General features: G+C 42.8%; 1 protein-coding gene across 1 annotated transcript; it reads right to left on the reverse strand.

Moving 5' to 3' along the window:
* Positions 1-25,995: 25,995 nt before the first annotated feature.
* LOC126252544 (ATP-dependent translocase ABCB1-like) lies at positions 25,996-114,938 on the reverse strand. The gene is made up of 19 exons (XM_049953442.1): positions 114,585-114,938; positions 109,104-109,204; positions 106,704-107,000; positions 96,828-97,017; positions 94,826-95,050; positions 87,344-87,469; positions 83,554-83,757; positions 80,104-80,274; positions 74,914-75,121; positions 68,451-68,710; positions 65,146-65,250; positions 64,072-64,233; positions 57,509-57,712; positions 43,949-44,190; positions 41,284-41,443; positions 37,200-37,391; positions 35,905-36,111; positions 31,793-31,939; positions 25,996-26,617 (listed from the first exon to the last, which is right to left on the reverse strand). The coding sequence occupies exons 1-19, from the start codon at positions 114,936-114,938 to the stop codon at positions 26,417-26,419; spliced, it is 3,756 nt and encodes a 1,251-aa protein (XP_049809399.1). The 3' UTR covers positions 25,996-26,416.
* Between the last annotated feature and the right edge of the window lie 29,241 nt (positions 114,939-144,179).

A 144,179-nucleotide genomic window follows, 5' to 3' on the forward strand; every position in this document is an offset into this window, starting at 1 on the left:
GATGGAATTTGTGTGTCCAAAGCGTTTGCATTTAGATTTTAGTCGCTGTGAAAGGCTGCCGACGCTCACTAAGTATTTTCGAATTACTAATGCGGGACTTGAGCACCAGCCTGTTAACCACTAACCACCTCGCTGGATGTGGGAAACCGCCTAAAAACCACATCCAGTCCAGCGGATTCGTTCCTGGGCCGTCTCTCCTCACGGAATACTGAAGGTGGTGTGCTAACGCGCCAGGCTACAATAACAGTCATATAATGGAAATATATTTTGATTGTTTAATGCTGATAGAATTCTTTTTCCTACCCGACAGTACATCTGTCATCTCCAAACAAAATTCGTGTTGTAGTCTGGAAAGGTAAATGAAGTTAAAGACAACATTTTCGCCTGTGACTGTAATGTCAAGCACCACGACTGAGAGTTCGACTTCTTCTGCTTCAGGTGTGATATTCGCTCCTAAGCACAAAATTTAAACTTCTTCTGACACAGATAAACATTTCATTCGATAGTCAGTCCGCAACAACTGACAGTTTCTGCCATAGAACGAATGTGTTGACAGCAGTGCGCTAATCTCTTGTAATCTCTTGGCTTCGGGAAAGTGGTGCTCAAAGTCTGTTGGATCATATTGCTTGAATTGTGGATGTATGCCGGAAGTTGGAGAGACTCTGAGTTGAGACAAGCGCGACAGAAAGACAGCCATGGACTTGAGCGTTCGTCCAAAAGGCTTCTTACAAAGTAAGAAACACACTCACATAAAAACAAGCACTATTCACACAAACGAGACCACTGTCTCTGGCCGCTGAGGCCAGTCAAAGGTGAAACTATTGCCATTCGAAAATTTCCGCACTAGTGTTAATCTCTTACTATCGTTAACACTCTTCCGAGAAGACAGTTGCATGTTACTACAAACGAAGTAAAAACTCGGATATGTAGTTAATGCAGAAGGAAATCGGCGGTGTCTTTTTCACATACCGACATAGACGGAAATGGTTTTGGGGAACGTACAGAAAAACTACCTAAAGGTGCCCAGTTGAGGATTTTTAATTCCGCTCCTCTGAATGCAAGTCAAGTGTGACAATCGCTGCGCTACATCGCTCACTGTGGAAAACTCATTGACCACTGTTAGATACTCGCTTACGGAAGACGTACATAGAGACTTTCTTCAAGTACATCCATTGTAAGTTAAAATTGAGACTGTGTTACAGAACGCTTGAAGAAACCTGTAACTAACCGCCTGATACCGCTGATTCCGAAACATATTTAAGTTCTTGCCATGTGGAGTTATGTTGTTGACCTTTTTTTATATTCTCTGCCATTTTCTCTTCTATCAGTCCAACAAGAGAACTGTGATATTAAAATTAACTAGTAACGCCTGTTTTAGAAATTCGACACAACTGCGTCAGTGGACCTGACCTGTGATTGCAAACGTGCCTGAAATTTTAACTGATCCGTGGCAAGAGTTGCATTGCTGCTACGTGTATTCTGGTAATAATTCTTTGATTTCTCTTTAGCTGTTCGAACATTTGAAATGGGTCTTTAATAAACTGCGTTGAAAAATAAATTTTGCGTTAATGGTGGCAAATAATGACAACACAACATGAATGCCGTTGTTTCTGGTATAGTCACCTCACACGCGAAATGACTTGCATTACAAAATCTCCACTGTAAATCCATCAAACCGCAATTACAGTTCTCAGAATTATTTGTGTTTATGTTCCGTACACATATAAATGTATCTTTCAGAACGACAATAGGATTATCGTTATCAACATCTGCATTATTCCTGTTACTTTCTCTACACAAAAATTGTCTCTCTCAAGCTCTAGGTCTTTCAGTCCGATTCTTTCATGTTTTTCTTCGAGGCATAACCTAAAATAAATATAGTTTCATTATATTGCGAGACGCTGTCGCTACTCAAAATATACTCAAAATTAGGAGCACACTTAATTTTATGGTGACGGCAAACGAACACAAAGTTAGTCCCGTTTACTCTTAGACCAAATTAAATGGAGAAACGACGCTAATAAAAAACTTTTATTTTCCCTGACGGCTTCGTTCTACGTTTCGTTTTCCGCTGTTGACAACGTCAACGACGTCGCAATTGAAGCATTGTAGCAGTCCGGTATGCGTGTGTCACTGCAAATGAACTATCTGCAACATTTAATCATTAACGTCCCTAGAATCCAACTCAAACGTGTCTATTTCCTGTTATCTCTCTTAATGACTATGTATTCACGATTTTTTCTTTTGTGCACGTCTACGGTAATGTCCCTTTGGAATTATATAAGTTTCATTGGCCTCCTTCTGTAATTAATTTTAAAAATTCAGTTTACGCTGTTAACGTATTAACATTATGATCGTTAAATCAAACAGATGCATTATCATTATGAATGTCCACATTCCTATTACTTTCTCTACGAAAAAATTGTGCCTGTCTAGCTCTGCGTCTTTCACTCTGACCAGTTAGCAACCTCCTTCTAGGCATGTTCTTGTTGTTGTGGTCTACAGTCCTGAGACAGGTTTGATGCAGCTCTCCATGCTACTCTATCCTGTGCAAGCTTCTTCATCTCCCAGTACCTACTGCAGCCTACATCCATCTGAATCTGCTTCTTGTATTCATCTCTTGGTCTCCCTCTACGACTTTTACCCTCCACGCTGCCCTCCAGTACTAAATTGGAGATCCCTTGATGCCTCAGAACATGTCCTACCAACCGATCCCTTCTTCTGGTCACGTTGTGCCACAAACTCCTCTTCTCCCCAATTCTATTCAATACCTCATCATTAGTTATGTCATCTACCCATCTAATCTTCAGCATTCTTCTGTAGCACCACATTTCGATAGCTTCTATTCTCTTCTTGTCTAAACTATTTATCATCCATGTTTCACTTCCATACATGGCTACACCCCATACAAATACTTTCAGAAACCACTTCCTGACACTCTTCTTCAGAAACGCTTTCCTTGCCATTGCCAGTCTACATTTTATATCCTCTCTACTTCGACCATCATCAGTTATTATGCTCCCCAAATAGCAAAACTCCTTTACTACTTTAAGTGTCTCATTTCCTAATCTAATTCCCTCAGCATCACCCGACTTAATTCGACCGCATTCCATTATCCTTGTTTTGCTTTTGTTGATGTTCATCTTATAGCCTCCTTTCAAGACACGGTCCATTCCGTTCAACTGCTCTTCCAAGTCCTTTGCTGTCTCTGACAGAATTACAATGTCATCGGCGAACCTCAAAGTTTTTATTTCTTTCCATGGATTTTAATACCTACTCCGAACTTTTCTTTTGTTTCCTTTACTGCCTGCTCAATATACAAATTGAATAGCATCGGGGATAGGCTACAACCCTATCTCACTCCCTTCCCAACCACTGCTTCCCTTTCATGTCCCTCGACTCTTATAACTGCCATCTGCTTTCTGTACAAATTGTAAATAGACGTTCGCTCCTTGTATTTTACCCCTACCACCTTCAGGATTTGAAAGAGAGTATTCCAGTCAACATTGTCAAAAGCTTTCTCTAAGTCTACAAATGCTATAAATGTAGGTTTGCCTTTCCTTAACCTTTCTTCTAAGATAAGTCGTAGGGTCAGTATTGCCTCAGGTGTTCCAACATTTCTACGGTATCCAAACTGAACTTCCCCGAGGTCGGCTTCTACCATTTTTCTCATTCGTCTGTAAAGAATTCGCGTTTGTATTTTGCAGCTCTGACTTATTAAACTGATAGTTCGGTAATTTTCACATCTGTCAACACCTGCTTTCTTTGGGGTTGGAATTATTATGTTCTTCTTGAAGTCGGAGGGTATTTCGCCTGTCTCATACATCTTGCTCACCAGATGGTAGAGTTTTGTCAGGACTGGCTCCCCCAAGGCCGTCAGTAGTTCTAATGGAATGTTGTCTACTACCGGGGCCTTGCTTCGACTTAGGTCTTTCAGTGCTCTGTCAAACTCTTCACGCAATATCATATCTCCCATTTCACCTTCATCTACCTCCTCTTCCATTTCCATACTGTTGTCCTTAAGAACATCGCCCATGTATAGACCCTCTATATACTCCTTCCACCTTTTTGCTTTCCCTTCTTTGCTTAGAACTGGGTTTCCATCTGAGCTCTTGATATTCGTGCAAGTGGTTCTCTTTTCTCCAAAGGTCTCTTTAATTTTCCTGTAGGCAGTATCTATCTTACCCCCCGTGAGATAAGCCTTACATTTGTCCTCTAGCCATCCCTGCTTAGCCATTTTGCACTTCCTGTCGATCTCATTTTTGAGACGTTTGTATTCCTTTTTGCCTGCTTCACTTACTGCATTTTTGTATTTTCTCCTTTCATCAATTAAATTCAGTATCTCTTCTGTTACCCAAGGATTTCTACTAGCTCTCGTCTTTTTACCTACTTGATCCTCTGCTGCCTTCACTATTTCATTCCTCAAAGCTACCCATTCTTCTTCTACTGTGTTTCTTTCCCCCATTCCTGTCAATTGTTCCCTTATGCTCTCCCTGAAACTCTGTACAACCTCTGGTTCTTTCTGTATATCCAAGTCCCATCTCCTTAAATTCTCACCTTTCTGCAGTTTCTTCAGTTTTAATCGACAGTTCATAACGAATAAATTGTGGTCAGCGTCCACATCTGCCCCTGGAAATGTCTTACAATTTATAATCTGGTTCCTAAATCTATGTCTTACCATTATACAGGGTGGTCCCGAATTCATGGTACAAACTTTAATGGTAGGTGCAGGACATTGTAACAAGGATATATTGTATAGGAATGTATAGTCCCAGGTGACGCGGTGAGGCGTAAACAGGGGAAATAACGGCCGAAAGGAAAACGAAAGATTTTATTGAAATCGTTGTTGACAAGTGTCATGTTTACAGTAAGTGTTCAAAATTGCGTCCACCATGAGCGATACATGCTTGACAGCGTCGGTGCAGCGATTGGCGTACACGTTCAAAGATGCCTGGTATTTCACGCACACCTGCAGCAGCTACAGATATGCGAGCAACGAGATCCTCATCTGAGTCAACTGGAGTCTCATAAACAAGGCTCTTAAGATGTCCCCATAAAAAGTAATCGAGGCAAGAGAAATCAGGAGATCGGGGTGGCCAAGGGACTGGTCCACCACGCCCAATCCATCTAGCACCAAACGTGGCATTCAGGTAATTCCGTACAGCAGTGCTGAAGTGTGCTGGCGCTCCATCGTGCTGAAACCACATGCGGTTACGAATGGCGAGCGGAACATCTTGCAGCAGTTCTGGTAACACTTCTTGCAGAAAAATAAGATAGCTTTCGCCACAGAGTCGCGTGGGTAGTAAGTATGGCCCAATCAAAAAGTCGTTCACAATACCAGCCCACACATTAATACCGAAACGTTGTTGATACGCATGTGGACGCGTTGCATGTGGATTATCTGTTGCCCACACATGGGAATTGTGCGCATTAAAGACACCCTCGCGTGAAAATGTCGCTTCATCTGTAAATAGCACATGACCTACGAAATCCGGCTGCAACGCACATTGCTGCAACAACCACTGGCAGAAGTTCACGCGAAGAGGATAATCTGCCGGATTCAATGCTTGTACTTTTTGAAAATGGAAGGGGTGTAAGCGATTTTCATTTAACACTCTGCATACAGTCTGATGACTCACATGTACGTCACGCGCAACAGTTCTTGTGCTTGACTCGGGTCTATCAGCCACTATGTTCAAGATGCGTTCTTCCAGTCGTGGAGTGCGTACAGCTCTTAATCGACCAGCGTCATGTCTGTTGACGTCGAACGTACCTGTTTCACAAAGTTGACGATGTAACCGTTGAAAAATTCTATGATCCGGCATTCGTCGATTAGGATACTCCGCGCGATACATTCGTAACGCAGCTCTGGCGTTACCATTTGCACGGCCGTACATGTAATGCATGTCTGCTTTTTCTGCATACGTAAAGTCACCCATCGTCTACGGCAGCACAATTGTGAATGGCGCTTGTCCCTACTGCGATACATCATGTTCATCTACTGCCCTCTACCGGCAGTGACACCAACCGATCACTCCATTTCTCTTTCCCCTGTTTACGCCTCACCGCGTCACCTGCGACTATACATTCCTATACAATAAATCCTTGTTACAATGTCCTGTACCTACCATTAAAGTTTGTACCATGAATTCGGGACCACCCTGTATAATATATCTGAAACCTTCTAGTATCTCCAGGGTTCTTCCTTGTATACAACCTTCTTTCATGATGCTTGAACCAAGTGTTAGCTATGATTAAGTTATACTCTGTGCAAAATTCTACCAGGCGGCTTCCTCTTGCATTTCTTAGCCCCAATCCATATTCACCTACTAAATTTCCTTCTCTTCCTTTTCCTACTGTCGAATTCCAGTCACCCATGACTATTAAATTTTCGTCTCCCTTCACTACCTGAATAATTTCTTTTATCTCACCATACATTTAATCAATTTCTTCATCATCTGCAGAGCTATTTGACATATAAACTTGTACTACTGTAGTAACGTGGGCTTCGTGTCTATCTTGGTCACAATAATGCGTTCACTGTGCTGTTTGTAGTAGCTTACCCGCACTCTTATTTTTTTTATTCATTATTAAACCTACTCCTGCATTACCCCTATTTCATTTTGTATTTATAACCCTGTATTCACCTGACCAAAAGTCTTGTTCCTCCTGCCACCGAACTTCACTAATTCCCACTATATCCAACTTAAACCTATCCATTTCCCTTTTTAAATTTTCTGACCTACCTGTCCGATTAAGGGATCTGACATTCCACGCTCCGATCCGTAGAACGCCAGTTTTCTTTCTCCTGATAACGACGTCCTCTTGAGTAGTCTACGCCCGGAGATCCGAATTGGGGTCTATTTTAACTCCAGAATATTTTACCCAGGAGGACGCCATCATCATTTAATCATACAGCAAAGCTGCATGCCCTCGGGAAAAATTACGGCTGTAGTTTCCCCTTGCTTTCAGCCGTTCGCAGTACCAGCACAGCAAGGCTAGGCATACCCTAAAAGAAATATAGTTTCCGCATAATAAGAGAAGTCGGAAGACGTAATTATTGAAAATGAAGAAATTAAAAATTAGGAGCTTATTTCGAATTTTCTAGTAATCACAGCAAATAACCACGCAATTGCTCTTCCAGGAAAGTAAGCAAAATAACAACGTTATTTACAGACTTCGTTACTACGATATGTTGATTTTCACTGCTAGCAACATCAACGTCCCAGCAGTTGTCGCATTGTAGCTGCCCGGTATACCTATTTTGCTGCAAATGAGCCATGTAAATATAGAAGTCCCAAAACTCTATTTCACGAAATATTGTTACTTTCGTGTGTGAATCTACCATAGCAATCGATCGTTGGACAGGGCAGAGATTGGTAGCTCTTCAGTTTTCGATGTTCAGGTATTGATATTCAGACATTGGAGATATTAATGCGTGATAGAGAATGGAACATCAGTGTTGTGAATGTGAAAGCTTCTACTTCTTTCACCATTATTAGCGGCAACATTCACCCATTATTTTTCATTATGTACATGTACGGCAAATTACTTTTCGAATTATACGACTATAAGGATCATTGTCTCCCTTGTACAGTTAATATTAAAAATCAGTACTTCAATTTTTGTGTTCAAGTATTAATATGAAGATGTACATGTTAGCTGACAGGACTCATCACTTTTCAGATATTCCGTTCTTTCATTAATAGCTGTTACTCTTTGAGGTAATGTTGTGTGTCCGCCTTATAAAAACGTAATCAAACAGTCCTCTTTCTTTTCATTTCAAAACATCTCATCAACATAGTATTTAATACGTATAGTTTTGACATTTTTTATTTTCTTTTGTTTGTGCAACCTATTAATACTCTGACTTAAGAAAAGGTGGTTGTTGCGTGGGAATTTTATGTCGTGTTCATTGTAGGAAATAAACTAGGCTGGTATCCTGGTCGTATGTATACTGACTTATCCTAACTAAGAACATTTTGAATAATTATCCATTCTTTGTTTCAAATCTACTGTGTAATGGTGAGCATCATTGTGAAATTCTGTGCTTTAAGGTTTTCTCGTAAATAAAGAATATAGTAGTCAGCGTGACTAGTCATAACAAGCTTGTGCATTGATAGACCCCATTAATGTTCCTCTGCCTAATTTAAATATTCATAATGTGTTTAGAAACTGGATATCGTGACATGTGTATTTATTTGATTTGTCGACAGATTATAATGCGCAATAGAGACGGATCTGGGCATGTAGTTGACTGCAACCGTATTCATGACTCGATTCGTCAACCGTGATGTAAGTTTTCCATATTTTCCTTACGTTGTTAAGCAAATGTCGAAATTGTTCCTTCAGTAACACCACGTGAAATTTCTTCCTCCTTCAACGTCCGGAACAGCCACAGTTTTTCGTTTGACAGCCTCATTGTCGACAAGACATTATACCCTCAAACATAATAATTGCTGTTTTCTCTTGAAAATCTACCAACCGCACTTTCTACGAGCATATTAATATGAGACTGCCAGCATTACAATGATTGTCCTTTGTTCTCTAACAATTCCCTGAAATACACTCCTGGAAATGGAAAAAAGAACACATTGACACCGGTGTGAGACCCACCATACTTGCTCCGGACACTGCGAGAGGGCTGTACAAGCAACGATCACACGCACGGCACAGCGGACACACCAGGAACCGCGGTGTTGGCCGTCGAATGGCGCTAGCTGCGCAGCATTTGTGCACCGCCGCCGTCAGTGTCAGCCAGTTTGCCGTGGCATACGGAGCTCCATCGCAGTCTTTAACACTGGTAGCATGCCGCGACAGCGTGGACGTGAACCGTATGTGCAGTTGACGGACTTTGAGCGAGGGCGTATAGTGGGCATGCGGGAGGCCGGGTGGACGTACCGCCGAATTGCTCAACACGTGGGGCGTGAGGTCTCCACAGTACATCGATGTTGTCGCCAGTGGTCGGCGGAAGGTGCACGTGCCCGTCGACCTGGGACCGGACCGCAGCGACGCACGGATGCACGCCAAGACCGTAGGATCCTACGCAGTGCCGTAGGGGACCGCACCGCCACTTCCCAGCAAATTAGGGACACTGTTGCTCCTGGGGTATCGGCGAGGACCATTCGCAACCGTCTCCATGAAGCTGGGCTACGGTCCCGCACACCGTTAGGCCGTCTTCCGCTCACGCCCCAACATTGTGCAGCCCGCCTCCAGTGGTGTCGCGGCAGGCGTGAATGGAGGGACGAATGGAGACGTGTCGTCTTCAGCGATGAGAGTCGCTTCTGCCTTGGTGCCAATGATGGTCGTATGCGTGTTTGGCGCCGTGCAGGTGAGCGCCACAATCAGGACTGCATACGACCGAGGCACACAGGGCCAACACCCGGCATCATGGTGTGGGGAGCGATCTCCTACACTGGCCGTACACCACTGGTGAGCATGTTTGGGACTGGATGAAGCGTCGTCTCACGCGGTCTGCACGTCCAGCACGAACGCTGGTCCAACTGAGGCGCCAGGTGGAAATGGCATGGCAAGCCGTTCCATAGGACTACATCCAGCATCTCTACGATCGTCTCCATGGGAGAATAGCAGCCTGCATTGCTGCGAAAGGTGGATATACACTGTACTAGTGCCGACATTGTGCATGCTCTGTTGCCTGTGTCTATGTGCCTGTGGTTCTGTCAGTGTGATCATGTGATGTATCTGACCCCAGGAATGTGTCAATAAAGTTTCCCCTTCCTGGGACAATGAATTCACGGTGTTCTTATTTCAATTTTCAGGAGTGTATTTACACAGATAAAAAAACTGTCATAAGGAACTTAATAATAACAGGGAGAGAAAGGAGGGTGGGAGCAATAGGTAGACAATGGCCTGCTTAAGGAACCAGAATGACACCTCCCCGTACAGATTAACAGAAATGTCAGAAAATGTATATCAGCGGAATAAAGTCTAAAATATCTCAGTTACCTAAACTACGAACTCGCGACAAAGCTTCATCGAATATAATGCTGGAAACACGAGGAAAAGAGGCTATGTAGCAATGATCATTTCGTCTACGTTTTGTTAAAGAATGAGATAAGTATTCATTCGAAAAACGCATGTATTTTTATCAAATGTTACACACTGTTTCCTTCGATAAATGAATTTCAACTTCGCTTTCCTCATGTTTTAATGTGTAGCTATCGCACATTCTGGAAAGGAAAGTGCAGTACAACAAGAGAGCTATTTCTCATTTACAACATACACTGCCGGAAAACATTTAGTATACTCTTTTGCAGGTTTCCAATGCACTGAAATTTATTGTTGCAACAGTACGTACAGAGTACATGAAACAATTACATTTACAAATTGTACGATATGTACTCCGTTTTTCGTATCTGTCACTGTCAGGTTTCTCTCTAAAACCAGCTGTGTAGATATAACCACGGCGATCGGACCAATGTTTATGGTACACAGCTGAGTGTGGGCATCTTCTTCCCGAGGGATAGGCACCGGAAGACTAAAAATGGCACCGAGTGCCTACCGGTACTTGCCCTATCGAAATTACCACTATTTCCATTAAAAATCTTCACAGTCGGTAAGTTCAAATAGATGTGAAAAGGATTCGAAATGACACATTGACTTCACTGAAATGAAAGGCTAATTTTCTCTAGTACAGTGCACGATACAGGTTCCCAACGTTTCTACGGACTTGTACCGAAGTTCACTCTTATTTCGGCTTGTTACTACTTTTCTGAGGTAACCAATGTTTCTACCCGTCTTATCTAACGGCTCGCTTCTAATATTGATCAGTTCTCAATCCCATTCATTAACAATGCAACATTTGACGGATTTATCGATCTTCTCATGTCACTCAGCTATGTATCGTCCACCCAAGTCGGGCATCCAGACAAGACTCCTCATTACTCATTGCCTTCCGCGCCACTTCTGTGGTTGGCACCCAGCCGAGCTACTCGATCACTAGGGGTTCCCCCGGCGACAGGCCTCTTCGTGTTTATTTAGGCAAAGAGACCAAACAGCGAGGTCATCGCTCTCATCGCATTAGGGAAGGATGGGGAAGGAAGTCGGCCATGCCCTGTCAAAGGAACCATCCCGGAATTTGCCTGAAGCGATTTAGGGAAATCACGGAAAAACTAAATCTGGATGGCCGGACGCGGGTTTGAACCGTTGTCCTCCAGAATGCGAGTCCAGTGTGCCAACCACTGCCCCACCTCGCTCGCGCTACGTGTAAGGCAATGATATCGATACTCAAGGAGTAACTATATCTGCAATCTTACACGATTAATAGCACAAGGTGTTGAGGTACGAGGTATCGACCCATACTCAAACACTAATATTAGTAGATGGTGTAGCCTCCACAGGCGGCAGTTCAGACGCTGACTCTGGCATCGAGTCGACAGTACAGACGGCGAATACTGTCCTGCAATACGTTACTCCACGCTTGCTCAACCTGTTCCCTAGCTCTTAAGATTTGTTGGTTGACAAGTATACGAGTCACTTTTCGTCTCGTCATATCCCATAAGTACTCGATTAGAGACAAGTTCGGAGATGGTGCTGGCCAGAGAAATTGCTGCCAGTCTTGCAGAGTACCTTGAGTTTCACGAGCATGTGAAGGCGAGCATTAGCCTGTTGCAATAACACATCGTCTTTATATTACCAGAACAGCAAAAGGACGGGTTGTAATACCATAACTTAGACACTACATTCCTTTTGTCGATTCATTTTGCTTTCTGTTTTGTTCAACATCCCATTGTTGAGCTTCTGTAAATGTTGTTTGATTGAATCGATAACACAAGATCGTATACTCCCTTCTTTGTAAAAACTTCGATGTCTTGGTTTGATTCTATGCAATGTAGTGTATATGTCATTTAAATTCTTTGTCTCATTTGGAGGGAACAAAATTTACTGTATATAATTGTAATTTCTGTATGAATAATTTTTTGTAGAAATGTCAATATATGCAAATGTTTTGTTTTATTTAATATGTCTGGTTGCTGTTATGTAAACTGCTGACCTTCACTCAGGGTTCTGGATTATTTTGTATGTAAAAGGTGGTGTGGTTTCCTCGGGAACGGAACTATGTAGCGCGCGCAAAATGTGGTGGGCATGGATAGAACGGTGGAACCAAGAGTCAGTCGGGGACGAGCAACCAAACTATCAATTGCTCACGTAAAAGTTGTGTATTGTGCTGGTTCCACGAGAGGCTTTTCCTGACGCTTTCCAATGTCTCGGATGGATGGATAAAGAGCTGGAACTATTCTGAAATTGGTATCCATCATCGCCACCAAGAAATGACAGAGTCCAGCAGTTCTACCTGCAAATCCACCTACCAACATGCACTCGCCACCACATTGTGCAATCACTGTAATAGAACAGAAGAACTATAGTAATGTACAGTGAAGGATCAGCTCACTGGATGTGTTAGTGTGCTCAAATATAAGGTAATTTATAACTGAATTTATGTACCTACCTTGATTTTTTCCTTATCACACCTCCTCTCAGGTTCCTCTCAGTTTGAACTATGATTACCGAGTGTCCTTGTTGTGGAAAAAAGTGAAAGCCTCAAAACCAAACAGTTAATTAAATAAGGTTGTTTGATCTTTGGTAAGAAGGGAGTATTCAGATTTACTGTGGATTTAGTAGAATTGTGGGAGGTAGTAAATGTAGCTTTGTGGAAGCCTCCCAGATATTGAAACAGTCCAATTTAAAGTTTTGTGGACTTTCAGAGTTACTTATTTATCATTGACTTGAAAATAGAAGACTGTATTAATAAAGACAATTTGCTGTTACTTTCAAAAATTAAATGTTCTCAAAACTGTGGCTTATACAGTTTTGCAAATTAAAAGATCTGAGTGCAGCTTGCTAAAAATCACCCAAAGGTGAGCTATTGTCTTATAACTACATCAAATTGTGTTCTACTACAGTTTAAGTTGGGAACTATTACTGTTGACAGTTACATGTTCATGCCTGTTAAGTACTTGTTTTTTTAGAGTATTGAAAGTGTGTTTAGTTTGCTCTGCTACAGTGGTCAAGATTAAGTGCCCCCCCTCCATTGAAAGTAGTTAAAATGCACAAAGTTACTTAATTATAGAATGTTTCGATTACTATTGCTATTCAAGTCAAATTCTATACAATATTGGGTTCCTCTTGTGTATTAAAAGTGCATATTAATGGTGTAACAGGATCCACAGTTTGTCTATTGTGCTCATGCTAGATGACGATTAATAGAAAGACCACTATCTATGGAAACAGTAATTTCTTTACTCGAAAGACAGTGAGAAGTAATTTGTTAGTGCCCTCCATTTAGTTTTCATTCTAAGTAGAAAGGTGTTTAGTAGCGAGAGACTTAATCTATGCATAATAATTAATTTTGCTGTGAACCATATCCATATTTCATGTCAGAGAGGAGTATGTTTGAAATAGTAATATTGAACCTATGTCCAATTCATGATTCTAAAGTGCACTGTAATAGTAATATTATTGAAACCACTCAGTTTTACCAAGTCTTGAAAGCAAAAAGTAGATGTCATTATCTGTTGTACTTATGCTAATAGCCTTGTTCTTTTATAACTGTTAACACTTTCACTTTCTTTAACGGTAACATCTGCTAGTGACAGAGTTCTTTGCACTCTCGTGTGACAAAGTATAGGCTATGTTTGCCCATTGAAGTTACTTATTTTCATTTTCTTGAACAAGAATGTTACTCAAGTTTGTTTGTGTGGCCATCCTCCGCAGCAAGCATATAAATACTTGTTTTGCAAATCAAACTGCCTTTTCTTGCTGCTAGTTACTTTAATTATCCCATACGCGTTTCGCCTTCTCCTGTTCGAAGGCATCATCAGTAGGATCTATAATGATACAGTTTTGTTAGTTATAGATTATCAAACAGTTCACTTCGCGATTTTTTGTAAACATGTAATTACTTACGATTTGCTGATCTGCGTTTCCTCAAATCTGGTCTGGAGGTCGAACTATCACTTTTATCACTGTTCAATATTCACATCTTTGTATTTTCGCCAGCCACACACTGTTCACCATGTTTCTCATTCTTTTTTGTGGTGGACTATCGTTCTCCTGTCACGCTATACAACTATTTCGTCGTACACTTCTTTTCACAGCGTAAATATTGCGACTCCATTACGTGTTTCATCGTCTTTGGCATGTTTACCTATTTGTTGCCAACCTAACGAAGTATATGTTCGTTACTAACTTCTGTTTATAATGTTTATACCGTGTGTGTGCGTATGAGTGAGACAGAGAGGGGGGGATAGAGCCGATTTTTTTTTTTTTTTTTTTTTTTCGTTTCAGTATTCTGAGGAGGGGTCATGGATGAGTGAGTGTAAAGATGTTGGGTTCTATTACTATTACATTGGACAGTATTATTATATTTATCCTTTTTGCGAACATTATTCTATTATTTTATCTATTAGTGTAAATAATGAATTGCTTGGCATGTGTACTTGGTCATTCAACAGGATTTTCCCCTCTGCTTTGGTTTTATGTATGTGGTAATTTTCTTGCATGGTCAGAAGGTGCTTTTTATTGTTGATTCTAATTATTCTCATGTCATCTTCTCTAGTGGTTGGTTTTTGGTCATTTTCTCTAAGGTGTTCTGCAAATGTGGAGTGGTTTGTCCCATAATTCCATGCTCTCATGTTCCTTGTATTTGACATCGAATGTTCTCCCTGTTTGCTCTATGTATGCGCCTTCACAAGTGTTACACTGTAACTGGTATATACCTGCTTTCTGGTATATGTCTCTGTCTTTTGTCAGATTTGGGGTGTATTTTTGTATAGAATTGTCTGTTGTGTATGCTATGTTTATTCCCTGTCTTTTGAAAATGTTGGTGATTTTATGGGTGAGTTTGTGTTTGTATGTCATTGTGCACCATCTTGTGTTTTCTTTCATCTTTTTTGATTATCCTGTGTAGTTGTAAAATAAAAGCAGAAAGCTCCAAACCACAGATAACAACATAACAGAACCAAACACAAACACACAGTCCCATAACAACTACACTGCCTGTCTCACATAAGCGAGCGTTAGTGTTTGAATTCCATGCTGACCCTCTGAAACTTCTGAGCGCCGTTGGGTGTACTGGCTTTTCTTATTTGTTCTTGTTGTTTGTATTTGTATGGCTTCTAACCGATTTTTCAATTAAGGCCGTTTTGCCCTTAAAACGTAAGATTGTTTGGGCCCGCAGCCTAATTTAAAGAACCGTTTTAAGGTAAGGCCTTAGCCTTTTAAAAATTTATATTGGTCTGAGTCTTAAGTGATGGGCCTTCAGCCGATTATTAAATTAAAATGATCTTGCCCTTAAGGCATGAGATTGTATGGCGCATTCAGCCGGTAAATTAATGCTGTGTTTTCTTAAAAATTTTCTCGGCTCTTGTAATGTTTGGTCAAATAAATTAAGTTGTACGTTCGAGTGTAACTGACAGCCGCTTATTTTGGCCCCTTTCCACAATTTAAACTACCTGTCCCGTCCTGCGGGTTTAGCAGGGCGTTTCAACTTGCTACAGCATCAAGGAACAGTCTGACGTTGTTAGGAGCAGTAGGTGGAAAAGCAGGGGTGGCAGGCAAATACTAGGAGACGCAAAACAGAGTACAGAAAACGCTGGGCGTAGTAGTCGAACAAGCATGGAACTGTAGCTACGTTTTGAATAACAGACCTAATTATCTTATGGGGTTATCATATATAGGGATCATTATATATAAGACTTAAATTATACGAGATAATCGTATGAGAAAAAATGAACGGTACTTTTTTTGACAAAATTAGTTTCTCACGTACACAATTAAAATATTCCTCGAGAGTCAAGCTGATATCATCAGTATTCTTTAAAACGATAAACCTTGGGCACAGTGTAAAATCACAGATACAGGCTGGCTATCTAACGGAAAGCAAGGCAAAAAAAATTCAATTTTTCATAGCATTAATTATTTGCTCTACATAAAAATCCCCCCCCCCCCCCCCGTATGAACCATGGACCTTGCCCTTGGTGGGGAGGCTCGCGTGTCTGAGCGATATAGATAGCCATACCGTAGGTGCAACCACAACGGAGGGGTATCTATTGAGAGGTCAGACAATCTTGCGGTTCATGAAGAAGGGCAGCAGCATTTTCAGTAGTTGCAATGGCAACAGTCTGAATGATTGTCTGATCATCTGGTCAATTAACATAAACCAAAATGGCCTTGCTGTACTGGTACTGTGAACGGCTGAAAGTGGGGGGAAACTACAGCCGTAATTTTTCCCGAGGACATGCAGCTCTACTGAGTAGCATGGAGAGCTGCCTCAGACTAGTCTTTGGACTGAAGACCGCAACAACAACACGTACAAATTTAAAATGATGTCATAATCTTCTCATTAAGAGGTGTAAACTTCCGTTAAACACTTAACGAAGTGGGACAAGTATTACAGTTAGAAACTGTGTACATATCTTGGGACAGTGTAAGTTGTTTGCTGTTGTTGTGGTCTTCAGTCCTGAGACTGGTTGGATGCAGCTCTCCATGCTACTCTATCCTGTGCAAGTTTCTTCATGTCCCCGTACCTACTGCAACTTACATCCTTCTGAATCTGCTTAGTGTATTCATCTCTTGGTCTCTCTCTACAATTTTTACCCTCCACGCTGCACTCCAATACAAAATTGGTGACCCCTTGATGCCTCAGAACATGTCCTACTAACCGATTCCTTCTTCTATTCAAGTTGTGCCACAAATTTCTCTTCTCCCCAATTCTATTCAATACCTCTTCATTAGTTATGTGATCTACCCACTAATCTTCAGCATTCTTCTGTAGCACCCCATTTCGATAGCATCTATTCTCTTCTTGTCTAAACTATTTATCGTCCATACATGGCTACACTTGATACAAATACGTTCAGAAACGACTTCCTGACACTTAAATCTACACTCGATGTTAAAAAATTTCTCTTCCTCAGAAACGCTTTCCTTGCCATTGCCAGTCTACATTTTATATCCTCTCTACTTCGACCATCATCAGTTATCTTGCTCCCCAAATAGTAAAATGCATTTACTACTTTAAGCGTCTCATTTCCTAATCTAATTCCTGCAGCGTCACCGATTTAATTCGACTACATTCCATTATTCTCGTTTTGCTTTTGTTGATGTTCATCTAGTATCCTCCTTTGAAGACACGGTCCATTCCGTTCAGCTGCTTTTCCAGGTCATTTACTGTCTCTGACAGAATTACAATGTCATCGGCGAACCTCACAGTTTATATTTCTTCTCCATGTATTTTAATTCGAACTCCAAATTTTTCTTTTGTTTCCTTTACTGCTTACTCAATATACAGATTGAATAACATCGGGGAGAGGCTACAACCCTGTCTCACTCTCTTCCCAACCAGTGCTTCCCTTTCGTGCCCCTCGACTCTTATAACTGCCATCTGCTTTCTGTACAAATTGTAAATAGACTTTCGCTCCCTGTATTTTACTCCTGCCACCTTCAGAATTTGAAAGAGGGTATTCCAGTCAACATTGTCGAAAGCTTTCTCTAAGTCTACAAATGCTAGACACGTAGATTTGCCTTTCCTTTATCTATTTTCTAAGATAAGTCGTAGGGTCAGCATTGCCTCACGTGTTGCAACATTTCTACGGAATCCAAACTGATCTTCCCCGAGGTCGGCTTCTACCAGTTTTTCCATTCGTCTGTAAAGAATTCGTGTTAGTATTTTGCAGCCATGGCTTATTAAACTGATAGTTCGGTAAATTTCACATCTGTCAACACCTGCTTTTTTTGGGATTGGAATTATTATATTCTTCTTGAAGTCTGAGTAAATTTCGCTTGTCTCGTACATCTTGCTCACTAGATGGTCGAGTTTTGTTAGGCCTGGCTCTCCCGAGGCTGTCAGTAGTTCCAATGGAATGTTGTCTACTCCTGGGGCCTTGTTTGGACTTAGGTCTTTCAGTGCTCTGTCAAACTCTTCACGCAGTATCATATCTCCTATTTCATCTTCATCTACATTCTCTTCCATTTCTATAATATTGTCCTCAAAATCATCGCACTTGTATGGACCCTCTATATACTCCTTCCATCTTCCTGCTTTCCCTTCCTTGCCTGAACTGGGTTTCCATCTGAGCTCTTGATATTCATGCAAGTGGTTCTCTTTTATCCAAAGGTCTCTCTAATTTTCCTGTAGGCAGTATCTATCTTACCCCTCGTGAGATATGCCTCTACATCCTTACCTTTGTCCTCTAGCCGTTCCTGCTTAGCCATTTTGCACTTCCTGTCGATCTCATTTTTGAGACATTTGTATTCCTTTTTACCTGTTTCATTTACTGCATTTTTATATTTCCTCCTTTCATCAATTAAATTAAATATATCTTCTGTTACCCAAGGATTTCTACTAGCCCTCTCTCACAGTGTGTAAATTACCAGCACTATATTCACCCAGTATTTGAGACTTACAGCACTTACTACTTCCAACCAAATTCGCACATCATTTCACTGTGCCGGATCGAGACTCGAGCTCGGGACCTTTGCCCGCGAAACGCAAAGGTCTCGAGTTCGAGTCTCGGTCCGGCACACAGTTTCAATCTGCCAGGAAGTTTCATATCAGCGCACACTCGGCTGCAGAGTGAAAATTTCAGTCTAAAAACAGTTACTATATAGTCGCTGTTCATATAGAATAGCTTAGGCATCAAGCATGACTTTTAATTTGTTACTACTGTAACAATTCTATTCGCAAAACATTTGGCAGACGGTGTCCACATATGCCTGTGAACGTATGTTCAAAATTATCTCATATATAGTTAAGGAGATACAACGTCATAAACACTGAGATGTGTGAAAAACTAAATTTTGCTTAAGACAGAGCGTAAATTACACACAGTATACACATCAGATGTTTGATAATGAAATCACTTAGCGACTTCCTATAAATTATAAATGTAATTTCCAACCTTTTCTAAATTTTTTCATGCTTACTCGCTTAATGCCAGATGTTTAACACATTAACTCAATACTAAAGAAATCAGACGTTTGAAGCTGTTTTATACACTGGTATCTGAAAAAAGAGTCGGATTTTGGGGTGCTTACTTGCAAGATGGATGAGATAAATGTTTGTTTAATTTGATTGCCATTGAAACGCACTAGAAAGTATACTTCTGTTGATATCAACATAATTTGACTGCTTCCATTGCGTTCGTGATGGTATTATTTGTTTCTTTGATGATACTGATTACTGCTGTAACATGTATGTGAAACCGTATTAACTGAATCTTCCGTCGGTTCTTGGTAGAACAACAAACTGGTGCTTTTCATTTATTGTATGTGAAATGTTAAAGGAAAATTCTAGTAGGATTATTTTACGTGAATACATGTTTGTGACTGACCAATGAACGCACAACAAGAATATGCTTCGCCGCTCTGAGAGCAGGGGCATCGTAATAACTCATACACTCTTTTGTAAAAACGGAGCACATAAGAACGTGTCAATCATTGAATGTATTTATGTTAGGTTGTCCCTTTTTGTCTGCTCCAAGTCTCTTTGAAACTGTAGGATTTAAGTTTGCTACAAATATGTACCTCTAGTCACACTGTGTTCTACAAGTAGATCTCAGAATTTTCTACCTATCTGAAATACTGTTATTAAAAGAGAGTAGACTATCGCGATTTACAGGAACACGTACCATTGTCGATGTCTTTGTAAGCACTTGTCTGGTGAAATCGTGTAATGATTAAAGCAGTGCACTCAATTCAGTAGTGAGAATGATACATAGCTTCTTGACGGTTTCTACAAACTAATGCAAGCACATAGTGGGATCGTTGCTTCAATGCATCCACGGTTGATTTTCTAATAAGTGTTCACAAACTAGAGGAGAAATTATTGCGTAGTGATGTAAATGCCAACGGGACTTTTAAACTCGAAGGAGCATTCCTTCTGAAATGTGGTTCTTCAAAGATATTCTGATGTAAGGAAATATTACTATTATTATTGTTATTATTATTAAGCATCAGATTGAGGAGGGGAAGCAACATATACTTGCGTGGCTCCCCTTCCCGTTTAGAAAGTGCCGCGTACCATTGTGGAACAGTGAGGCTTTGTGCGAGCGATGTGCGGTTGGAGAAGTAAAGTTTGCTAAGAAATTCCCGGACGTCATTCGCACTGAAAATGTACCTAAGGACCAGTTTAAAACTGAGTTTGAAGAATATTACAAGGATTGAAATATAAGTAGTATGTTAACGTCGGCCTCGACTGCTCTGTCCGCACAATGACAAGTCGGACGCGGATGGCTCTGTAAATTACTTGGCACACAGAAAGTAAATGATTAAGCAAACACAAATTTAGAATAATTGACACTATAATTACGAACTTTGACTTAACGTACATGTTTTGTGTTCGTGTGAAACGTGGAAGTTTATTAGTGTAAATTTAAGCGATAAGCAAATGCCGTGCACTTCACACATAAAAAAAACTCTTCAAAAGAGACAAAACCCCTGAAACTAACTAAAACATCGTAGAATTGTACAGACAATGATTAGTGTAGAAGCCATCTATCTTTGATTTTCATGTTAGATTACAAGTTTCTCTCTTTTCAGCAGGACTGAATTTAAAAATTTAAGAATATGAAAGCTAGATCAATGTGTTGTACAGTTATTTTTCAAGGAATGTAGGTTACCGCCCGCCCATTGACAGACGAACACAAATGACCGTGGCACCGACCACAGGGGACAGAAGCATAATAGTGCGAAAACAATGGACTTTAATTTTAAGGCATAAACACTTCTATGCACTTATTTGATAAATATTACTGATATTATGATGTATATGTTATGTTAATTAATTTAAGAGTATGAGTTTGACAATTTACATGAATGCATATACTGCGTGCAACATCATCTCTGGAATTGTGTGTGGATCACGAGAATCCAGTAGGAGTTCTCGTTTTCTACGCGGGAGGCGAAGAGATGTTGTATTTTCACACCGCCACATCTCGTCACATAAAACACTGGTTTGAGTAATGAAAGAGGCCAAGAACCATTTATTTGCAAGTGTATAATATTTAACTACGCATTGTAATGATGTATTTTGACGATTTACAAGGAGAAGTGAATCCAGCGCCACTGACGCCCTTACGAAACTATAGACCAATTCAGTGCGCATGTAAAAACATCGATATTAAAGACGGACTCTGAAGACATTTGAATATTAAAAAAAAAAAAAAAAACAAGCACGCAACCCATTGTCCACTGCCGGACGATATCACTCTCTTTTTATCTCCTGTATAGTACGGACGCACCATTACATAGGCGTCATTATTAGACTTGTAATTTGTTAAATCCTACAGATAAGTACTGTCATTTTCTTGTATGTGGGACTAGCACGTGTCAGAAACGCAAAGTGGTTAATGAATGGACATTGCTACGTGATTTCTAAACTTTTCAAATCATTCAAGCTCTGTCATTGTCACTGACGTAAGTGTAAACACGTTATATGTACATTAAGTCCAAGTTCGTAATTATAGTGTCAATTATTCTAAATTTGTGTTTGCTTAATCATTTAATTTCTGTGTGCCAAGTATTTTACAGAGCCATCCGCGTCCGACTTGTCATTGTGCTGACAGAACAGTCGAGGCCGACGTTAACATACTACTTATATTTCAATCCTTGTAATATTCTTCAAACTCAGTTTTAAACTGGCCCTTAGGTACATTTTCAGTGTGAATAACTCTCGGAAATTTCTTAGCAAACTTTATTTCTCCAACCGCACATCGCTCGCACAAAGTCTCACTGTTCCACAATGGTACGCGGCACTTTCTAAACGGGAAAGGGAGCCACGCAAGTATATGTTGCTTCCCCTTCTCAATCTGATGCTTAATAATAATAATAATATTTCCTTGCATCAGAATATCCAAAGATATCTTATCAACTTATTATATTTTAATTCTGCAACATACTGTACTTTGCTTGTAATTTAATTTTTAACGTCTGCCTGTTTTAAGACATTAAAGTGTACAAAAAACATTGGTTTATTTGATTTGCGTTAAGGATGTTAATATTGTTAAAAGTCTCAGATACGATGATGACGTGTAAAATGTCGAAGGATTTATAAGTGCGACACGTGTGGAAGCACAGTCTTTTGCAGTGTACTACTTGATAATATTCTTAAGGCCAAAGTTGCAAAACTTAAAATAAATAATTTCTGCACTCAAACGATAATATGGTGCTTTTAACAGAAATCATTGCAATGCTTCCAAATGTCCTGGTGTTTCTCACTCTTCACATTTCACGTCCATATGATTCTGTTCTCCAGACTTGTAGTTATAGAAAGCTCTTCCTCCATGCTCTGTCAGTAATTTGTGTCTGTGTCAAAATACTATTTATTTCTTTGCTGTTAGAATAACTGTAACATACAGAGACATGATGTAGATAATGGGAGACGGTTCTTCGACAGGGAGAAACATAAAAGTCCAACAATCATATCTGATTTCAGATCGCGCCCACTTAGCTTATGCTCGTGGTATGAAGTGCAGCACCCACTTTAAGTGCAATAACGGTAAACAATCGTCTTACACTCTTTATTCCTGTTACATTTAAGTGTACTCAATTTTTGCTTTTGACAGGTAATTATTGTCTCAAATGAGTTAATCTTCGTCTCTTTGGTTTTATTCTGTTTATATTAATCACAGTTTATGCCAAGAAGCCTGTCCAAGGGTTTCATTGTTCTGAGATACATTTTCTATCACCAAAACGTGAACAAGATGGTCACATATTCCCGTATTTGCACCTTGCTGTTAGCTTCTATTGCTATTTTCACAACAAAATTGTACAAAGTTTCGGTAATATCGTTCAACCTCCTCCCCACCATAACGTGGATCTTTATAATCTATGTAATATTTGAGAAATAAATAATCAACATATGCTATGTATTTGTAAAATTTCTGTTTTGTGATTTGGTGCACCTATGTTTGCGAATGACTGATCATACCGTCTCAAGAACACAATGTTTTTTCTACAATCACAAATAGAGGCTATTGGTGACCCTAGAATGGTCGTCATTGGTTGTAAAATCAAATTGAGATCGTCTGGAGTCTTTCGAGTGACCTTCATACCCTGTGTTTTGTGAGTATGAAGTCTTATTTGCAAACGATCATTTCACGTTTAGCCTTTAACTTATACTTGACATCGAATTTCCTATCCCTGTTACTTCAGTTAACAGTCTCACATTTGCAAGTATAGCCTTTCTCATTTAGGCTGTACTGACATTTATGGTTCAAAATGGCTCTGAGCACTATGGGACTTAACTTCTGAGGTCATCAGTCCCCTAGAACTTAGAACTACTTAAACCTAACTAACCTAAGGACATCACACACATCCATGCCCGAGGCAGGTTTCGAACTTGCGACCGTATCGGTCGCGCGGTTCCAGACTGTAGCGCCTAGAACCGCTCGGCCACTCCGTCCGGCTGACATTTATGTTGCGAGGATACTCTCCATAGACGATACCATCATAAAGTGACGACTGGCTGCATATCAAAATAGAAACAGCATTCAGAAAAGCATCAAAGTAGATTTTCAAAATGGATTGAATAATCTACATTGTTTAATCGGCAGCCCCATTTAAGTAACGATTCAAATATTTTCCATGTAGACAGTAGAATAAACATGGATAACATATGTCTGCCGCGCAAAAAGCAGGTAAGTAAGGAAGAAAGGTAGTAAACAGTGATGAATGTATACAGGTTTCAGCAACGGTAAAACTCAGAGAATTGTAGATATTATGGAATTTTCTAACGTCTCAGATAAAGCGTTCGAAGTTGGCATGCCTTACGTACGATTTGTATTGTGCTTCTCATGCAGTCACCTCTTTACGTTAATGAAGAATTTCCTGACTTTTTCATTGCTACACCTGTATTTAATGCAAAAATGACATTATTCCACATGGACACTGAGACATAGGTGCTGAATTACAAGATCAGTTATTATCACCAACTATAAAATACACCTATAAGAATATAGAAATTTTCTTTATATTTCTTGGGCATTTCACATCAATTATCAGTTTCAGAAAGCCATAATGTGTCTTGTAAGTAGGCTGTTTAGGTTTTTATGTTGGTAACGCCATGTAGCGCTCTATATGAAAATCACTGACTGTGCTGTATGCAGTCTGTGGCTGGTTTGCATTGTTGGAATTTGCTATTGTAGTGTTGGGCAGTTGGCTGTTAACAGCGAGTAGCGTTGCGCAGTTGGAGGTGAGCCACCAGCGGTGGTGGATGTGGGGAGAGAGATGGCAGAATTTTGAGAGCGGATGATCTGGACGTGTGTCCATCAGAGACAGTAAATTTGTAAGACTTGATATATATATTATGAATTTGAACACTCTTAAGGTAAATATATTGTTTGTTCTCTATCAAAATCTTTCATTTGCTGACTATGCCTATCAGTAGTTAGCGCCTTCAGTAGTTAGAATCTTTTATTTAGTTTGCGGTATTGGCGCTCGCTGTGTTGCAGTAGTTTGAGTAACGAAGATTTTTGTGAGGTAAGTGATTCATGAAAGGTATAGGTTATTGTTAGTCAGGGCCATTCTTTTGTAGAGATTATTGAAAGTCAGACTGCGTTGCGCTAAAAATATTGTGTGTCAGTTTAAGCACAGTCGTGTATAATTTTTCTAAGGAGACGTTTCAGTCTTTAAATACATTTTGTTGTTATCTGAATATCTTAATTGTCTGCTAAAAGGATCTACTAAGCTCTATCTACTGAGATTCCTGTTTTATGAAGATTTGTAGACTGCGGTCTAAAAAGCAGCAAGTCCTGGAGTACCTTTGTGTTTAGTTACCACTAAATAATGACGTGATACTCGCGGAGAGACCCGTCATTTCCCGAGTATTTATTAATAACTGTTCGTCTACGCCTGTACCACGCAGCTTCTGTCCTTGTGCTTAGTGTTTATGACTTCATGTCTCCTGTATTGTTTGTCGTACATTAATATTATTTTGCAAGTACATTCAGTGGCATATGTGAAACAGTCAGAGAAATATTTTGCGAATAGAAGAAGAAGCAAGGAAAAAATAAATTTAAACATCATGCACAATGTGGCAGATGTCTACGTATCTCTATGTTTATGACGTCATATCTACTGACGTATATATCGTATGGTAATATAATGTTATACATATATTCAGCGGCATATGTGAATATTGTCTGATATATTTATTGCAAACAGAATTAGTAGCAAAAAAGTAATAAACTTAGACGTCATGCATGATGTGACTGGTTTTCACGCAGCCAATCGTTTATGACGTCATATCTCCTGATATATGTGTCGAACAGTGACATAATTTTGCACTTACATTCTGTTTGTGCTTACCTCCCTGAGGTATTTTGATTACTCGAACAGCGGAAGATTACTGAGCAATAAAAATTTTTTATTTTATCATCTTGTAGCGGTTGCCAGCGAGAAAAAATTTCTTGAAGGTTTGAAATTATGTGTAAAGTCTGTTGCAAGTGTCTAAGCGTCTAATTCTGAACTACTGGGTGAATGAAGTCTGGGAATTCACGCTTGTTTTTTACTCCCATCCCCACCACTTTGATAAGTAGGTGGTTCTTACCCCCCCCCCCCTCACCCCCTCCCAAGAGACTGTTGAATGACATTAAGGTATATGTAGACCAAGTTTTGTTGAAATCGGTCCAGCGACTTAGGAGATGGGGAATATACATCACACACATATACACGCATACGTAACTCCATTCTTATAATTTGTATTGACTGAAAGTGTAATGACGAATAAAAAGGACATTGAAGGATATAAAATAGTAACGAAAAACGTTATTATAAAACTTGATATAATTTTCTTATTTTTTTACAAATAAATAGATAAATATTTTTAAATAAATAAATATTAGACAAGAACTGCAGAGAAACGAAAAGTACATAAAAATAATTTTTAAAAAATCAGTGTGACGAATGAGTCTACTAACAATGTTATTCTTACAAAAAAATTATTTTTCCGTCAAGTTACTCTACTTTGCGCCTAGCAGAGACTGTATTTATGTCTGACGAATCAAAACTGTTATCATTTTCGAGACACTTGAGAACAACTACAAATGGAGGGAGAAATTATAATGGAAGAGTGCACAATACGAAATAATGATCGAAGATAAAGTATTTATCACTATGTCAGTATAGTCTCCTGTAGACCAACCATTCTCCCACAGGAGTGTAACAGATGTAAATTCGGTCTGACCTTTAGAATTGAGACAACGACACGGGGGCTCTACGACTAAATCAGGTACATCGAGAAGTGTGTCTGCATCGAGTATCTGCATCTGCTGAAATGCTGAGTAAAAGTCTGTGTTCTCCAGCTCGCGGCGTTTGCAGAGGTGGTCTCCTCGCACCCACCGACCGAGTCAGCCTCCAGTATCGGGGACAACTCTGAGGCCAGCGCCCTCCTGGACGACTACCGGTGTCCCGCCTGCAGGCTTTGCAGCTTGTAGTAGAGGCCGCGTCGCTCCAGCAGCTCAGCGTGTCGGCCTCGCTCTGCGACGCGGCCGTCGTTGATGACGCAGATGACGTCTGTGTCCTGGATGGTCGTCAGCCGGTGGGCGATCGTGATGCACGTGCGCCCCTCCTTCGCCTTGTCCAGCGCCTCCTGAACTACCTGTCCCAAAAGGTCATCGCCATATGTCAGTCACATACACAGAAACAAAAATAGCTGTGGAAGGTGTAACACAAGTGACGTGAACTTTGTACACTGTCGCTCCTCTAAAATGTTACATACACTATCTGTGCAAAAGTATCTGGACACCCTTATGTAATGCAGAGTTGATCACAAGTTGTCATGACAGACGGACCCTCCAGAATAAAATGAGTCGGTGAGTGTTGATATTGTAAGTAGAGAAGCAATAACAGCAATATGGGTTGGTCAGAGAGCTCAGTGACATCGAACTTGCACTAGTAATTGACGAGACGTCATCAAGTAAAACAGAAGTAACATCTGGCGTTCCTCACGGATGTGTTATAGGCCCTCTGCTGTTCCTGATCTTCATAAACAATTTAGGAGACAATCTTACGTTTTTTGTACATTATGCAGTCATTTACCGTATTATAAAGTCATCAGATGATCGAAACAAATTACAAAACGATTTAGACAAGATATCTGTACGGTGCGCTACGTGACAATTGACTCTAGATAATGAAAAGTGTGGAGACCTCCACAAAAATACCAAAAGATATCCGCTAAATTTCGATTGCTCGACAAATCACACAAATCTAAAGACTTCATATTTAACTAAATACTTAGGGATTACAGTTACGAATAAGTTGTAACGACCACATAGGTAATTTTGTGGGTAAAAGAAACCAAAGACTAGATTTGTTGACAGAACACTGAGAAAACACAACAGGTGTACTATACGCTTGTATGTCCTCTTCCGCAGTATGGGATGAACATCAGATAGGTTCGACGGAGGATGCCAGAAAAGTTAAAAGAAATACAGCCATTGTTTTTATCACGAAGCAATTTACTTAGCATATCACAGTTTGCATTCCAGAAACGTTGCTCGACAGAGAATGCTGCTTATACATTCACTTATTAAATAGTAAAAACCTTAAATAATAATATATCACCAGTTGGTATTTTTGTTATCTTTCTACGACATTTGATTGCACAGATTATGTCACACTCTAGAAGAAATTTAGTTTCACTGGCAGGATGGTTTTTTGTAGAGATTATTTGTATCATACTAAGCAAACAGACTGCAAAAGTGGGTGCTGAATAATTCAAGCAATGTCTGAAACAGAAAATTATAGGGACTGGTGACAGTTCGCGATGGGAGTCCCACAGCGTTCAATTTTGTGCCCACGTCTATTCCTTATATATGTGAATGACCTTCCACTTAATATTAAATAAGTAGAATTGGTACTATTTTGCAGACAGATCTAGTGTTATAATAAATATCATTAGACACAAAGTGACAGAAGAGATGCTTAATGATATTTTACAAAGAATTATAAAGTAGTTTTCAGAAAATTGTCTCTCCCTAAATTTTGAAAAAACACATTATATTCAGTTCTGTGTAACAAACAGAGTCGAAACTACAATTGATGTAGTAGATGACTAGGAGTCAGTAAGTATCGTACATGTTCCAAATTTCTGGGTGTACATATTGACGAAAACTTTAACTGGAAAAAGCATATTACAGAATTTCTCAAACAGTTAAGTCCAGCTACTTTTAATCTTCATACAATTGCAAATATTGCTAACAAACAAATCAACCTCCTTACATATTTTGCATATTCTCACAAAATAATATCTTATGGAAAAATTTTCTGGGGTACCTCATCACTTAGAAGGAAAGTACTGATGACACAAAAGTGAACAGTGAGAATAATATATGGTGGTCACCCACAGACATCATGCAGGCAACTCTTAAAGAAGCTAGGCATTTTAACTGCACGGTCACAATATGTATATTCACTAATGAATTTCGTCATGAATAGTCTATCACAATTTGAGACGAACAATGATGATTTGAGAAGAACAATGATATCCATACCTGTAAAACTAGAGAGAAGAATGACCATTGTTACCTGTTATTAAAGCTGACAGTTGCTGAGAGAGAAATTCAATATACAGCAACGAAACTTTTTATCTTTTGCCCAATAATATAGTACACCTGACATCAAGCGATGCAAGTTTTAAGTCTAAATTAAAATCATTCCTCCTGAACGACTCCTTGTGTTCCATTGACAAATTTGTACTTAAGACCTGATAGCCAGCAGAAAAATGAGTTTTTAAGTGTAGCTGCATGAGTAGAACTCAAATAATAATGAGTTCAATAATGTTGACACTAATCATGTATACATATCCTGTAAACTTACTCATTCCACGTCATTTCGATAAAAGAATCGTTCAGATGTACTATGGAACATATAACTAACTAACTAACAACAGCTAAACCAAGTCCAGCCAGACCCCATGTACTCACAGGTACTGACTCTGGCCAATGCAGTCAATGGAATTAGTGGAAAGAATAACTCATGCATTCCTAAGAGCTATCAATAGCCCAGCTAGCACAATGAGTATGTGTAGGGAATTAAAAAGAACGGGACACAATGATGTAGCTCCTCAAAAGCCACACATTTCCGTAGTCAGTGCTAAGTGAAGCTTGAGGTGTTGTAAAGAGCGAAAGCACTGGACAGCGGATGACTGGAAAGGAGTGATTTGCCGTGATGAATCACGCTATACCCTGTGGCAATCTTGTGGAAGGGTTTGGGTGTCGCAAATCCCTGGAGAACTTTACCTGCCATTATGTGTAGGGCCAACAGAAATACAGAGGAGATGATGTCACGTTGTGTAGGAGTTTTAGAGGTGATGGTGTGGTCGCCTTCTTGAGACCACAGCCGGCCGCGGTGGCCGAGCGGTTCTAGGCGCTTCAGTCCGGAACCGCGCGACTGCTACGGTCGCAGGTTCGAATCCTGCCTTGGGTATGGATGTGTGTGATGTCCTTAGGTTAGTTGGACTGATGACCTCAGATGTTAAGTCCCATAGTGCTCAGAGCCATTTTTTGAGACTACAAAAACGCTAAATGTGAAAGGATTTCCAACACATTTAACAGCATTGTATACTGCATACAGTAGAAGAACTGTTCACACTCGGTGACTGTATCAGCACTACAATGTGCCCTATCATAAATAAGCATCTAAGAGGCCTTGGCTTGTGGACGATAGCAATCCTGGAATGGAAAACAGTAGGATGAGATGGTGCGATGACTTGGCATCAGACATCAGTGTTCAGCATCACTATCTTCTCTCGTTTCGGCTCTTGAGGAAATTTTTCTCTACTGTGGAGTGTGTGCTGATATGAAACTTCCTGGTAGATAAACGCACACGCCGCTGAGAGTGAAAATTTCATTCGCCCAAGGTGTGGCTAAGCCATCTCTCTGCAATATCCTTTCTTCCAGGAGTGCTAGTCCTGCAGGTTTCACAGGAGAATTCTGAAAAGTTTGGAAGGTGGAAGATGAAGTACCGGCGGAAATAAAGCACAAAGTTTTAATCTGCGAGGATTTTTCATATAGGTACCTCATTGAAAGTGTCCATACAAAGTTCAAACAGTCGTAAAGGCGAGTTAAGGGTACACACCATAGCAATGTCAACTAATAGCTGTCCAGATACTTTTGATGAGGTAATGGATAAATTGAAGGAGCCAAGAATGCCTTTGTTTTTCCTTTTATTGGCCCTTGAAGACCTAACACTCATGTGTGTATATAATATGCCATTAGTACGTTGAAATATTACTTTTACTTTTTAAATGAATTTCGACTCGTTCCTGAGAACAGTTCGAATCCTCTATCGATGCATACCAGAACACGTAAACTGTCAACAAACATGTATTTCTTGCTTCCTCAGCTTAGAGCTGATGCGCAACACGGAAGAGTGACTGTTCAGATCTTTAGTGTCGACATGCGCTAATGTTATGTAGGTCCCCACATGGAGTGAGTGGCCAGTTTCATCTCCCTATGTGTCAAAGACATAGAGCACGTTTGGCTTTCTCTAGATAAGCATATGGCCGTTCGAATCCCACTTTATCATACCGCTGCTGAACTGTCTGTACTTCTCTATTATACTGCCATCTATTGGTGGTTGTTATTAAGCTCCTCTTGATTTATGATTAATTTGTCCGTCTGACGAAGGTTTAGAGGTTCCGATGCATAACCATCGCCAGCTCCTCTAAGCAGTGGGGGTTTAAATTCTGCAGTGCTCCAATGCATCCATTTCTTTTTCTTTCACTTCTACTGTGTTACTTGTTTGCAACATGTAGGTCAAAAGTACGTAGTATTCTTTCAGATTTAAAGCTACAATTGCGAGTGACGGTTTCCTAGTTCTCGCATTCCTGAAAACAGGTAGCTCGGTTCCTTTAAATGAAAGTAATTTACATTATAGCTATCAGTTACACCAGCCAAGTCTAGTTATGTTGCACTGGAAGACCAGTTGATATGTGGCTCCACTGTGTCAGTGAAGCACGAAACTGGAAGTGAGGAAGGTACCGAATGGACTATTTATTAAGAACTTCATTTGGTTGGAGATGATTATACAAAGACAATGGGAACTTTTGTGGGCATGTGCAATCTTTGAATAATTCAAAAACTCACCAAAAACCAGCGCTATTTCTATAGGCAACTCCCCTTCCTCCAACCACCACAACCTCTACCCACCTTTCATTTTCATAGGACGAAATGCGGGGTTTACCTATCAAAATAAACATAATAGTGGTATAAGAATTGACAGAGGAAGTACAAGAGTTTCACAATGTAGGAGCATTACTACTTTACATGCCCTAAACAATGGGAAGGAGCCTGACACCAGTGAAGAAACGGTTCATCAGAAACAGAATGTAAAGTGAAGAGGAATAAACTAAGTAGAATGTGAAATGTGGTGATGCAGGGGTTACAAATAACGTTGTCAGATAAAATACGAAATGAAAGTATGCTAGAAAAAAATAGGCAAAGTATGTTTGGTAAGCTATGGAGAATATTTAATTGGGTACTGCAAGTACTAACAGAAAGCACGACTTGAATGGGCACTAAAATATTACAGGTAACAGTATGTAAAACTAATATTGAATATGTTGACTTTACTAGAGATAAGGCACATTGAGGACTTAAAGAAACGAAGCCACTGATTTCCCAATTTCGTAATGGAGCAAGTAAGTGCGAAAGAGTAAAGAGAAATGCGTAGAAATTTGTATCATTAATAGAGGAGCATTCTGACTGTACGTCGTTCCCACAGTGACTGCAATAAACACTACACAATAATTCTAATAAGATTAGTTTACCTTCTCACTCTCGGCATCGAGTGCAGATGTAGCCTCGTCGAGCAGCAGTATCTTAGGGTCCCGGACTAGCGCCCTCGCAATGGCCACGCGCTGCTTCTGCCCTCCAGACAGCTGCATGCCCTTTTCTCCCATACGTGTGTCGTAGCCCTGCAAGCGGAAATTTAAACAATTGTTCATGAAATTGTTATGCATTAATATGACATCAAACCTGATGTTCCAAAACTACACCAATATTCCTTAGAGACAGAAGAACAAAATTCCCAATTGTGAATACATGACGTATGAAAATTTGTGCCGGAGCCAGACTCGAATCCGGATTTCCTGCTTTACGCGATCGACCTCCGTAACCACTAGGGCTATCCGAGTATGCCCCCCATATGTCAGCGTGTGTCCACGTCCTACTCTTGAACAGCTGCTCTGAGTCTCGCAGAGTGAAAGACTTCTTTATTATTGTAGCGGCCTGTCTAGGTATGTATACTATTTTGCAGTGTCTGTGTTTTACGGTGTACTGTGCAATGTCCTTCATACATGTAGTATGCAGTGTCCGAAGGACATTTGATTACCATCTTCATCACGTAGTGAAAGCTATCAGATTCCATAACAGTGGAGAGTCGAAAATTTAACAGCTTTTAATGTAACGTAAGGGGAACACAGACACAAACATAAGGCACTACTGCGGCTTCTTATTAAAAAGAAACAACATAATTGCAGGATTTTTTCCAAAAGGCCTGTTCCAGTGACGCAGAACGCGTAACAGCTAAGCACTTGTCGAAGATTTCTGGCGTAGTTGAAACCTTTTCTCATGCTGTGTGTTTCCTACCAAGTAAGTACACGTCTTAGCCCAGACGGGTTTGTTAAACTCGTTTCATAGTTCGAAAAGTTTCAAGTCGAGCTAGTTTAGCTCAGACGACGGATGTGGCGGTAGACTTTGGGCTTCATATTTTCGATGAGGTTTCTTGCATGCATGTCTTTAATGTGAGAACAAAGTTTCCTGCGATGACATTCTTGTGAAAAAGATTACCGGTTTTCTTGACGCGTCAGCTCTGGACGAACCCTCACGCTTTCGACGATCACCAACATCATCTTTTTTAGGAGCAGCTGACGGGGCTGCTGTTAGGATAGTCTTTTATAGCACAAAGACGGTCTGTGACTGGTCAGCGTACGTGATCGTTAGATCATACTGCCATAGATTATGCCGACGTCTGCGCTGGTGCGCCACCGCTCCCGTAGAAGTGTAAAGCGATTTAATATATATCCAAGTTTTCCATTATCATTTTGACATAATCCGTATAGCTACCATCCAGTTGTTGGAATAAACTTCCATATGTGTTATCTGTATCGGCTGAAGTGCATTTTCGGAGCTTGAGGTTTGACTGTCTTGGCAGTCAAAGAGTTTGTGTGTACGGAAAACTAAATAGTTCTTTAGTAGCCTATTTTAGGATTTATTTTTTAAAGCATGCCATTTCTAGTATCAGTCGGCAAAGTGTTTTTGTTCAGATGTGAAAAATGGTTCAAATGGCTCTGAGCACTATGGGACTCAACTGCTGAGGTCATTAGTCCCCTAGAACTTAGAACTAGTTAAACCTAACTAACCTAAGGACATCACAAACATCCATGCCCGAGGCAGGATTCGAACCTGCGACCGTAGCGGTCCTGCGGTTCCAGACTGCAGCGCCTTTAACCGCACGGCCACTTCGGCCGGCTCAGATGTGAACAGAGAAATATTACGCCGTAGTGACTGCTACCTATTGCTTCTCAAAAACAAAATTTATCAGTAGTTCTTATGAAATATCAATTCGAGTAAATCAGTTGAGCCACCGAGCTCCCATTCAAAAAATTCGCTACAGAAATTCTACAAAATTCAATCCCTTTTTTTTCTTTTTTTTTGCCGGCCGCGGTGGTCTCGCGGTTCTAGGCGCGCAGTCCGGAACCGTGCGACTGCTACGGCGGCAGGTTCGTATCCTGCCTCGGGCATGGATGTGTGTGATGTCCTTAGGTTAGTTAGGTTTAAGTAGTTCTAAGTTCTAGGGGACTGATGACCACAGCAGTTGAGTCCCATAGTGCTCAGAGCCATTTGAACCATTTTTTTTCTTTTTTTTGGTAATGGAAGGACAGTTGAAACGTTGAGTGAGACAACCAAACTTGTCAAATTTACGAAAACTGAGAATGCTACACAAGAAAAATATACAGAGAATGATGAAAAGTGGAGTATGTAGTACGGATTACTGATGACATCGAGTCTGGCTTGTATAAGAAGATAAAGTTTTAGAAGTAGGACAAACAACTGGCAGCTTGTTAGAGCAGTAAAAAGAATGATGACTGCGTAGAAAGCATGTCGCGGATGCCACAACAACCGGTAAACACCTAAGGTCTGTCAGTGCAGAAATAAGGCTTGCACGGCCAGTGCCCGTTCGAATAAAATCCTTTTAGACATTATGCCGTGTCATTTTTAAACAACAAAAAATATAGGCAGCAGTCGTTTTTAGAGTTGCTCTGAGGACGAAGACTACGAAGACGTTCGAAACTTCGGCTTTATAGTCGTTTTGTTTCGGCGGCCTAAATCTCTAAAAGGATTTTATTCAAGTCGTTAACGTTTTCCAATTACAAAGCAAACACTAAAAAATCAAAGAAAACTCTAACACTCCACTTGTATCTTCGGTTTCACAATATCGAAATTGTATCTCTGCTAAGTTTTTACCGAAGAGAATACTGCTAGTTGATGGAATATTCGGTAACGTCGTGGTCATAAACAACATTTAATGGACGGTAAACTCATTTGTGGAGACGTTCAACACGTTTCCATGAGTGAATGTGTACTAGAAAATACAGGAGATACAGTCATGTGGACTGCGGTTCATACGTACTCCACACTCAAAAGTAACTGGATAAATCTCGATATGCATGATTCCTGCATCATTATTACGTCTGGCTCAAGACGTATCAAAATCTGGCTCTAATTAATAACATTTCCCTTCATTCCCTCCCCTTCCCTGCGTACCCATTCCCGTCGCCTCCCAGGCATCAGCATACAAAAGTGAGGCAACCTTGTCGGCCGCGGTGGTCTCGCGGTTCTAGGCGCGGAGTCCGGAACCGTGCGACTGCTACGGTCGCAGGTTCGAATCCTGCCTCGAGCATGGATGTGTGTGATGTCCTTAGGTTAGTTAGGTTTAAGTAGTTCTAAGTTCTAGGGGACTGATGACCACAGCAGTTGAGTCCCATAGTGCTCAGAGCCATTTGAACCATTTTTTTTTTTTTTGAGGCAACCTTATACGTATCATTAATAAATGAAACACATAGTTTTAACGTTACGCATTATTATGAAACATTAGCAGTGTGGGTATCAATTTTTACCATGTGTATACTCTTCCAAGTACCGACCGAGTATTTCAAGCATGTTACACAAATTAACTGAAACGGTTATTCTAACAAAAATTTAAGTTATTCTAACACCTGAGTGTGCAATTGCACCACATCTTATAACAGAATTTTCCACCTGCATCATTATTTTCCCGTTGTCATGATCTAGAAATTCTGCAAAGAAACTTAATTCTGTCTTTTAACCCTTTATTTTAGTCCGCAGGTCACATAACAGTTTCCATATTGTTGAACTCATTCACTCAATTTCAGATTCTAAGTATCCTTACTGGATCAGTCAGTATATTAAGTAAGTCATTGTTGACGTTAGCACTGTTCTTGATTTACTTAAGTTCATTATTCCGGTTAATCTGAACTCTCTGACTAATTTCATGAGTTGCAAGTGTTCACTACGCTCCTTGCTCACCATTATTCTCAGACGACATTTTTAATTTACTGGCCTCAGTACTAATTCTCACTCAGCGCTAGGACTTCTTCATTTTAAACTATATGATCAAATGACATCGTACAATTCCGAAATCGATTGGGCTTAGAAAACACTGCGACTTCTCCTACACAGGTCTATATAACTTTTGAGGCTCCTAATTATCAACATTAAACAATGAGAACAGACGAGCAAATCTGAAGCCACTAAACGCAAAATCGCCTGCAATGTAAAGACTATAAACTACACCCAAGACATGATAGCATTACACTGGTCAGGAATAAATATTAACATGGCAGCCCGTGTTACATACCTGGGGCAGAGAAGCGATGAAGTTGTGGATGTTGGATTTTTTGGCAGCTTCAATGATTTCGACCATGGTCACCTCCCTGGAGTTGTCGCCATATGCGATGTTCTCTGCAATGGTCCTGTCGAACAGCACTGGTTCTTGGGACACAAGACCCATTTGCTCCCGCAAGTTCGTCATCTTGACCTTCGACACGTCTCGGCCGTCCAGTGACTATTGAAAAAGTTCATTCTATTTAGAGAATAACTTTACTTTTGCAGCATTTATATTGAAGTCTAAAACATTCAGTGATAATAGCGACACAATAAAAAAAGGATGTAGTGGTTTGTATCGGACATGTAATGGAAATTACAGTATGTTTCACAAGGAAACTGACATATGTTAACATGTACGGACCATTCTGAAAAAGAAAAGGCATTATACGAAGTGTGTTCTCTGCTCGTTAGTTTCCGTGATACACCTATTCGAGACTATGATGGAACTGGGACGGCATATGATGGTCAATTAACATTGCTTTATTTTATTGACAATTTCCATTTACAGATCTTGGTACCTGACAGTAAAATACTTTGTTTCGCCTCCCCATTGGAATGGTCGACACTTTACGAGAGAGGTCATCAACTCGCCCCAAACTTCATTTAAAGCACTTTTGACTTTCGTTGGGTTTTTGATACGAAATAGCTTCAATTTTATCGTGTGAGTTTTGTTCTCCAATTGTCCCAATAATAGAGACCTTGGGCAAGCTCATTTTTTATTTCGCGTTACATAAAACAGAGGACACTATGGATAAAATAAATCACTCGCTTCTTCTTCGAGCAGTGCTCTGCAACTTAACGTAAATTTTTTCATGTTACAGCATCCTGCCCTGTACAGTATTTATGAAATAATCCCCATAAATATCGGATCTTCACATGCTTCAGGACGTTAGAAAGTTGAAATGAAAGATTTCAAGCGAGAAAAAAAGAAAATATGCATGAGGCAACCGATTGTCTCAGGAGACTCACCGGGAATGACACACGATGTTAAATAAAGACATGTTTAGATATCTTTGTAAGAAAACATAAGTAGCAGCTTATATTAGATAACTCCAGAGGCATTGAGAAACATAAAACATAAGGGTACGTTAAAAGAGGGAAGTAAGTGGCTCGAATGTTGGTGAAAGATCGAAGAACGTTGTAAGAATGTGGAATGAACAAGAAAGACTGGAAAAGTCTCATTTGGTATATGTTTAATAAAATGCTCCTAAGACAAACAAAATTTCTCAGTTTCCTAACTGAGGTGTCAGATGACAGAATACTCACTACAATGCCAGATATAGGGTCGTAGAACCTCTCGAGCAGCTGTATGCAGGTGGACTTGCCGCAACCAGAGGGCCCCACCAGTGCCACTGTCTGGCCTGGCTGCACCTCCAAGTCTAGGCCCTTGAGCACCAGGCTGGCAACTCGCGTGGGGTACGCGAACTCGACGCCCGAGTAGCGCACATCGCCGTGGCTCTCCTGTGGAGACAGTGAAGTCACTGATGTAGCAGTGAAACTCATAGCCTCAGCATGCTAAGCGTGTGAACTGAGATCCAGCCATGCAGATACAACTCGTAGCTGGCCAAGCAAACCAAGATACTCTCTCTGACGCCCCTTGCCCCTATGTCTCTCTCTCTCTCTCTCTCTCTCTCTCTCTCTCTCTCTCCCTCTCTCTCTCTCCACCCCCCCCCCTTTCTATCAGCGCCCTGACTCACGCTGGCTGCTAATGCCATGCAGCAGTGCAGCTCAGTCGCTGCTGGAGTACTGATTATAATAGTTACTGTTTTACTGTTCATGTTAACAAGTATCGCACTAGAATAATATTTTTGACAGCTCTGCCTGACGGGGACGTAAAATCCCACTTTAAAAATCATTTTGTTTATAATGGGAAACAAACCTATGCTTTCCGTCAATGCTGGTCGTCGCATGTAAGACGTGATTAGCAGTATTTTTTTGTGACGACTCCAGTGACACACTACAAAAACAGAATTGCAAATATCTACCGAAACACCAGAGAAAATGCATCTGGTGACTGTTAGTACGGACACGCGGTATGTATAAGTGGCAGTCAAATGAAAACGAGACACACGGACGAAAGGTAAGTAAACTGTTCATTATTTCAAAAGTTATCGCAATAACTGTTAATATATTTAACCCATTGTGAGACAAGACGGTTAACGCCTACATGCAAAAATGTTTGCTGTTGTCTACGGAAGTGGGATTTTAAAAGCGGAATTTTACGTCCCCATCTGACAGAGCAGTCCAAAATATTATTCTAGTGCGGTACTACTTAACAGGAACAGTAAAACAGTAACTATTATAATCAGTACTCCAGCAGCCACTGAGCAGCACTGCTGCATGGCATTAGCAGTCGGCGTGAGTCAGGGCGGTGATAGAAAGGGGAAGAGAGAGAGAGAGAGAGAGAGAGAGAGAGAGAGAGAGACAGAGACAGAGACAGAGAGAGTACTGTGGCATGCTTTGTCAGCTATGAACTGTACCTGCAAGGCTGAATCCCAATTCATTGCACCCAGGCAGGCACTCCCTCGTCCGAAGCAAATCTACAGCAAAGAACGTCTTTCTTCAGGGCTCCAAAAATGCGGAAATCGCATGGCGAGAGATCGGGACTGTGTGGATGGTGTATAAGGAGTCCCAAGCATAGGCCAACCAGCCTTGGCAACATGTGGTCGGGCATTCTGTTGGTAGGTTGTTTCGACTACGCTGTAGAAGTTTTGCTGCTTACACAGCTTCCATACAGTACTGAACAAAGCTTCCATACAGTTCTGCACTCTAACGATGTGGATTCCATATTTTTGGAGCCCCACAGAAAGACATTCATAGCCGTTCATTTGCTTCGGGAGAAGAGGGACACACATGGATGCAATCATGGTTCCATAGTCAACCGCAAACATTTTTCCATAAATGCTTTGACCGCCTCGTCTCACGGTAGCATAAATGTATTAAACAATTATGGCGATTACTTCTGAAATAATAGGCAGTTTACTTATGTTTTTCCATCTGTCTCGTTTTCATTGGAATGTCCCCATATACTGTGTAAACACACATGCTGTTTAGTAGTTCGGCAGGCACCAATAATAAAATGTATCCCCTATATCCAGTCCGGGAGTGTGACTGTAAAGATCAAGAACTTTGCGATATCCCAACCATGAGATTCGTACTCGTACAGCCTCACATGCCTTCTAAGTAGAATGCACTGTTTACGTAAAAAGTGAAGCGTTAGAAGACATGCTCGCTTGCCAATGCAATTTCGTATGTATACACACCAGTGGATACGTAAATGATTGTAGTTGCAAAAAATGTTCCAATGTGTGTGAATTCCTAAGGGACCAAACTGTTGAGGTCATCGGTCCCTAGACTTACACGCTACTTAAGCTAACTTATGCTACGAACAACACACACACGCACACCCGAGGGAGGACTCGAACCTCCGGCGGGAGGGGATTGTAGTTGCAATTCTCTGTGAGAGCTAGTACCGTTACCAGAATTCATTAGTGTTGCTTGTGTTTAGTGGTGTTACCCGGACTTGTGTGGTAAATATGAGATGCAACGAGACTTAAAGTTCGAGTAATCACTGTGAAGAACACTGAGATGCCGCGTACTTGTGTGAGACCGATATTAGCACGTGACAGTTAGAAAGGGGTTTCATTGTGGGTCTCCATTTGGCCAGCTGTCAAATGTACAAGATCTAGATTTGTACAGCATTCGACAGTGGCTCAATGTTGAACTGCACAGGAACGTGAGAGCAGGGATACTTGTCGTCAACGTTACAGTCAACCACATGTACTCATAAAGATGGTGGATCTGCCGTATCGTACACCAGGCACATCGTAACCCTTTACATCTGCGCCTGCCACCATAGAACCAGCAGTGGACCTCCTGCAACATTCTGTGTCGTCCTCCACTATTGGTCAGAGACGAGCAGCAACCGGACTAGGAAACTACTGTCCCATGATTAGGCTGTTGTTGACACCACAACACAAACGGCTGCCTTTGCAGTAGTACGGTTACCGGGAAGCATGGGCTGCTGATTAATCGCGTCACATTGGGTTCAGCAATCAATATCACGGTTCTATCCAACTCCGGATGACCATCGTCGGGGAGTATGGTGGCGCCCTGAGGAGACGTTCCATTCTTCCAGTGTTTTGGAGAGGCACAGACGTGCTACTCTTGGCGTCATAGTGTAGGAAGCCATCGGGTATGACTTCAGGTTACAGCTAGTAGTGAGTGAAGGGACTCTTACGACACAACGGTGCGTCACGGACATTCTGCGTCCTCGTGTATTCCCTCTCAAGTGACAGTACCGGTGTATCACTTTCGAACAGGACAATGCTCGTCCACACATGGCATGTGTCTCTGTGACCTGGGTGATTTTGAGATTTCTCGTGGCCAGCAAGATCCCCATATCTGTTCTCGATAGAACATGGGTGGGACCAGCTCGAAGATCTCCGTGCCAATGACAAGATATCAGGGATCAGTTAAAACAGTAAAGTTCCAGCTTGCCTCAAGAGAAGATACAACGGTTCTTTGACACACTTCCTAAACGAATGATTCTATGCGTTTAGGCCAAAGGTCGTGCAATGTCCTATTGATAAGTGGGCTCATACTGCCAAGTTCTTTGCAAATTTGACTCGATTTTGTAATCAGTGCAATAACAGACATACCCTCTCAGGCCATGAAGATATATTTCGTTTCACACTCCCCTTCTGGATGCTTCATTTTTTTAGGCAGTGTATTTAAAGCAATATCGGACCTGCATTCGGAAATTTGTCACACCTTTGAAGCACATTCCGATTAAAACACGACAGCTAAAAGATTTTCCACAGTTTCGTTCGTGTATCAGTCTGATGAGGGTCACTATAAGAGAAGCGCAGTATTAAACACTCAGTAAAGACGTGAGTTAACCGCCATTGTACTTAGTTGTTATTTTCGCTTTCTATTGACGTAGAAGTCGTGGGATCGATTCGTGGTGTTCACCCCTAATTTTTATGGCTAGAGAAGGTCTAACACGGTGTCCAGTCTGCCTCGTGGAACTATATGAGAGATTATGGGAGAGAATGACAAAAAACTAGAGAGCTTATAAATGAGTGAGGGACTGGTTGTATTTATTTAATATATCTATTATCGACGTGAATTACACTCATCACACACACACACACACACACACACACACACACACACACACACATACGCACACACACACAATCTAATTCAATAATTTTTAAAAAATTCCATTAATAATTTCAAAGCTAATCAACGTTCAGCAGTAACAAATTATTTTATGGTTTTCTGAGAACAAATTTACTGGTGAGGAGTGGGCGGAACGCCAACTACAGGTGTTTCCCATACTCACCCACTTGTCTTCCAGAGCGTCAGGTGCATCGAGAACTCTAGGCTGTCTCTTGAAGAGGTGGAATGCGTTAGAAGCGGCGTCTATGCCCTTCTGGAAGTTAGGCGCGAAGGAAAGGACGTTCGATACAATGCTTGTACCCATGATGAGAGCGTTTGACACTCTGTGGAAATAAAAATCGAATCAGGTCACAGATCAGAGGGGCTCCCTAGATTTAAACAGTTAACGTGCACACATCTGACGAATTTTTCAATACCTAAGAACTGAAATAATTGCAGTTTTGCTCACACCATATCAAACATGGCCGTAGCCTTCTTTATCAAACGTCAAGCTAACTGATAATTATGACAACCGAGATTTCGCAAGCAATAGTTTCATTTTGCTCAGTAGCTATATGTATCTTATCTTCACGACTGAACTACAGATTACCATATCAGCGGGTCAGCTGAGATATAAAATACATGCAGATAACAAATGCGTAAGTAGTAATCAATATTAGACCGACATTGTATCTTTTCACCAAGGCAAGTAGATATCGATTGGATTCCAAAAATTCACGAATACATATTCAAAAAAATGTGTGTGGAATCTTATGGGACTTAGCTGCTAAGGTCATCAGTCACTAAGCTTACACACTACTTAAACTAAATTATCCTAAGGGCAAATACATACACCCATGCCCGAGGGAGGACTCGAACCTCCGCCGGGATCAGACGCACAGTCCACGACTGCAGCACCCTAGACCGCTCGGCTAATCCCGCGTGGCGAATACATATTCCAAAAGATTATAACATCACTACCTTCTCCAAAATATGAGGTCTCAAACATTATTTTGATGTGTAATTCAAGTCAATGCTTGCGATACTTGGAATAGACAATTAAACAGACAAAAAGCATGATCCTCTAAATGTTTGTGCACTGAAGCGCCAAAGAAAGTGGTATAGGCATTCATATTCAAATATACACATGCAAAAACAGGCAAAATACGGCGCTGCGGTCGGCAACACCTATATAAGACAACAAGTGTCTGGCGCAGGTCTTAGATCGGTTACTGCTGCTACAATGGCAAGTTATAAAGGCTTAAGTGAGTTTGAACATGGTGTTATAGTCGGTGCACAAGTGGTGGGACAGAGCATCTCCGAGGTAGCGATGAAGTGGGGATTTTCCGGTACGACCATTTCACGAGTGTACCGTGAATATCAGGAATCCGGTAAAACATCAAATCTCCGACATCGCTGAGGCCGGAAAAAGATCTTGCAAGAACGGGATCAACGACGACTGAAGAGAATCGTTAAACGTGACAGAAGTGCAACCGTTCCGCAAATTGCTGCAGATTTCAGTGGTGGGCCATCAACAAGTGTCAGCGTGCGAACCATTCAACGAAACATCATCAATATGGGCTTTCGTAGCCGAACGCTCACTCGTGTACCCTTGACGACTGCACGACACGGGACTGTTGATGACTGGAAACATGTTGTCTGGTCGGATGAGTATCGTTTCAAATTGTATCGAGTGGATGGACGTATACGCGTATGGAGACAACCTCATGAATCCATGGACGCAGCATGTCAGCAGGGTAATGGTCCAGGTGGTGGAGGCTCTGTAATTATGTGCAGTTGGAGTGATATGGGACTCCAGATATGTCTAGACACGACTCTGACAGGTGACACATACGTAAGCATCCTGTCTGATCACCTGCATCCATTCATGTCCATTGTGCATTCCGACGCACTTGGGCAATTCCAGCAGGATAATGTGACACCCCACACGTCCAGAATTGCTACAGAGTAGCTCCAGGAACACTCTTCTGAGTGTAAACACTTCGGCTGGCCACCGAACTCCCCAGACATGAACATTATTGAGCACATCTGGGATGCCTTGTAACGTGCTGTTCAGAAGAGATCTCCACCACCTCGTACTGTTACCGATTTATATACAGCTCTGTAGGATTCATGGTGTCAGTTCCATCGAGCACCACCTCAGACATAAGTCGAGTCCATGCCACGTTGTGTTGCAGCACGTCTGCGTGCTTGTTTAATCGAGTGATAAAAGTTATTGCTTTACCAGAAAAATAAAACATCGAAAATAAACATACCAGATAAAACTCTGCTTATAAAAGAATGCTGCAATTCTCGCTTTTAGAAATAATCGTACTGAGTTGCAAACACGTCTTCTTAAATTTCCCATGTGTGAAGTATTCAGTATAGCGCTGTCTCACTCATACATCTGCTCGGAATAGAGTAGTAGTGGGGTAAGCCGGAGCACTGAGCAGACTCGGCTACACTCGCCTGAGTAAGAGTCTGTCGACTACACCTTACGAAGTATGTAAGACTTTTAAGTAGCTTTCACGCAAACTCCACAGTAGTGGGGGAAGCACTGAGCCGACTCGGCTACATTCGCATGTGTAAGAGTCTGTCAACTACACCCTACAAAGTATGTAAATTTCTTAAGTAGCTTTCACGCAAACTCCATTTACTATTTTCTCTTTTGATAGTTGTCTGAGCTATAGTTAACATAGATCCATATACGTTTCGCGTAGGAAGCGCAATATCAGTGCAGAAACAGTCTGCTTCCTGTACAGGACCTGCACAGTGATTAACGACAAGGCATTTACAGTCCCTGGCAGTTTCAGTTGCTAGCAGTCTCAGTTTCGCAGGGTGGTACTCACTTGTAAACGTTCTCGTAGGGCAGGCCTTCCGACGCGATGAGCGATCCACCGAGCCTCATGGCCGCGGCGTACGCGAAGAAGCCGACGCTCCGCGACAGCGCGTACGTCAGGGCGCGCACGTGGACGCGGCGCTTGGACACGTCGAGCGCGGGCTGCAGCTCCGCCATGTACTGCGCGAGGAACTGCCGCTCGCGGCCCAGACCCAGCACTGTGCGGATGTTGCCCACCGACTCCACCGCCACCTGCCACAAGCGTCATCATGCCTCTGCCTACACAGTGAACAGTACACAGCAAAGTATCCGTGTGGCACTGATGGGTCGAGTCCCTGAGGGGTGCCAGATCCCCTCGTGCGTATATGGCTACTTTCGAACACGACCTGTAAGTTTTCAACACTCAGTACATTATGTGATCAGAAGCACCTGGGCACCTCCATGTTGTTGTTGTGGCCTCGAGGCCGAAGACTGGTTTGACGCAGTTGCCCAAACTACTCTATCCTATGCAAGCATCTTCAGCACCGAATAACTGTTGCAACTATATCCTTCTGAATCTGCTTACTGTATTCATCTCTTGGTCTCTCTCTACAATTTTTATCCCCCACTCTTTCCTCCAGTACTTAATCCGCGATCCTTTGATGTCTCAGAATATGTCTTATCAAGCGACCCCTTCTTAGTCAAGTTGTGCCACTATTTCCAAATGGCTCTGAAACTATGGGCTGAGGTCATCAGTCCCTTAGAACTTAAACCGCTCGGCCACTCTGCCTGGCTCCGCTAATTTCCTTTCTCCCAGATTCCATTCAATATCTCCTCATTAGGTACGTGATCTACCTATCTAATCTTCATCATTTTTATGTAACATCACATGTCAAAAACTTTTATTATTATTGTCTAAACGGTTTAGCGTCTATGTTTCACTTCCATACATGGCTACAGTCCAGGCAGATGCCTTCAGAAAGGGTTTCCTAACACTTAAGTATATATTCGATGTTAACAAATTTCTGTTCTTCACAAACGCTTTTCTTGCGATTGCCAATCCACATTTTATATCCTCTCCATTTCGGCCATCAGTAATTATTTTGCTATCCAAATAGCAAAACCCGTCTACTACTTTAATCCTTTCGGACTTGAAATATTTCTGGAGGAAGGCAAATTTTAATTTATGTGCCAATGCTCTTAGGAGATTTTTTAATGACTTTAGGTGCAAAGTTTATAAAAAAATATGTACCATATTCCGCAACATGCTTTACACACTTGGATTCATTTCATGGAATAATATAATTAATTACGAAATATTCCCTATTGTAATAAATAGTAATAAATAATTATCTCGCAAAATAACAATAACAATATTCACTTATACAGTGGAATGAAGCGAACCATCTTCATCCGTGTATTCTGGCGGTCACGAGCTGCTGCGTTCTGCTGCAGTGACTTGCTGATATTTTCATAGTCATGCCCAACAGATGGTGACCCTTGCGCACGAAGAAAAGGTTGAACATTCAGAAATGTGTAAATCTGGTTTCCATTGGCAAAAAATACTTCTGTTGCAGCTAAGACACGGTAAAAGTTAATACACTCCTGGAAATTGAAATAAGAACACCGTGAATTCATTGTCCCAGGAAGGGGAAACTTTATTGACACATTCCTGGGGTCAGATACATCACATGATCACACTGACAGAACCACAGGCACATAGACACAGGCAACAGAGCATGCACAATTTCGGCACTAGTACAGTGTATATCCACCTTTCGCAGCAATGCAGGCTGCTATTCTCCCATGGAGACGATCGTAGAGATGATGGATGTAGTCCTGTGGAACGGCTTGCCATGCCATTTCCACCTGGCGCCTCAGTTGGACCAGCGTTCGTGCTGGACGTGCAGACCGCGTGAGACGACGCTTCATCCAGTCCCAAACATGCTCAATGGGGGACGGAGCCGGAGATCTTGCTGGCCAGGGTAGTTGACTTACACCTTCTAGAGCACGTTGGGTGGCACGGGATACATGCGGACGTGCATTGTCCTGTTGGAACAGCAAGTTCCCTTGCCGGTCTAGGAATGGTAGAACGATGGGTTCGATGACGGTTTGGATGTACCGTGCACTATTCAGTGTCCCCTCGACGATCACCAGTGGTGTACGGCCAGTGTAGGAGATCGCTCCCCACACCATGATGCCGGGTGTTGGCCCTGTGTGCCTCGGTCGTATGCAGTCCTGATTGTGGCGCTCACCTGCACGGCGCCAAACACGCATACGACCATCATTGGCACCAAGGCAGAAGCGACTCTCATCGCTGAAGACGACACGTCTCCATTCGTCCCTCCATTCACGCCTGTCGCGACACCACTGGAGGCGGGCTGCACGATGTTGGGGCGTGAGCGGAAGACGGCCTAACGGTGTGCGGGACCGTAGCCCAGCTTCATGGAGACGGTTGTGAATGGTCCTCGCCGATACCCCAGGAGCAACAGTGTCCCTAATTTGCTGGGAAGTGGCGGTGCGGTCCCCTACGGCACTGCGTAGGATCCTACGGTCTTGGCGTGCATCCGTGCGTCGCTGCGGTCCGGTCCCAGGTCGACGGGCACGTGCACCTTCCGCCGACCACTGGCGACAACATCGATGTACTGTGGAGACCTCACGCCCCACGTGTTGAGCAATTCGGCGGTACGTCCACCCGGCCTCCCGCATGCCCACTATACGCCCTCGCTCTAAGTCCGTCAACTGCACGTACGGTTCACGTCCACGCTGTCGCGGCATGCTACCAGTGTTAAAGACTGCGATGGAGCTCCGTATGCCACGGCAAACTGGCTGACACTGACGGCGGCGGTGCACAAATGCTGCGCAGCTAGCGCCATTCGACGGCCAACACCGCGGTTCCTGGTGTGTCCGCTGTGCCGTGCGTGTGATCATTGCTTGTACAGCCCTCTCGCAGTGTCCGGAGCAAGTATGGTGGGTCTGACACACCGGTGTCAATGTGTTCTTTTTTCCATTTCCAGGAGTGTATATACAATGCTAGCTAGATGATGTGGAAGATTAAAGCGTCTCGTTTCCTAATCTAATTCCCTCAGCATGACCTGATTTAATTCGAATAAATTGCATTGTCTTTGTTTTGCTTTTCTCGTGGTCGTGCGGTAGCGTTCTCGCTTTCCACGCCCGGGTTCCCGGGTTCGATTCCCGGCGGGGTCAGGGATTTTCTCTGCCTCGTGATGGCTGGGTGTTGTGTGCTGTCCTTAGGTTAGTTAGGTTTAAGTAGTTCTAAGTTCTAGGGGACTTATGACCACAGCAGTTGAGTCCCATAGTGCTCAGAGCCATTTGAACCTTTTTTTTTTTTTTTGTTTTGCTTTTGTTGTTGTGGCTCTGAGCACTATGGGACTTAACATCTGAGGTCATCAGTCCCCAAGAACTTAGAACTACTTAAACCTAACTAACCTAAGGACATCACACACATCTATGCCCGAGGCAGGATTCGAACTTGCGACCGTAGCAGTCGCGCGGTTCCAGACTGAAGCGCCTAGAACCGCTCGGCCACTCCGGCCGGCTTGCTTTTATTGATGTTCCTCTTATATTCATCTTTCAAGACACTTTCCATTCCGTTCAACTACTCTTCCAAGTCCTTTGCTGTCTCTGACAGGATTACAATGTCGTCGGTAAATCTCAAAGTTTTTTATTTCTTCTCTCAGAACTTTAATTTCCCAAAATTTTTCTTTGCTTTCCTTCACCGCTTGCTGAATGTACAAACTGAATAACAGCGTAAGCTTCAATCGTGTCTATCTCCCCTGTCACAACTGCTTCCCTTTCATGACCCTCGACTCTTATAACTGTCGTCAGCTTTCTGTACAAGTTGTAAATAGCCTTTCTCTCCCTGTATTTTACGCCCGCTACATTCAGAATTTCAAAGAGAAAATTCTGGTCAACATTGTCAAAAGCTTCCTCTAAGGCTACAAATTCTAAAAAAGCACGGTTTGCCTTTCCTTAATCTACCCTCTAAAATAAGTCGTAGGGTCAATATCGCTTCGCGTGTTCCTACGTTTCTCCGAAATGCAAACTGATCTTTCCCGAGGTCGGCTTTTACCAGTTTTTCAACTCTTCTGCGACGAGCTCGTGTTAATATTTTGCGGCCATGACTTATTAAACAGATAGTTTGGTAATTTTCAGACCTTTAAGCAACTCTTTCTTCGCAATTGGAATTTTTACATTCTGCTTGAAGTCTGAGGGCATTACTCCTGTCTCACACACCTTGCACATCAGATGGAAGAGTTCTGTCATGGCAGGCTCTCCCAGGGCTATTAGTAATTCTGACGGGGTGTCGTCTACTTCCACGGGCTTCATCTGTCCTCCAGCCGTTCCTGCTCAGCCATTTTGTGCTTCCTGTCATTCTGATTTTCTTAGACGTTTGCATTTCCTCTCGCCGGCGTCATTTGAAGCATTTTTACATTTTCTCCTCTCATCACTTAAATTTAATATATCCTGTGTTATCCAAGGATTTCTATTAGACCTTGCATTTTTTATCTATTTGCCTCTTTCACTATTTCATTTCTTAAAGTTACTTTCTTTCATCTCTTTAATTGCCCACATTTTTACAATTTCTTATATTTTAATCTACAGTTCTTAACCAATTGTGGTCACAGTCCACACCTGTCCCTGGAAATGTCTTACAATTTAAAATCTGGTTCCGAAATCTTTTGTCTTACCATTATACAATAAATCTGAAACCTTCCACTGTTTCTACGTCTCTTCCACGTATACAACATTTCTTGATGACTCTTAAACCAAGTGTTAGCGACGATTAAATTGAGCTGAGTACAGAGTCCTACTAGGCTGCTTCCTCTTTCATTCTCTTCTCTCAGTCCACATTCACATACTATTTTTCCTTTTCTCCTCTCCATCACACCCCCATATAATGCGATATCGACCTTTATATGCAACTAGAGGCGGCGAGAATTGTGTTGCCAGTAGACAAGCAGTAATAGTAGAATGTGTCAGTCAGAAGAGCTGAGTGAATTCGAACGTGGTCTAGTCATTGGATACAACCTGAGTAACAAATCCATCAGCCCTTCTAAGTCTGGTCAGGTCGACTGTTGGAGACGTGATCGTGAAGAGGAACGCGAAGGTTTACGACGGACAAGGTCATCGAGAATTCTGCAGGGTGATAGTTAGAACTGCATGAAATCAACGGAGGGAATCGCTCGTGCTACTAGCAGTCCAGATAGCACAATGATTGTGTCCAGGGAGTTAAAAATAATGGGGAACTATGGTCGAGCGGCTTCTCATACACCACAATTTTCTGTAGTCGACGCTAAGCGACGCTTCAGGTGGTGTAAACAGCGATGTCACTGGACAGTGGGTGATTTGAGGCAACTTATTTGAAGTCAATTCGACTGAACAGACTGGGCTTGGCGAATATTTGGAAAACGTTATATGCCACCAGTTTGTAGTGCCAACGGTGAAGTTCGGAGGAAGTGGTGTTACGATATGAGGGTGTTTTTCGTGATTAGTGTGTGGTTCCCTTATTGCGCTTAAGAAGACGCTAAATCCGGAAGGATATGACACATTTTACTGCACTGTGTATTGTGTACAGTAGAGTAGCAGTTAGAAGACGATGGTTATTGTCAGCTCAAGAATGCACCCTGTCATAAAGCGGTATCTGTGAGGCAATGGTTTGTGGACAATAACATTCCTGGAATCCAGTGGCCCGCCCAGACTTTCGATCTAAAATCTGTGCAACACTTTTGATATGAGCTAAAACATGGACTTCGCTCCACACCCTAGCGTCCATCATCACTACCGTCACTGGCTCCGGCTCTTAAGGAAGAATGGATCGCCATTGCCGCACAGACAATTCAGACACTTAAATGAAAGCGTCTCCAACAGACAGAGCTCAAGCTTGATAAATGCGAAGGGTCGACACACCCCTTGTTCAAATGGTTCAAATGGCTCTGAGCACTATGGGACTTAACTTCTGAGGTCATCAGTCCCCTAGAACAGAACTACTTAAACCTAACTAACCTAAGGACATCACACACATCCACGCCCGAGGCAGGATTCGAACCTGCGACCGTAGCGGTCGCGCGGTTCCAGACTGTAGCACCTAGAACCAGTCGGCTACTCCGGCCGGCACACCCCTTGTTAACGTCCAGTAATAGGAGTGCGAATACTCTCGATCAGATAGCACGTATATATCTATTTAATGCAATGACGCCTGTAGTGTAGAGAATTATGTGCTGTTGTTTAGGGAAGAAAGAGGCATACAGTCGCAGGAACGACAAGCATAATGTCTCCTTGCAGGAGCTAGATTATGTTATCGCCGGTACTGGTCTGTTCGGTATATGATTTCGCGAAGTCGGAAGTTTGCCTTGGGCACCAGTTGCCCTAGTTACACCGCTGCATCTGATAAGAAGAGCCTGGATTTTTTGTAATTACGTATCCTTGTCCTCTCCTATGCACATGGAAAATATAAGTGTGCATCTGCCAGCATCTACTGCAGGGCTTTAACAACTGGCGAGTACTCGCGTCTGCTCAGGCCCGTGCTCGCCAGCAGGTGCAAGGTCGCGGAGTAGGGAGGGAGGGGAAATGCGCGCGCACATTTGAATAGGGCCGCAGCGTGCCTATTGAATTCGCGCCGACTGTGTAACGTTTAAAGTACTACGATCAGCTCTAACAGTCACTTCGCTGGTTAAGAATCATGTCAAGTCCCCGTTGTGTAACCCCAACCATGCTTTCGCAGTTGAACCCCCACTGGGAGGAATTGTATCTGTTTACAGAAAAAGATGGTGTTGCAAAATGTTTAGTATGTCACAAAACACTGTATTCTTTTAGGAAATTTAATTTGCAGCGACATTATATGTCGTACCACGCGAAAGACTACGGAAGTGGAAAATGTGATGGATCAGATCGTGTACAGGAAGTTACTAAACTTAAAAGGAAGCTATCCGAAGAAGATCTGGTTCAAATGGGTTCAAATGGCTCTGAGCCTATGCGACTTAAATTCTGAGGTCATCAGTCGCCTAGAACTTAGAACTAATTAAACCTAACTAACCTAAGGACATCACACACATCCATGCCCGAGGCAGGATTCGAACCTGCGACAGTAGCGGAAGAAGATCTGGACGACGAAGAAAAATCAACTGAGGCAGCTCTCAGAGTGAGCTACAAAATTGCTTTGCTTTTAGCAAAATCCCTGCGCCCCTTCACTGATGGCGATTTAATAAAAGAATGTTTGGTAGTTGCAGCGAAACATTTGTGTCCATCTCAAGTTGAACAGTTTTGGATTGTGCCATTATCTAACATGACCATTATGCGTCGCATACAGGACATGGCAGACGACGTCCAGAGCCAGCTTCCAAATATCTGTAAAGATTTTATGGCGTATTCTCTAGCTCTGGACGAAAGTGTTGATATCACTGGAACAGAGCAGCTTGCCATATTTATTAGAGGTGTTAATAGAGATCTTCAGGTGAGGGAGGAGCTCCTCGATGTAGTAGCCATGAAGAACACTACAACCGGAGGTGATATTTTAAATAGTGTTGAAGAAAGTGTTGAAAATATAGGATTGTCGTGGAATTCTTTAGTTTCAGTTTCTACAGACGGTGCACCAGCGATGACAGGGAACAAATCAGGTTTCGTTGCGCTGTTGAAGGAGAAAATGCAAAAACTGACCGTGCCGAATGAAATAAGGGGCGTTCTGTGTGTGATCCACCAGGAAAACTTATGTGCAAAGAGTATCACTCTAAAAAATGTGATGAGTGTTGTTGTTCGTGCAACCAATTATATAAGGAAGCGTGGGCTACAACACAGGCAATTTAAAAGCTTTCTTGAGGATGTAGAAAGCCAGTATGGTAGCCTGCCTTATTGCAGCGAGGTCCGCTGACTTAGTCGTGGCGAATTACTAAATCGATTTTTTCCCTAATAGATGAGATAAATATGTTCATGGAAATAAATAACATGTGTGTTCCTGAATTGAAAGAGCCTTCATGGAACTGTGATCTCGCCTCCTTAGCAGATTTAACTAGCCATCTGAATGCTTTGAACATTTCACTACAAGGTAAAGATCTGCTAATTACTCATTTCATAGATCGAATACGAGCTTTTAAAATGAAATTGACACTTTGGGTGAGTCGGCTGGAAACAGGAAATCTAGCTCATTTTCCTAAACTATCATCCATGCAAGATTTTCACAAAGACTGTGAACGTTATTCACATAGTTTAGTTGCCTATAAGGAAGAATTTGATCAACGCTTTCAAGACCTGACAGCACTAGACAGTGATTTTGATCTGTTCTCCTCTCCATATTCAGCGAATACTGAAGAGATTCGTCCTGAGCTGCAACTAGAAATTATTGACCTGCAGTGTGACAGAGAATACAGAGACAAATTTCAGAACAAGAAAAACATTTTGGAATTCTACAGACACTTCCCTCAGGATAGATTTCCTCGTTTGCACAAACTCGCTGCTACAATAATATTAATGTTCAGTTCCACGTATGTTTGTGAACAACTGTTCTCTGCAATGAAATGTAACAAGACGCGCCTGAGAAACGCATTGTCTGATCGAAATTTAAACTGCACGCTGCGCCTACAATGCGCAAGAACATTACTTCAAACACAGACGCAATTGTAAAGGGCAAAAAGTACAAGATAACCGAGAATCCCACACTTCAGTGACACCTTTTATTGTGTAACAGTTCACAAATTAATGCGAATGTAGAGGCATACACTAAGCTAATAAAATTATGTGGCACCTGTACATTCTCCTTTATTTGTTTCATTTGTCGCAGTAATAATTCGTGAGTGATATCCCTACAGGTGGCCGCGGATTTACATTGACTGGCGGCAGCTTTGTGTGCCCCACGTGACTCTCCCCACTCTCCGCTCTGGTCCGGTAGTGGGGGTAGCGTGCTCGGCGTTGCTCCGTGCTCGCGCCTTGCTGCTCACAGCTTGCTCCGCAAGCACGTTTGTTGTGAAGCTTTGATCTACTGGGGGGAGGGGGGGGGAGGGGGGAGGAGGGGAGGATAATTAATATGAAAAGGAGTAAAATTAAAAAGTAAAAACATAATATTATAGTGAGATTTGTAACAATACGATGCAATATATCAAAATGGTAGGCTCGGTCCCAGACCTAAACCTGAGTGGATGACACCGTGCTGTCTAGGACAAAGGACTACCGTATTAACAAGTGCTCTAGAGGCCACTATCAATCTCCGGAGGGACGGTGGCGACAGGAGACAGAGGGGGATCTAAATTGGTTCAAATGACTCAGAGCACTATGGGACTTAACATCTGAGGTCATCATTCCCCTTGAACTTAGAACTACTTAAACCTAACTAACCTAAGGACATCACACACATCCATGCCCGAGGCAGGACTCGAACCTGCGACCGTAGCAGTCTCGCGGTTCTGCACTGAAGCGCCTAGAACCGCTCAGCCACCATGGCCGACAGAGGGGGATCTCCTTGACAAGCTTAACAATAGTACTGTTATTAGTTCGATTGCCACTGTCAGTTTCAGTAAATTCCTTTTTTTGTGTTGGGATGCATCATTATGAACCACTAAACAACTATACAGCCGACGTTTCGTGGTCCGCACGACCGAAGAGCACAGTTGTACAGATGGTCGAAACGTCGGTTATATAACATTAGTACTTTCTGAAGACGCGGCCTAACACACACAATGATTTTATTCAAATATTTGTATTATTCTGGCTCTTCCATAATGAATTTTCACTCTGTGGCGAGAGAAAAACTTGCTGACAGAGTAAAACTATGGGCAGGACCGGTACTCGAACCTGGGTCCATTGTGGCTTTAGTGGTCAAGTGCTCTATTCACTGGAAACAATGTGCTAGGCTATGGCATCCTCTCTTCCAGGAGTGACTGATGCTCAAGGTACGCGAGAACTTCTGGAGAATAGAAGAAGGGGTACTGGTGGAAATAAAGCTGTGAGGGCGGAGCCTGATTCGTGCTTGGGTAGCTCCGCCGGTAGGCAATTGCTCACGGAAAGCGAAAGCCCCAGGTTCGAGTCCCGGTCCGGTACGCAGTTTTAAATTGCAACAAAGTTTCACTCTGGATCTTGATTCAAACTGAATGGTGAGCACCTCTGTGAAACTCTTTAGGTTGACGAATTACTATGTACTTATTCAGGTCATCTAATGATGACTTAGTAACATGTCGAAAAAGTTAATGTTGCCACTTGTGTGGGCAAGAGGCTAATATATACAGTAAAGAATTTACAATACGGCCACTGAATTTCCGTAAGGCAGTATGCATGGTCTGTGTAAATCGTGGCACTTACGAATGGGGAGGTAACAGCAGAGGATTGATGAACGAACCTTGGCTTTTGTAATTTCTCCTCAGGTAATATGACGTCCACCTGAGAACTGAGTGAACTTGGTAGAAAATTTGTCCAGTCCTAAAAAAGTGACAACACTGTTTATCTTTCATAGCGTCATCACCATCTTCGTCTTGAAGGATTAGGTCTTTTGGTAGGTTCACGTCAACTGCTTAAGGGGCGTCCAACGTTTCTGATTCCCGTTTGATTATACAGTATTGCAGCTTTAGTTATCCTATGACATGCCCATTAACGACTGTATTTTTCAAGCGTAGTTGTAATGGGAGCTACATTTAGTTCTTGTCTTACATCGGTTTTAGTTTACGATCCAGTAATTAATATCCCACTACAAAGAAGAAGAACTTCAGCTCTGGTGATTCGATTTGTAGTGCCTGATCTTCACAACTATACATCAAAAAAGGAAGGCTATTACACTGAGGTGACAAAAATAATGGGTTATCGATACGCACATAAACAGATGGCGGTGGTATCGCGTACACAAGGTATAAAAGGGCAGTGCATTGGCGGAGGTGTCACTTGTACTCGGGTGATTAATGCGAAAAGCATTCCGACGCGATTATGGTCGCAAACAAAAATTTTTACACGGAATGATAGTTGGGGCTAGACGAATTGAACATTCTGTTTCTAAAATCGTCCCTGCAGTCCCTCTCGTGACGATATCGGTTGGGCCCTAGACTACTGGAAAACCGCGGCGTGGGTAGATGAGTCCCGATTTCAGTTGGAAATAACTGATGGCAAGGGTCGAGTGTGGTGCAGACCCACGAAGCCATTGACCCACGTTATCAAAAATGGCTCTGAGCGCTATGGGACTTAACATCTGAGGACATCAGTCCCCTAGAACTTAGAACTACTTAAACCTAACTAACCTAAGGACATCACACACATCCATGCCCGAAGCAGGATTCGAACCTGCGACCGTAGCGGTCGCTCGGTTCCAGACTGATGCGCCCAGAACTGCTCGGCCACACCGGCCAGCCCCACGTTATCAACAAGGCAATGTGGAAGCTGGTGGTGGCTCCGTAATGGTGCGGGCTGTGTTTATATGAAATAGACTGGGTCCCCTGGTCCAACCGAAGCTATCATTTACTTGAAATGGCTATGTTCGCCTACTTGGAGACCATTTGCAACCATTCATGTTCCCAAGCAATAATGGAATTTTTACGGGCGATAATGCGCCATGTCACCGGGCCAGAGTTGTTAGTGACTGGTTAGAAGAGCATTCTGGACCATTCGAGCAAATAATCTGGCCACCCAGATTGCCCAACATGAACCCCATAGAGCATTTATGGGGCATAATCGATAAATCAGTTCGTGCACAAAAGTTTGCATAGGCAACACTTTCCCAGTTATTGATAGCTGTAGAGGCAACATGGCTCAGTATTTCTGCAGGAGACTTAAATTGCTTGTTGGGTCCATTCCAAGTCCAGTTGTTGCACTACACTGGGCGAAAGGAGGTCCGACACGATATTACGAGGCATCCCGTGATTTCAGTCGTCTCAGCTTACTTTGTTAAGTGAGAGAAATGTTTCTTTTCGTACGTTAAGTCTTAATGTACTTTGTGTAGGTCCACAGAAAAATCTGATTCTGGTCTATTTTAGCTCTGCAACAGGGGAAGGAAGAAAGATTTATACAGTACTGGCCATTAAAATTGCTACACTACGAAGATGACGTGTTACAGACGCGACATTTAACCGACAGGAAGAAGATGCTGTGATATACAAATGATTAGCTTCTCAGAGCATTCACACAAGGTTGGCACCGGTCGCGACATCTACAACGTGCTGGCATGAGGAAAATTTCCAACCGATTTCTCGTACACAAACAGCAGTTGATCGGCGTTGCCTGATGAAACGTTGTTGTGATGCCTCGTGTAAGGAGAAGAAATGAGTACTATCACGTTTCCGACTTTGATAAAGGTCGGATTGTAGCCTATCGCGATTGCGGTTTATCGTATCGCGACATTACTGCTCGCGTTGGTCGAGGTCCAATGACTGTTAGCAGAATATGGAATCGGTGGGTTCAGGAGGGTAATACGGAAAGCCGTGCTGGATCCCCACGGCCTCGTATCACTAACAGTCGAGATGACAGGAATCTTATCCGCATGACTGTAACGGATCGTGCAGCCACGTCTCGATCCCTAAGTCAACAGATGGGGACGTTTGCAAGACAACAACCATCTGCACGAACAGTTCGACGACGTTTGCAGCAGCATGGACTGTCGGCTCGGAGACGTTGCTGCGGTTACCCTTCACGCTGCATCGCAGACAGGAGTGCCTGCGATGGTATACTCAACGACGAACCTGGGTGCACGAATGGCAAAACGTCATTTTTTCGGATGAATGCAGGTTCTGTTTACAGCATCATGATGGTCGCATCCGTGTTTGGCGACATCGCGGTGAACGCACATTGGAAGCGTGTATTCGTCATCGCCATACTGGCGTATCACCCGGCGTGATGGTATGGGGTGCCATTGGTTACACGTCTCGGTCGCCACTTGTTCGCATTGACGGCACTTTGAACAGTGGACGTTACATTTCAGATGTGTTACGACCCGTGGCTCTACCATTCATTCGATTCCTGCGAAACCCTAGATGATAATGCACGACTGCATGTTGCAGGTCCTGTACGGGCCGTTCTGGATACAGAAAATTTTCGACTGCTGCCCCGTGGCCAGCGCATTCTCCAGATCTTTCACCAATTGAAAACGTCTGGTCGATGCTGGCCGAGCAACTAGCTCGTCACAATACGCCAGTCACTATTGTTAATGAACTGTGGTATCGTGTTCAGGCTGCATGGGCAGCTGCACCTCTACACGCAATCCAAGCTCTGTTTGACTGAATGCCCAGGCGTATCAAGGTGGTTGTTCTGGGTACTGATTTCTTAGGATCTATGCACCCAAATTGCGTGAAAATGTAATCACATGTCAGTTCTAGTATATTTGTCCAATGAATACCCGTTTATCATCTGCATTTCTTCTTGGTGTAGCAATTTTAATGGCCAGTAGCGTAATTTAACGTGCCATCGATAACGAGAACTTTTAGAGATGGAGCACGACGCTGGGGTAGGGAAGAATGGGAAACCATTCCGACATTTTCCTGAAGCGATGTATAGAAATCACGCGAAACATAAATCTTGATGGCCGAGAGGGATGGCCGACCATCGTCCTCCCAAATGCGACACCAGTGTGCTAACCGCATCTCGTACTGAAGTTTCAGCTCCTCTTCCTTACCTTGGTGGCCTTCTCCAGAGAGCTGGACGTGCTGAGGATCTCGCCGCGCACCAGCAGGCCCTGCACGTAGAAGGCGGCGAACAGCGGCGGCACGAAGGCCAGCACGAGCAGGCCGACGCGCCACTCGTAGTACATGGCGAACACCAGCGCCAGCACCAGCGTGCCCAGGGACTGCGTCACCGTGCCGATGCGCTGGCCCGTCGCCTGCGGATCAAGGCATTGCGGCTCTAGTGTCGGCCTAGTATCACACACGTAACTGGTCATAATAAAATGCATCCCTCCATCGCCATCCGTAGCTGTGGAATCCTAAACGTATCCATAATTGCAGTACCTAACATCCCCTGAACTTCTGTAACATCAAAATTCTACAAATTCCTCCTGCAAGTAATGAGCTCCACCTTCCATTCAATATCTGCTAACCTGTGAAGCACGAGTCGTTTACCACCTCACCAAAGTATCCTCGCTACTCACCCTGTAACACCATAGCTCTAATGATCTACTTATTTACCGGGTGATCAAAAAGTCAGTATAATTTTGAGAACTTAATAAACCACGGAATAATGTAGATAGAGAGGTAAAAATTGACACACATGCTTGGAATGACATGGGGTTTTATTAGAACAAAAAAAATGTATTGCTAGACGCGTGAAAGACCTCTTGCGCGCGTCGTTTGGTGATGATCGTGTGCTCAGCCGCCACTTTCGTTATGCTTGGCCTCCCAGGTCCCCAGACCTCATTCCGTGCGATTATCGGCTTTGGGGTTACCTGAAGTCGCAAGTGTATCGTGATCGACCGACATCTCTAGGGATGCTGAAAGACAATATCCGACGCCATTGCCTCACCATAACCCCGGACATGTTTTACAGTGCTGTTCACAACATTATTCCTCGACTACAGCTATTGTTGAGGAATGATGGTGGACATATTGAGCATTTCCTGTAAAGAACATCATCTTTGCTTTGTCTTACTTTGTTATGCTAATTATTGCTATTCTCATCAGATGAAGCGCCATCTGTCGGACATTTGTTGAACTTTTGTATTTTTTTGGTTCTAATAAAACCCCATGTCATTTCAAGCATGTGTGGCAATTTGTACCTCTCTATCTACGTTATTCCGTGATTTATTCAGTTTTCAAATTTATACTGAATTTTTGATCACCTGGTATCTTGCCTTTTGTTTTATTTAATGTTACATCGTTGAGCTTCTGTAAATGTGTTTGACTGAATCGATAACACAAAATTGTATAATCCTTTCTTTGTAAAATCTTTGATGTCTTTTAGAGTATAGGAAGTGTAATCTCTGTAATATATACAATATGAGCAAATTATATGTTTTGTCTTTGTCATATAATCTCTTTGGTTATCTTTAAAATTAAATAATTTTATTTAAATAATTTTGTGTAGAACTACCAATATGTGCAACTGTTCTGTTTTATTTAATATGTTTGGTTGCTGTTATGTAAACTGCTGACCTTCACTTAGGGTTCTTAGTTATTTTGTATGTAAAAGGTGTTGTGGTTCCCCTCAGGAACGGAACTGTGTAGAGCTCGCAAATTGTGATTGGCCTAGGTAGAAAAGGTGGAACAAAGAGTCAGTCGGGGACGAGCTACCAAACTATCAGCTGCTCATGTAAAAGTTGTGTATTGTGCTGGTTCCGGGAGAGGCTTTTCCTGAAGCTTTACAATGCCTCGGATGGATGGATAAAGAGCTGGAACTATTCTGGAATTGGTATCTATCATCGCCACCAAGAAATGACGGAGTCCAGCAATTCTACCTGCAAAACCACCAACCAACATGCAATCGCCACCACATTGCGCAATCACTGTAATGGAACACCATAGTTATGTACAGTGAAGGGTCAGCTCATAGAATGTTATAGTGTACCCAAATATATGGTAAAATTTGACTGAAATTTTGTACCTACCTTGATTTATCCTCAATCACATATCCACTTAGGGTCCCTCCCACGCTAAAGTGTTTACCGAGTGTCCTTCATTGAAGGCATGTTAAAATTAATATGGTATTAGAGTGTGGTAAAATTGATATTGTTTGTTGAAAGGATCTTACAATTTGTGTTTCACTGCAGTAAAAGTTCAGAACTGCAACTGTTGGGAGTTATATGTTCATGCTTGATAAGCACTTGTTTCTCTAGTGTACTGGAAGTGTGTTTAGTTTGCTCTGCTACAGTGGTCAATATTAAGGGTCCCCCTTCGTTGAAAGTGGTTCAAATGCACAAAGTTACTTAATTATATAAAGTTTTAATTGCTCTTGCTATTCAAGCCAAATTCTGTACAATATTGGTTTCCTCTTGTGTATTGAAAATGCATATTAATAGTGTAATAGGATCCACAGTTTATCCTTTATGCTCATAAAAAACAATTAATAGAAAGACTACTATCTATGAAAACAGTAACTTTTTTTATTCAAAATTCAGTAAGAAATTGTTTGTTGGTGAAATACATGTAACTTCCGTTCTACATAGAAAAGTATTTAGCTGAGAGAGACCTAACCTATGACCAGTTCACAATTTTGCGGTGAACTACATTTACAATTTTTTGTCAGATAGGAAAATGTTTGAAAAGTAATACTGAACCTATGTCCAATTTATGATTCTACAGTGAATATTAATAGAAAAGTTATAGACTATTCAGTTTGAATAAGCCCTGAAAGTAATAGTGTGCATGGTTATCTGATATATTTAAGCAAATAGTTTGTTCTGCTCTGTCAGATCTACCCTTACCGTGAACATATGCAGGTGTCAGAGTTCATTGCACTCTCGAGTGACAAAAGTATAGGCTCTGTTTGCCCATTGAAGTTACTTATTTTCATTTTCAGGAACAAGAATGTTACTCATTCTCTTGCCTAATTAGGCTGGCGACCGTTTTCTTTGTTCTTTGAACAGTGTAGATAGGTAAAACGTTGTTTCTTACTGTTTAAATATTTACGTAATTTTGACTTTCACTTCCGATAAGCCACCTCCGTTAGGTCAACATAACAAAATTCCTCTCAGAGGGTAACACTGCTCTGCTTCTTTATACTATAACTGCTTGAATAAAAATAATTTCATTATACAAACTGCCTCCAGCTTTGAGGTTATAGTATAGCAGTAGCGGACAGTAGGGTTATAACCCACTGTCCTGCATGCCCCATAAGCTCTTTGTGGGTCATTCCATCGTTTCTCTCCACCTTCCATAATCCTTCACACATATACCAGCAATGCCTTCAAATTACATTGCGTGTTCTAGCAGATAGAAATGGAGTGGCCATAAGCCATGGGGAGGCGCCGGATGTGATGTCGATCATCGGCTGCTGGGGCCTATGCGGTGCTTTTGGTGCCACACAGTCTTGGTTCCAGACGCCCCAAATTGAACACTGCGACCATCTGCATCACAACAGACCCTCATTCGCCACATACCGCACTACAGGGACCACGTCACGTCCGTTCGTGTAACAACAGCGGCCAGCCTGTGCAGCGGTATACGCGTGTGGAAACAGGGTATCCGCGATACTGAAAATCCACCCTAGACACAGTGTACCTCGGAAATCCTAACTCTTATGTAATGTACTATATGCCATGACCTATAGGTCCTACTCCGATTGTCACCACGGGTTCAAAGTCGTTTAACTCGTGTGTGTGTGTTGGGGCTTATGGGCGCTCAACGTCGAGGTCATCAGCGCCGTCGCTTAACTCGTGACGTGCTGCCGTGATCACGACAAACATCTCTGTAACAGGCTACTCAGATACCGTGTCTACAGCACGCCGCCTCTACAGTAACTGCAACATTCAGACGTGATACACGGCACGTTTCCAAATGCGACAACCATATCCCTGACTTTTTGCCATGCAGTGTAACAGTTCCCTGCATTCCCTTTTGAACATTGGGCCAGCTCACTTCACATTCGATCGTAAACCTGCGCTCGGCATCTGTACCTCAGATATCGAATACTGTTTCGCCAAATCATTAATTTTGTAATTTCTCTACGAATTGCCAAAACCATTTTATAAGGGGTAAAGTTTTAGTTATTACGTGGAAAAAATAAAGTTACATACTTCACTATTAATTTGTTTGCAGTTACAGACCTGGTTCACAGTCATATCACCGCACCACAGTACCGTAGCACGCCACTAGGGGAGACAAAAAAATGGCGCAGCCTATTCATAGAGTGGAATATGGCACGGTAATTCGTTTTCTGATTTTAAACGGGAACAACGCTCCAACAACCTACGCCAAGTGATGGAAATATACAATAACAATGCTCCGTTGTATGACAGTTTCTAGGTGCGGTAGGCACTTCCATTGTGTTCCAACAAGGCCGAATGACGAAGAATGAAGTGAAGAATAGGGAATAGCAAGGGAAGCGGAGGTCCTGGCGCCCGAAGAACCTCTTGTCTCAATCGAGGCGATAGCGGAAAAGGTGAAAATCGGTCATGGAACAGTTTTCAACATCTTGCACGACATTTTGAAGTTAACAAAAGTCACAACTGCTCACACTGACTAAAATCGTCCGCTGAATCGAGGCAGCGGCGGATATGATGCAACTACCGCACGTTACTGCAGGCGACTTCCTTAGGCGCCTATTCCCCATGGACGAGTACCGGATGTGACACTATGATGTCGAAACAAAGGAACAAAACAAGCAGTCGAAACATGCGACTCCACCACCACCGAAAAGGGCCAAGACCCAACCATCACCATGAAAAAGGTGGATTGCCAAGGTGTAGTGCTAGTAGATTGTGCTCGTAAGGAACCAACCGTCAGAGGAGCATGCTACCAGAATCTCCGGAAAAAGATTACTGAAGCCTATAAAGCACGCTTTCGAAGGGACCCTTATGCGCCAAGACAACGCATCACCCCTGCCACACCCGACAGCAACACGTGCTCCTTCTCCGTGCTACAAAATTTTGCCTCGCTCCCACGTATTCTCCTGGCATGGCAGTCACAGACTTCTTGTTTCCACAGATGGAGAAATCGTTACGTGACAGGCCTCTCCATAATGACGACAAATTGATTTTGGAGGTTGTACTTTCCTGAAGAGCCAAAATGCAGGTTTCGACAGCCGGAATCTCAGTCATCCATTGCTGGAGAAAAATTTGTCGCATTGAAGAGGCAGTTTGTAGAGAAAATTAACACCATCACGTTTCATAGCAGTAGCCTGATGATTTCGAGGTGATGATTAAAACTTTATGTATACGAATTTACCCATTGTTGTAAGAACTTATTAATTTTGTAACGGTGTATACCAGGCTTGAGCAACCTTTGGTGACCCGCGGGCCTGATTCACATACCTAATTAAGATCGTGGACTGCGTCGTCACGTGACGCGACAGCAGTGGTCTTGGCGCATAAAGTGAAAACTAAAGCGTCCGTGACAATATTTATGGGGTAGCGCACAGATATCAATGGCACCTGTTTCTCGACACGCCACGTAAACAAATTAAGCCTCAAGACACGCGTTTTTGAGATACCATTCACTTTACGTTCAACCCACCTACATATGTTTACATTTATTTACGCATAGTGAACGTTGTTTTCTTACTCACGGCGTTTCACAATGGCTGTCTTAAAAAATTTCCGTTGTAAAATTCTGCAACACTGTCAGGAAAGAAAAACAATATTCACGACTGATTCACAAATGTAAACATATGAAGATGTGGTGACAGGCATCCTGAAATGTGAGCATGGAAAATTAAACGCCTATAAAAGTAACTGGTAGCAGCTAACTCATTATAAATTACCTCCAGTTTCAACGGTAGCAGTGTTCTGCATTCGTCCTGGAGTTGGCGACATTCAGCATCTGCATTTCTCTCCTTAATGCCAGATATTTTGGGAATAAACTGAGTAACGAGAATAGGAAACACTTGCACGAAATTAAGAAACAACTAGAACAAAACTTTACGCGTGAATCGACAATGGATAACTAGAATCTTTCACCAAGTAATAGCCCTTGTTGTCGTTGTTCAAATCGGCATATTTCGCTAGTAGTCGGTAATTTTCGTGCCATTCTCGCCTGCTACCAACTTTTGCGATCTATCATTGTGTAGCACAGAGACAGGCAGATTACAGTAATTGACGTGCGTGTGTTGTCAGCACTGATCCAGAAGTGAAAATACTTCTACCCGCACCCTTGTACAGAGCAAGCTGTTTCCTCCACGCTCCTCACGCACACGAGCATGTGGGCCGTAACTTCACACTCAGACTCGGTTGCGCATGCGTGGAGTACGCAAAACTGGTGTGCGACATGAGCTGCAAACCCGAGATGAGTCAAGCGTCGGCGGAAATATCTGAAAATGCGTCCCGTGCGGAATATAATGTATGCGCCTTGCTCTCTCTCGCACGTATTTCTCCCGTGGGCCGGATGGAAACCAGTAGTGGGCCGAACTTTTGCCCACCCGGTACAGCGTAAAGAAAGAGTCAGCGGTTTTCTTCCATTATGATGCAACACATTAGCTTGTTGTCGAGCACTACTACTAAGGAAAATTATATTCAAGATTGATGATGGGACGTTACGTCTCATCGTTAATTTATAATAATAGCTCGTATTTCAGCAACACCTACGTACTTACCCCCTGTATCTTTGCTGCATCTCCGGACAGCCTGGCGCACAGCGCCCCGGTGCTGTTATTCTTGTCGTCGAACCACGCCACCTCCTGGCGCAGCATCGCATCAAACATCAATTCTCGAAAGCGCAACGTCAGTTTCTCGCCAGCGATGCCGTACAGGTAGCTCTGAAGTTCGAAACATACAGTGTTTACCTTATGGTGTACTGCATAGTAGCCTACTTAACAGGGTATATCATTTAATTTCTATCTATTCCCACCACAGAAGTGAAAATGACTCGCTAAGAGTAATTTATACGGCAAGAAGTACTCTCCTACGTCATGTGCAGCCTATTTGCTGTAAGTCTCATCTACTCATGAAAAGCTATCTCTAGTGAGCTAATACTAAGGTCTTCTGAGAACGAATGAGTTACATTTTTTGACACACAGTGGAAAACGCGTGAGAAGATACACACTCCAATGTGATACTCTGGTTTTTGCTTCCCTGTAGTGACCTCCTTTGTAAAAGTGATGAAGGTGCTGTGTCAGCCTCAATTGTAAAAATAAAATTCCTCTGTATAACGTTATCCCTATAAGAGTGACATCTAAGAATTTGAACAATATTAGTTTTAACGTGACCTAAAAACTAGGCACACACTTTAGCTGTTACTACCAGAACGTCGTTCTTCACCTTAACTGATATTTGTTACATTGCACAGTACCAGGGCAGGTGTCATCAGCAACAATCTAATTATTCCAGAGGGTTACACAAAACAATACAAGTCTGAAGTATATTTCTGATTCGTAATTCCAGAACACTGAAAATTTGTATCTTCAGTTAACATTGTTACTTCACAGAAACTATCAATCGTAGCATTCGTTCGTTTTTAAAAGATACCAAATGGAAATTGTGCCATAAGAACGGAATCTGATACAGTATAGAAACGCTTACAGCAGTTCTTAGTGTGTTCGTAAAATTCAGATCATTTCCAAGGTGTAGTAGGACCTTCTACCGAGAGAAGCATCATAAACCTCCAGAATCTGTATAATTAGAGTTTTTATTTTACTATGATTACTTCTGTTAAAAGCATGAATACCAACCTGTATAAAAGAGGACAGCCCAGTGACGACTCCGAGGATGACAAACATTAGACAGTATATGTTGGTGTTGTTACGGATTTCCACAGGATCGGTAGTCCCGAGGGCCTGGCAAACAAAAAGGTTATGACCTCACACTTTAGTGCAAACTGTAAAGTATTAATGAGTGTGATCGAAATAACTGATACAAAACTGCAGCAAATAAGTGCTATCGAATTTGAAATACAGTAGAGACAGGTAAAGGGGAAAAATCTCTTATTACTCAACAGTCACTGGAAACAGCTTTATTCTAAATACTCATCAAACACATTTCGTAACACTTTTTGTGCTAGAGGGTATTATACGGTTGTATGGAAAGAAATATGTCACAAATGCTTCAAAGAACAAGAAGAAATAAAAGTAGACAGCGTTAAAAAAGCTGAATAATATTGTTTAGTGCAAAAAGCTAAAACTGAAGCAGAACATCGCAGAAAATGAACAATTACAACTACGTAACAAAAATTTTTTCGATGGTTTTAATACACTGCTCGCGGAACTTTGATTCCTCTATTCTTTTTTCTATAGTTTCCTGCTTCTGATTCCGAAAATTCATTTCTTTTCGAATCTCATTGATGTGTGCTACTAAAGTTACCCTCATGCAGATATTTTCTGCATTGTACAGCTGATTGTATAATTTTTCTATATTATTCTGTTCCTTACGTAATAGTAAGTTCAGTAAAGCATAATAGATGGCTCTTAGTTATATTTAATCTTCTTGAATCTAGCGTATTTTCAAAAATACATTAAGCTCTTTTCCTTTGTATTTTTTTAAAAATTAACTGTCTTTTTTTTTTCAATTATTTTTGTTTTAATGTTTCAAATGGGCACATTTCACTGTCCGCGCCCGATAGGCGGCGCAACTTGTATTGTTTTCGTGGCAGCAGTGTAAGCCAGTGGGCCTGCCAGTCTGATGTTGTTCCTAACAAGGCACACGTGCCAGAGGCTGGAACGTGTTCCTTTTTATATTTTAACTTGAGCATATGCGCTCTTAATTCTGACCATTGCTTTCTCACAATGTAATTGTACGCAAGTAACCTTTGTACGTTATGATAATTGCCATCTTGGTATATTTTCCGTCATACTTAATTTTTTGTTTATTATTTTATAGGGTTTCTAAAAATTTCATTCCTATGTACATATCCTAAGAGGTGTCAAAAGCTAGGTCAATGTACCAAACAGTTATTTGCAATCGGTTGGCTGTGTAATTCCTATGTTGTAACTAATATACGTTTGGTGAGAAACAACCATGTTTAAAACTGAAAAAAGACAGTAATCAAATAATGATCGGTCTTTCAGCTCATGATAGTATGTTATAAATACAGGGTGTCCCTCCAAAGAGTCTCCAGCCTCGTTTTCTCTGGTGTTTCGGTAGTTATTTGCAACTTAGTTTTTGCAGCGAATAGCTGCAGTCATCCCAAAGAAATACTGCTCATCACGTCTTTCAAGTGACGACCGTTCTTGACGGAAGGTGTCGGTTTATTTCCCGCTACAAACAAAATGGATTTCAAAGCGAAATTTTAATGCACATTCAGTACAGCGGCACAATTTAGTCTACTGCGACGTTCGTTTTATCGGTATGTATTAAAAGAGACAGTAAAGCATAAAGAGTAACCTAGGACTCCAGCCGCGACAGCAACGCGCTGTTCCCTGCTGACTGCAGGCCGCCATGCAGCTGCGCTGCCCAGTCGCTGGTGAAGTGCTAGTTAACTCTTTGTGTGCATTAACAATGAGAACATTAGGTGTCTTCTCACGCTGCCTTGGGGTTTATCCAATGTTACTTTCGCACCTGTAGATTATTCGTCGTCCAATATAACGTAATGTTCCGTGTGATCGTCTTTGGTTTAGAAGGCGATGATGTGGTGCAGCGTCTAATGTCTTTTGAAAACGTTGAAGACTGAATCTACCCATATACCAGCATCTACTGCCTGAAAAATAGTGTGTATGGATAAAGCAAGCTGTCTTCAACATATGTGGTTTTTCCTGAAAGTAATGCCTTCAGGGCACAAAGAAATTACAGACACTGGCTCCGAGTGGGCATTGATTGAAATCAATGAGAAAAGTCGAAATTTTTGTGCCTGACCGGGATTCGAATTCGGGTCTCCTGTTCTCTTGGCAGATGCTCTGACAAATAAGCGTCCAGACACGGCGGTCATTGCAACTGCATGGACTACCCTAGCACACCTCCCGTCAGACCCAGATTCTCAACTTATCCACGTACTACTGATGTAGTGCCCCTTGCCCATTTTCCTCATTACTTGCGGCATTTCGCCGATAAGAGTTTGTGCCTGGTGCGCATCTATACTGAAGAGATCACCACCTTATATATACAGGGTGGTCCATTGATCGTGACCGGGCCAAATATCTCACGAAATAAGCGTCAAACGAAAAAACTACAAAGAACTACGGTAAAACAATGTTCTACAGTTATTCTGAGTACAAGGACTAATTCAGCAAGCGCTACACGCAGACACTGAGACAGCCAATCTTGTAAACATCGTAGTCTTCGTAAACAAACCCCTACAGATCTTATTTGTTACAACATGCCACTGAACGTCTGATGTTTCAAGCGTAAACTTTACGTTACAAATTACTCCAGATGTAATTAACATTTTTACAATGTAACAAACGGCTTTGATTAAGTATTTGTTTCTATTTTCAGTTGTGCTAAAAATAATGACAGGTTTCCATTTTAAAGAAACATAAATATGTGTAGAAAATCATACTTCCGTGGATTTGTCCGTGGTTTGTAATAACCAATTCCACCAGCCCCTCTCCTCACTTTCGGTCTGTGGAATTGGTTATCAGTGTTTGTTGCAGTTTGGGGGGTGTTACCAGTGGTAATGTTAAGTGACTCACCCTGTATTGCATATAGGTTTCACACTTTCAGGTTTCATACTTTCAACATTCACTGATCTGGCTGAAAGTGTAGCGAAGAAAACTCCACTTTGTTGACGTGCATATAAATATCTGCACGTTGGAGTTGTTCTGTAAGATACGTTGCGACCCTCTCAGGGTTTTTAGGAAACTATGGAATGACAAATTTGGTTTCATTGTTTAGTCATCGTCGACTTTTATGGCACTAGGTACACTCCGTATTGTGAAAACTGTGTTCCAAATCTGTATAAACGTAAGTATTTTCGCTCATCCGGTATCGTATTTAGAAGTGTTGCTAGCTGGCCGCTTGGGGCGCTACTATCGCCGCGGGTGACAAAAACGAGACGGGAGCGTGGCGAAGGTTTTGTTAGACTCTAGCTCTGCTGTGCACTCACCCCGAGCACGCTGCCGAAGATCACGGAGTAGACGGGCATGGCGCAGCCGTTGAGGACGGCGGCCAGCGTGGCCCCGGCCAGCAGCGGCCACTCCGGCCTGTTGACGCGCAGGATCTGCAGCATCGTCGCCGTCTGCACGGCCGGCTCCTCGTAGCGCTCCGCCAGGCGCCGCTGGCCCTCCGTCAGCTCCTCCTCCTCTTCCACAGCCGAGTGGTCACTGCGCACGCTCACCAGCCTATCCAGTTTCTGCAGTCCCGTGCCTGAAAGCAACGGCAACGTAGCAGAAACTTACCTCAGACGACAATATGTACACTTAGGAAGAAAAAAAAGCCAGTGTCAATTTGAATAGCCGCGCGGGGTAGCCGCGCGGTCTATGGCGTCTTGTCGCGGTTCGCTACCGTCGGAGGTTCGAGTCCTCCCTCGGGCATGGGTGTGTGTGTTGTCCTTACCGTAAGTTAGTTTAAGTTGGATTAAGTAGTGTGTAAGCTTAGGGACCGATGACCTTAGCAGTTTGGTCCCATAAGACCCTACCGCAAATTTCCAAATTTTTCCAATTTGAATAAAACACTTTGGCTATTTGAAACACTAAAACAAAACATCGACGTTTCGACCGTTCTTACAGTGCTCCTCCTCAGAGTGAGTTAACTGCTGGATAACGGGCCGGCCGAAGTGGCCGTGCGGTTAAAGGCGCTGCAGTCTGGAACCGCAAGACCGCTATGGTCGCAGGTTCGAATCCTGCCTCGGGCATGGATGTTTGTGATGTCCTTAGGTTAGTTAGGTTTAACTAGTTCTAAGTTCTAGGGGACTAATGACCTCAGAAGTTGAGTCCCATAGTGCTCAGAGCCATTTGAACCTGGATAACGGTGGGTATAATGACTTTTCTGGAGACTAGAAATCTACTCTGTAGGAATCAGCATGGGTTTCGAAAAAGGTGATCGTGTGAAACCGAACTCGCGCTATTCGTCCACGAGACTCAGAGGGTCTTACACACGGGTACTCCGGTAGATGGCGTGTTCCTTGACTTCCGCAAGGTGTTTGACACAGTTCCCCACAGTCGTGTAATGAACAAAGTAAGAGCATATGGACTATCAGACCAATTGTGTGATTGGATTGAAGAGTTCCTAGATAACAGAACGCAGCATGTCATTCTCAATGGAGAGAAGTCTTCCGAAGTAAGAGTGATTTCAGGTGTGCCGCAGGGGAGTGTCGTAGGACCGTTGCTATTCACAATATACATAAATTACCTTGTGAATGACATCGGAAGTTCACTGAGGCTTTTTGCGGATGATGCTGTGGTATATCGAGAGGTTGTAACAATGGAAAATTGTACTGAAATGCAGGAGGATCAACAGCGAATTGGCGCATGGTGCAGGGTATGGCAATTGAATCTCAATGTAGACAAGTGTAATGTGCTGCTAATACGTAGAAAGAAAGATCCCGTATCATTTAGCTACAATATAGCATGTCAGAAACTGGAAGCAGTTAATTCCATAAATTATCTGGGAGTACGCATTAGGAGTGATTAAAATGGAATGATCATATAAAGTTGATCGTCGGTAAAGCGGATGCCAGACTGAGATTCATTGGAAGAATCCTAAGGAAATGCAATCCGAAAACAAAGGAAGTAGGTTACAGTACGCTTGTTCGTCCACTGCTTGAATACTGCTCAGCAGTGTGGGTTCCGTACCAGATAGGGTTGATAGAAGAGATAGAGAAGATCCAACGGAGGGCGCCGCGCTTCGTTACAGGATCATTTAGTAATCGCGAAAGCGTTACGGAGATGACAGATAAACTCCAGTGGAGGACTCTGCAGGAGAGACATTGAGTAGCTCGGTACGGCCTTTTGTTGAAGTTTCGAGAACATACCTTCACCGAGGAGTCAAGCAGTATATTGCTCCCTTCTACGTATATCTCGCGAAGAGACCGTGAGGATAAAATCAGAGAGATTAGATCCCACACATAGGCATACCGACAATCCTTCTTTCCACGAACAATACGAGACTGGAATAGAAGGGAGAACCGACAGAGGTACTCAAGGTACCCTCCGCCACACACCGTCAGGTGGCTTGCGGAGTATGGATGTAAATGTAGATTAGATGTAGAGATCTTCCCCTAAATACTATCGTCTGTCGGTTCTCGGTTGGCTATCGACATCACACTTTGGGATGTCATTCGCCAATTCGAAGTTAGGAATGCTATGGAAGAGTCGCCGTACAGCAGCCTGTGCTGCTCTGGCCGCTGATTGGTAAGCAACAGCGAATCGGCGACTTGAACGCAAGGGTAGTGTTTTCCCGCCAACAATGCTGCACAGCAATTCTCAGGTAGCACCTTGTTCATATTGTTGAACTTGGGTCATGTGGAGCTACTGGCTCGCGAACACAGGCTGGCAGCTAGGCTGTCGGTAGTTTGCAGTCATCCTCCCTGTTCATTGCCAACATTTTCTTTGGCATGAAGACTACTGCCCAGTTTAATGGGACGAAGGTGTTAAGGGGTTTTGGGTAGTTGTCTCATCCTATTAGTTCTGTAGTCGAGCAGCCATCTTAATGCAGTCGATTAGCCCACTCTTTTATTAATACTATTTACGTGTAACAAAGGTATGAATAGATATAGGCCTACTGGAGATGGTACGTGAACGTTTTTATGACTGTGGCTGCACTTATATGGCATTTGCTTTTGATTTTAATCAGAGTAGCTACTCATACATCAGTCCCAAAGTCTTGATAAAGGGCGCTGATGGCTACATTGTTAAGCACCCAACAATTTAAAATCCATACAGCCATCGATCCAGTTTATGCAGTTAGTGCGTTCAGTTATTTCGATAGCTTCTTCAACATCCCAATGCCGCATCCTTGGCTAATTAGCATGCACGTGAGATTCTTGAAAATTAATATACATCGGTGACAGACCTGGTGGCCTTCAGCTATAGCTGATTTATTGTGTCGCCTCTTTCGCGCGTTCATGCTCCGACAAGCGAGTGCTAATCGGTCTACCGGTTTCACCAACGTAGGCTTCGCCGCATCCACGTCAAAGTTCGTACATGCCTGCAGCGTGGAGCGCATCTGCGGAATCCTTCGAGGATCTCAACAGATGCCGTATCTTGTGGCTGCTCTGGTATATTAGATTAACCGCGCGCGGCGCAGCAGCTTGCCTTTTCGGTTGCTGACGCCTATCACTTAAGGTAAGCGAGCAACAGAAACAGGTTGTCTGTAACGGAAGATCATCACCAGAATCCAGCTGTTAGTCACCTCTGAAGTGCACCGCTGTAGTGTTTCATAATGACTTGGCTTAATACCCAAACCGATTTTATTCAAAGGAAGAAACTAATTCATTTTACATATATCCATGTATTAATGGGCTACAGAATACTTTTTTCGTAATACCCAACTTACTGGCAGAGTTAATGGACTACAGAAGCGTGTTATATGAAGTAAGGTGAGACAGGGTAGTACCAGGCGCGTAAGATTTATCGAAATTATAATTTTTTTCCTAAGGTTGTATTGGAATATTTTTCGCAGTAGCCGATATTACGATAAGCTACTTAATCAATATATATTATAAGAGCAAGTGTTCAATGTGCGTTACCCCAATACTCAGAACCAAGTCCCTGTACGATCAATGGAGTTATATGGTGTAGTAGCCGCCTATCCCTCATCTGTGAAGAGGGTTCCCGTTTTAAACTGGAAGGCGTGCCTTTGAAGATATAAGGGCTGGGAAGGTTCGCCCTCTAGAAATTTCTAGAACATTCGAGAGCATTTGAGAGCATTTCAGAACATCCGAGAGTATACGAAAGCATTCCACAACATTCTACCACGTTCCGGAATGTTCCACAATGTTCCGGGATGTTTTGGAATGTTCGGGAATAGTCTGTAACATTCGGGAAGATTCCAGAATGTTCGGGAGCATCCCAGTACATCCCAGATCATTGTGGAACATTACAGTAGAGTGGCTGTTGATATACTTTCCGGGATGTGAGGTCGTGGTCCAAGAAATTTTCTGCTCCTTACGTTTCGTCCAGGACTGCGCTGGACTTCCTCAGAGGCGCTGCTCCGGTGAGTCTTGCCGACTCGTCGGCAAGACTCACATCCCTGAAAGTATATCAACAGCCATGTCACCCGGTCGTGAAAGCCTTCATTCTACAATTACAGTAGACTATCGAATGTTGTGCAATGTTCTGGACATTGTGAACAGGTTCTGCGTCTGTCGACATAGTATGAAAAAATAATGCCCAAATTGCCTTTCTAATATCACTTATACATTTAGTATTTTGTCTTATACAAAGCTAATAATATCTCTGCAATATGCCTATGACATCATCTGTCAACGTGTTCCTACCTCCAATAGGCTTTCCATCAGCAAGTTGCTTTCTTCCTAAGTTTTCTCTGGGCTACTTCAGTCTTGACCCCAGTCTCTTCTGAATGTGGCCAATACAATCCAGCTTTTTTACTTGAATATCATTACCATAGGGTTTCAATTCTTCAGTTGTTTTGAAACTTCTGCAATCAATATCACCTAGCAAATTGACATATCTAGCGTTGTACCAGGAGATAGACCTTTCAAAAATTTTCTTTACCCCTTTAACTCCTATACCACCACTGCTTCCATTATAATTAGCTTGACAGCTTCCAGAATGTTTATTTTTAATTCTATCAGGGCATCTGCAATGTCCATCTGGTTCATTGTCATGGCGTGAAAAATGCAGGAGAAATCTACAATCACAAACAAAATTTACCTGCACCCATTATGGGAGAAATTAAGCCAACATTTAGAGAAACGTCAAATGGAACATTATTGGAGAAATGTCTACCTGGAAAAACACAAAATTGCAATGAGAATGTGTATAATGTAATCTCGAGTTTTGTTGAAATTTATACTCTACATTTTGGAGTCTATGATGCAGTAGCTGCTTAAAGTAAAGGAAATGTGATTAAGAGTGAAGTTCTGAAGAGACTAGGACTAAAACCAGGATGCTTTACAATTCAATTCATGGCTGCGATACACTGTGAAAGAATAAGAAATGCTTAAAGGGTACAAATTGCTTATGGGATCAAACTTTGACAGAAAAAAACATAAAAAACTGTTAAGTAAGATTGATGATCCTGACAATCCATCCTATGCGGCTGGGATGTTCTAAACAGGTAAGAGATTTTAAAGCTTCGTTTCTCAAATTTACATTTTTTATTTTATAAGTACCATTTTCTTTAAAACCATAATACATACAGGGCTCGTTTCACATGCTGTTGTAATATGTAAGTTTACTACCTTAAAATTTTTCTCCTGAATTTCACGTTACAGAAAAAATTTTATGAGATATTCTATGTTATATTTTTTTGTTAAAATATTAGTATTCAGATAAAAAAAATATTAATTTTTCATATTACAGTCCATTGGTCCCAAAACATTTTTAAATAGTGAATAAAGGTTGTTAAACAACCTGCAAAAATTTCATCATAATATCTTAAACGGTTTCCAAGAAACATGTACCTAAAACTCGTAGTTTTAGCAAGGAAAACATACAGCTCTCTGGGTCCTCTTAAAGGAAAACTATCACGAAAGGAATAGGTAATGTTAAGAGATCTCCAAGGAAATGTGATGATGGTGCTATTGTTTGCGATATATATAAATCATCTAACGGATAACTTCGGAAAGTCCATGAGATTTTTCGCGGATGACGCATTTGACCATTAGAAGGTAACAGCACCGGGAGACTGTAGTGAATTGCAGTAAGACCTGGAGAGGGTCTATAACTAATGCACGGACTGGCAGTTGACCCTGAACGGAAATAAATGTAGCATATCACGCATAAATAGGTGACTAAGCGTTGGAAACGGTACATAATTTAAACATCCTGGACGACATAATGTGGAATGAGTATATAAAGAAAATTATAGGTAAAGCATAAGCTAGTCTGAGAGTCATTATTAAAACGTTAAAGGATGTTGCTCATTCACGAAATACGTGATTTTCAAAACACTTGTTCGACCATTTGTTGAGTACTGCTCAACATTCTTGGATCCCTCACCAGGTTGGGTTAATGGAGAAGATAAGATCCAACGAAGAGTGACGAGTTTCGTCACGGGATCGTAACGGCACGAGAGCGTTATGAAGATGACCGGCAAATTACACAGCCAAACGCTACTCCAGAGGCGTAGTGGATAGCGGAGGGGTCTTTTGTTAAAATTTCAAAGTCGTATGCTCCGAGAAGAGGCAGGTAAAAATGTACGTCTTGTCATATACGTCTCGCTGCATGACCACGACTAAGAGTTCAGAGAAACTGGAGCCCTACTGAAGCTAACCGCCAATCGTTGTTCCCACGCGCCCTTCGCGAATGGAACAGGGAAGGGGGCCAAACATACCGGTACCAAAAAAATGTAAAAGCAATACCAACCTCTGGAGTAGAAAAAAACTGCCTTTATATATTGACTTGCCCTCATATGCTGTTTGTGGACGCGTGAGAGGCACCCACCTTTGTCCTCGGCGTGGGGCGCTGTCTCTATGGCGCCCTCTGTCGTCTGCCTGGTGACCAGGTCAAAGTAGTGGCCGCGCCGCTGCATCAGCTGGTCGTGCGGACCTTCTTCCACGACGCGGCCCTCGTGAATCACCACGATCTTGTCCGCGTTGCGGATGGTCGACAGCCGGTGCGCCACGATAACCGTCGTCTGACCAACACTGGCCTGCCAGCGACACAAGAGCTGTTTCAGGTGACAAAGGAAACTGGCCAAGTGGGAGAAGGACTGAGCGCTCTGAGACTTCAGTAACAAAATTCATTATGTTCATCCATCCAGGGAATTTGAGACTAGCCTAAACATTCAAAACGAAACGATCAGGGATTAAACTTGTTATATGCAGAGGGAGGAGATTTAAAAAACCATTTTTATTTATATTCTGAAACGTGGGTACAACTTTTTACACCGAAGAGCTAAAGAAACTGGTACACCTGCCTATCATCGTATAGTGCCCCCGTGAGCACGCTGAAGTGCCGTAACACGACGTGGCATGGATTCTATTAATGTCTGAAGTAGTGCTATAGTAATGGACACTATAAATCCTGGGCTGTCCATAAATCCGTAACAGTCCGAGGGGGTGGAGATATCTTCTGAACAGCACGTTGCAAGGCATTCCAGATATGCTCAATAATGTTCATCTCTGGGGAGTTTGGTGGTCAGCCGAAGTGTTTAAACTCAGAAGGGTATTCCTAGAACCATTCTGTAGCAATTCCGGACGTGTGAGGTGTCGCATGGTCCTGGTGAAATTGCCCATGTCCGTCTGAATGCACAATGGACATGAATGGATGCAGGTGATCAGACAGGATGCTTACGTACGTGCCACCTGTCAGAGTCGTATCTAGACGTATAAGAGATCCCATTTGACTACAACTGCACACGCCATACATCATTACAGTGTCTCCACCATTTTGAACAGTCCCTTGCTGACATGCAGGCTCCATGGATTCATGATGTTGTTCCATGCCCGTACACATCCATCTGCTCGGAAACTCGTCCGACCAGGCAAAATGTTTCCAGTCATCAACAGTCCAGTGTCGGTGTCGACGGGCCCAGGCGAGGCGCAAAATCTTGTGTCGTGCAGTCATCAAGGGTTCACGAGTGGGCCTTCGGCTCCGAAAGCCCATATCGATGATGTTCCGTTCAATGGCTCCCACTCTGATGTTTCTTGATGGCCCAGCATTGAAATCTGCAGCAATTTGTGGACGGGTTGCACTTCTGTCACGTTGAACGATTCTCTTCAGTCGTCGTTGGTCCCGTTCTTGCAAGATCTTTTTCCGGCCTCAGCGATGTTGAAAATTCTATGTTTTACCGGATTCCTGATATTCAACGTACACTCTCGAAATGGTCGTACAGGAAAATCCCCACTTCATCGGTACCGCGGAGATTCTGTGTCCCATCGCTCGTGCGCCGACTATAACACCACGTTCAAATTCACTTAAGTCTTGATAACCTGCCATCGTAGCATCAGTAACCGATCTAGCAACTGCAGCAGACAGTTGTTTGTCTTAATAGGCGTTGCCGACCGCCGTGCTGTATTCTGCCTGTTTCCATATATCTGTACTTGAATACGCATGCCTACCCAAATTTCTTTGGCACTTCAGTGTATGTTTGCATGCAGTAAAATTTTTCTGTCGTGCTTATGATGGATGACGAATAAGTTCTATATCAAAAATATATTTTTATGTGATATAATTACAGTTCAACAATTTTCGAATTTTTATCTTAACTTGTATTCCGAAAACTTGCTTGTTGCCAAATTTCATGATTCTAGATCGACGGAAAGTAACCATATCGGTCTTGATGAGTGAGTTTGCGAATAACAAAATATTTGACATAAATCGCTGTTTCCTTTGATTGCATTGACTTAGAAGATTAAATTTGTTAGACGGACAAGGCACCACAGACCTTAGTATGTACCGGTATCATAAATTTCAACTTGATATATTTACCCGTTCCTGAGAAAAAGGCATCTTAAGAGATGGCCGGACAGTGATCCTACAAGGGTTCTGTTTTTATCGAGTGAGGTATGAACCCTAAAAAGGAGGCAAGGCTAGTTTTAACTCGACATCGACACCGCGGTCTCGAGATGGACAACTTGTTCAGTATTGGCCTATTGTGACTTACTGACGCCATCCGAAACACATATCTTGAGAGTTGCCTTATCATATGATGAGATGTTACACATATTTAAATCTGTGTTGACTGTTAATCGACCATGACTGTTCCAAAAATATGATAAGCTTTTTAAAGACGGCTACCAGTGAGGAAATTTGTTCTATTATTTAATGAAGCTGCATGTTTTGAGGTACAAACCTCACCTTCTGGTTACAATGGCAACACAAAAACATTTTACAAAAATACAAATAGATATTAAAGTTGTTCTGTACAGTCTTACCATATGATGTGACCATTCTGCAGAGAAAAAAGGAAAACATAATGAGGCAATATTCACTTCGTTCGCTAGTCAGGTGTACACATAAATAACATTAATTAACAACTGAACTGCTGTCTTCTTGTCGTGTGTTCAGTTGCCTTGAATGCCACAGCTTCATGGATCTTGTTGGTAACTGTCCATAAACGTGCAGTGGACACTTAGTACACATCACAGTCAAATCCATTGTGTAGCAGAGACAAGCCGGCAGTCAAAACAACGCTTGGTTCAATTTAACTAACGATGTGCCGATCAGTCACTTGCATTGTCTTCTGCGCATCTTGCTATCGCATCTATGACATTAGTTGATGAAATATATTACAATAGGAGGGACTGTGACAATACGACTTTAAAAATGACAGTAGAAAAACTATTTTAAAGAACTGGAAAAGATATTACTACTGGAATCCACATTCGAGTACACTGCTGTGCAAAACTTTTGGATGAAAGTATCTTTTGGATGGTGCATCAACATAGCTCGGTAGAATTTGGACCATATATAGAAAAAACTACTACAGTGTCGTACAGAAGGTAAATGTAAATATCGTGTGACTAGGGCCTCCCGTCGGGTAGACCGTTCGCCGGGTGCAAGTCTTTCAATTTGACGCCACTTGGGCGATGATGATTAGGACAACACAACACCCAGGATTGACATTCTGTCGCGCTGATCACTCAGCTACCAGGGGCGGACAGTACAGAAAGTAACTGAAAGAGATAGTCAATGAGATGAACAGAAATGACTAACTATTCAAAGAAAATTGTCACAGTGAAGGCACGCCTATTTGTGTTGGTTCCCCGGCCATTAAAAAATGCAGGACATGGTTCTTAACATGGTGCGCGATCACCACGGACGGCAGTGCATACTCTGCAAAGTGCTCCTGTGCTGGCCAAAACGTTGGTAAGTTCTTGTGATAGGCGCTCCGTTCCTCCACAAGAACGGTTGACAACTGCTGGCATGTCGACGTGATGCAGTACTTTTCCCCAACACATCCCACATGAGTTCGATGGGACTCAAGTCCGGAGAACGGGGAGGGCAGCCCATTCGCCAAATATCCTGCGGTCGCGCACTGTCATCCATAAAAATGAAGTCAGGGCAGAGTGCATCCCTGAGGAGATGCGCATGAGGAAGGAGTACAGTGTCAATAATTTTGACTTATGAGTACAACGTCTTCAAGAGTTTGGAGGTCTGCACGCGCATGCGATCTATATGCCTCCCTACACCATAACAGCTACACCACCAAAACGATCATGTTCGACAGTGCTAGACGTACCCTCGTATACCGATATGTGGGAACGTATGAAGCCCCAAGAACTGAACTCCAGACCATCGAACACGACACACTCAACTGTCAACGCTATTGCGACACTGTAGTCCTTCCCTACGTGCGTCTTTTTAGGGGTGCATTCGACCCTGACTTTATTTTATGAATGACAATTTGCAGCCGCATCCAAAAGGGCAGCTGGAGGAGCTTCTGGAACGAGAGGGATATTCGGCAAATGGTCTGATGGTTCTCCCGCCTTAAATCCCATCGAGCATGTGTTGGATGCATTGCGGAGGGGCACTTCAGTATGTCCACATGCACCAATGACTATCCAACAGTTGTCACCTGCGCTGATGGAGGAAAGGAACACCCTACCACGAGAACTCCTTACCAAGCTTGTGGCCAGCATGGGACGACGCTGCAGAGCATGCAGGCCGTCTATGGTGATCACACCATGTGCCATCCTTCGTAATGTTCAGAAAACCATCATGAATCGGAGCGACTTAAGTGTAACAATTGTCTATGAATAAAAATTTTATTTCTGTTCGCCTCATTGCGTATTTCTTTCTTTTACCTCCTGATCAATAATGTAGCAGTTTTTGCTACGTATGGCCCCAGTTTCATCGAGCTGTGTTACATGTCGGTGAAACTGTGGTGTCACCGCCAGACACCACACTTGCTAGGTGGTAGCCTTTAAAATCGGCCGCGGTCCGTTAGTATACGTCGGACCCGCGTGTCGCCACTATCAGTGATTGCAGACCGAGCGCCGCCACACGGCAGGTCTAGAGAGACTTCCTAGCACTCGCCCCAGTTGTACAACCGACTTTGCTAGCGATGGTTCACTGACAAAATACGCTCTCATTTGCCGAGACGATAGTTAGCATAGCCTTCAGCTACGTCATTTGCTACGACCTAGCAAGGCGCCATTACCAGCTACTATTGATACTGTGAATCATGTACCGTCAAGAGCGACGTTCACCATTAATGGATTAAAGTTAAGTATTCCAGCAGCTACGTCCGTTTTTTCTAAATTCTAATTTCCTTGTCCTGTTCCAGACCTCACGCCAGCCTGCGTGAGCTAAAACGCGTGCCTTTCGGCTTCCTCTAGTAACCCGGTGTTGGCTCTCCTGCCAACCACAACAGAAACATTATACTGAAGTTACTGTCGTCCTTACTTTTCACGCCAGCGTACTGTATTTTATATTGTACCTGTAGTGACTTGAACTTGGTGGTGAAATCTGAGTCCCTGAAATTTGTCATTTCGTTTAGAATCCCGTTTCTCCACTTTTGGCCATGAATGAAGTTTTAGACACATACACAGAAAATCATCAAACACGGACACTGTCCTTGTTAAGTCCTCTACACACTGCAGCTCACACCGACAAGTAGGATTCAGAGCATTACTGGGATACTGGTTTTGTGGATTGAGTTCTGAGCAAGAAGTGGACGCCACTCACCCTGTCCAGCGCGGCCTGCACCTTGGCCTCGCTGCCGGTGTCCAGAGCAGAGGTGGCCTCGTCCAGCAGCAGGATCTTGGGGCGGCGCACCAGCGCCCTGGCGATGGCGATGCGCTGCTTCTGGCCGCCCGACAGCTGGGCCCCACGCTCACCTACCATTGTGTCGTAGCCCTGCAAATACATTTGTTCCATAGTCAGACACTAACATGTTTCCAGTGTTCATCTCCGCATGGTATGCGCACCTGTGGAAGTCTGGAACTGTAGGGCACGGCCTCCATGTGTTTCCCCATCGACACCCGTCAGTTATTTCATTAGTGCTGGCTCATGAGTAAAGGCATCTCTCTTAGTATTGTCCCCCCAAGCAGGCTAATTTTTCATAGTCACTAGTCGTGGTAGGGGTGATCAAAAAGTTTCCGTTCGATGGCGTTACGGTCCAGAATCGGTATACCAGTCAAGCAAACCCGCCGTGAGCACTGAGGCAATCATCCCACCGACGCATCAGGTGGAAGATACCCGTTTGGTGTAACACTGTGTCCTGCTTCGTGAGCAAGTCCGTAACTGCCTGCTGCACATCCTGGTCCAACAGGAATCGTCGATCCTTCAAGGCCTTGTTCAAGGTAACGAAAACGTGATAAGCGCATGGGAGACATCAGGACTATGGCGCGGGGGCTCCAGTATATCCCACTCGCTTTGGCGTAACTTCTACGGTACATTTGCGATGAGGACACGTGCTTATCATGAAGCAGCAGCACTTATCATGAAGCAGCAGCACACCTTTGTGTGTGTGTGTGTGTGTGTGTGTGTGTGTGTGTGTGTGTGTGTGTAGCAGGCATGGTATTTACTCGTAGTTACCAGACAAGGCTGGCTGATATTTGAGACAGCAGGTACCCTTCGGGATTACATAGTGTCCCACTGATAGTCTCTCTTCTAGCGCTCCATATGCGAATAAAGAAGAGAAGAGTGGGAGTTGATGAGATCGTCGTTATGAAGTGCCCACATTAATTTAGACCTACACCAAATTCCAACAAAATTTCGTAGGTTGTTCAGAGATATTTGCTGACTATTTTGACATAAGCCTGGTCTCCGCCAGCTAATTACAGAGGAACTACAGTTTGGTTGATTTCTTACATCCGTTTATCTCTGTATCTGTCTTGTCCCAAACAATAGTGCAAATGTTGTCACAATGTACTGTGTGTCTTGTTTGCAAGCAAACTTGTTCCATTCACTCAAGCTACTTGCTGTTGACAATGGTACGGCCCACGTTACTCCTCGCCCTCAACTTTGTTTTCAGAAACTTACTGGTTCTGTCTCAGCTTTCTTCTTCTGGCAGAGCTAGTTGTACATTAACAGCGTTACACAGAAATGCATATATGTTTACTGGTGAAGAGTTAGCTGTGTGCACCTCATGTATCCTTCCACTTCCACTCAGTTGAATGGCACAGTGGCACAACGACTCTATACTGAGCTGTTCTCCGAGCTATGGCAGCCACATCACAGTATTCTTACATTTGTTCGTTACTCTGTGTCTTACAACGTACGTTTTGGTGACTGCTTGTAGTACTGCTGTAAAATCATTTTCACAGAAACAAAGGTAAATGGGTTAAAAAGCACATAAATCATAATTAAATTACTATACTGCAATGTGCAAAGTTACACGGTTTGCTTCAGTTACGATAAATTAAGTGGAACAAGTCCTTCGTTAACATCCATACGACGCACAACATCTTCCGACTGCTTCTGTATTCGTCAGTTTTCTTAAGAATGACCGACATACAGCAATACAGTATCCTAAAGACAACTATTTCACATGTGAAATACAATACAAACTCCCCCCCCCCCCCCACACACACACACACAGGACAACCAGAAGTGTTAGAGTGTAGAGAGATTTAAAAGCGAGTTACACTCTTGTCAAGACACTAGCTAGACAGCTAGATGTCTAGCTAAAGAGACCCTAATTTCAAAATTATATATCTCTAAAACTAAGATCGATAGACGACTGCAAAAAATGATATGTTTATTGTGATACACAGAAGTTTCGAAATAGATGGTGCTGCACGCTATGCAACTTTTTAACGTACCAGAGTGCATCACATCACTATCTGTTTAGAATGTCCATTACTCGGAGAACAGAAGTGGCGCAAACGAACTACGAAACTTGTCATCACATCTTGTAGTGTTTCAACGGAAATTGATTCAGGTGGGATGGTCCCGATAGAGAGTGTCTTTTTATGTGCTCCACAAGAAACAGTCAAAAGGAGTCAGATCGGGCGAAGATGGAGGCCAAAATCTCCTTGTAATCTCCAGTAAATGCAACGCAGTGAATCTATTCCCGAAGGATTCATCAAGAAAGCGAAACACCTATTCGGTGAGATTTGGTCTGGCCCCATCTTGCATGAACCTCTCGGTGCCTGGTCGATCCTCCAACACTAGCTATATGGTGACAAATTGTTCCAAAACTGCAACGTAACGTTCACCAGTGGTCGTTTCTCGCATGAAAAAGTGTCCAATAATGCCTCTTCTGCACGCCGCAGCCCAAACAGCAACTTTTGGAGAATACATGGTTTCGCTTCACAGGGTGTTTTCGGAACCCCAAAATAGCCAATTTTGTTTATTCACGACTTCATTCATGTGGAAGTGTGCTTCATACGTGCACCAGATGCAACCAGCACCAAATCCTTCATTATCAACTATTGTGAGAATCTAGTTCCCAAAGTCAGAACTCAGTCACACAGCTAGTACAGGTATGACCTGGTGTCTTTATATTTTTAAAGGAAACATGTGTAGGGTCTGTTCCGATCTTTTCTGTGTGCTGGAACGCTTCAAACCTGTTTCAGCTGCAATTCTTCTTGCTGAATAATTCCAGAAGCCGTGCCGACATTTTTAGGGGTAACTACAGTTTCCCTGGGGCCAACATTCCCCGCTAGATCATCAGCCAAGCTGCCTGTTCGTTGGAATTTGGCGAAGAGCTTGCGAATAGTTTGTGCATCTGATCTTTTTGGAACATTAAATCGTGTTAGAAAACTGCGCCTTATTACCGTAGTACTGTGTTCTAACCTCTGGTATTCCAGTACCGAAAAAAAACAATTTGTTCGATGATATACTTAATTTTAACGTCTTCCTTTGGTAAGCTAACATCCTTCCACGTGTTAACAGTGGAACTGATTGCTCTAAGCTGCGGCGCACTATTTATAGGCACAACATACTGCGATTAGAGCGCTATCTGTTAGCAGCTTTTTGAACTATTTCGAAACTATTTTTTAACTTCTGCATAAAATTCTTTCTGTTTTCACAACAAACATACCGTTTGTTGCACATTTCTATCGATCTTAGTTATATTTGATTTTTGAGACCAGGGACTCCTTCACTGGACACCCTATACGATTACTCACACAACACCATTGCTTAAGCCTAAATTCTTCACCTCTATGAAGATGTAGCGGTCCATACCCTTGGTAGCTTTAAGATAAAGCCGTGTGCGTTGGCCATCTTAGCGGCCTCCTCGATGTCTTCCATGGAACAGCCGTCCCGTCCGTAGCGGATGTTCTCCGCTATGGTGGTCTGGAAGAGCACCGGCTCCTGCCCGACCACGCCGATCTGCGAGCGCAGCCAGCCCACGTTCAGTTTCCTGATGTCGTGGCCATCAAGTTGGACCTGGAAGGCAAACCGCTGAAATGTGTCTCTTATTTGTTAACTAAAACTTACTAGAAGCTGAGTAAAATCACCTGCGTCTGCGGTGTTTAGTGTCACTGGAGGTAAAATACCGGGTGATAAAAAAGTCAGTATAAATTTGAAAACTGAATAAATCACATGCTTGGAATGACATGGGGTTTTATTGGAACCAAAAAAATACAAAAGTTCAAAAAATGTCCGACAGATGGCGCTTCATCTGATCAGAATAGCGATAATTAGCATAACAAAGTTAGACAAAGCAAAGATGATGTTCTTTACAGGAAATGCTCAATATGTCCACCATCATTCCTCAACAATAGCTGTAGTCGAGGAAAAATGTTGTGAACAGCACTGTAAAGCATGTCCGGAGTTATGGTGAGGCATTGGCGTCGGATGTTGTCTGTCAGCATCCCTAGAGATGTCGGTCGATCACGATACACTTGCGACTTCAGGTAACCCCAAAGCTAATAATCGCACGGACTGAGGTCTGGGGACCTGGGAGGCCAAGCATGACGAAAGTGGCGGCTGAGCACACGACCATCACCAAACGACACACGCAAGAGATCTTTCACGCGTCTAGCAATATGGGGTGTAGCGCCATCCTGCATAAACATCGCACATTCCAGCAGGTGTTTATCAGCCAGGCTGGGGATGATGCGGTTCTGTAACATATCGGCGTACCTCTCACCCGTCACGGTAGCAGTTACAAAACCAGAATCACGCATTTCCTCGAAGAAAAAAAGGCCCGATAACGGTAGATGTGGTAAATCCAACCCATACCGTGACTTCCTCGTCATGCAATGGAGTTTCAACGACAGTTCTAGGATTGTTGGTAGCCCAAATTCTGCAGTTGTGGGCATTGACAGACCCTCGGAGCGTGAAATGAGCTTTGTCGGCCAACAACACGTTACTCAACCAATCGTCATCTTCCGCCATCTTTTGAAACGCCCACACCGCAAATGCCCTCCGCTTCACTAAACCGCCAAGTAACAGTTCATGATGCCAATGGATTTTGTACGGATAGCATCGGAGGTTACGCCTAAGTGCCAAGCAAACAGTAGTGTATGGAATGCCGGTGCGACTGCACGAGCGCTGACTTCCCCGTGCATAGACGAACCCGCTACAGTCTCCATTTCTTCTCTGTCTACATTATTCCGTGGTTTATTAAGTTTTCAAATTTATACTGACTTTTTGATCACCCGGTATAAAAACTGACGTGGTCTAATACGTTCCCAACGCATCCCAAACATGCTTTATGGGTTTTAAGTCGGCGGAATGGACAGGCTAGTTCACTGGCCGAAGACCCTCTCGTTCGAGGAGCTCCTCCATCTGTGCTGTTCGATGCGATTGCGCATTGTCATCCATAACAAATAACTCAGTCCCGAATGCACCCTTGAAAAGACGCTCGTAGGGCAGGGTACAGTGTCACAGTGACGTTGACCTGAGAGTAAATCCTTATCATAGGTTTTGAGGACAGTGGGCCCATGCAACATTATGCCTTTCTGCATCATGACGCCTGGACCATCAGAAAGAGCACGTACGACAACGTTCCTGGATACATTACGTGTTCCCGCGCCTCGTCCAGAATCACTACTCAGAATGAACCGGTTCTCATCCGAGAAGAGCACATGATCGCACTTCTCGTTGGTCCAGTCACGATGCTCTTAGCACCATCGCAAACGGCGTCGCAAATGAGCGAGTGTCGGGAAGAAAGACCACCCCGCGCAGTCGCTGTGACACTGTGGAACGTCAGACTGAGTGCCTTGCAGTCCTGTCAAGTCTAGCTGCAACAGCATCCGCTGTTTGACGTAGGTCCCTTCACGCCTATTGCAAAACGTTGCGGTCATCTGCTGCTATAGTTGAGCATGGTCGACCATCACATCTCCTTCGGGGAGCGTGCACCGTAAATGCTCGCTGTTCGGCACAGTGCAGTTTTCCGTTCCTTCAGCTGCATCGTGTAGTGTTTCCATCTCTATTTGGCGCTATAGTAACGCTGATCTCATGCGTTGTGACGGCTAGCTTTCTGTGCCAAACTGGGAGACCTCTGGCAACATGTTCCCGCACTTTCATTCATTTCCACCGAGTTGTTAACATGTTATGTTTACCTATCTCATCCTTAAGTTTTTGAGAGCAGTATATATTTCCAGCTTTCGATATTTGAAGAATGACTCACACCGACAGTTCAGAGGATTTTATATTACAAGGGGCATTTACGTATGTGACATAAAACTAACAGGGTCAGTCTTTGACAATATGTGTGCAACTTGTAAGCAAGAACAGCGAATTCATAGAGGGAAAGGAGTCGTACTTTTTTCGGTTTTTAATGCAATAACTTCCATGTGAGGGCTTCGACTGCTTTCAGAATTCTGTGGGTGACACTTGTTATTATGAAGCAGCGAAGTTCCCATAAGCATAATAATCGTCTTCAATTAGTCTGCTACCAACCTTATACAGGAGACCAAATTCCTGTGTACGTCCACATAAGATAAGGGAACAATATTCTAATCGACAACATACCCGCCAGTCCAAAAAATTTGGAGACTGATTAGAATAAAATAGAGAAACGTTGAGATGGTAGCTTTAATACTTCAGGTACTCTGTACCCACTTCAGTACAACGCACAGAAAGTTCGTATATCGACGTGAAAGTGTCAGAGAAATCCTTTTTTGGGATGTTTTGCAATTTCGCGTCATATTGGCTTGAATATCGGCATTGTCGTAGAAGTATTGATCTCCCCTGTCAATTTCTGCACATTGTCGTTTTGTGTTAGGTTTGTATTAATTACAGCAAGCCTCGTTACCGACGCCGATTTTTTCAATTAAGTCTCGGCAGACTTCAGCGCATCGTTGTATTTATTAGGGAGTTAAGGTGTGCAAAGCAAACATTACACACACTTTTCACTTCTTCGGCACATTCTGCAGAATGTCGTGAACACTTGATTTGGAGATGTTGTTCCAATGCGATTTGTGACACAATAACACTGACACTACAGTCACACGTCCGCTACGTAACACCTGTTGCTCACAACAGACGAGTCGATTGCACATCTGTTTCTCACAGCTGTTAGTTCAAGCCACCATCATAGATAATGGACTGACGACGCTTACACGCCAGGAATAAGATCAGTCTTGGAATTTTATGGACGGACTGTGTAGTTACACATCCACCAGTCTAAGCTCTATACCTGGCTTGCATCAGATGTGATAAACTACGTGAGACAATCAAGTTCCTCGCTGTAACACCGCTACAATACGCAATCTCTCCGGATTGCTTGCGCATTCGTAAGTTTTCTTAAGAATAACCGTCACAAAGCAATATAGTGTCCAAAATACAACTACTGCTGATATAAGGTACATTGTGGTTTCTGTCCCACAGAATGACCAGAACTGTAATATTCGACATCTGATAAATTGAATGCAATCGATTATGATAGAATATCTGTTTACGTTACCTTGCACCAAATAATTAAACATGGATCACATACTCCCGCGCTTGCTATGAAAATATCCAATCAGAAACTTTTTAACACTCAGTGTAGACGGCTTCAAGCATGAGACGCGTAACTCACCTCGCCCTCCAAAGGGTCGTAAAATCTTTGTATGAGCTGGATACATGTCGATTTTCCACAGCCGGAACTTCCCACTATGGCTACAGTTTCACCACCTTTGATCGATAAATTCAGACCTTTCAACACCTGAAACATTGTTAAACATGATGTCAGTATCAAGCAGCAGTAGAACAAATACAGACTATTTTACGTAGCGATTAAGTTTTTAAAAAAATAGTGGTCCTTTACTCAGGTGCTGAAGCTTAGGAAGAAGAGCATATACAGACTGACCTACTAGGATGTACACTTTCGTGTGTACGTGTACGCATGATGATACGTGTCATATTGGAATAAACAAGGAAATAATATTGGAGCGTAAACAACAGACACACCACATGCAGTGTGAACTTGCCGTTACTGTTGTTGTTGGTGGTGGTGGTGGTGTTGGTGTTATCGATCAGCAGTCTGGTTGGATGCAGCTCTCCAAGCTGGTGTATTTTGTGACTCTCTTCATCTGTGTACAGCTATTGCAGCCTTAATTTATTTTAACCTGCTTACCATTTTCAAGTCTTGGTATCCCTCAACGCTTTTACCCCCACACTTCACTCTATTACCATATCAACTATTCGTTGATGCCTCTGGATGTGTCCTATAAACTTACCCGTACTTTTCCTCAAATTGTGCCATAAAGCTCTTTTCTCTCCAATTCGTTGATTACATCTTCGGTCTATCTATCTAACCTCAACAGTTTTCTATAACACCACTCTTCAAAAGTTTCTATTATTTTCTTGCCGGTATTGTTTATCGTTTATGTTTCACTTCTACATAAAACTACACTCCGAACAATTATTTTACGAAAAGACAAGATTGCTTTAATTTTTTTTGATTTGATATTAATTTTTTTCATAAAACATTTTCTTGCCATTGTCAGTCCCCATTTGTACCTTCTTTAGTTCCGCTGTCGTAAGTTATTATGCATCTCAAATAGCAAATCTCTTCTGTCGCTTTCTTATCTCAAACCCAATTTTGTCGTTTCCAACAGCATTAGAATGTAAATTCTTCTTCCTGAACTACAATTTCCTTATCAAATACTTCCTCAATTATCTTTACTGACTGCTGAATGTACAACTTGAATATAGGCTATAATCTTAGCTCACTCACTCCTTAATTACTGTCTCCGCAACATGTCTTTCAACTGTTACAAATGCAGCCTGTTTTTGGTATAAGCACGATTTGTAGATAACTTCTTGCTGTCTGTATATTATGTTTGCTACATTCAGACTGTCTTCTAGTTAATACTGTCAAAAACTTTTTCTGAGTCTACGCTTGTAATTTATTCAGTCATGTGTGTTTTTCGCGCATGCTTTGGTACTACGTCCACTCATGTGTGTAAAATACCTGAGAGAGAGGAAGAATTATAGGTTAGACTCATCGCTGAAAATTAAACAGAATGACAGTACTCTGCTGCAATGCCTGTTGTAAACTAGATTAGAATAGCCTTTTGACTTTTTCAATTTTGCACACTTTCAGCTGTGTAACTGTTTACAAGTGTCTGAGATCCATACCTGATATCTATTGTTGTTGTGGTCTTCAGTCGGAAGATTGCTTTGGTCGCAGCTCTCCATGCTGCTCTATCTTGTGCAAGCCTCCTCATCTCCGAATGAGGAGATGAATAATTACTCATTACTGCAACCCTTATGTATCTGAACCTGCTAGTTCTACCCGTCTCTTGATCCCCCTCTGTTGTTTTTACCCCTCCCCCCTCCAACACACACACCCTTTCAACCGATCCCTATTTTGAGTCAAGTTATTTCTTCTCTCTGCAATTCCGTGCAGTACCTCATTAGTTATGCGATTTACTCACCTAATCTTCAGCTTCTTTGTAGCGCCACGTTTCCAAAGTTTCTATTCTTGTTTTCTGAACTGCTTATCGTTCCCATTACACTTCCGTACAAGACTACATTCCAGATACACTTAATTTATATTCCATATCAATAAATTTCTCTTCTTTTATTACCATTGCTCGTTTTAATTCCCGAAACTGCAGAACTCACCTATTACTTGTAGTGTCTCATTTCCTAAATTACACTCCCTCAGCCTCGCCTGATTTAATTCGATAACATTCCATTACTATTGTTTTGCTTTTGTTAATGATTATCTTATAGCCTTCTTTCAAAACACTATCCATTGTGTTTATCAGCATTTCCAAGCCCTTTGTTACCTCTCTCAGAATTATATCATCGGCAAACCTCAAAGTTTTTATTTCTTCTCTGTGAACTTAAATTCCTGCTTCAAATTTTTGTTTGACTTCTTTTGCTGCTTGTTCACTCTAGAGATTTAATAACACTGGGGAAAGGCTACAGCCCTGTCTATCTCCCTTTCAAACCCCTCCTTTCTCAACCAAACATACCAGATACAGCACTGTTAGAACGAAAATATGAAACAGGAATCCTTTCCCCCAGTGCCACCTATTCATGCACTATGCTACTTTTATAGATGAACGATGATTACTTAAGTTTGTATAGTACATACAACATATTTGGTCGCTCAGCCTTATCTCTGCTCAGCTGCCCTGGAGGTGTCGTTGTAAATGTCCAGTATTTCCAAGTGATACCTTATGTCACAGCTTTCCATGAAACGCTTGGTGCATGTTGTTTATTTTGTATCCCCCTATAGAAGTAAAATATTTCGTTACGTGATTTTGTCCCGTACTATATATAGAACGTTTTTAATTCTGCTTTTATTTTATTGCACAACAGCCCACCCAACTGCATTTTAACAGTGTATGATGTATGACCAAAATAAGTTTTGACGGTAACTCAAATATGCCCATTTGATGGGTCATACCAAGTAAGTTCTCTTTTGTTTTGTTTTGATTTATTTTATCCTTTATACTGTCGACAAAAACAACTAACGGTTGTTTTATATTTGCGTCTTAACTATGTTACATCTGGTACATATTTCAGGCAATAATGGCTTTAAATGTCAGTTACGACAATCACTGTGACAGATCATTGTCCTTCAAAAAAATCTCTCTCCTCTGTGGACGCCGTTGCATCTAGAATAAACTGAAAGTCATCCTACAGGAGGAGTTCAGAAACGTTGCACCTAGGATTCTATTTATGATGCTGGAAGTAAACGCTGTAAACCATGAACGAAAGCGGACAGGGAGAGTTCGAAGTTGGCAGAGAGTAATTATCAGTCATTCTGATTCCACTCATGTCACAAAAGAATGCGGTTTGTAACGATAGAAGCCACAGAGCTGAACCAGTTGCATAATTCTACATCTACATCTACATTTATACTCTGCAAGCCACCCAACGGTGTGTGGCGGAGGGCACTTCAAGTGCCACTGTCTTTACCTCCCTTTCCTGTTCCAGTCGCGTATGGTTCGCGGAAAGAACGACTGTCTGAAAGCCTCCGTGCACGCTCTAATCTCTCTAATTTTACATTCGTGATCTCCTCGGGAGGTATAAGTAGGGGGAAGCAATATATTCGATACCTCATCCAGAAACGCACCCTCTCGAAACCTGGCGAGCAAGCTACACCGCGATGCAGAGCGCCTCTCTTAGAGAGTCTGCCACTTGAGTTTATTAAACATCTCCGTAACGCTATCACGGTTACCAAATAACCCTGTGACGAAACGCGCCGCTCTTCTTTGGATCTTCTCTATCTCCTCCGTCAACCCGATCTGGTACGGATCCCACACTGATGAGCAATACTCAAGTACAGGTCGAACGAGTGTTTTGTAAGCCACCTCCTTTGTTGATGGACTACATTTTCTAAGCACTCTCCCAATGAATCTCAACCTGGTACCCGCCTTACCAACAATTAATTTTATATGATCATTCCACTTCAAATCGTTCCGCAAGCATACTCCCAGATATTTTACAGAAGTAACTGCTACCAGTGTTTGTTCCGCTATCATATAATCATACAATAAAGGATCCTTCTTTTTATGTATACGCAATACATTACATTTGTCTATGTTAAGGGACAGTTGCCACTCCCTGGACCAAGTGCCTATCCGCTGCAGATCTTCCTGCATTTCGCTACAATTTTCTAATGCTGCATCTTCTCTGTATACTACAGCATCATCCGCGAAAAGCCGCATGGAACTTCCTACACTATCTACTAGGTCATTTATATGTATTGTGAAAAGCAATGGTCCCATAACACTCCCCTGTGGCACGCCAGAGGTTACTTTAACGTCTGTAGACGTCTCTCCATTGATAACAACATGCTGTGTTCTGTTTGCTAAAAACTCTTCAATCCAGCCACACAGCTGGTCTGATATTCCGTAGGCTCTTACTTTGTTTATCAGGCGACAGTGCGGAACTGTATCGAACGCCTTCCGGAAGTCAAGAAAAATAGCATCTAGCTGGGAGCCTGTATCTAATATTTTCTGGGTCTCATGAACAAATAAAGCGAGTTGGGTCTCACACGATCGCTGTTTCCGGAATCCATGTTGATTCCTACATAGTAGATACTGGGTTTCCAAAAACGACATGATACTCGAGCAAAATACATGTTCTAAAATTCTACAACAGATCGACGTCAGAGATATAGGTCTATAGTTTTGCGCATCTGCTCGACGACCCTTCTTGAAGACTGGGACTACCTGTGCTCTTTTCCAATCATTTGGAACCCTCCGTTCCTCTTCGAGACTTGCGGTACATGGCTGTTTGAAGGGGGGCAAGTTCTTTCGCGTACTCTGTGTAGAATCGAATTGGTATCCCGTCAGGTCCAGTGGACTTTCCTCTGTTGAGTGATTCCAGTTGCTTTCCTATTCCTTGGACACTTATTTCGATGTCAGCCATTTTTTCGTTTGTGCGAGGATTTAGAGAAGGAACTGCAGTGCGGTCTTCCTCTGTGAAACAGCTTTGGAAAAAGGTGTTTAGTATTTCAGCTTTACGCGTGTCATCCTCTGTTTCAATGCCATCATCATCCCGGAGTGTCTGGATATGCTGTTTCGAGCCACTTACTGATTTAACGTAAGACCAGAACTTCCTAGGATTTTCTGTCAAGTCGGTACATAGAATTTTACTTTCTAATTCACTGAACGCTTCACGCATAGCCCTCCTTACGCTAACTTTGACATCGTTTAGCTTCTGTTTGTCTGAGAGGTTTTGGCTGCGTTTAAACTTGGAGTGAAGCTCTCTTTGCTTCCGCAGTAGTTTCCTAACTTTGTTGTTGTACCACGGTGGGTTTTTCCCGTCCCTCACAGTTTTACTCGGCACGTACCTGTCTAAAACGCATTTTACGATTGCTTTGAACTTTTTCCATAAACACTCAACATTGTCAGTGTCGGAACAGAAATTTTCGTTTTGATCTGTTAGGTAGTCTGAAATCTGCCTTCTATTACTCTTGTTAAACAGATAAACCTTTCTCCCTTTTTTTATTTTCCTATTAACTTCCATATTCAGGGATGCTGCAACGGCCTTACGATCACTGATTCCCTGTTCTGCACATACAGAGTCGAGAATTTCGGGTCTGTTTGTTATCAGTAGGTCCAAGATGTTATCTCCACGAGTCAGTTCTCTGTTTAATTGCTCGAGGTAATTTTTGGATAGTGCACTCAGTATAATGTCACTCGATGCTCTGTCCCTACCACCCGTCCTAAACATCTGAGTGTCCCAGTCTATATCTGGTAAATTGAAATCTCCACCTAAGACTATAACATGCTGAGAAAATTTATGTGAAATGTATTCCAAATTTTCTCTCAGTTGTTCTGCCACTAATGCTGCTGAATCGGGAGGTCGGTAAAAGGAGCCAATTATTAACCTAGCTCGGTTGTTGAGTGTAGCCTCCACCCATAATAATTCACAGGAACTATCCACTTCTACTTCACTACAGGATAAACTACTACTAACAGCGACGAACACTCCACCACCGGTTGCATGCAATCTATCCTTTCTAAACACCGTCTGTACCTTTGTAAAAATTTCGGCAAAATTTATCTCTGGCTTCAGCCAGCTTTCTGTACCTATAACGATTTCAGCTTCGGTGCTTTCTATCAGCGCTTGAAGTTCCGGTACTTTACCAACGCAGCTTCGACAGTTGACAATTACAATACCGATTGCTGCTTGGTCCCCGCATGTCCTGACTTTGCCCCGCACCCGTTGATGCTGTTGCCCTTTCTGTACTTGCCCAAGGCCATCTAACCTAAAAAACCGCCCAGCCCACGCCACACAACCCCTGCTACCCGTGTAGCCGCTTGTTGCGTGTAGTGGACTCCTGACCTATCCAGCGGAACCCGAAACCCCACCACCCTATGGCGCAAGTCGAGGAATCTGCAGCCCACATGGTCGCAGAACCGTCTCAGCCTCTGATTCAGACCCTTCACTCGGCTCTGTACCAAAGGTCCGCAGTCAGTCCTGTCGACGATGCTGCAGATGGTGAGCTCTGCTTTCATCCCGCTAGCGAGACTGGCAGTCTTCACCAAATCAGATAGCCGCCGGAAGCCAGAGAGGATTACCTCCGATTAATAGCGACACACATCATTGGTGCCGACACGAGCGACCACCTGCAGATGGGTGCACCCTGTACCCTTCATTGCATCCGGAATGACCCTTTCCAGATCTGGAGTGACCCCCCCGGTATGTACACGAAGTGCACATTGGTTTTCTTCCCCTCTCTTGCTGCCATTTCCCTAAGGGGCCCCATTACGCGCCTGACGTTGGAGCTCCCAACTACCAGTAAGCCCACCCTCTGCGACCGCCCGGATCTTGCAGACTGAGGGGCAACCTCTGGAACAGGACAAGCAGCCATGTCAGGCCGAAGATCAGTATCAGCCTGAGACAGAGCCTGAAACCGGTTCGTCAGACAAACTGGAGAGGCCTTCCGTTCAGCCCTCCGGAATGTCTTTTGCCCCCTGCCACACCTTGAGACTACCTCCCACTCTACCACAGGTGAGGGATCAGCCTCAATGCGGGCAGTATCCCGGGCAACCATAGTCGTAGTCCGATCGGGGGATGCGTGGGACGAGCTGGCCGTCCCCGACAAACCCCCATCCGGACCCCCACAGTGATGCCCATTGGCAACAGCCTCAAGCTGTGTGACCGAAGCCAACACTGCCTGAAGCTGGGAGCGAAGGGATGCCAACTCAGCCTGCATCCGAACACAGCAGTTGCAGTCCCTATCAATGCTAAAAACTGTTGTGCAAAGAACGTCTGAACTAATCTACAGAGAGCGCAAACAAATCGACAAAATTTAAACGGTTATTAAAATACAAGATTGCCTAGTAAATGCAGTAATGCTGCTACTAGCGCACTGCTAACACACTGCTCGGCGGCGGAAGGAGACTACGCGATTTTACACTATTCAGGTACTAAAACGGGATGCTACAACTCTCAAATACTATAATACGCCCGAAATTTATGAATTAAACAATGCAAGTACCAAAAACACGCAAAGAAATTAAGAATTAAACTATGTAATAAATGAGTGAGCTAGGAGTATACGACTTGCTGCTGCAGCTGCTTATCCAACGGCTAGACTGACCTTTACTCCTTTGCGGCTAGGATACTCGAACTTCACGTCCTTGAAGGTGATGGAGCCGACCACCTGGTCCATCCGGTCGCCTTCCTCGGACATGCTGTCGATCTGAGATTCGCGGCTGATGACAGCGTACACCTTGGCTGCGGCTCCTCTGGATATCGAGAACACTTCGATATACGGCGACGCCAGTCCGAACATCATGGACGCTGACATGATACCCATGAAAACCTGCAACAGGAGGCAAAAGAACAGGTAATGACTTTGGCGCTTAGCAGACTTTTCTTACTTATACAGTATCTGATCAAAAGTATCCGGACTCCTATTAGCGAACATTAACGTGAGGTGCGTCCACCTTTCGCTTTTATGTCGGCTTTAACTCTGCTGGAAGACTTTTAATGAGGTAGCTGAATGTCTTTAGAGGAATGGCAGCCGATTCATTTTCTAGAGCAGAAACCAGACAAGGTAGTGTTGTTGAACGCCAAGGTCTGGAGAAAAGACGATGTTCTAACTTATCCCAAAGGTTTGAGGTCGGGACTCTGCGCAGGCCAGTCCGTTTCAAGTACGTTATTGTCCAAAAACCGTGGTTGAAAGTACAATATGTGACGTGTTACATTCTGTAATGACATTTTATAATCAGCAGATGAATGCTAGCACATTATAAACCGGTAATAATTTATAAACTTACGATCTAGACAAATGAAAGTTATACTTACATTTTCGACAAAAAAAGAAAAGAAAAAGAAGAAAGAGAAACGGACAGAGGAGCCTATCTTCACACGTCATTCAATTTAGGATCGACCCAACTCTGCCTGTGCCCAGTTCTGAATAGTATGGATCGCAAATTTAATCATTGTTTTCATTGACTGTCCAGGAATGATGATTCAAGAAGGCCTTATACAGTATACAAACGAAATGCTTGTACGAAAAGTAATATCACCATTCATAAAAAGAAACATATTCATCGCAAATTCCTACCAGAGGACCATGCTGTTCAGTCAGATTCATCGGTTTGAATCATGTAAAAAGAAATTATTTTGTGTAAGTTTCGCGAACTAACTGAGACTTCTCTGAACGCTCTCTTATGTCTCCGACGCTATATCTCTGATATTTCTCGTAACGTCTTGAGAGATTTAGTCCACCTTTTCTTTAGGAGCATTCCCGGTTGTATACTTATTAGTAACTATGTCTATCGCTTATCAAGAATACGAGTATGTCTTCCAAGGGGGTACTAAATGGTAACAGTTGTGTTAGCATTTAACAGCGTGAGCACGTTTTAAAGTAAGATTGTATTTTATGCATCATCTTATCGTCTATCATTAGTGTCTTCGTCATATCTGAGTAACACTAGGGCTTTTCAAATAAAACAAACGCATTAACATTCTACATCTTCGTTCTTCACGTGTACATATTTGCAGCCCTCTGCCGCTAGGGGGCTCCGAATTGTAGCGTGTAACACGGCGATGTGTAAAATAGCTATGTCGGTGCGTGAGAAGTAGTATATTGTAATTGAGTTTCGAATTCTTAGAGTTCGTCCACACATAGGGCACCGTATCACGACCTCTGCAACTATCCGACTCGTTGGATTCACTGTCATCGATCTTTCACCATACAGCCAGTCCCGGCTTGGCCCCATCCAATTTACATATGTTTCCAAAAGTTAAAGAACGCCTAGGATAACTTCACTTCGATAGTGAGGAAGCGGTGCAAGCAGAGGTGAGATGGCTCCGTCGACAAAGTCAGACATTCTACAGTGATGGTACAATCCAACAGGTCAAGCGTTCGTCGCCAGGGAGACTATGTTGAGAAATAAATATGTACACATAGTGAATAAAGATGTAGAATAACAATAACGTTCATTTTATTTTAAAAGCTTGTAAGAGTTTTCACATAAAAACTTTTTAGCTCTCACTCGTATTTATACAGCATTGTCACAGTTGAATAATTTCATTTTGTTAGATGGAGACTCGACAGTGTACTAGATGTCTACGCAGAACTGGATACTCACAGTGACCATAGTCGAGGCGTCGTACACTTTGTCCACCTTATCCATGTCTCTGATGATAAGACCCACACCGTAATAGAAAGCGAGGGCGTAACCGGAGTATATGAACAGCCACAGGAAGGCGAAGATCATGGAACTGAAGAAGCTTCGCTTGACGTTGAGGTCTTTCGCAGTACCCAAGTTCTTCTTGTACCTGTTGTAAGAATTTAAAAAGCTCTTATATGACGTCCTTTTTTCAACAGTTTCAAAGCTGGTAGGTTTTGTACATGAAAAGTCGAGGTATCCTGATGATTTAAGTAAAATGTACTTTACTAGCTGCACACAGAATATCGACGGGTGCCATATATACAGGGTGGTCCATTGATCGTGACCGGGCCAAATATCTCACGAAATAAGTGTCAACCGAAAAAACTACAAAGAACGAAACTTGTCTAGCTTGAAGGGGGAAACCAGATGGCGCTATGGTTGGCCCGGTAGATAGCGCTGCCAGGTCAAACGGATATCAACTGCGGTTTTTTTAAAATAGGAAACCCCATTTTTATTACATATTCGTGTAGTATGTAAAAAAATATGAATGTTTTAGTTGGACCACTTTTTTCGCTTTGTGACAGATGGCGCTGTAATAGTCGCAAACACATGGCTCACAATTTTAGACGAACCGTTGGTAACAGGTAGGTTTTTTAAATTAAAATACAGAACGTAGGTACGTTTGAACATTTTATTTCGGTTGTTCTAATGTGATACATGTACCTTTTGTGAACTTATCATTTCTGAGAACGCATGCTGTTACAGCGTGATTACCTGTAAATACCACATTAATGCAATAAATGCTCAAAATGATGTCCGTCAACCTCAATGCATTTGGCGAAACGTGTAACGACATTCCTGCCAACAGCGAGTAGCTCGCCTTCCGTAATGTTCGCACATGCATTGACAATGCAATGACGAAGGTTATCAGGCGTTGTCGGTGGATCACGATAGCAAATATCCTTCAATTTTCCCCACAGAAAGAAATCGGGAACGTCAGATCCAGTGAACGTGCGGGCCATGGTATGGTGCTTCGACGACGAATCCACCTGTCATGAAATATGCTATTCAATACCGCTTCAACCGCACGCGAGGTATGTGCCGGACATCCATCATGTTGGAAGTACATCGCCATTCTGTCATGCAGTGAAACATCTTGTAGTAACATCGGTAGAACGTTACGTAGAAAATCAGCATACATTGCATCATTTAGACTGCCATCGATAAAATGGGGGTCAATTATCCTTCCTCCCATACTGCCCTACCATACATTAACCCGCCAAGGTCGCTGATGTTCCACTTGTCGCAGCCATCGTGGATTTTCCGTTGCCCAATAGTGCATATTATGCCGGTTTACGTTACCGCTGTTGGTGAATGACGCTTCGTCGCTAAATAGAACGCGTGCAAAAAATCTGTCATCGTCCCGTAATTTCTCTTGTGCCCAGTGGCAGAACTGTACACGATATTCAAAGTCGTCGCCATGCAATTCCTGGTGCACAGAAATATGGTACGGGTGCAATCGATGTTGATATAGCATTCTCAACACGACGTTTTTCAGATTCCCGATTCTCGCGCAGTTTGTCTGCTGCTGATGTGCGGATTAGCCGCGACAGCAGCTAAAACACCTGCTTGGGCATCATCATTTGTTGCAGGTCGTGGTTGACGTTTCACGTGTGACTCAACACTTCCTGTTTCCTTTAATAACGTAACCATTCGGCGATTGGTCCGGACACTTGGATGATGTCGTCCAGAATAGTGAGAAGCATACGTAGCACACGCCCGTTGGGCATTTTGATCACAATAGTCATACATCAACACGATATCGACCTTTTCCGCAATTGGTATACGGTACTTTTAACACGGGTAATGTATCACGAAGCAAATACCGTCTGCACTGGCGGAATGTTACGTAATACCACGTACTTATACGTTTGTGACTATTACAGCGCCATCCATCACAAAGCGAAAAAAGTTGTCCAACTAAAACATTCATATTTCTTTACGTACAACACGAATATGTAAAAAAGATAGAGGTTCCTATTTTAAAAACCGCAGTTGATATCCGGTTGACCTATGGCAGCGCCATCTAGCGGGCCAACCATAGTGCCATCTGGTTTCCCCCTTCAAGCTAGACGAGTTTCGGGCTTTGTAGTTTTTTCGTTTGATGCTTATTTCGTGAGATATTTGGCCCGGTCACTATCAATGGACCTCCCTGTATATAACAGCCTAACGAATCAAGTGGGTTATCGTTAGCTGCATGATTTCTTGCATATGACTTGGGTGGCAAACATTTGTTCCGTCTGGTCAAAGGCAACACTCCAAATATCTATTCGGTTAAATTTTGATTTAATTGTACGTGTTTCTACAGTTTCAAAATATCAGTCGAAGCAACTGCGCAGTCTGCCTCAGTAGCTGAATAGTCAACGCGTCTGACTGCAATGCAGAGGCCACGGGTGAAATTCCAGTCAGCTTCGTGAGGCCACTTGAGGAGTCACTCGAATAAAAAGTAGCGGCTCCAAGGATTGGAAAACCGAAAACGGCCGGGAGATCGGTGTGCCGAACGTCCGCCTCTCCTTAACGCATCCGATTAACACTATGTTGATGAGGATGACACGGTGGTCGATCGCATTATGGGGCCCTTTTATTTTATTTGTCTAAGTCAGTGTGGAAATTGTGGAGGGGTGGGAAATGGTCATCTCTACAATTCTGCAGACAACTTAATCTCTCTCTTAAGTTATTCTCAAGATCGCTAAAGCGTCCTCAACACGGGACGAGGGCCAACGTTGACGTGGACGCGACATCCAACAACACAAAACAACGCCATTGGCACACAGGACGAGATGGTTAACATGATTAGATCTCTTAGCGATCTCCAGCAGCAGTTGTCGGTTTTATTTGGCTCGCAAACCACACAGTTTTTTTACGAAAATAGACGCGCGTTAAATTCCTAGATTAGCTTTACTAAAACTCACACTTCCTCCCTTGTCCATATGCTGTTCACTTTCTTCTGTCTGTTATTTACCTAAATAAGAACTTCAATATCCCCGAACATGTTGTAAGACAAAAAGAAAAGTCGCACGTCCAGTCAGTAAGAAAATCAGGTTACAGAACTTCACAAATTCGGACAAACTTACTCGTGAGAGACATCAAGTATCAGACAAATTATTACGTATTTTTCGTTGAAAAATGTTTCGTTTAATGTACCTCAAATACATGTTACTCTGTGGAAGTAAGTAGCGCAGTAGAGATGCAAGTTTTGCATGTTAACTATATAGCAAAATACTCCCCATCATTTGCCAAAAACTCGTTTCAAAACCTCGGACCAGTTAGAAGACGTGAGGGATGTTATAAATATTTTACTTTCACTATATCATTTCTATGCACAAGTGACAGTGAGCGCACCACATACAATCCATTTTTTCGAGATTGGTGATATAGATCTCATCTCATGTTTAAATAAAAATTCAGTATCATAGGAACCTATCATACACAGATATCTACCACCTAGCATGCACTAAATGCACTGTCACAGTGTCTTAGGAAGCTCTATTTTCATTGCAAAGTATTCGAATTTTGTGCATAGCTTATTTAATGTTGAAATATCACAATAACTATGTGCATTAACGAGGTGTAGACCGTTCATCGAGAAGCTGACGAAGTAGGATAAGAGTTGCGCGTGTATCTAATTTTTTGCCGAATAGTTTGTTTAAAATCGTTTGAGAAAGATTACGGAGCAGCCAGTGTGTGCATCCATCCACACCAAAATAGGCAGAGAATGTTTTATTCATAACCGATGAAGCTCACAGCTCAATAGGCGATAGCAAACTGAGGCAGCAGCCCCTTCGGAACAGACGTGTGGACTCACCCAGCACTGAGTGCGAGAATGCGTTTTTGATCGGGACCAAGTTATTTTGCGCAAGCTCTATATTTCCGTATTACCTACAACGTAACAACATACCTCCGAGCTCATCTGGCGTCACAGGCTTGCCTGACTGTGAAGAACCACTAAGGGTGTGGCAACCACAGAACAGGTGTCACTAGTGAATGGTATGTGGTCTCCTTAGCAAGCTGCACGGCACTTGTCTAGCATCTTCGATATAAATCGAAGTGCTCCACTCGCCTTCTCTGCCAACGATTTCGTCATGCGAAGCGGCGCACTGGTTTGCACACTAAATTCTCATTCGGGAGGAGTAAGGTTCAAATCCTCGTCTGAAGTCCAATTTAAGTTTTACGCCATTTCTCTAGACCAATTAAGTCGTACGCAAGTGTGTGTAAATCTTTCAATTGTTCTACTCAACCTTGATATGTTGCACAAAAGACCAAATACTTTATTCTGTTGCGACTAGATTCGAGTGGCCGAGCGGTTCTAGGCACTACAGTCTGGAACCGCGCGACCGCTCCAGTCGCAGGTTCGAATCCTGCCTCGGGCATGGATGTGTGTGATGTCCTTAGGTTAGTTAGGTTTAAGTAGTTCTAAGTTCTAGGGGACTGATGACCTCAGAAGTTAAGTCCCATAGTGCTCAGAGCCAGCCACTAGATTCGACATAGTGTCATCACATGTCAGACTTTAAAACTCAGAGTGGTAAAAACGACGTGTCCGATATACTAATTTACCTCAAATACATGTTACTCTGTGGAAGTAAGTGATGCTGGTGTACGGCACGACATCATCCAGCACACAACCAGAAATGAGTTGTAGAGTCTGCCGGATGATGACGCTATGTCAAAACTACTCGCATGAGGAGGATTATATTCAACTGCAGCTTGTGTTGGTAAAAAAAAGTGTGTCTCATACAGAAAGCTAGGGTAGTTTTTTTAAATATCGGTTTCCTCCCAATCCTTGCCCATTCTGAGCTTGTTTTCTAGCTATAACTCATCATCGATGCAAGGTTCTGTTTCGGCTGGTGGTACACCATTTTTTTCTGCCTCTGTCTCCCCTCCCCCCAGCCCAATGCTTTCAATGTGCCACACATGCCTAGGGTTTTAATAATAACAATAAAATATTTTAAGATAATAGTCATAAACTGTTTTCATAAACTGTTTGATTACTATGAAATATTTAATATGATATTAATAATTTCCTTATAGTCGGGCTTAGAACATCGCGTCAACATAATATCCAAGAGGCTGAAATTCAGAATACCGCATTTCAGAGATATTTGTCCGAAAATTTGAGAAATACAAGTGCTATGCAGTTGATTTAATATTTATAGCAGAAGTAACGCCCCCACCCCCCTCCGCCTCCCAGTCTGACAATTTCATAATTTACACCAAGTGTGCAGTCATATTACCAGTATTTCAATCAGTGCTGCCCTTATGAACACATGTTTGCGGACCGTGGTTACAGGAACCTGTAAGAGCAGGACTCGATGTTTCCTTCAGTCGTTTCCACCCACATTCACAACCTGTTTTTTTTTCCCTTAGTCCCTCTCTGTCTATCTTGCCTTACTCAATGTCGTGCGGATACCGCCTCCGCCTACGGACTCACGAAACGCGTCTAATTTTTGTTGGGAGAAGGTACGGTCAGTCTGTTTTTTCCTGGCTGCAATGTTATCTGCATGCGGTCAGGCCACAAGCCCATACAAGTATGATAACATTCACGCCAGTAACTGAAAAGTATTCTAAACACAGCTTTTAATTTCTAGAATTCTTTGCCATTTTCGAAGCGCCTTATTCTCCGAAAGTTAGTTGAGAAATTTAGAAATTGATTTGTGTCGATGGAACTTCAAACTCTCGTCTTCATTCATTCTTCCCCGCTTCTGATTAAACGGCTTCCTTCCGGTTCAGTGACTACGCTAATGATGGCAGAAGATGTTCTTGCGATTTCGCAACAATAACAACGGAAGCAACATTACAGAGCACTTAGTTATTTTTGAAATAACCATGATAAGAGGATATTGCAAATTTATTTATTTATCGTGTCAAGTGTGTGTGTGTGTGTGTTTGTGTGTGTGTGTGTGTTGACATAATTTTACACAAAAGAAGACCAAAAATTGGACACTTTAAGTGCATTTGGTTTAGCTCTTATAAGGTCTTGCATGGTGAAGGTGGCTGGTAATGCGAAATACTGAAGGAAATGGCTGTTAGTCTGCTCAACGCCACACTGGCAAAGAACTGAGTCCACAGAGAAACCCCAAGTCCGCAGATTGGTCTTGCATCTCGTTGTGTATGATCGTAATCTATTGAGAGACCTCCATATTGACCACTTCTCCGAATGTCCAGGGGGAAGTTCTTCCTTTGGCGCCATCCATTCTCCCAAATACCGACATTTCTCCCGCCATCAAGAGATCCTTGCTGTATGTGGATTCTCGATGAGAGCCTCGGTAGTTGTCAAGAAGCTTTTTCTTGATTTCAGCCTAGGATGTGCGGGCTGACGACCATATAGTGGACGGGCTTCCTTCGTTGTGGCCTTACTTTTCTCATATCTCGCAGCTACCTCGCGACTGATTTCACGAGGAGCTATGCCAGCGAGGCACTGGAGTTTGTCCACAGGAGTAGGTCTTAAGCAAACCCGTGATAATCCGGCGAGACTCATTTAGAGCCACATCTACGTTCCTGGCATGACTGGACTTGTACCATACCGAACATGCATATTCAGCAGTGGAATAACATAGAGCAACCGCGCTTGAGCGCACAGTGCATGGATATTCTGCAAGTATAGATACTACCAATATTCCTCGCCAAATAGATTTTACGAACCTTTGGAACAGACGGTAAAGTTTTCCTCACAAGGGACGTGTTTCTCATCGCGAAGCACGCCAAGTTTCCATCATAGTTGGAACACGCTCCCATTGGAAACTCCCGATCGCAACCACTTCAGATTTAGTGGTAAGATGACACAGTGGATAGCCCATCAAAAACTGAACGCAGATCAAGCATGAAAACAGGAAAAAAGTATACTGCATTGTGAAAAAAGAAGCAAAATAGAAAGTAAACGGTCAAAGCTCAACATGTATCACATCGAGAGAATTAGAAGAGCCCCGGCATCGTTACTGTGTGTTGATGGTCTTGGACTGCCAAGCAGACGATTCGTGTTAAAGTCTTCCTCGTGCCACTTTTTTTTCTCCGCAAAATTACGAACTGTCAGTCCCACCATTGACGTGTCTGTTCCCAGAATTCAATTTGTGTCTGCGGCATGGTGTAATATCCCTTTGCACCAGCGAGATGTGGGGAAGGAACCTATACTGAAAGTTGATTTCGCGCAACTACCCTATTAGCAGCCGAAAGGGAGTGGCTCTCCAATGGGAACCGCAAACTTTTGATGACAAGGCAACAAGTCAGCCGAATCCTCCACCGAAAAACACGTCATCGTGACAGTATGTGTGACGTATGATAGGAATCTCTTATCGACGCAACTACCTTGTGCGGCTGGTGAACGAGTGAGATATGCCTACTTGCCCGATTTAAGTGTTCCTATGAACGTGAAAGTGATAACTCTCAAATAAATGAAGAAAGTGTAATAATTTGTCACGATCAGCTGTAACAAATGAACGCGTTGACAATCACACAGTTTTCCTTGTGCTCTGTCAAAACATATGCTTTCAATGTTTTTGAAGTTTTTATTCTCAAATTTCTTTGTTGTAACATAGTTCACATTCATTTATTTGTTTTTTTTTTTTCATTTCTGTGAGAGGTCTATGCGACATCTCGGCTGCTCTCACAATTCATCACATTTACTTGCGACGGTAACGACTCATATTCTGCAATCAATGTGTAGTATGACAATTTCCAAGACTACAGAAAGAGAACAAACACGTTAATAATCGGACAGACAGTTGATTTTGTGAAAAAAAAAAAAGTGCGTAAAGCAGGGTTGAACATGGATCTCCCGCATTGTGGTCCAACACCGTGAACAACTTTTTTTTAAATCTCGTTTTGTTCTATACTGTTCGTTGAATTTGTTCGTGGCGGACGTCCGATGACACCAGTTCAGAGGGTAGCTAAACCCCTTTGACCGAACACGCTGAGCTACCGGGCCGGCAACCACTCAACCATGACCTCAGTGCTGTTGCATGTCGCTCGATGTTGTACATCTTGAACTTGAACCGTCAATTGTGTCTGTTTTGCTTCGTTTTCGCGGTTCAGTACACCTTTTTCCTATTTCCGTGTTTGACCTGTGTTCGGTTTTTGAGGGGCTATCTGCTGGGTCAACTTACCACTAAATCTGAAGGAGTTGCGATCGGGAGTTTCCCTTGTCAGAAAAGAGCTAGTACGTCACATGGAACGTGCTACTCACAGTAATTCGCGGCAGCAGCGCTGTCACCGGCATTTATCTGCCTTATCTCGCGCTCAAATCCCACTGTATGTTTCCGAAACTGTGGATGCGTAAAACTGCTACGTTAGCTCTATCAAAACCCAATTTTCCTCCTTTGTCAATGTGCTAGCCATTTTGTTTTATCTGCAGTAGGCATAAGAAACATCAATTTACACGAACTAGGTACGATGAAAAAACATAAGTTCCACGTCCAATCGGTAAAGCTTTTAAAACTTCCATTACTAACACTGCGATACAAAGTGACAGTAGTCTTCTACAAAAGATTAAAAAAAAACAGTTCGTCATTCTTACTTTTAGTACAATCCTAAGAGCAGTCTTGTTAGAGTATAGCATCTATTTAGTAGCAGAATTTTTAGAACCTATTAAAATTGAAGAGACTTGAAACAAGAAAGTGTAAAATCTGTTTCTGCTACTAGTGCAAGTTATCTCACAGATAAAGTAAAAACGAAAGAAAAAAAAATTCACTTACTGCAGTATCGCTGTTAAATGTTCTGTACGTCTTGCAAGAGTAAAAAAGTGTTTGTGTTTGTGTGTGTGTGTGTGTGTGTGTGTGTGTGTGTGTGTGTGTGTGTGTGTGTGTGTGTGTGTGAGTGTGAGTGTGAAAAATATAGGCAGAGAGAGTTAGTAAGTGTACACGTCCATATCCAATATTTACTCGCAGAAATGACTGCTGTATTCCATAATGTCGACAGATTTTTGGATGAATAAACAAATAAATACTGAACTGCGAGATAAATCAGGCAGCGGAATGTATAAAAATCATTTAATTCATTGCTCCATGTTGCATGACACATTCAGAAAATCGAACAAATTCACGCCTTATTGGAGGGCTTTCTTACATGTACGTAACTTAATAAGGAAGTCCCACAATCATCTAGGCCAATATTAAAATTTCTGCAATAACCATGTCACCAACCAGCGACTTTTCCGACAAAAGATGCCTTTGCACGCTACTCTATAGTCATCAGACGTCAGTATGAGTCTATGTCTTTGACCTTACACAGTCCTCAACGCTTTAACCATCAGTATGTCATCAACTGACATTTAATAATAACAAAAACGATGCGTTCTTGTTAAATATACAATATGCCAGTGTCTTAAAAAAAAGAAAAAGAAAACGACGCTTTCTTGTTAAATCTTGCCTTCAAACGGCGTACTTCCATGGCAGGCAAGTTATAATACGAAACCCACGAAATGCGAAAAGCGTTTAATGTCATGTTATTATAGCAAATCGTACCAAAAATTACGCCTTCTTGAGAGGTGTTCAACGTATCAGTGGTTTAAACAGCATGCATCCATACCACTTAAGTTATAACACCACCAAATACGGACTTGATTTACAAATGACACTATCAAACATGGTGTCTCCTAAGTTCTGCTTGTGACGTAGCAATCGAACCCACATGTCAATGGACACTTTACTCTGTACAAAACAAAAATCTGACTTGTCTTATTCTGCAGTTCACCCTGAGCAGAGCGGCGCAACGTGAAATTCCACGTTGTGACGTTACAAAACTCGACCAACCTCACGTCCACTTTCGGTTTCACGTGCCGTGCAAGAACGGCTTAAAGCTTACCTCTCTACCTCCTTCTCACGACCTCCGAAGGCGATGACAGTCCTGATGGAGCCGAGGACTTCTTCGGCAATGGCGCCCGCCTTGCCGTACTCCTGCATCTCCTTCCTGGCGATGCGCGCCGAGATGAAGGCGACGACGCCGATGGCGATGGTGCCGGCGGGCAGCGAAATGAGGCAGATGAGCGCCAGCTCCCAGCCGCGGAACAGCGCCAGCCCCACGTTCCCCAGGAAGGACACCACCATGTGCACGAACATCGGTACCTTCTCCCCCACGCCGTCCTCCATCTTCTGCATGTCCCTGACACACGGATAACAATGCTTGCACACTTTCTGCATTAGCTTAGGTTCATTCCTCAAAAGATTGCAACTTGTTTATATTACACTGTACCTTCACCCACAAATATCCATCTTCCTGTCGCAATTCTCGCGTAATTAAGTGCGGAGTACCCTGTGAGTCATGTTTGGATAGCTCAGTTGAGAAGAGCATTGCTCGCGAAAGACAAAGTTCCGGGTTTAACACTCCGCCAGCAAGTTTGAAAATATCGCACATTCCTCTATAGACTAAATTATCATTCTAGAAACCATTCCCTAGGCTGCAGCTAAGCCGTTTCTACGTAATATTCTGTCTTCTAAGGATATGCAGGGGAGCTGTGAAGTTTGGAAGGTAGGAGATGAGGTACTGGCGGATGTAAACCGTGAGGTTGGATCGTGAGTCGTGATTGGGTCTTAGTCGATAAGAACAATGCCCATGAAAGCCAAGGTTCTGGGTTCGTGTTAAGGTGCGGCATTTGTTAAATCTGTCAGTAAGTTTCTCAACAGCCCACACTCCGCTGCAAAGCGAAAGATACATCTCCACTGTAGTATCGACTAATATCTGACATATATGCAGCTGTGGTCTTTGTGCAGCGATTTTGATTAATAACCCAAAACGTCTTGGGTTCCGGATTCTAACCCAGTTACTGCTTAAAATTTGAATGAAAAATCATCAGCAATAGCGGCCGAAGACTCCCGTATGTCTCCTTCGTTCTGCTAACGGCCTTGTCAAAGAGCACTTTTGCAGCGGCCATTCAGGAACATTCAGCAATGTTCAACAGCATCATGCAAATGGCAATGCGAGCAGCCGAATTAAAGATATACGAAGTGCATCCACAGGATATGTGCTCTGTTGTTGAAAAATAAGAATTTAATGATTATCTCCCTGTCGGCAAATGATTCCAGATTAACCCCCCATTCGGATCTATGGGAGAGACTTGGTAAGGGAGTGGTACCAATGAGAAAAAAATTGAATAAACAACGAAAGAGTAACATTCTACGAACAGGAGAGTAAAATGTCAGAAGTTTGGACATGGTAAATAATCTAGAAAATCTAAAAAGAGACAGGCAAAGGCTCAGTCATGATATAGTGTGGGTCATTGAACTGGAATGGAAAAAAGATCATTCCTGTCAGACGAATATCGGGTAATAACAACAACAGCGAAGAGTACAACGAAGTTAGGACAAAACTGAACAGTTCTGAGATACTGTTGTTCCCATCAGAATGGACAGGAAACTAACGCTAACAACTGTTGAAGTACACATGCCGACTCTGCAAGCAGAAGATGAAAACGCACAGAAAGGATAACAGGGTACTGAACGCAAAATTCGGTGCACAAAGGGAGATGATTATGTAATAGTAATGAGTCATTGCAATGTGGTGACAGGGAAAGGAGCAGAAGACAGAGTTACGTCACCCCTTCGCATTACAGATCACTTCGCGGTATTGATGTTGAATAGGCACACAAACTGAGAATAGGAACTTATATCCGGAAATGGCATCCTATGACGCAAAAGATAGTCGAAGTTACAGGGTCAACTTCTGGATCTAGGTCATCATTTTGGCAGCAAACGTGGCAGGGGTTTTCTTACAATGGCTGCAACAGCATTCAGAACATTATGAGTGTCGAACAGATTCACGTCTGTCACAACAACACTCTTGAGACAGCTCACGCACTGGCGTCAACCTACCGTGGTATGTTTTCCCTTGATGAGGTGACACAGAGCCAACCGTTGAACCCTACAGGTAGGACGCTCTGTATCGTCTCTGGATGACGTTTCCGAATATGGGTTCCTGTTCTCAGGTTGTTCCTCAGGAGACCCTCTAGGGCCCGTCGAAGTTGGTCCCTCTCAAATATTGTGGGCTAAGTTTGCTGTATCTGATAATGAGGAATGTACTAATTCAAAATTTAAATAATCAGTTGCAAATAATGTCTCGGTCTACGTTCGCTATTGAAAGATAACTGCTGTCCGTGCTGGTGGCAGTGGAAGTTGGAAGTCGTGTACACGTGTTTCTGCACCGGGTGATCTAACTATGTCACGTGGGGAACTGCGGACATTAAAAATCACGTGTGACTGTGATACTCACTCTGACAGGCGACTGGCAAACTCGCCGGACTGGTGGACATCGTACCAACTGATGTCCTGTCGCAGCGCGGACTCCATGAAGCGCCCTCGGATGCGGTGGATCTGTCGACAGTAGTAAGAGGATTACAGTGTCAGCGATCTAGTCATCAGGCGTCTCGAAAAAAACACTCGCTTGAATGGTAAGCGGTGCTTCCAGGAACTGCAACATACAGTAATCTCTACAAGTACGTGGTATACAGGGTGATTCAAAAGCCACGTTCCATGGGGGAAGGGCTATATCTTTGCCCATATGACAAAGTCGTATTCAGGAATATGAGAGGAAAGATCATTCGAAGCAAAAATGAGTCTAGTCTCTGAAACAAATAATAACACATAATTGTTTCTTGTTTTGGTCCATACTACTTCCTTCCAAAATATGAGTACCAAAGAGCATGCAGTGGAAGAGATTCGTTTGTCAGTAACGAAGTTAAATAAGTGCTCATAGCTCTTAAGGTATGCGGTTTAGAGACCTTGTTTACTTGACTTTCTTGCTTCGATGATCGTTCTTGTCATATGCTTGTATACGACTTCGTCCTATGAGCCAAGGTTATTGAATCACCTCTGCAGACTTTCTCTTGTGGGACGTAACTTTTGGATCACCTCGTATAGTAATCACCTAAACCATATTATTACTCCATTTAGTTCAGTACATACCATTCACAGTGCATCTATCGTAAGCAGAATTGTTATTTTCTCATTTCGGTTGGTGCAATCTTCCACTGACCTTGTTTCTGCTGTATTATTTATTAGCTGAAAATTATTAGAGCATTTGGCTTGATATTCCCGAGTAACAGGTATTAATGGTTTTTCTCCACGCACTGTCATTCGACGCGCTCAGTGAAAATTCATTGATCCCGCATGAGCCTACACTACAACCCTGCAAATCGGTTTGTAGATGACAGCCAGTCATTTAAGAGCATAAATCTAGCTGTGTTGGTGAACAAGCAATTTGATAAGAGATATGTTAATCGAGACTGTCTCGAGACAGTCATAATACCGTACATCATAACTGTTTCCTACGCTATCTGGTCAAAAGTAACCGAACACCGCTATGAAATGCGAAACTGATCGGTAGATAGCAAGAGAGGTGAACCCGCCTGTATAAAAGCAAGCAGTAAGTGGAGAAGCAGTAACAGCAAAATGGCTCGGTCAGGAGAGTTCAGTGACTTTTAACGTGGACCAGTCACTGGATGTCACAGTTAGAGACATTCCAACTCTCTTAAAGCGGCCCAAACCGACTGTTAGTGATGTAACTGAGAAGCGGGAAAGCGAAGGAACAATCGCAGCTAAGCCAAACCAGGCAGGCATGTACTGACGGGGAAGGGTCATCGAGCGTTGCAGAGGGTGGTTGTAAAAGCTTGCATAAAATAGGCAGAAGGGGTCGTTCGTGAGATCCAAACTGCTACAAGCAGTCGAGATACCCTAACGACTGTGCTTAGAGATTTGAAAAGAATGGGCTGCAGTGGTATAGCAGCTCCTCATAAAACACACATTTTTGTAGCCATTGTTAAGTGACGCTTGAGGAGGTGTAAAGAGCGACGGCACTGGATAGTGGGTGATTGGAAACGAATGATCTGGAGTGACGAATGTCCATGGAACCGTCTGGGTGTAGCGAAAGCATGGCGAACGTTACCTGCCATCATATGTAGTGACAACAGTGAGGAACAGAGGAGATGGTGGTACGATATGGGGATGTTTTCGTTGTCAGGGTGTTGTCTCCTTAGAGCGCTTAAGAAAACGTTGAATGTGAAATGATATAAACACATTTTACAGGACTGTGTACCTTGTACGGTAGAGGAACAATTTGGAGACAATGATTGTATCAGTATGACAATGGAACCTCCTGTAAAGCAGCAAATGTGCAGCAATAATTATTTGTGGACAGTGTCACTCCTGAAATGGAGTAGCGTGCCTTGAGTCCCGACCTGAATCCAATGAAACACCTTTGGGGTTAGTTAAAACGTCGACTTCGTCCCAAAGACCAGCGATTAAAATTACTACCTTCTATGGTTTCGGCTCGTGAGGAAGAATAGGCTGCCATTTCTCCACAGACATTCAGACTTCTATTTGAAAGTGTCCCACCAGAGATCAAAGCGAAGGCGGACATACCCAGTATTAATATCCAATAACACGTGTGCGTATACTTTTGATTAGATGATGTAGTTATTTTTCTTTCCTTGGTCCTCAGCATGTATATGCTAGGAGAAATGGATGATTCTACCAATAGTGAGAGTAGCTTTCATTTCGGGCTGCAAGTCCTAACTGCCGACCGAGCTAAGAACGTCCTACAAACGTTTCTGAAAAAGGTCTTATTCAAAACCGCCAAGAACTGTCTTGCATTCACTACCGGCTTCGAGCTTCTGATCATGTTCAGGTATCAGCCTTCATGCCTGAAGATCATCAGAAGATCGAAAACGATGGTAAATGCAGAATTATTTGATGAGATTTAGGTATTGCAGCCGGATGACGTCGACATCTTGCCACAGTATTTTGCCTGACAATCAAGAAATATCTTAAGCGTGTCGCGAAGTTTACAGAAATAATTGGCACGGTGGAGCATCCACAAATATTGTTCTAATGACCACGCTCTATCGAGTTCAGCGCTCTCTGTGAAATGTTGCTCCTTCTGAGGTTCGCAAGCGCATGAGTACCAGTAATATTGCATGCACGACGTACGTGGAAATGCCGGCACGCAGAGTTAAAAGATAGCGGGCAGGACGACAAAATTAACTCTCTCCAGACGTGGTATTAGTTTTTTCTTTGCAGGAATATTTAGGAAATCACTGGAACCACGACTTCGTCACGTTGAAAGCCGGAGGCACCAAGACAATTAATAAGACCTTTTGCCGAGCGCATTCCCACAAATTCCATAATAAATGAACCCCAGACAGGTATAGCGCTGTCAAAATTTTCCTGCAAGAGTAATTCTTGGAGATACGTGGTTCACATATGGCTGAGTTCTCCCATGAATTGTGCGTGCGGTGTAACCAATGAAGGCTTTGCTACACTGACGTGGTATTCTGCAGACTCTATCCTGGCGGAAGGGCAGATGTTGACGTTTTCGGCCGCAATTCCGAAATTTTTCGTCAGACTTCTAGAGTCAAATGCACGGTTCAATGACATTAATGTGACCACCGCCTATGTTCGACGTCTATTTGAAATAAATACAGACGGCATGTGGCATGTGGTAGCAGGATATATAAAGCGTATCGGGGGACGCGGGAAACGGTGTAGTCGCTGCCTCAATGCGGAAACGGAACAATTTATCTGGCTTTCAAAGGGGCATGATCATCGGCTTTCGGGACAAGGATGAAAGCATTTCCGAAGCGGCTACATTTATAAACTTTTCCGTTGCCACCGTGGTTACAGTATACCGTCCATGGCAAAATGGCACTGTCCAAAATCGGCCCCAAGGCAACTGTGGTGCACCACGAGCCGTAGAAGACAGACGTGAATGACGGCTGCGGAGATTTCCACGAGTGAATAGACGTGCAACTGTTGAGCAGCTCATGGCACAGATGAACCAAGGGCTATCGACAGTGCGTCCTCAGCGACCGTTCAGCGAACTTTGCTGCATATGAGACTCCGCAGTAGGCGCCTGGTTCAGGCAACCATGTTGGATGTCATTCATGGCCAACGGCGGCTCGAATTTTCGCGCCATTGCCGCAACTGGACGTCCACTGAGTGGCAACAGATGGTCTCTTCAGATGAATCACGTTTTGAGCTCCATCGGACAGATGGCCGTTGGCGTGTACGGCGTGAAACGTCTGAAAACAAACACGCTGCAACCAAGAGGGCGTGCTGTGGTGTGAGGAGTGTTTTCGTGTCATTCCTGGGCGAGTAACATTCTACGAATAGGAGAGTAAAATCTCAGAAGTTTGGACGTGGTAAGTAATCTAGAAAATCTAAAAAGAGACAAGCAAAGGCTCAGTCACGTTGCAGTGTGGGTCATTGAACTGAAATGGAAAGAAGATAATTCCTGTCAGATGACTATGGGGTAATAACAACAACAGCGAAGAGTACAACGAAGTAGGAATCGTTATGAATAGGAAGTTAGGACAAATATTGAACAGTTCAGGGATACTGTTGTTCCCATCAGAATGGACAGGAAACTAACGCTAACAACTGTTGAAGTACACATCCCGACTCTGCAAGCAGAAGATGAAGACGCACAGAAAGGATAACGCAAAATTCAGTACATAAACGGAGATGATTATCTAATGGCAATGAGCGATTGGAATGCGGTGGCAGGGAAAGGAACAGAAGAAAGAGTTACATCACCCCTTCGCATTACAGATCACGTCGCGGTGTTGTTGATGTTGGATAGGCACACAAACTGAGAATAGGAACTTATATCCGGAAGTGGCATCCGATGGCGCAAAAGATAGTCGAAGTTACAGGAGCCGGCCGGGGTGGCCGAGCGGTTCTAGGCGCTACAGTCTGGAACCAAGCGACCGCTACGGTCGCAGGTTCGAATCCTGCCTCGGGCATGGGTGTGTGTGATGTCCTTAGGTTAGCTAGGTTTAAGTAGTTCTAAGTTCTAGGGGACTGATGACCTCAGAAGTTAAGTCCCATAGTGCTCAGAGCCATTTGAACCATTTTTGAATTTACAGGGGTCAACTCCTGGATCTAGGTCATCATTTTGGCAGCAAACGTGACAGGGGTTTTCTTACAATGGCTGTGACAGCATTCAGAACATTATGCAGTGTCGAACAGATTCACGTCTGTCACTACAGTGTAAATAATTATTTCTCAGCAAGTCTTGACCGTTTTCAAGAACGAATTTATTCAAACCTTTGTGACCTCTGCATTCTGGAAGGCACAATAGATCAACACAAGTATACATCTATCCCTGGGGGCCATGTCCACCCCTACATGCAGTTCGTTTTTCCTTGGCACGATGACATCTACCAGCAGGACAATGCAACGTGTTACGCAGTTCACAGTGTGTGTTCGTGGGTCAGAGAGCACCAGAATGAGTTTATTGTACCGCACTGACTACCAAACACTCCCGATTAAACCCAGACGAGAATCTGTGGGCCACCTCGATCGAGCTGCTGGAACCACTGATCCTCAACCGAGAAAACTAACGCAGCTGGCCACGGCAATGGAGTCGGCATAGCTCCACATTCCTGTCGGTACCTTCCAGAACTACATTGACTCTTCTAGCACGTATCGCGCTGCAAAAGGTAGTTATTCAGGCTTTTGATAGGTGGTCACATTAGGTTACTGAACAGTGTAAATAATTATTCCTCAGCAAGTCTTGGCCGTTTTCAAGAACGAATTTTTTCAAACCTTTGCGAGCTGTGGGGCAGCACCAGTACAAAATGTTTCCAAATTTATGAAAATTATAAGCAAACACGGTGACAAAAGAAGGAAAAATACTGGGAAAGATAGGTAGACAGCAGAGAAAAAAAAGAGAGAAGCTATATTGTGACAGTACCAGAGTGAAACCGACGTGGTTGAAGCTGGCGATGGCGATGTGGCTGGAGACTAACATGAGGACGCCAATGAAGCAGTTGTGGATGGCGAACGTCTGTATGCCTTGGAGAAAGGTGTCCGTGGCTTCGGCGGCCGTGACGTTTCCGGCAGCTGAGACGGGCTCCGTGGAGTACATGACGCGCAGCACGGCGTCTGTGAGCGTGTCGTTAGGCAGTTGTCGGTAGCCCGACATGTAGGACACCGCCGCCGTCGAGATGGCTTCCCCCATCTGCGTGCCGTAGTCCACCATGACGCCGATCAGCGTGCCGAAGAAGAGCACGTTCAGCGGGCCGGTCACGCCGCTGCACAGCGACATCAGCAGCCCCAACGCCAGCAGCAGCCGCTCGCAGCCCGTCGTGTAGCGGTACTGCCAACATAATCACATGTCTAGCCATGACGGTGAAAGTTACTAACGATTAACCCGGGGCAAAGTGCAACGACGCAGATGCAGGTTGCCTATCTAACGACTTCCAGTGGCAACAAAAATTTTATTTTCAGTGTCTGTATAAATAAAAATGTAAATGTTCGTTTGTACAAAATCGTAAATGTACGAAAGTTCTTCTCCCATTCCTTTGAAGTTCTAACACAAAGTTCCATTCGAATAAGAGCGTGATTTTATATACCTTCTGGAGGTACCCTAAGCAAAGAAGGGAAAGCAGAAAGGTGGAAGGAGTATATAGAGGGTCTATACAAGGGCGATGTACTTGAGGACAATATTATGGAAATGGAAGAGGATGTAGATGAAGATGAAATGGGAGATATGATACTGCGTGAAGAGTTTGACAGAGCACTGAAAGACCTGAGTCGAAACAAGGCCCCGGGAGTAGACAACATTCCATTAGAACTACTGACGGCCTTGGGAGAGCCAGTCCTGACAAAACTCTACCATCTGGTGAGCAAGATGAATGACACAGGCGAAATACCCTCAGACTCAAGAAGAATATAATAATTCCAATCCCAAAGAAAGCAGGTGTTGACAGATGTGAAAATTACCGAACTATCAGTTTAATAAGTCACGGCTGCAAAATACTAACGCGAATTCTTTACAGACGAAAGGAAAAACTAGTAGAAGCCAACCTTTGGGAAGATCAGTTTGGATTCCGTAGAAATATTGGAACACGTGAGGCAATACTGACCTTACGACTTATCTTAGAAGCTAGATTAAGGAAAGGCAAACCTACGTTTCTAGTATTTGTAGACTTGGAGAAAGCTTTTGACAATGTTGACTGGAATACTCTCTTTCAAATTCTGAAGGTGGCAGGGGTAAAATACAGGGAGCGAAAGGCTATTTACAATTTGTACAGAAAGCAGATGGCAGTAATAAGAGTTGAGGGGTATGAAAGGGAAGCAGTGGTTGGGAAGGGAGTGAGACAGGGTTGTAGCCTATCCCCGATGCTATTCAATGTGTATATTGAGCAAGCAATGAAGGAAACAAAAGAAAAGTTCGGAATAGGTATTAAAATCCATGGAGAAGAAATAAAAACTTTGAGGTTCGCTGATGACATTGTAATTCTGTCAGAGACAGCAAAGGACTTGAAAGAGCAGTTGAACGGAAAGGATAGTGTCTTGAAGGGAGGATATAAGATGAACATCAACAAAAGCAAAACGAGGATAATGGAATGTAGTCGAATTAAGTCGGGTGATGTTGAGAGTATTAGATCAGGAAATGAGACAGTTAAAGTAGTAAAGGAGTTTTGCTATTTGGGGAGCAAAATAACTGATGATGGTCGAAGTAGAGAGGATATAAAATGTAGACTGGCAATGGCAAGCAAAGCGTTTCTGAAGAAGATAAATTTGTTAACATCCAATATAAATTTAAGTGTCAGGAAGTCGTTTCTGAAAGTATTTGTATGGAGTGTAGCCATGTATGGAAGTGAAACATGGACGATAAATAGTTTAGACAAGAAGAGAATAGAAGCTTTCGAAATGTGGTGCTACAGAAGAATGGTGAAGATTAGATGGGTAGATCACATAACTAATGAGGAGTTGTTGAATAGAATTGGGGAGAAGAGGAGCTTGTGGCACAACTTGACTAGAAGAAGGGATCGGTTGGTAGGACATGTTCTGAGGCATCAAGGGATCACCAATTTAGTATTGGAGGGCAGCGTGGAGGGTAAAAATCGTAGAGGGAAATCAAGAGATGAATACACCAAACAGATTCAGAAGGATGTAGGTTGCAGTAGGTACTGGCAGATGAAGAAGCTTGCACAGGATAGAGTAGCATGGAGAGCTGCATCAAACCAGTCTCAGGACTGAAGACCACAACAACTGGAGGTCCCTGATTGACTGCAAAAAATCGCAACACCAAGAAGGACTTGTGCAAAATAAACGAAAGTTGGAAGTCGTGTTTCTAGAACTGACAGATGATGTCTATCCAAATCTCGCGCAGTCGCATAGGAGTGGCTTTAGTAGCGTCACTATGAGGATGCAAATCAGATTTGATTTAAATACACGCTAGACGTGGTGAATGATTTTAGTCAAGATTACCTTTAGGGCGACACGCACGCCGTTGTCAACATCTCACTGAGTTTGAACGAAGCCGCGTAATAAGGCTACAAGAAGCTGGATGTTACTTCTGCGATACTGCAGAAACACTTGCCTGGAGTGTAGCCACTGTATTTGATTGCTGGCAGCGGTGGTCACGAGGGTGTACGGTCGCAAGAAGTCCGGGCTCTGGATGGCCGTTAGGGAAATGTCCGGACTATGGCTCTTGCATCATACTCCATCTGCAGCAGCAATTGTCACCACAATGGCGCAAGGAACTGTTACCAATCGGTTACTTCAAGGACGGCTTCGATCCAGACGCCCTGTAGCGTGCATTCTATTGATCCCAAACCACCGATATTTCCGACTTCAGTGGTTTCAAGCGAGAGCATACTGGAGGGCAGAGTGGAGGTCTGTTGCGTTTTCTGATGAAAGCTGGTTCTGCTTCGGTACCTGCAACCAACTTGTCTGCGTGCTAGACACACTGGACGCACACCTGGAGTTTTGGTGTGGAGTGCGATTTCGTATGACAGTATGAGCACTCTCGTGGTTATCCCACTCACCCTGACTGCAGATTTCTACGTCAGTATAGTGATTCCAACATGTTTTACTGCCATTCATGAACAGCATTCCACCCTGACTGCAGATTTCTACGTCAGTCTAGTGATTCCAACATGTTTTGCTGCATTCATGAACAGCATTCCAGGGGATGTAGTCCAACAGTCCAGCGCACGTCCACATACCGATGTTGTAACCCAACATGCTCTACAGAATGTCGTCATGTTGTTTTGTCCTGCTCGACCACCAGATCTGTCTCCAGTCGAGCACTTATGGGGCATCGTTGGACAACAACTCAAGCATCATCCACAACCAGCATTAACTGCCCCTGTATTGGTCGACCAAGTGCAACAGACATGCAACTCCGTCACACAAACTGACATCCAGCACCTGTACAACACAATGTATGCTTGTCTACATGCTTGCATTCATCAATCTTGCAGTTGCACCCGTTATTAATGTATGAGCATTTCACATTTGCATTGGCTTATCTTGTGCTTACATTTAACTGTGTTCTTTCAATGTTAATCCCTTAAAAATATGTTACCTAGACAAACATATTCCCGAATTTTTCATTATTCTACTGTAATTACTTTTTGGTGTTGTGGTAATAAAAAGGTATGTAGGCCTATGTACGACACTCCAGTAGATATAAAAAATGCGCATATTCGTACGCAGCGTCATGTTAAAATTTCACAGGAATCAGAGAACAACTTTCGGAGATTTACCATTTTATGTCTGTGTTATAACGTAAATATAAATGTTCATGTGTTTAAAGTCTTAAGTGTCCGAAACTTCTTCGCCTATTGATTTGAAATATGTACACAACGCGCATCTTTTTATCTTCTTACTAGAGCTCCATATATAATGTATAACCATATACATAATAATCATTGGTGAACTCTATATAAAAATGTAAATGTTCGTTTGTTGAAAATTTAATGCTCTGAAAGTTCTTCACTGATCACTTCTAAATTATGACCAAACGTTACATTCAAAGACGTGCGTGTTTTTATATAGCTTTTTAATATGTATAATATATAAATAAATATATAAAGGGGAAACGTTAGTACCAAAAATCTCAGAAAGACCATGACCGATTTACTTTAAACTTATATGTGTGTGTATGTGTGCGTGGGCGTGTGTGTGCATGTGTTGTCAGAAAAGAAGAATGTTGTATTTATTGGTTATCGGCCTATGATAAGAATACTACTGCAGCCTCTGAATATGCAGTAACAATAAACAAGGCTCGGGACCAGTGAGAGGGAGCAGATGGAGAGAGAGGGGAGGAGAAGATGGACATATAACATAAGGAAGAGATGATGGACAGAGAGAGGAGGAGGAGGAGATGGAAAGAGACAGAGGGACAAAGAGGTTAGGACGTATGTCCTATTACCATGCGTATTAGAAACGTGTACTTTCACGTACCTTTGTTTCCATTTAACCAGACTGAGCTACAGCAACGCGTGGCCAGGAACAGCTAGTATTCCATATAAATAGTGACCAAATTTCAAAAATTTTAAATGCTGACATAATCTGCTCATTAATAGATACGTTATTTGAAAGGTTCAGCACAATAATAGGAGTGTTATAGCTGGAAACTGTTTGTACACCTTAAAGCCAGCGTAACTCACCGCACGCGAACACTCGGACTATATTTATCCAGCATTTGAGAATGGAAAAGAATCAAAGCATTTGAGATGCTGTGCTATAAAAGAACTTTGAAAACCAGGTGGACTGATAAGGTAAGGAACGGGGAGGTTCTCATCAGAATCGGCAAAAAAGGAACATATGCAAACACTGACAATAAGAACACGTATCATGTTCGAGTATAATGACTTTTCTGGAGACTAGAAATCTACTCTGTGGGAATCAGCATGGGTTTCGAAAAAGACGATTGTGAAACCCAGCTCACGCTATTCGCCCACGAGACTCAGAGAGCCATAGACACGGGTTCCCAGGTAGATGCCGTGTTTCTTGACTTCCGCAAGGCGTTCGATACAGTTCCCCACAGTCGTTTAATGAACAAAGTAATATCATTTGGACTATCAGACCAATTGTGTGATTGGATTGAAGAGTTCCTAGATAACAGAACGCAGCATGTCATTCTCAATGGAGAGAAGTCTTCCGAAGTAAGAGTGATTTCAGGTGTGCCGCAGCGGAGTGTCGTAGGACCGTTGCTATTCACAATATACATAAATGACCTTGTGGATGACATCAGAAGATCACTGAGGCTTTTTGCGGATGATCCTGTGGTATATCGAGAGGTTGTAACAATGGAAAATTGTACTGAAATGCTGGAGGATCTGCAGCGAATTGACGCATGGTGCAGTGAATGGCAATTCAATCTCAATGTAGACAAGTGTAATGTGCTGCGAATGCATAGAAAGAAAGATCCCTTATCATTTAGCTACAATATAGCAGGTCAGCAACTGGAAGCAGTTAATGCCATAAATTATCTGGGAGTAAGCATTATGAGTGATTTTAAATGGAATTTTCATATAAAGTTGATCGTCGGTAAAGCAGATGCCAGACTGAGATTCATTGGAAGAATCCTAAGGCAATGCAATCCGAAAACAAAGGAAGTAGGTTACAGTACGCTTGGTAGCCCGCTGCTTGAATACTGCTCAGCAGTGTGGGATCCGTACCAGATAGGGTTGATAGAAAAGATAGAGAAGATCCAACGAAGAGCAGCGCGCTTCGTTACAGGATCATTTAGTAATCGCGAAAGCGTTAAGGAGATGATAGATAAACTCCAGTGGAAGACTCTGCAGGAGAGACACTCAGTAGCTCGGTACCGGCTTTTGTTGAAGTTTCGAGAACATACCTTCACCGAAGAGTCAAGCAGTATATTGCTCCCTCCTACGTATGTCTCGCGAAGAGACCATGAGAATAAAATCAGTGAGATTAGAGCCCAAACAGAGGCATACCGACAATCCTTCTTTCCACGAACAATACGAGACTGGAACAGAAGGGAGAACCGATAGAGGCACTCAATGTACCCTCCGCCACACACCGTCAGGTGGCTTGCGGAGTATGGATGTAGATGTAGATGTAGATGTAGAGAAGGAAAAAGACTATAGGACATGTACTAAGATACCAGGGAATTACTCCCATCGTACTAGAGCAGTGGTTTCCAACTTGGGGGTAATTACCGACTAAGGGGTAAAATAAAATTATCTGAGAGGTAAAAACAAGGTTTTGACTGTGTCTGTCGCGAAACTAAATTATTTTTGAGATATCAGTATTATGAATATCATCATCATTTTCAAGACTGCTATACTGATTACGTAAGTTACTAGTGATTAATTTTTTCGAATGCTATCATCAAAGCACGACATGATGTGGAACACATACTTCTTCATATAGTCCACACATTACACGTGTACTTTGCTTATTATCGTGCACCTATGACAGTAAAAGTGAGACATACGTTTAACAAACGCGAAATATGTCATGACAATTTCTTCCCTGCGTTATGTGTACTTCCAGAAATGGACCGAAATTGTTTCATCACTCACTTTGAAACCGATAAACGAACTAACTGACAGTGTAACATTACAGTAACTACATGATGTCTAATACAGTTCTCTAACAATATTATTGTTAGTGGCACTGGGCAGACACAAAGAATTGGGAGCGTGAAGGCTACTAATTTCAGCCAGTCCAGAGGTAAGGAGTCCAGCAATCAGGTGATTTAAAAACTGTAAATATAGTCCACACATCTAAAGTTGATTGATTTTAAAAAGGGGGTTGCTTCATCATGTATCCTAGCACTCAGACTACAGAAACACAGCACATGGAAAAGAAACGTTGTAGTAAATGTTTAAATATACGCAAGTACAATTTTAACTATGTGGCAATGAAGTAAGAAAGGACGGGAATGCACTTGGACCGTGATCTACGATGGGGCACTGACTGAGAACAGCCAACCAAACAATGATCTCAGAAAGGTTGAGAAATACTGTAGTAGAGGGAGTTGTAGAGGTTAAAGACTGTTAAGCAAGACACAGGTTCGAAGACACACACAACTAATTTACAACTCTGGTTGCAAATGCTATTCTGAGATGAAGAGTTTGGTACAGAATTTGTGGCGGGCCGCGTCAATCCAGTCAGAAGACTGATGGTTTAAAGAAGAAAAACAATGTAGGGAATGAGACCTAGAGGCTTACAACAAATTCTACACGTAATTAAAAAACTGTAAGAAACTTTTTCTGGCTAATATCCCCAACGAAATGATTAAAGGAAAAAATTTTATCACTCAGTACATTTTCGCTGTTCATGAAGCAAAACTGTCGCATGAAGTATGAGGTTTTAGTTCATTTCTTCTTTACCACGTACTAATTGTATTAGCAACACGTTTTGTACACAGTGTCCACAAGCAGTACTAAGTGGACCTGCAAAATTATGCCGTTGTTGAACAACATGGTTCACGAGCTATGACGACATAAACAGTGAGGCGAGTGAAAAAAATCTAGCTTTTGCTTAAAAGGGAGTGCCAATTACCAGGTTTAAACCCACTCACTGTTTGGTGATGAGAGCACTTAGCAAATTTCAACAAACTTTAAGCAACATTTTAAACCTTTTCTGAACTTTTTCTCGTTTACATGCTTAATTTCACATTTTAGCACATCAATTCATCTGGAAAGTAATCAGAAGTTTGAAGCTTTTTTATGCATGAGAGTTGGTTTGTTCAAAGATTGGGGGGTTTAACGGTCTCAGTTCATAAACGGCGATCGCGGTGCACAATCTCAGTTGCAGGCTACTTATTTAACAGCTTCCAGCGGCAACAAAAATATTACCTCTAATGACCTCGTCGTCGTCGGACGGTACAACACTAATTTGCACTAAGAAAAATATGATTTTCAATATTTCGCAAATTTAAAATGTCATCATAATGTAAAGGTGCAACATAGTGATACAAGGATTAAAGTTACAGACTGAGTATTTTGTATTTACACAGCTTTATAATTAGTATTCGTTTGGGAAGACTTTTCGTGAACAGTACAGCACGTGGCGAAGCCACACACACTGCTCTTTCCAGTAGTAGCGGAAAAAGAGAGTGGAATGAAATTAACGTAGAAAATAAGTTCGCAGATTCATAAAGCTGATAAGATGATGAGTTTATTGATTCTGTGCACAGACCTATTTACTGCAAAATTAAAAAGATCACTAATTCAGTCTATAAATTTGAGTAGCAACACTGATTTTCTCCGACCACCAAACACCACTGAAGCAGGTCTGCCTGGTTGACTATAAGCTGGAGAGAGTTAAACGTTTTACCAAATCACCATTTAATTACACTACTGGCCATTAAAATTGCTACACCAAGAAGAAATGCAGATGATAAACGGGTAATCATTGGAGAAATATATTATACTAGAATTGACATGTGATTACATTTTCACGCAATTTGGGTGCATAGATCCTGAGAAATCAGTACCCAGAAAAACCACCTCTGGCCGTAATAACGGCTCTGATACGCATGGGCATTGAGTCAAACAGAGCTTGGATGGCGTGTACAGGTACAGCTGCCCATGCAGCTTCAATACCATACCACAGTTCATCAAGAGTAGTGACTGGCGTATTGTGACGAGCCAGTTGCTCGGCCACCATTGACCAGACGTTTTCAGTTGGTGAGAGATCTGAAGAATGTGCTGGCCAGGGCAGCAGTCGAACATTTTCTGTATCCAGAAAGGCCCGTACAGGACCTGCAACATGCGGTCGTGCATTATCCTGCTGAAATGTAGGGTTTTGCAGGGATCGAATGAAGGGTAGCACCACGGGTCGTAACACATCTGAAATGTAACGTCCACTGTTCAAAGTGCCGGCAATGCGAACAAGAGGTGACCGACACGTGTAACCAATGGCACCCCATACCATCACGCCGGGTGATACTCCAGTATGGCGATGACGAATACTTGCTTCCAATGTGCGTTCACCGCGATGTCGCCAAACACGGATGCAGCCATCATGAGGCTGTAAACAGAACCTGCATTCATCCGAAAAAAAGACGTTTTGCCATTCGTGCACCCAGGTTCGTCGTTGAGTTCACCATCGCAGGCGCTCCTGTCTGTGATGTAGCGTCAAGGGTAACCGCAGCCATGGTCTCCGAGCTGATAGTCCATGCTGCTGCAAACGTCGTCGAACTGTTCGTGCAGATGGTTGTTGTCTTGCAAACGTCCACATCTGGTGACTCAGGAATCGAGACGTGGCTGCACGATCCGTTACAGCCATGCGGATAAGATGCCTGTCATCTAGACTGCTAGTGACACGAGGCCGTTGGGATCCAGCACGGCGTTCCGTATTACCCTCCTGAACCCACCGATTCCATATTCTGCTAACAGTCATTGGATCTTGACCAACGCGAACAGCAATGTCGTGATACGACAAACGGCAATCGCGATAGGCTACAGTCCGACGTTTATCAAAGTCGGAAATGTGATGGTACGCATTTCTCCTCCTTACACGAGGCATCACAAGAACGTTTCACCAGGCAACGCCTATCAACTGCTGTTTGTGTACGAGAAACCGGTTGAAACTTTCCTCGTGTCAGCACGTTGTAGGTGTCACCACCGGCGCCAACCTTGTGTGAATGCTCTGAAAAGCTAATCATTTGCATATCACAGTACATTCTTCCTGTCGGTTAAATTTCGCGTCTGTAGCATGTCATCTTCGTTGTGTAGCAATTTTAATGGCCAGTAGTGTAATATCTATTAAAATCAGTCAAGATGGTGAGTTTTCTTAGAGTTGGAGTCGTTACTTTCAAACCTGGCCAGAGGGTACGGCGCGTTGGGTCACCAGTGGTCCAAGAATTCGAAGAACTGGCGCCCAATCAAGCCTGATAGCCTTAACTTCAAACAGTCAAGCCGTTCCCCCGGTGTGAGACCACGAGAACCGTTAGTACCTCCTCCCAAAGTTATGTTGGCATCGGGCACATCTTTGCCGCTGTAGAGTATCGCCCAAAGTAACAAAAGTACGTATAACTGATCTCCGGGTCTGGAGGAACTCGACGACCAGAGGGTCCTTCAGTCCAAGAAGAACGTCATCATGACGTTACCGGCGGGGGGAGATGTGAGATGTTTCCATTGCTAACTTTGCCGTTTGGCATCGAACTGTCGCAATGCTTTCGGACGGAATCCTCCTGCTGCACGATAACGCCCGCCCCCACATTGACGATCAGACGAAGGCTACGCTTCAGCGATCTGACTGTGAAACACTACAGCCTCCTCCTCAACGTATGGTTTTCACGCCTTCGGTAACCTGAAGACTGACATGCTTGGACGTCGGTTTCAGTCGGACGAGGGCTTGCGAAAGTGGATGCGGTTGTGGATCCGTCAGCTGCCGACCACCTTCTACGATACTTGATCGCCTCATCTCCCAGTGGAATAAATGTCTAAAAGCGTGTGAGATTACTTTCGAATGGAATCGTTCCAGGCCCTGTTTTGGCGCGTGTTCGGCTTTCATTCCACTACTCCTCATAGTAAGCTCTAACGTACCGTCCTGTTTCGGCTGACTTATTTCGACTCCCGTGGCTTACATTTCAACTCTCGACGTTATTTCTCGCCCTCTCTCCAGGTTTAATTTTTAGTTTTCATTGTGTTATTGAACTTCCTGATGTATTTCCAGTGTGTAGCACCTGGCCTATAGCACGAAAGCAGCTCGCCAAATCGTTGGTAAACGTTACTAGACAAGCACGGGCCACGTCAATGTACGTTTCATTTGGGTTTATAATATACTTTCGTGTTAAATTTCACTCAACACCTTTCACTTCTTGTAACTTTACCCTGTGCCATTTTTTTAAAATTAAACCGACTAGACAATCAGCTCCTGAACTAGATTAACAAGACAGATACCTATGCGGTCAAGGGACAGAAGTTCAGCAAGTAAGTGGCTCTCACCCTCTGATGGGGAAAACGGTTTAGGCCATCCGTCATTTTTTTTTTTAAATCTCAGTCGCCACTGATGTCACAACAACTCCAGTCACTGCAACACTCCATTAAGGCCAATGATAGAACCTCCAGTCGCTACAGTGACCCCAGGCAAATATTGCAGAAATGAATTTGCAAATATTTGCAGAAATACCAGAGAAAATGAGATGACACAGGTTATAGTATATACAACAGTATAAGCAGAAACGTTCCAGTTAACAAACGAACACAAACGAGCAGAATGCGAGATAAATATGAATGTGTGATTATTATCCGCCATTCGCTTCACCATGAAACACTGTCGCGGTTAGTAAAGATATACCGGGTGATCAAAAAGTCAGTGTAAATTTGAAAACTTAATACACCACGGAATAATGTAGATAGAGAGGTAAAATTGGCACACATGTTTGGTATGACATGGGGTTTTATTAGAACCAAAAAAAAAAAAAAAACAAGGTATTGCTAAACGCGTGAAAGATCTCTTGCGCGCGTCGTTTGGTGATGATCGTGTGCTCAGCCGCCACTTTCGTCATGCTTGGCCTCCCAGGTCCCCAGACCTCAGTCCGTGCGGTTATTGGCTTTGGCGTTACCTGAAGTCGCAAGTGTATCGTGGTCGACCGACATCTCTAGGGATGCTGAAAGACAACATCTGACGCCAATGCCTCACCATAACTCCGGACATGCTTTACAGTGCTGTTCACAACATTTTTCCTCGACTACAGCTATTGTTGAGGAATGATGGCGGACATATTGAGCATATCCTGTAAAGAACATCATCTTTGCTTTGTCTTACTTTGTTATGCTAATTATTGCTATTCTGATCAGATGAAGCGCCATCTGTCGGACATTTTTTGAACGTTTGTATTTTGTTTTTTTTTTTTTTTGTTCTAATAAAACCCCATGTCATTCCAAGCATACATGTCAATTTGTACCTCTCTATCTACATTATTCCGTGATTTATTCAGTTTTCAAATTTATACTGACTTTTTGATCACCCGGTATTTGAAATTCAAATTTATCGATTTAGTTACCTTCTAATTGCTCTCAAATTTCATACATGGCGGACCTACCTTAACGTCGATATCAGTAAAAAGATGCATTTCAACCTACCAGTTGAAGAAATGACACACTGGGCACTGGTTCCGGTTTCTCTTTCTTGTCCGGTTCAGTGAATTCTCTGAAACAGAGGATGCAGGCTGGGTGAGATACAATACTAATGATGAATTTGTATTTAATATTGTGATTCAGAGTGTGAAATTTTGATGTGTAACGAGAAACAACCTTTTACAACAGTATTTCAAGACAAAGTCCCAGTACTTACGGTTCAAGCGGATCGCTCCCTTTCCCATTCTTATCGAGACGCTCCGCTTTCTGAGATGACCCTGGTTCTTTTTGTTTGCTCTTCATCTTGCCGTTATAATCCTAAAATCGTAAAAGCATCAATTTCAGAGATTCCAGATTGAATAACTTAGGTTACTGTAATATACTCTTATTTTCATTGAGGAGAGAGGACAACAATTTTCTCATGACAGTGATGAATGAACGCACATCTAAGTTAGTTCATCTAATATCCTTTCACTCCAGCGATGAGGAGACACACTCAGAGAGTGATGGAGATAAGTGTCTCATTTCCTGTTATAATTACCTCCGCATCACCTGATTTAATTTTATTCTACTTCATTACCCTCAATTTATTTTTATTGATGTTACTCTTACCTAATTTCCAAGACTATCCACAGTTGAACTGATTTTTTATGCTCTTTGCCATCTGACAGATTATAGTTTCCTCGGCAAATGTCACGCCTTTATTCCTTCTTCCTGAAACTTAAATCCCTATCCAAATTTTTCTCTGCTTTTCCTTATCACTTGTTAAATGTACAAATTGAATAACATGGGGGGGGGGGGGGATAGGCAACAATTATATCACAATAATCAGCCGACACAGTTAATATACAGTGTGTCCTGAAACGTTTGCAACAAAATAGTACAGACATTAGTGAATCCTAAAGAGAGCTGAGGGACTAATGGTATACGCTGAGTATATCATTTGGTTCAAGGTACTGAATGATCAACGCATGTGAGGTATGTGTAAATTGCTTACGTTACGTAACAACCAACATCGACGCTGATGACATCTGGAAAAACAATCGTCTGTGGTGTGTCCATGTCTACGTTTATCAGTGGGATCAATTCGCAACTGGTTGTCAAAGATTGAGTATTACTTGTTACAAGAACTTGCAGATATTTTTATAATCGGGAATGCCCAAAGAAATTTATTAAATAAGAGATTAAATTTCGATTTTTTAGCTCTCAGGACGCAATACCTTGCCTATAATGTCTCGCTATTTAATTGTGTCTCAGATATTTCCATAGCAACCATTTTGTGTAACATCCTTCAGAAAACGACATGCAAAATTTTATTTTCAGTTTCGGGTAACCAACAATTTTGCACACTTAGGTATCATTGTCTCATCCAATATTAACGCTAAAAAAGCAAAATTTTGCAAAAATAATAATGTAGTGCTTGCCTACACAGTAAATCAAATTATTCGGCAGTGTATTAAATATTGTACGCTCGCGCATGTCATATGTTCTTAAATTATTAAGAGAAAAACAGACTTCTATACGCAAAACAAGGAACTGGTAAATACTTCCACTTTATTCTGTTTACGAGTCAAAAGAATATAGTTTGTTTCGGCGTTTTATTCTGAATAGTGTGCAAACGGAATGTTCGAAAAATAAAAATTACACATAATCTAGTAAGTAAGATGAAAATCAATTTTCACTCCATTATGAGCTTCACAACATTTAAATTTTTGTCACAAAGAGGTCACAATGTACTAAGTACGTTAAAGTTTCATTTCAATACCTATTAAAGTTTTCAAATTACAAGTAAAACATACAGACCATGACGTTCAGGTAACCTTAAAACAGTTCACGTACAGGTAAACATTTTGTAATAAATAAGGATGTCTTGTTAACGAAAAGCGCCTAGATGTATAAATAACAGTTCCCGTGCGGCAAACTAAAAGGTATTTTCTTGTTAACCACTGCAATTTAGCCTATGCTTGGAATGCTGAGAACATGACGTCTCTCCCTCAACATTTATCGCAAATTTTTGACACTGGAGAATGTAGTCTGCTGCGAGCAATATGTAAGAATGGCTAGTGAATTTTAAGAAAAGTCGCATATGAAACAGAATAAATGGCAGTTCATATCCACAGGTAACACAAAGCTGACGATCCATGTATGCAAATTCTCTGGGAGACATGAAACCATTTACATTCACTAGCAGCGGAGGTCCGTTTTAAATAAGCTCAGTAAATGGTAACGACCCTCACACGGGGACATTTAGCAAAAATTGAAATGCCTTAGTTGTATCTGATAATGTTTTCGTGAAATGTTTGGAAAATACAAAATGCACTGTATAAAAAGTTACAATAAACTGTAAAAATGAGCCATTTGAAGTCGGTTCGTCGTAGCTTATATCTCGTCGAAGCTACTACGAGTACTCAGTGGTAGTTTCTTTTCCTGTCGCAAATCATGAAATATGATTTCCCACAGGAATCCGAATGATTTGTATTCGCACGAATTACTTAAAAACAACGTAAGTGCGTCATTGTAGCCTGTGGTACTTTCCCGGAACTTTCTGTATCGCTGGGCTCCTTGTCCTCGATCGGTAGATGTCGGAAAATGTCGGGTTTCTAGTGTTCTGTGTCCGGCCATTGCCATCCAAATCATTGTAAAAATAATCACCCTGGTCAACAATGGGAGAAACTGAGGAGTCACAGTAACAATACCGTGTGTGACACTGGTAGCAGCTTCCACGTCACGTGTGTCGCGGGGAGGTGTTGCACACATCAAAAAAACTTTTGAATCACCCCGTTCCCATAACTCCTGAAGACAGACGTTGACTGTGGATATTGTATCAGAGCACAGTCCCTCTGACAACCATGCATGAACAGCGCCTATTAGACGGAGGGGGTCCGACAGTCGATCAGTTCCAGTCATTCCACCATGAAGGAGGTACACGGCTTTTGTTGTCTGTATTTCAACTATGCCTAGACGGTCAATACAGAGGTTCGATCGCGTCCGCATTGTTACTTTGTGCCAGGAAGGGCTCTCAACAAGGGAAGTGTCCTGGCGTCGTAAACCAAAGTGATGTTGTTCGGACATGGAGGAGATACAGAGAGACAGGAACTGTCGATGACATGCCTCGCTCAGGCCGCCCAAGGGTTACTACTGCAGCGGATGACCGCTAACTAAGGATTATGCTCGGAGGAATACTGACAGCAACGTCACCATGTTGAATAATGCTTTTCGTGCAGCCACAGGACGTCATGTTGCGGCTCAAACTGTGGGCAGTAGGCTGCACGATGCGCAATTCACTCCCGACGTCCATGGAGAGGTCCATCTTGGCACGACACCATGTATCGCGGTACAGTTGGGCTCAACAACATGCCGAATGGACCGCTCAGGATTGGCATCCCGTTCTCTTCGCCGATGAGTGTCGAATATGCCTTCAACCAGACAATCATCAGAGATGTGTTTGGAGGCAACCCAGTCAGGCTGAGCGCCTTAGACATAGTGTCCAGCAAGGGCAGCAGGGTGGAGGTTCCCTGCTTTTTTGGGATGGCATGGAAGGCGCCGTAACGGCTGTGGGATACATGAATGTCGTCCTCCGACCGAGAATACAACCATATTGGCAGCATATTGGCGAGGCATTCCTCTTCATGGACGACAATTCACGCCCCATCGTGCACATCTTGTGAATGACTTTCTTCAGGATAACGACTTCACTCGACTAGAGTGGCCAGCATGGTCTCCAGAGATGAGCACTATAGATTGAAAAGGGCTGTTTATGGACGACGTGATTCATAACCGCTCTGAAGGATCTACGCCGAATCTCCGTTGAGGAGTGGGACAATCTGGATCAACAGTGCCTTGATGAACTTGTGGATAGTATGCCACGACGAATACAGGCATGCATCAATGCAAGAGGACGTGCTACTGGGTATTAGAAGAACCGGTGAGAACAGCAATCTGGACCATCACCTTTGAAGGTCTCGCTTATGGTGGTACAACATGCAATGTGTGGTTTTCATGAGCAATAAAAAGGGTGGAAATGATTTTTATGTTAATCTCTATTTCAATTTTCTGTACAAGTTCCGGAACTCTCGGGAACGAGGTGATGCAAAACTTTTTTTGATGTGTGTATTTTGTCTGTTTCTAAATGACTGATTAAGCGATTCTGAGGGGTTCACCAGTGATATCTACAACTTCTCGGAGAAGGAGGATTACATATTATAGTCTGTAGACTCTCAATCCGAAGTACAACGTATGTTCGTGATAACAACGCTGTTTCACTTGTTTCCCCGATCTTGTCCCCGTGGAAGTCTCATTTGGACTGACAACAATAATGAAAACAGTATACTGATAAACATTATTTGTTCGTAATTGCTCTTAGCATATGCACAAAATAGCTGAGATTCTGAGAAATAAACGGAACTATTTTGGATAACGTCGGATCTTTGTTCTCACAAAACCAATCCAAAACAATTTTAGAACAACACAACATATAATCATCGAGTGACCTCCAACATTTTACGTACAGTTTACATCTTAGAATAAACAAAGAATAAATCTTACGTTATGAGTCTTACCCTCTATGGAGATGTTTCCTTCGGGATGGCACGAGCTGAAGTAGCAATCTGTCGTACATCTCGCTAATTATAGGAATAACGAAGGATATGACGTACACAAGCACAGAACATTGGTGTCAAGAATAGTGATCGTATTTCCTGTCTTATCGAAAGATAATCTTATCACTTCCTGTTGACAGAGAAGTTGTACTCGCCCGTCTACATAACAGGTGTGGTATCAGCTTGCAATCGCGCAGAAAACTCGTGAAAGACAGTTACGGTGTGGTAATATTTGCTGTTGTACCCATTCTCTACCCATTTTTTCCACACATAGCTTTAATTCATTACTGGTTTATCCAAGAATCAGTGTGGTCTACTAGTAGATTCGGTTTGTTAAAAGTTACAGATGAAGTCGAATTATACATCAAACTCCAGACAGACACACTACTTTCAGAAGTTGAACCCTACACGTACATTTACATACATACTTAGCAAGCCACCATAAGGCGCATAGTAGAGGGTACACTAATAACAATGATGGTCATTCTCTTTCCTGTACTACTTGTGTACGTGCCCTATTTACTCTTGTCTTGTCTTCGCGATCCTTGTGCAAGATATACTCGTATGTAATAGTACTGTTGTGCAATATGTCGCAAATGTTGGGTCTCTATAAAGTTTTTCCCATTAGTGCTTCGCAGAAAGGTCTTCTTCCCATTAGCACTTCTCATTTGTGTTCAACGAGCATAATCTAGCAGCATGCCCTAGAATTGCTTAGATGTCTTCCTTTAACCTGACATGGAGCGGATTTCAAATACTCGAGCAGCACTCAAGAATGAGTCAAACATACTGTACGTGCCACAGTATTCTATTATTGCTTGCTGATTTGCAACAAATAATTGATTTCCTTTTCCATATGAGCATAAATTATAGTGTTCCATATTAGACACTTCATGCTTAAATAGTGGAAGTGCTACACAATCATAAAGTCTACACGTTGTAACGCACGAAGCAAATTACAGAGACAGCCTCTCAGCAATAAACCTGATGTCAAAGTCTCTCAAAATTCGATAACTCAAACATGTTAAATAGTTTCTTTCATAGATTAATAATGAATTTCCATTTTTATCCTTTTTCGGTGCTGCGATCTTGGTAACAAGGAACGGGATTTTTTTTCTTTCTAATGGGTGATCCCTTAGGCAAAGTGCGCAGGGGTCATTTTTCAATGCTTCGCTACTATGTCTCCGTCGCCAAACACGAGCATATGGAAGGGATAAACGGCCACAGGAGAATATTTATTTATTGACAAAAACAAATCCGTCTTTTCCATGATCTTATCGCCAAGATTTTAAAAGGAGGAGGAATACGTACTACTAGCGTGAATAAAAAACAAAACTCCTAAAATACAAAATTAACACTTCTTGAACATGCCGCGTCGGTACACCTCGGATGCTGCCGTCCCATCTTCATGGCATGTTTTCTCGTAATGTCGTGTAGTTGCAATTATCTGTTCAATCTTCTACGTGTGAATGTATCAAATTTATCTCCTGCCATGAATGATCCAGCTATGGGGCGCATCGTGGAAGATGCTTCACACTTAGGGCTCTTCACAATAGCACAATGACGAGTGTTTAAATAATGCCAAAAACCCATGAGTCCTATGACACCACCTTCAAACAAATAACGAATCGCGCGACCTCTGATCCACGTGACCTCGTAGTGTTTCGTCCTCAACATAGCGTCCGTGTAGAGGAGAGTGTGGGAATCGACAAAAGCGAGCGACATCCGTAAAAAGAGAAGGAAATTTAGACGCACAGAGTATCAAATCTCTTCCGCCGGCCCACGATGTAGCCGGTATTCCTCTGTTCCTGAACATTGCAGTTCACACATAAAGGCGAAACGGCAAGATGGATCCTATGGAGTCTCCCTCGAGTGAACTGTTTTCTGTTCACCGTCATGTACCAGGTCGAACATAAATCTGAATCGAGCGTTACAGCGTTCACAGTGCGCCATAGTACCATCCAGTGCACAGGATATGTCAGTTCGACGACATTAGGCGACCGGTGGCGAAGTAGGGTGCGATAAATGTCACAGGCCGTTGGTAAGCGACTGACAGGGAGAACGTCCCGTAAGTAGCTGTACCCCAAATAAAACCTACAAAAGGTGGTACATGGCACCGGTATCTCACCAAGCGCCACGGGAGGGTTAAGAAAAGATGGTGCAAGAGCCACCATCAGTAAGTCCGTGAGGCTTGTCGGGCATCGCCACGAAAGGTTGAGATGCATATCAACATATAGAGACACATCTCGATCTTGAGCACTGACACGGCCAAGTCCACCACGTTCGTTAGGTAGAGTAAAGGCATGTTGTTGTTGTTGTTGTTGTGGTCTTCAGTCCTGAGACTGGTTTGATGCAGCTCTCCATGCTACTCTATCCTGTGCAAGCTTCTTCATCTCCCAGTACCTACTGCACTTACATCCTTCTGAATCTGCTTAGTGTATTCATCTCTTGGTCTCCCTCTACGATTTTTACCCTCCACACTGCCCTCCAATACTAAATTGGTGATCCCTGGATGCGTCAGAACATGTCCTACCAACCGATTCCTTATTCTAGTCAAGTTGTGCCACAAACACCGCTTCTCCCCAATTCTATTCAATACCTCCTCATTAGTTATGTGATCTACCCATCTAATCTTCAGCATTCTTCTATAGCACCACATTTCGAAAGCTTCTATTCTCTTCTTGTCCAAACTATTTATCGTCCATGTTTCACTTCCATACATGGCTACACTCCATACAAATACTTTCAGACATGACTTCCTGACACTTAAATCTACACTCTATGTTAACAAATTTCTCTTCTTCAGAAACACTTCCCTTGCCATTGCCAGTCTACATTTTATATCCTCTCTATTTCGACCATCATCAGTTATTTTGCTCCCCAAATAGCAAAACTTCTTTACTACTTTAAGTGTCTCATTTCCTAATCTAATTCCCTCAACATCATCCAGGAGTGTTATCAAACTTTAAACATCATTCCAGCGCTGACAAAGCAACCAAATGCCGCCATGAGACTCAGAACTGTGTGTTTAGGCGTCGGTAGCGTTTGCGCTACATGCGGAATTCGTGACGTCTGACAGACGTTAATAAATTCGGTCCTTTGATGAAGATCCGAAGCACGAACGCGATGATCCACAAGTCCAGCGCGGATATGTTGCAAGAGGCCCCGATAGTCAAAGGTCGTCGTGCGTGAGATGTCGTCCGTGAAGTCGATACTAAGTCAGCGGATTTCATCACACAGTCTGGGTGAGTCCAACGCCAGTATTCAAGGCTACTGATTCATGTACATTCATACGGGTCTCCGAGGCTAATCCATAAGTAGCTAAACAATCCATGACTCTGCGAGCATCACGTTCGTCACGAAGAGTTATTATCAGACCATCTACGAACGCAGTGAACCTAAAAACGATGCTACCAAGAGACAATCCCTTGCAGCAGTGTCGCAGTCCGCACAACAACGCTTCTACTGCTAAAGCTTAGAGTATCGTCGATGAGGAGCACCATTGCCCAACAGAACGACGAATCTGCAAAGTGTTTGATACTCTGCCATTGACGAGTACAATAGATGTTGTGTCTCGTAGAAAACGGACCACCATCTCCACGAAAGCACCCGGGTATTTCATATTCTGAACAGCAGTTAAATACATGTGACTGGTGTGATCAAATGCTTGACTAAAGTCTACTGCAGCCAGCGCTCTCAGTAGCACTTTAGCGAGGGCAATCACGTCTCTGTAACGGCTTAGTGCGAGATAGATATTAAGTGTCCCACTTATCGATTCCTGACCCACTGAGAGGATACGAGACGTCGTACGCCGAATTCGAGCGTCCGGTAGACGTGTGAAGATATTCGTTATCACACATCAACAAAGTTAATGGTTGGCAGCACACAATACGTGATACTGCCCAAGGTTTACAAATTGGGATGATGACTCCTTCCACAAAGGCAGCAGGAAGCTGCACCTCTGGCGTCATGAGCTCTTGACATATGGTAGACAAATAGGGTACCAAGAGCCTCTGGAACGTCCCATAAAACTCCAGAGATAACCCATTCGGCCCTGGTGTCTTATTGGGAGCCCCTTTTCTTAAGGCATCCAATACTTCTTCACCAGTCACCTGTTCTAGCAGGGAGTTCCAGAATAACTGCGGCGTGAATCAAAGTCACAATCTTCGCTTTTTCTCAGCTGTCCGGTTATGGGGGCATAACTGAACACTTCCTGAGGATGGCGTAGTAGAGCTCTGTAGTGCTGCGTCTCTACGCCACAGTTCCTTATTGAACGTCCTCAAGCTGCGCTGAAGGCTCAGCTTGGCACAGACCAGCCATCACTGTAAAGTACACTATTCGTCATCACAGGCGCAGTCTTCACGTGCCTCCCACGGCCGCTTGACATTGACTGCGAGTGAAAACAATGGGAGAAGTTTGAAAATTTGTGCTGGATGGGGATATATATATACTTTCCAGTGTGGGTGCACACCAGTCTCGAACTCTTATGGAAACCGGCGAAATGCCGCGAGTAATGAGGATAATGGGCAAGAGGCACTACATTAGTAGTTGTGGAGGAGTTGAGATTTTAGGTCTGACGCCACCTGAACGATGTGGAGACAAACTCGGAGATTGATTGATACGAGGGCTGTCCAGAAAGTAAGTTACGATTGATCGCGAAATGAAAATCACAGTGAAAATCAGAAATGTTTCATTTGTAACAGTTAGCTACACCTTTCAGCTGCTTCTCTACGTAGTCGCCGTTCTGACTCAGACATTCATCGTAGCGTTGTACCAGCTTTCCAATACCCTCATCATAGAAGGCAGCCGCCAGTGCTTTCCGCCAATTCTCTACGCTGGCCTAAAGCTCGTTGTCTGTGCCAAAATGTTGTCTTCATAGCCAGCGGTTCGTTTGAGCAGAGATGAAACTCAGTGGGAGACAATTACGGGCTGTATTGTGGGTAACCAAACATTTCCAATTGAAACGATGCAGCAACATCTTCATTGCCCCTGCAGAATGTGGCTGAGAATTGTCTTGAAGAAGAAACCGCACGACAGTTATGTAGTGTTGGTTGCATAGCTTCAGGGGAAAATTCTCACCAGGCCATCGTACTTGGCGGGAGACACTATTTTCTATAACATCTTTACTCAGGAATGAAAAGAGCGACATAATTCTACCTAGAGTCATACTAGAGACAGTGCCCAACACATCTTTGCAAAGCTTTATCGGATTTTCATAGTCGTTTCCATTTCGCGAACAATCGTAACTTACTTTCTGGACAGCCCTCGTATAAGCGTCTCGTATAAGTATTATATATGTGTCTCCTATTATAATTACTTCAGCAGCGTATGGTTTAATTTTGCTACACTGCATTGCCCTTGTCTTATCTTCTTCGATGTTACTCTTATAACCTCTTTCAAGACACTATTCATTTCGTTCAACTGATTCTTTTAACTTGTTCGGCTGACAGAATTATATTTCTCTCGGCAAATTCAAGCCTCTATTTCTTCTTTCTGAAACTTAAATCCCTATCTAAATTGCTCTTTGGGTGCCCTTACCACTTGTTCAGTATATAAACTGAATAAAATGAGGGATAGGCGACAACTGTATCATAGTGTTCAGTCGATGCGGTTAATATACTGAGTGTCCTGAATCTTTAGCATCGAAATAGCACGGGCGTTAGGGAATCATAAACAGAGATAAGGAAGTAATGATCTAAAAGGAATCCATGATTTGGTTCAAGGGCTTGAACGATCATTGCATGTGAGGAATGTGTTTGAAAATTGCTTGTGTTACCTAACAACCAACCGTCTGCCACATCGACATTGATGACATCTTGAAAAACAATCATCTATGACGTGTCCATGATTGAGTTTGTCCGAAGAAACTCTTCAAGATTTGCAGACGAAGACTGAGAATTCTTTGTTATAAGAACTGCGCAGGTATTTATTTAATGTATAATGTAAAAGCATACAGTGCTTGGAAAGCCTAACATGTTTACAGTTTCGCAAGCTGTGCTATCTTAATTGGAAGAAGAGCATCGTCATGGACAGATATCTACGAGGAATTGGGTCGTACAAGCCACACACAAAGCAAACCTTAGGTTCCCCGTGAAATGCAAAAAAATGGCTCTGAGCACTATGGGACTCAACTTCTGAGGTCATTAGTCCCCTAGAACTTAGAACTAGTTAAACCTAACTAACCTAAGGACATCACGAACATCCATGCCCGAGGCAGGATTCGAACCTGCGACCGTAGCGGTCCTGCGGTTCCAGACTGCAGCGCCTTTAACCGCACGGCCACTTCGGCCGGCCGTGAAATGCATACATCGAAGAATGCAGTGGTGGGACAACCTGTCCAAGCATGGACCAAACAATTTTCAAACCATAGTTCATTTCGGTCAGTGGATTATACTGCGCAGTGCTGCAGTGACGAAGTTTCTACAATTTTTTATTGTTCGTGGATGAGGCCTCTTCCAGCCGCGACAGTGTTTTCAACTGCCGTAATTCAGTGGCATGGGTGATGAGAATTCATATTCAACAATCGTCTCAAATCATCAACAATGACTCGCTATCACCTTGCGGGTAGGAATTGTACAATATAAAGTAATAAGACTTTATCTGCTCCGATCCCACTTAAATGGTGCACTTTTACCTGAAGTTCTGTTGTATTTGTTGGAGATTGTACCTCCCATTGGCGGCGAGAAGATGTGGTTACAGGACTACTGTCTTCCATCCCATTACTGTCTAATCGTTCGTCAGCATCTGACCAACAAACACCCCCATCGTTGGGGATGATAGGAAGGTCCTGTCCAACGCCCAGCTGCATCTCCATATCTTGCTCTTCTTTTGTGAATCATCGTTTTTTTCATTGTTTTGATGCGACGCTCCACGAATTTCTCTCCTGCGCCATTGTCTCCATCTCAGAGCAGCTGCTGCTCGCAACGTCCTCAATTATTTGCTGGACGTGTTCCAGCCTCTCTCTTTCTCTACAGTTTCTACCCTGTAGAGTCTAGAGCTCCCTGTATTGTAGTACCATGCCGATTATACCCTGATGTCTTAATACATGTCCTATCATCCTGCCCTTTCTTCTTGTCAGTGTTTGCCATATACACGTTTCCTCGCCGATTCTGCGGATATCATAATTTCTTACCTTGTGAGTAAACCTAAGTTTCAACATTCTTCTGTAGCATCACTTTTAAGACGCTTCGATTCTCTTCTTTTCTGGTTTTCCCACAGTCCATGTCTCATTCCGTTCAATATTGTGCTCGAAAAATATGTCTTCTCAGAAATTTCTTCCTCAACTTAAGACCTGTTTGATACCAGCAAGCTTCTTTTGGTCAGGTATGACCTCTGCACTAGTCTGCTTTTTATGTTCTTACTTTGTCCGTCACGTGTTATTTTGCTTCCTAGGAAGCAGAACCTCTTCAGTTCATCTACTTCACGGTCCCCAGTTTTGACGGTAAGTTTATCATTAATCTCATTTTGCAACTCCTCATTGCTTTCGTCTTTCTTCAGTTTACTCTCAATTAATATTCTGCACTCATTAGACTGTTCGTTCCACTTAACAACCCCTGCTATTCTTTCGCACTTTCTTTGACGATAGAAGTCAGGAAATCTTATCATTGATATCCACTCACCCCGAATTTTAATCTCACTCGTGAACTTTTATTTTACATTCCACATTCCTTGTTTGATGTGTAGATTGAACAGTAGGGGCGAAAGTCTGCTTCTCTGTCTTACACAGCTTCTAATCCGAGTATTTTGTTCTTGGTCTTCCATTCCTATTTTACCCTCTTTGTACTTGTACCCATTGTATATTACCCATTTTCTTGGAAATAGACATTTTTTTAATGTAACATGAAGTCTTTGGTACATGAAACCCCGGTAAAGACAGAAAGTGAACTGAGTATATCCCGTCTGTCTCATGTAGAACAGAACAGAAATATCCGAGAGAGAGGGGCAAAGCTTTGTGCGCCCCTGTAATACATGATTTCTGACGTCGCCGCATGCGGCCCGCTATTAATCTGATGGCGGCCCGCTTATCACAGTTCGTTCTTGCAATTTTTTTTTTACTCATCTTTCATTCCGTCCCACTAACGAGAGGTCACGCCAATGTAGAACTTAGTTCTTTAGAGGATACATTGATGTAACTTTATTCGTTAAATAAAATGAATACTCATTTACGACCATTAATTCGCTATGTCAAAGTTCGGTAAAGGATCTTATATTGCTTCTATGGTTTTCACAGGTAAATTATCACATAGTATGACTATCGTAATTCATGTTATTTAATTCCATACTTTCACCTCTGATGATTACAGTACTTTACAAGCTGTATGTCCGAAGAAAGTGGACGTATTTGGGCGTAATATCGGATACAGAGCTATTCGCTATACAAAAAAGGTATTTTTTAAATTTTTTGTTCGTAGAATGGGTCAAACAATGTTTGAATTACTTCAGGTATTGTGGTGGTTATTGTTCGCAGCAGCTCTACATAAATCTACATCTACATCTACATCCATACTCCGCAAGCCACCCAACGGTGTGTGGCGGAGGGCACTTTACGTGCCACTGTCATTACCTCCCTTTCCTGTTCCAGTCGCGTATGGTTCGCGGGAAGAACGACTGTCTGAAAGCCTCCGTGCGCGCTCTAATCTCTCTAATTTTACATTCGTGATCTCCTCGGGAGGTATAAGTATGGGGAAGCAATATACTCGATACCTCATCCAGAAACGCACCCTCTCGAAACCTGGCGAGCAAGCTACACCGCGATGCAGAGCGCCTCTCTTGCAGAGTCTGCCACTTGAGTTTATTAAACATCTCCGTAACGCTATCACGGTTACCAAATAACCCTGTGATGAAACGCGCCGCTCTTCTTTGGATCTTCTCTATCTCCTCCGTCAACCCGATCTGGTACGGATCCCACACTGATGAGCAATACTCAAGTATAGGTCGAACGAGTGTTTTGTAAGCCACCTCCTTTGTTGCTGGACTACATTTTCTAAGCACTCTCCCAATGAATCTCAACCTGGTACCCGCCTTACCAACAATTAATTTTATATGATCATTCCACTTCAAATCGTTCCGCACGCATACTCCCAGATATTTTACAGAAGTAACTGCTACCAGTGTTTGTTCCGCTATCATACAATCATACAATAAAGGATCCTTCTTTCTATGTATTCGCAATACATTACATTTGTCTATGTTAAGGGACAGTTGCCACTGCCTGCACCAAGTGCCTATCCGCTGCAGATCTTCCTGCATTTCGCTACAATTTTCTAATGCTGCAACTTCTCTGTATACTACAGCATCATCCGCGAAAAGCCGCATGGAACTTCCGACACTATCTACTAGGTCATTTATATATATTGTGAAAAGCAATGGTCCCATAACACTCTCCTGTGGCACGCCAGAGGTTACCTTAACGTCTGTAGACGTCTCTCCATTGATAACAACATGCTGTGTTCTGTTTGCTAAAAACTCTTCAATCCAGCCACACAGCTGGTCTGATATTCCGTAGGCTCTCACTTTGTTTATCAGGCGACAGTGCGGAACTGTATCGAACGCCTTCCGGAAGTCAAGAAAAATAGCATCTACCTGGGAGCCTGTATCTAATATTTTCTGGGTCTCATGAACAAATAACGCGAGTTGGATCTCACACGATCGCTGTTTCCGGAATCCATGTTGATTCCTACATAGTAGATTCTGGGTTTCCAAAAACGACATGATACTCGAGCAAAAAACATGTTCTAAAATTCTACAATAGATCGACGTCAGAGATATAGGTCTATAGTTTTGCGCATCTGCTCGACGACCCTTCTTGAAGACTGGGACTACCTGTGCTCTTTTCCAATCATTTGGAACCCTCCGTTCCTCTAGAGACTTGCGGTACACGGCTGTTAGAAGGGGGGCAAGTTCTTTCGCGTACTCTGTGTAGAATCGAATTGTTATCCCGTCAGGTCCAGTGGACTTTCCTCTGTTGAGTGATTCCAGTTGCTTTTCTATTCCTTGGACACTTATTTCGATGTCAGCCATTTTTTCGTTTGTGCGAAGATTTAGAGAAGGAACTGCAGTGCGGTCTTCCTCTGTGAAACAGCTTTGGAAAAAGGTGTTTAGTATTTCAGCTTTACGCGTGTCATCCTCTGTTTCAATGCCATCATCATCCCGGAGTGTCTGGATATGCTGTTTCGAGCCACTTACTGATTTAACGTAAGACCAGAACTTCCTAGGATTTTCTGTCAAGTCGGTACATAGAATTTTACTTTCGAATTCACTGAACGCTTCTCGCATAGCCCTCCTTACGCTAACTTTGACATCGCTTAGCTTCTGTTTGTCTGAGAGGTTTTGGCTGCATTTAAACTTGGAATGAAGCTCTCTTTGCTTTCGCAGTAGTTTCCTAACTTTGTTGTTGTACCACGGTGGGTTTTTCCCGTCCCTCACAGTTTTACTCGGCACGTACCTGTCTAAAACGTATTTTACGATTGCCTTGAACTTTTTCCATAAACACTCAACATTGTCAGTGTCGGAACAGAAATTTTCGTTTTGATCTGTTAGGTGGTCTGAAATCTGCCTTCTATTACTCTTGCTAAACAGATAAACCTTCCTCCCTTTTTTTATATTCCTATTAACTTCCATATTCAGGGATGCTACAACGGCCTTATGATCACTGATTCCCTGTTCTGCAATTACAGAGTCGAAAAGTTCGGGTCTGTTTGTTATCAGTAGGTCCAAGATGTTATCTCCACGAGTCGGTTCTCTGTTTAATTGCTCGAGGTAATTTTCGGATAGTGCACTCAGTATAATGTCACTCGATGCTCTGTCCCTACCACCCGTCCTAAACATCTGAGTGTCCCAGTCTATATCTGGTAAATTGAAATCTCCACCTAAGACTATAACATGCTGAGGAAATTTATGCGAAATGTATTCCAAATTTTCTCTCAGTTGTTCTGCCACTAACGCCGCTGAGTCGGGAGGTCGGTAAAAGGAGCCAATTATTAACCCAGCTCGGTTGTTGAGTGTAACCTCCACCCATAATAATTCACAGGAACTATCCACTTCTGCTTCACTACAGGATAAACTACTACTAACAGCAACAAACACTCCACCACCGGTTGCATGCAATCTATCCTTCCTGAACAACGTCTGTACCTCTTTAAAAATTTCGGCAGAATTTATCTCTGGCTTAAGCCAGCTCTCTGTACCTATAACGATTTCAGCTTCGGTGCTTTCTATCAGCGCTTGAAGTTCCGGTACTTTACCAACGCAGCTTCGACAGTTTACAATTACAATACCGATTGCTGCTTGGTCCCCGCATGTCCTGACTTTGCTCCGCACCCTTTGAGGCTGTTGCCCTTTCTGTACTTGCCCGAGGCCATCTAACCTAAAAAACCGCCCAGTCCACGCCACACAACCCCTGCTACCCGTGTAGCCGCTTGCTGCGTGTAGTGGACTCCTGACCTATCCAGCGGAACCCGAAACCCCACCACCCTATGGCGCAAGTCGAGGAATCTGCAGCCCACATGGTCGCAGAACCGTCTCAGCCTCTGATTCAGACCCTCCACTCGGCTCTGTACCAAAGGTCCGCAGTCAGTCCTGTCGACGATGCTGCAGATGGTGAGCTCTGCTTTCATCCCGCTAGCGAGACTGGCAGTCTTCACCAAATCAGATAGCCGTCGGAAGCCAGAGAGGATTTCCTCCGATCCATAGCGACACACATCATTGGTGCCGACATGAGCGACCACCTGCAGATGGGTGCACCCTGTACCCTTCATGGCATCCGGAAGGACCCTTTCCACATCTGGAATGACTCCCCCCGGTATGCACACGGAGTGCACATTGGTTTTCTTCCCCTCTCTTGCTGCCATTTCTGTAAGGGGCCCCATTACGCGCCTGACGTTGGAGCTCCCAACTACCAGTAAGCCCACCCTCTGCGACCGCCCGGATCTTGCAGAGTGAGGGGCAGCCTCTGGAACAGGACAAGCAGCCATGTCAGGCCGAAGATCAGTATCAGCCTGAGACAGAACCTGAAACCGGTTCGTCAGACAAACTGGAGAGGCCTTCCGTTCAGCCCTCCGGAATGTCTTTCGCCCCCTGCCACACCTTGAGACTACCTCCCACTCTACCACAGGCGAGGGATCAGCCTCAATGCGGGCAGTATGCCGGGCAACCACAGTCTTAGTCCGATCGGGGGATGCGTGGGACGAGCTGGCCGTCCCCGACAAACCCCCATCCGGACCCCCACAGTGATGCCCATTGGCAACAGCCTCAAGCTGTGTAACCGAAGCCAACACTGCCTGAAGCTGGGAGCGAAGGGATGCCAACTCAGCCTGCATCCGAACACAGCAGTTGCAGTCCCTATCCATGCTAAAAACTGTTTTGCAAAGAACGTCTGAACTAATCTACAGAGAGCGCAAATTGTAGCAATCAGAAAAAAACGCCTTATCTAATGCTGCATATGGATTTTTATTTATACATGACGACGTGTTTCGCCTTTTTAACAGTGCACGCTCAGTGGGCGCCTTGAAATATTATATGATTTTTGGTTTTTATGTGTTGGTTTTTAGATTTAAGGGGACTTGGACATCACGAGGGCTAAGAGAAATGGAAATTTTGTTTCTTATGTATAAAATTCTGTGATTCTTCCTGGTTCTAAAAATATATGCTAAGAGCACATTACATTATTTTCGCGTTTAAATGTATTTCTAGAGCTGAAGCGGCACATATTTTTTAAATACGAAGCCGTCACTGTACTGCCAAATAAAAAACCTTGCCTGAAATGTCTTCTTATTTAATTTTAGCTCCGATATTTCCAAAGGAACTCTTTTGTGTAATATCGTTGAAGAAAATATCGGATGTACTCCAAGTAGGGTTTTATTGCATTAGGATTTAATGCATTAGGAT

This window comes from Schistocerca nitens, chromosome 4 (genome assembly GCF_023898315.1).
Source record: "Schistocerca nitens isolate TAMUIC-IGC-003100 chromosome 4, iqSchNite1.1, whole genome shotgun sequence".
Taxonomy (NCBI): domain Eukaryota; kingdom Metazoa; phylum Arthropoda; class Insecta; order Orthoptera; family Acrididae; genus Schistocerca; species Schistocerca nitens.

Coding starts and splice junctions, on each gene's coding strand:
- LOC126252544 (XM_049953442.1), bottom strand. CDS start 114,938: ATGTCGCTGTGCAGCGGCGTGACCGGCCCGCTGAACGTGCTCTTCTTC. Junction 97,018..106,703: donor CGTGAGAAGGAGGTAGAGAG/GTAAGCTTTAAG, acceptor TTCTTACAACAG/GTACAAGAAGAACTTGGGTA. Junction 68,711..74,913: donor GCCCCACGCCGAGGACAAAG/GTGGGTGCCTCT, acceptor CGTTGCTTTCAG/GCACGGGACTGCAGAAACTG.